Source organism: Lytechinus pictus, chromosome 7 (assembly GCF_037042905.1).
Source record: "Lytechinus pictus isolate F3 Inbred chromosome 7, Lp3.0, whole genome shotgun sequence".
Taxonomy (NCBI): Eukaryota; Metazoa; Echinodermata; class Echinoidea; order Temnopleuroida; family Toxopneustidae; genus Lytechinus; species Lytechinus pictus.
Genome location: NC_087251.1, coordinates 1011788 through 1155966, shown reverse-complemented (window position 1 = coordinate 1155966; position 144179 = coordinate 1011788). Strand labels below are relative to the sequence as shown.

The window sequence follows — 144179 nt, the reverse complement described above, 5'->3', positions numbered from 1 at the left end:
ACCATTCTGATAACTTCAAAAGTTCTGTCTTCAGCGATAAACAGGGTCGACCTGAGAGCGAAGCAAGATGCACATTCCAAGTCAACGACAGGACACACAGAGAAAAGAGACATTTTCCAAACAAGTCAAGTAAGTTAAAAGTAGAATGTTTTAGGGGACTATGACTCACAAGGTTTTTTTTAACTTTCAATTCATATTACTATTAGTCTCCAATTTCATTCATTAGATTCATTGAATCTCGATTGTTTCACGTTACTTTGTATAGGCCCTAGGCCCTATAGCCATAGGCCCGGGGGGGGCACTCAGTATATAATGCATAGTGGGTATGTGCCGCGGAGGGGACCCCCATTTTTACACTCAAATTTCCGTTCCGAGGCATAGCATTTTTGTCTTATTGAGAAAAAGAACAAAGAAAGCCGCTCCAGAGCATAGCACTTTCTTCTTCTCGAGAAAAAAGAAAAAAAAAATCCGCTCCAGGGCTTTGCATATTTTCCGTTACGCCGTTCCGGTCGCAATTTTGGTGAAAAGCGGCCGCAGCTCGCTGTCCGACCATCGCCTCTGCGCTAGCGCGCCCGTCAGTCGTGCCGCCGAGCTAGCTGCAAATACGTTCCATAGGGATGCATACGCACTCGCACGCAGGCGACCCGTTCCAAGGACCCCCGTTTTCACAAACATTTGTAGTTCCGAAGCCCGTTCCGAGGACCCTCCTTTTTACAATGAACCCGCTCCAAGGCCCCCGTTTTTTGTCTCGCCCGCGGCACACCCCTACCACTTTTTTGGTCGAGTGCCCCCCCCGGGGCCATAGGCCCTATATATTTTATGATTTTATGATTGAAATAAATTGAATTGAAAAAAAAATCTAGTGAATTGCAGTGCCGACTACATTCAGGGTTTAAGATGCCCTCATAATAATAGTCTTGATGAAATTGACATGAAACTTCTTTTAACTTTTAAGGAATTATTTTTTTATTAAGTCAAAATTTGGCTTCTTGACACTCACAGTCGCACTTGCAGGAATTTATGTTTTTCCCAGTGATGTATCTATTCTATTTGCCAAAAATGGCAAAGCAGGAAGGGAATGATGAAAAAAAAAAGAAGTTTGCAGAGATTTCATTTTTAAACTAAAGGTATATTATATCACTGGCCTTCCTAGGGATTTTTTCTGAGCATTTCAGTATTTTCACATGATATGCTTTGACTGAGTTTTGCAACTTAAGTACCCAGAGTAAGAAAAATCTCTTCCCAACATAACTTTTTGATTGATCATCTTTGCAATCTCTGCAGATCTGGAAATTAGTAAATTCTTGCAAATAAATGTTTTCAATCAGCTCTTTAAAATTAGGGAGAATTGTTTTTTCATGATTTATCATCCGATTGACATGATTATGATAAAAAAATGCATTCGATATTTCTAAAGAAATTAGGGTCTACTGATTATCCTCGAGCAATAAATCAGTAAAAGTTATAATCATTGAAATTTCACCCCCCCCCCCCCTCATAACATCAACTCATTGGACTCTTTCAAATGTAAAATCACTCAAAAACCTAGTAAGTGACTAGACAGGAATAACCATCGTTTCTGGGGATTTATTTAACAATTTCTGGCATTTTACTATCATCCCCATTGAATGTATTGGTGAGTGAGCCAACGCAGTTCAGCGGAACAACCAAAATACAGAGACTGAAGCTTTTGGTCTGGTAAGTGACCTGCTTACTCGGTGATCTCACACTCATCAATGAAGTTGGCAGAATACAGCAAGTCTGCATATGCCCACTTAACCGAAGACAAGACAAAACATAATTTGATTCTATGATAGTACTCATTTCAAATCTTATGAGTATCTGTTGATTTTGTTTCCATTCTATTTTTTATTTCCATCCAGATTTTAGTCACCTAGCATGAGTGATGCATCTTTCTAGAATTCTGAGTGGAAGGTTTTCAATGATGGAGTAAGATGAAGTTGTCAACACTCTTTTGATGCTGGCCATCATGCAAGTCTTGACTAGGAGACCGACTCATAAACAATCTCTATTCTTTGCATCTTGGAACATTAAATTACATGTACATCTAGTCAATCGTACATATTGTTCTATACAATCTAGATGAAAACAAAGGTGCAAAAGTGGAACTTACATGTATGAGGATGAATTTCCTGCAACTTTCATCTTTCAGTTTCTAAGCATCGTATACAGTATGATGAAATTTATTAGAGTAATTTTGAATTTAAGAGACGTTGCATCTCATTGATTTGCAATAATAAAAAAGCATATTCATTCATGTAAATTTGATTGAATCTTAAAGAAATGTATACATGTAGACATTCAACTAGTTTCTTTTGAAAGACAAATGAGCAATAAATGCTGTATAAGTGTTTCTCTAAGATGTGCGAAAAAGTGCATGAGTTATGCTGCAGTGCATTTAATAATGGTTTTACTGACATCATTATTGAAATATTAAAATAAGAATCATGCAATAATGACGAAATCAAACTATGCATAATGTCGTGCTCTGTTCATTGTAATTGATATTTTTATGAACTAAATTGTATTTATGTAGGTAAAAAGAAAAAAATATGGTATAGAAATGATGGAATTACTGTGAGTGAGAGATGAAAAGAAAGAAAAAATTGGTACAGAAATGATAGCATTACTGTTATGTACATGTAATCGTACCCAGGTATTTGGCTTCCCATTTTTTTTTTTTCACTCTTGGCTTATTTAGATTAATGTTACTTGCTAAATCTATTTTCAATATAATTCTGAATAGCAATGTACACACAGAGACAAAGATTTTTATTTTAATATGAAGTTGAATGAAATTTTATTCAAGAGAGGAAAATCTAAATGTCTAATTGCTTTTGGGCAAGTCATTATGTTGTATCTAGTCATATCTAGATCATTATGTTGTCATATCACATCTAGTCATATCTCGTCATATTACATTGTATATCAACTACAGTTATCCATTTAAAATAGCGAATTGAAAAAGTAAATACACTTTGCAAACACATTGTATACCGGTAAACATTTTTACCTCATCATAGTAATGGTTACCAATTCAGATCATTTGGGGGAAAGTACAATAAATGTGTACCCGGTATTGCATGAAAACATTTAATGTATAGTGGTGCAACAAAGGATACAACATTTAAAAAACAAATAGAAATGTATTGGGAAAATTCTGAGTAGAACTTAAGCTCTCTTATGTAATAACATCTATGTAAAATTGATCATTAATACTACACATTTATTTATACATGTTTCTTTGAGGTTTTCTGAGGTTTTTACCTTTTTTGTGTTAATCTCATTGTTTTTCCACTTGCTGGAAAAAATGCAATAAAGAAATACAGTTCCGCAACTACTGTATGTACATGTAAATCACAGTGGAATCAAAACTAATTTTTTAAATGTTATTCTGTTTTAAATCACGTAACTCATGTTTATATTGTGGGAAATTATGTGATGAAAAGGGGTTTTGTTTCTTTTCATGCATGCTCAGACTTTTTACTCATGTATACTGATAAATACACATTCAGAAGATTTTACTGTGGTGAGAGTTTGGAACTTACCAGCTCAAGTGCACAAGTTTCTAATGTACAGGTAATAGTAGATTACACCATCTATGCAAATCTACATCATTACATACATAATACCTTGGAATCATGATTATGCATGTAAAAGTGAATATCATGGCAATATTAATTTATCATTATGATATGGTTTGTATTGATGATTGTTTTACTCGTTTTTGTTGCTTATGAATAAAAATACATGTAATATGTATTTCAATATATTTGAAGATTATGTAAGTCAATTGTGTGCTAATTTAGCTATAAGTTCACAAGAAAATTGATGAATTGGACTTTGAATGGAACTTGGAAATTACATCAGGACTATGACTTCTATAAATTGACATCTAAATACAATGCCTTGTTGAGGTGAAAGAGATAGATTTCAAGGAAGTATCCCAATTCAATAGTGTACCTGGCATGGGAGATTGAGTGGGTAAAAGTATTTGGAATTTGAGAAAACTTGAAAAGAAAATGTGTAATAGGGGATGACAGATAATAAAGAGTGAAAAGAAAATGAGAAAGATGAAATAGAAAAGGAAATAAAGAAATAGTGAAGAAATAGAGAGAAGAAGAATGGTTAGGAAATTGAGGAGAAGGAATAAGAGATAAAGATAGCAAGGGGAAGGGGAAGCTTGGTCTCTAATCAATACCCAGGTAATCTAATGATCTCTTGGGTTATTTCATCTCTTGATCTAATTGCCTCTTTATTTAGTTTTCCCACTCTTTGTCTTTATAATTTGGTCTATTACTAGTTGGTCTAAGCAGGAAGACTACAAAGGCCAATATTAAATTCAGAGCACTGACTGACTACAGTGTAAGTTACTAAGCATTTTACTTGGCTAAGCAAAATGATTATACACCTGCATGTATTCAGATTACTTCTACATGTTTTACTTTGTCGAGCCAAATTTAAGCAAAAAACTTTGTAATAACCATTGTGACATCCAGGATTTTCCAAAAGGGGGGGGGGGCACATTTTCCAGAGGAAAAATTTGACAAGCCCCCCCCCCCAAAAAAAAAAGGTCTTCACTTTCAAAGGGGGGGGGGGGGGTAACTTGTTTTTTTTTTACATTACAAATTTTATTTGTGACTCAAGGGGGGGGGGGGGCAAGGGCCGGTTTTTGCCCCCCTCCCCTGGATCCGCCAGTGGTGTCATCGATAATTCTAAGCCACATAATGGACAAAGGGTGATTTCAAGTACAGTATTGAAATCTTGAGTTGTGTCTATACTAAAACTGAACACTGTATTGAAATCACCCAAAGTATATCTGTAAGCAGAATGAATGACTGAATTTGTAAACAGCATACAAGTCAGACTTTAGCCAGGAAGAGGGCTGACTTGGATTTAAGCAAAATACCTAGCCAAATAAAGTAATTGAATAAAAAGATGTTATAATAATTAAGCAGAATATTGTGTAAAATACAGAGATTCAAGAACTACATGTAAATACTGGCCCAAGTGATGTTTCTAAATACTGGATATTCATTACCCTAGCTTTCGAATGGCTACCTAATATGACCAAATGGATCAAGGACATAGATGCAATCAGATTAAATTTGTTACTACATGGGGTTTCCTGTAGACAAATTGGATCAAACAAATTGGAGTCAGATTAAGATTAAGTGGGAAGAGACCTAGACCAAGTAATGATTTTCCAAACTAACTCTAATATAAGCTATTATCGAATTCAGGAAAGAACTCTCCTTCATTACAAATTTGAAAGTCACACCATAATTTGACTCTGGGTGGAATTTGAAGTGCCATAAGATGGACCACTGGATCAATGAATACTACACTTCTTAAACACTTATCAACTATTATCATTCTCCAAGTTCTAAAAGAATAATAATGAAAATCTCTACATAGAATAAACATAAATAAATGAAAGCTCCCTTGATGTTGATAATTGAGGGAAAAAAATGTCCTCTCTGCTTTCAAATTGAAAGCATTGTCTCATCTGATAGTGTTTGTAATCTTTTTATGCTTAGGCATAGTTCATATCCATAAATTGGTCTAATAATTATATTACAATGGCCACATTAAATAATCTTTCCTATTTCATCAATTTAAAATGAATAAACTACAGTCCTTCAAAATGTCATCTTGTTTTTAGAAACTTCTGAATTTTGGGGAAAAGTCTAAGGGCATTTTCTCTGGTGATTTGCCGAACTGTCTCCACTGACACACCTTTGACCTCCGCGATGTAGTCACATGATATATGAATGTTACTGGGTTCATTCCGTTTCTGAGTGAAATAAGAACAAGAATTAAAATCAAGAATTAATATTCATGATCGCTTCCTGTATACTACTTCATAAAAAAAAACCCAAAATATTCACAAAAGAAATGGGCTTCATAGAAATGGTGGGGATAAGTGGATATATCAGTAGAATATAAATAATGAAGTCGAAGGTTCAAACCCCATCAGAGCAAAACATAACTGATATTTTAGACAGTGGAATGACTCTGGCAGTCTTACCAACATTATGCAATTAAATGAAGCAGCAGTGCTGACTTTGATAACAACTTAGATGAATCATTTTTTCCATAAAAGAAACGAAGGAACCCCTAAACATCCATTTGGCAATAAAATCCTAAGTTTGTTGACCTCAAATGACCTTTGACGTTTTCCCAGAAATCTGAAATTACATTCGTCTATTTGCTAATAAATGATAACCATTAAACAAAAGTATTATGGAGTAGGGACTAATATTTGCAAAATTATCTTTAAAAATTTTAAATCACAATCCTGGCTATGATTTCAATGTTGATACCCCAACATAGTCAAAGTTTATTGACACTAAAGACCTTTGACCTTAATCATATGACCTGAAACTCATGCAAGTTGATCAGTAAACTTGAGAACCCATATGTCCAAGTTGATGAAATAGGTCCATATGATGATATTTCAAAACTTAATCTCGATTAAGATTTTAATGTTGACTATGCCACAGCCGCTGTTGGAAAAGCCGCATCCAGACGGTAAAGAAACAAATTATCTGAGTTTTGCTTTGGTCAAGCACCTAGCTCGCTGAAAAACTGTAAAATATTGTTTCAGAGGGTTCATCAAAATTTGTATTTTAATGGAATACTTGATACTTTGACTGAAAAAGAGACTTACTTGTTTTTCTGCAGACAATGCTGGGGAATCTGTCTCCAATAGAATCTTCTCAAGAGGGAGCTGTTTAACTAGCTTTTGCTTCTTGTCCATGCGTGTTTGAGAGAGTAAGTGAAATGGGGGCGGGGGGTAAGGAAAGACAGTGAACAATTGAGAGAGCAAGAGGGGGGGGGGGAGGGAGAGGGAGATATAATTGGAAAGAGAGGAAGCAAATAGTAAAACTAAATATTTCAACCCAGAGGCGGATCTAGGATTTTCCAAAGGGGGGGGTGGCACATTTTCCCGAGGAAATCTTTTGACAAGCAAAAAAAAAAGGTATTCACTTCCAAAAGGGGGATCACACTTCTGTTTCACGGCATTTTTACATTACAAATTTTAATTGCGCCTCTCAAAGGGGGGGGGGGGGGGGGGGGGGGAGTCATGGGCCGGCTTTGCCCCCCTGGATCTGCAAGTGTTTTAACCAGTTCTGAAGTTAAAAATTATACCAAAATAGTAAGACCAAACAACAATAATACACAAATAACAAGTGGAATGCCTCTGGCGATCTCACCTGCATCACGCGTTTCAATATAGCAGCAGTGCTGACTTTGAAAACTACTATGAAATAATCATTCACAAAAAACACCATTCATATAATGATACAATACTACGTTCATTGATATTTGACCTTGATCATGTGACCTAAAACTTGTGATACTTGATTACCCCTATATTCACATTTTATACACTATATCTATAGACTTTGAAAGTTATCTAATAATTACCTCTAAAATGGCCAAAGTTTAATGACTTTAAATGACCTTTGACTTTCGTCATGTGATCTGAAACTCGCATGAGATATTCAGTGATACTTGAAGACTCTTTTGTCCATGTTTTATGAACTAAACCAATAAACTTACAGAGTTATGATGGTAATGCCACAGATACCCCCAACATGGCCAAAGTCCATTGACCTTTGACCTTGGTCATGTGAACTGAAACTCGCAAAAGATGTTCAGTGATACTTGGTTACTCTTATGTCCACGTTTTATGAACTAGACCAATACACTTACACGGATATGATGGTAATTCAACAAATACTCCCAACATGGCCAAAGTTCATTGACCTTAAATGACCTTTGACCTTGGTCATGTGACCTGAACTCGGACGGATTTTCAAAGATACTTGATTACTCTTATGGCCAAGTTTCATCAATCAGATCCATAAACTTTCGAAGTTATGATGGTAATTCAACAGATACCCCATTATGGCAAAAGTTCATTGACCTTTGACGTTGGTCATGTGACCTGAAATGCGCACAGGATGTTCAGTGATACTTGATTACTATTATGTCCAAGTTTCATGAATCCGATCCATAAACTTTCAAAGTTATGATGGTAATTCAACACATACCCCCAATTTGGCCAAAGTTCATTGACCCTAAATGACCTTTGACCTTGGTCATGTGACGTGAAACTCAATCAGGATGTTCAGTAATACTTGATTAACCTTATGTCCAAGTTTCATGAACTAGGTCCATATACTTTCTAAGTTATGATGGCATTTCAAAAACTTAACCTTAGGTTAAGATTTTGATGTTGATTCCCCCAACATGGTCTAAGTTCATTGACCCTAAATGACCTTTGACCTTGGTCATGTGACCTGAAACTTAGGCAGGATGTTCAGTAATACTTGATTAACCTTATGGCCAAGTTTCATGAACTAGGTCCATATACTTTCTAAGTTATACTGTCATTTCAAAAACTTAACCTTCGGTTAAGATTTGGTGTTGACGCCGCCGTCGGAAAAGCTACGCCTATAGTCTCACTCTGCTTCGCAGGTGAGACAAAAACCTACTGGTATAATTATGGTCTATTGGGTCATATAAATCATCAATCATTCCTGTGATCACATGCTTCATTATTGAACTCCATTTTTTTATCTCACCATGGACCCTACTAACTAAAATCGTATAAAAACAATAACTCTCCAGGTTGAAAAATTTAGAATATTTGTATCAATAAAGATATTTATGTACTGGTTTTAGATTTTAGCACAGTAGATTAATCAATTATATTCTAGCCAAACTAGCTCTGCTATTCTTTAATGATTTTCATATTTGACTGTCCTATCCTTTTTTTTAAGCATCACCTGATTAGTGTTTATGTCAACAACCATTCTGTTATGAAGCAAAGACAGCATAAAAGCAAAATGCACTTACTTGTCCACTCCTAACTATAGAGGGCGGTATGGAAAAGTAATAGCCATATTGTATACCCAGCATAGCTACAGACGGCTTACCATCAAATGCGTGAAGCAATACATTCTCAGCACCTGCCATCAAGAAACAGAAATCTGAATTATATTTCCTAAAATTTCAATTTTCAAACAATCTGTAGGCCTAATATTAATTCTCTATACATGAAACAAACATTCAAACATATTTCTTATCATTATACTTTTGGTGTAGAAGGTATCATTTTCCTCAAGAAAATTAAAAATTTCTTGATTTCCTTACAGAAATTGACATGTCAACAAGAAGCCAAATATTTTGTTATTAATAACAGATCTTTGATGTGAAATATGTGCCTCCAAACTGCCAGATCGGAAATTTATTTTTCACATTCAACTTCTACAATTTTCAAACTCTTAATGATCTAATCAGGTCATCAATCATACACGCATACACAAAATGAGTTTAAACCTGTTTTTTTTTAATTTAGTATACAATTGAGATAACTAACATTTTTAGTTTTTATGATGGACATTCATGACTTTGAAACCCCAGATTTAATTAGATCATCATCAACCTTATCATAAATATGTGTCTGAATTCAAGATAAACAATACTGCTGAAGAGGATATCCAGAACTCAGGAGAAACTATAAATAATGTGTGGAATCTTGCCACTTCAAATACCCCTTGCAAGTTTCAGTAAAGCATTTGCTGACATTTTTGTGAGCGACCTCACAAAAAGACCCCAGCTTCTGAAATCCTCTCAGAATATGGTTGAAATATATAATGTCCCTTTGGGTAAATAAGAATAGCTTACAGAATTCCAACTCATTTCATCTTTTGTGTAAAAAGGCTGCTAATAATAATTGAGAAGAAAATACCTTGTTCATGAAGCAAAGCAATAGTTGGTCTGCCTGCAGATCTAGAATGAACATTTCTGTCAACAAAAAATACAAAAATTACAAGAGTACTATAAGATAAAAGAATTAAATATGGTATTTGTGATAACTTCTTATATGGTATCACTCTCACGCATGTGCACTTCGTTCTAACTTAAATCCAGATATTGCAATATTTGCAGAGTTCTATTGAATAAAGTTGTTTTAACGTTTAATTCATTGACTACCAGAGCCTTTATTGTGATTTCTCTGTATGGTCATGTCAGTATTACTATTAGCTAATAATCAAGCTTACACATGTTTTCATGAACGTTACTTACAGATAGTTTTTATATTCACGGGTACAAGTCCTAACATAAATCACAGTGATTAATAGTAAACTCATTCATACATAATCAAAATCGTTCTACAATCAAGCTTTACTACGAGGTCCTACTATTACATTCATGAGTTATTAAAGGCAATATGTAGAAGTGGAGATGTTAGCAATGTTGTATAAGTTCACAAAATTAGCAAATAAAATAACTGTAAAAGAAAAAAAAATCAGCTTATAAAGAAAACAAAAGACTCAATTATTTTTCAACCCATTTTTGTCAAAGTCAAAACTGTGTATAGTTTATTTAAAGTTTTTCACTTACAGGGGTAGATTTAGTCTCTTGGCAAGTTGAATCTGTTTTGTTAGAACCAGTCTCTGAATGTCTTTGTCTTCAGAACATTTTGCAATCCTTGGAGTGAAATCCAAACCTACCTATGAATCAATAAAATACAGGGTAAATTACAATTTCTTAAAACTGTAAAATGATACTACAGGGTCTCTACAGGGATACCTCATAAAAAGAATTACTGGCCAGTATAATATTTTGAGGAATTAGAATTATTGTGGATTGAAAGAAGCATCTTTTGAGAATTTTTTTTTTTTAATAGAACCTGGGCATTTTGTTTTCATTAAAAAAACACAAAAAATAATAGAATTAGTTGAAATCTGTGTCAATAGTATATATCACATTTAGATTTCATACACATGTCTTGTGGCTGGGTTGAGGTTATGAAAACTACCTCAAGTGGAGAATCATTCAATCAATTAGATGTAGTCCTGCAATGATGATTGATTCTTTGCTGAGCAAAATCTGCTACATTTTCTTCAGTCTTCCTCAATCCACTCTTTGTATGTTACATTCCCATTTTGTCATTTTTTATTTCACTTCATGAACTACTCAAGCCATGATAATATAAGGGAACTACATCATTTCACATGAAGCAAAAAGCAGAGAAAAATCATTATAGGAAGATCCTGCATACAGAGAGTCAGATTTATACTTGATCTAGGCGTTTTACTTCCTAAAAGTTCTTATATTCTTATCACTAACTCACCTCCCCAACTGCTACCAGCTGATCAGCATATTTCTCAATAGCAAGCAATGCCTCCTCAATGTCATTCTCATTTACACTTCTTTGTGTATCGGGACTTAAGCCCTGTATGTCAAGTAAAGGTTACATAGCAGAATTTAAAAGAAAGATCTCTTGAGAAAAAATCAATTTCAAAAGGTTAATGAAACTGTTTCAAATGCAAAGTAGAAAATATAATGTCAATACAAAAGTAGATGAAACTGCAAATATAGAATCAGTGAAATCTATTAGCAACTTCAAAGATCTTCAAGCTTTTAATCCTTAATAATTCTTCAAAAGTTCAACCTGAAACTTTTCTTACTGAAAACCGCAGTTCAGGCCCTGAACTGCGATTTTATACCCCCTTAACAAATAAAACATTGTTAGAGGATCCAAGATATTATCTTTCAAAGCTATTTCAACCCTGCGTGACCAAATTAATCCCTCTTAAGTAAAATTTCACCTCCGCAGGCAGTCCTTGGCATTGCAATATTACGTAAGAGCAGCTCTGCCTGTAGTAGGCACTTCAGAATGAAATTATTGTATTTGATATTTAATTAAGTTTTCAAAGGCATATTGTATTTTTAAGAAATCCAATGTTAATTGGTTTTCAATTTTGAACAAAGAAAATTGGTCCTGAAATAAGGAAACTATTAAAGAGAATAAAAATGATTGCATGAGCTGGCGAGCCACAGAGTTTGCTGGAATCGTTACGCTGTGTATGCAATAAAGAAAGAAAGGAAGAAAGAGAAAGAAAGATAGAAGCCAATTAAAGGAAGAAAGAAAGATAAAAGCCGAGGAAGGAAAGAAGAAAGAAAGGACAACATTGAAAGAAGCAAGAAGAAAGGTAAAGAAGGAAAGTAAGAGGAAATGAAAGGAGATCAGAAACGTAAAAGGAGATAGGGAGAGAGACAGAAAAAGAGAGGATCCATAGGTGGTTTCAAACCGCGATCGATCACAAGAATCCCCGTTAATTTACGAGAACTTTTTTAGGCTAAAAAATACCCATTAATTATTCCTGCATTCACACCGCCCCGAAACATACCCTTCGGGATAAGTTCCTGAAGTTACGAGCATGCGCAGTATGGTCTGTATAAGAAGGCAAGGCGCGAGATTCAAAATCACTAGCCCAGCAGCCACCCACGGCGCCCGCGCCCAACGACACGCTGGGCTAAAAGTTCCCGTAAATTGCTTTCACATTGCCAAAATACCTGCGACCTTGGAAAAATCCCCGCGAAAGTTCTCGTAATTTCGCCAAGTACCTACTATTTAGCGGGTATTTTCTTTCGGGGAAATTACGCGTAGTTTGCTTTCACATTACCAAAATACCTGGTATTTTCTGATCGGGGTAAATTTCCCGATCAGAGAATACCTGGAACTGACGAACTTCGAGGCGGTCTGAAACCACCTCATGATATTTCATTCCCAAGCGCTATCACCCTGTATCGCCTGATAATCCCTCTTATGTAACATTTCACCTCCGCAGCTAGGCAAGCCCAAGGGTTAGACCATAAACAGCTGTGATATTACGTAAGAGCAGCTCTGCCTGTAGTAGGCCTTTCGGAATTAAATTATTGTATTTGATATTTAATCAGGTTTTCAAAGGCATATTGTATTTTGAAATCCAATGTTATTTTGTTTTCAATTTTTAATGAAGAAAATCTGCCCCAAAATAAGGAAACTATTAGAGAGAAATAAAAGTGACTGCATGAGCTGGCGAGCGAGTTTGCTAGAATCGGCACACTGCAAATGTAATTGCGTTTTAGTTCTTTTCTGACCCATCGAGGTCAAGAAACGCATGTTTAGATACTTAAATAACTGGCCTGGGGTGATTAAGGTTTTTCATGGTTCCAACGATGGTTTTGCCTCATGCTGAGCTCATGTATAAGGGACATGTCTGGATGTATTCCAATAACATAATAAAAAATAAAGAAACTAACAATACAATGTATCAAATAACCATTGATATCACTATATTATGTGTCATTAAAAGCAAAGTACATAATTAGACAGCAATAAACATAATGATAATGGCATATATTCAGACCAATTATTGTATATGAAAAAGGGTTGGGTAGAGAGGAAAGAGCATACCTGCACAGGATGGACACCTAAGCATGGAAGCACAAAACAAGGAAAGTTTCTTGATAACTCTAAGATCCTCTCAAACTCTCCATGATGTTCTGCCACTACTAATGCAGCCTCTACTCCATTCTAAAATGATGAAATAAAACAAACAAGAGCTGTGATTATATATTCATGTTGACAATAATACTTAAACCCACGTAAAGTACCAAGTTTAGCTGAAGGCGGTTTTCCACTAGGGCGCGGACAAGACCAGGAAGGGTTGCGGAAGCAACTTTTGTCATTTCGGCATGCTGTCCGCAACCAAATTCCGTAAAAGATTATGCAAATGATCTTGTCCTAGGACACGACCAGGACTATTCTGTGTATTGTCGTAGGACATGTCTGGGACTGTCCTAGGACAAGATTATCTAAATAAATTTGTTGGCGTTCGGCGCGGAAAGCATGCAGATCATAATAGGACAGAACCGGAGACATTTAGGACAACGTCAAGAGTGGTAAATTCAAGGACTAGGACGATCAGGATAATTTTCGGACAACTTGCGAATACTCCAAGAAAATTATCGTTCATATATTTTTTATGAATTTAGGGGTGCTATTTGGGGTTTGGGGTGCGTTTTTTTTAAAAAGAAACCTTGATTTTGTTATTAAATCCGATTTGGGAGCAGGCGAGAATAAAGTAATTCGTCATGAAAGTACGCTATTTTAAACATTTTACGACTACAAAGACTATATAGGACTTTCTTTTATTTCAAATCAAATTGCATACATTGGTGGAAATCCCAGGGGACGCGTCCCCTCACTTTTTGGAAAGGGGGGGGGGCATTTGATATCAAATGCCGCCCCCCCCCCCCCCCCCCCCCCCCGTTTTTGGAACGAGCAAAATAAATAAAATGGAAAGAGAGGAAAAAGAAAAAGAAGGGAAAAGAGAAGAGAAAATGAAAAGGAAAAATAAGAGAAAGACGAGTGAATAAAATGAGATGAGGGGGAGGGGAAATTCATGTCCCTATGTTAAATTTTCGCTCACGCTTTGTGATCGCATTGCCTAATCTATGAGATACATATCTTGCTGAATAGACTTATATTGAGCTTAAAATATCAAGTTTTGAAGTAAATAAATAAAACATTTCTCAGACATTGAGTTTTCAATTTGTTTGATTTACAAATAGATTTCATATATTTTTGTGTAAAATGACTAAATTTCATGGTCTAAATATCAACATTTTCCGCTCGCGCTGCGCGCTAGCATTATTTGATTTGACAAGTAACTAATCTCTTCATGTATTCCATATTTCTTTTGAAAAATATCCCTTTTTAGGCTGGTCTGATTGTAAATAGTATCAGCTGTAGCTGCGCTTGCATTTTTATTGGGGAGTTATGTATACATATATAAATTGTAACAAATTATTTTAAATTCCTGTTTCATGACAGTTTATCAACATTTTCGGCTCGCAATTCAAATTCAAATTCAAATTCAAATTTATTTATTTCACTTCCATCAAACAAAAACAAATTGTATACCATATATAAACATGAATATTTGTATCCGTTGCAAACAAAATTAATGAATCATATGTTGTGAAAAAACACTTAGACAATTTGGGCAACACATTGTAGGTTTTAAATATGTATACTATTTTTCAATAGAAATTAAATTAAGATGGAAATGGAGCAATTTGCGCTCGCGTTATTTTGGTTAAAAATATATCAACCCATGCATCCTATTCATGATTACAAAATGTCCAGTTTTCTGACCTTAATATGTTCATAGCAAAATCGGGGCTCTCTTTATAACATTACTTTCTAATCATTTTTCCACAAATTTATATGTATATATTACAAAAGAGGAAGTTAGGATGCAAATTGCATTTGACAGGCACATGCGGATCAAGGGGCGAGGTGGTCTTGCTTCCCTCTTTAAAAAATACATACAGAAGAAAAATAAGTGAAAAGGAAAGGGAAACTTAAACAAGTGGAATGCCTCTGGCCGTCTCACCTGCATCACGCGATTCAATATAGCAGCAGTGCTGATTTTGAAAACTACTATAACTCGCACAAGATGTTCAGTGATACTTGGTTACTCTTATTTCCACGTTTTATGAACTAGACCAATACACTTATAGAGATATGATGGCAATTCAACAAATACCCCCAACGTGGCCAAAGTTCTTTGACCTTACATGACCTTTGACCTTGATCATGTGACCTGAAACTCGCACAGGATGTTCAGTGATACTTGATTACTATTATGTCCAAGTTTTATGAACTAGACCAACACACTTTCAAATTTATGGCTATAATTCAACAAATACCCCAATTTGGCCAAAGTTCATTGACCCTAAATGACCTTTGACCTTGATCATGTGACCTGAAACTTGCACAGGATGTTCAGTAATACTTGATTACTATTATGTCCAAGTTTCATGAATCAGATCCATAAACTTTCAAAGTTATGATGGTAATTCAACAGATACCCCCTATTCGGCCAAAGTTCATTGACCCTAAATGACCTTTGACCTTGGTCATGTGACGTGAAACTCATGCAGGATGTTCAGTGATACTTGATTAACCTTATGTATAAGTTTCATGAACTAGGTCCATATATTTTCTAAGTTATGATGACATTTCAAAAACTTAACCTTAGGTTAAGATTTTGATGTTGATTCCCCCAACATGGTCTAAGTTCATTGACCCTAAATGACCTTTGACCTTGGTCATGTGACATGAAACTCAGGCAGGATGTTCAGTAATACTTGATTAACCTTATGGCCAAGTTTCATGAACTAAGTCCATATACTTTCTAAGTTATGCTGTCATTTCAAAAACTTAACCTCAGGTTAAGATTTGGTGTTGACGCCGCCGCCGCCGCCGCCGTCGCCGCCGCCGCCGCCGCCGCCGTCGGAAAAGCGGCGCCTATAGTCTCACTCTGCTATGCAGGTGAGACAAAAATGATATGGTGGAAAAGAAAAACAAAGGCGGGGATGCCGTGCTGATACGGCCCACCTCTCCCTGCTGCTGGCTTAGCCCTCCCAGTATTAGAGAGATATACAAACAGCACAAAATAAATAGGAATAAACAAAGGAGATGAATTAAATGAGGTGAAATATAATCAATTAGGAAAAAAAATCGTGATAATGAACAGAAAATAATTGGCCGAGATAATGAATGTGTAAGATTAGACATATCAATTTTAATTTTTGGACGAAATTGCGAATTCAGTGTCTAATTGCCTTTGCCTCCTCTTGTACCAATTAAAATAGGCTAGGAAAGAAAATGTAAATGGGCAATTCCAGGAGGCCGAATGCGATCGCTACGCCCAATTGGCTGTGTAAAAAAAGGAAAAATGGAATAACCAAAGAAGAGGGGTATTAAGAGGAAAAAGAGTGAAGAAATTGACAGGCGGGGAGAATATCAGCGTTTCAGCTAGGTCAATTTGTAAAAAAAAAATATAATGGTTCATTTCGCTCTTCTTACTTTCAATAGTTCAATTAAGAAGATTGTGCACGCTGTTCATTTTTATGAAAAATAATTAGGTTTTTTCTTTTTCGTACTTGATGTTTGATAGAAGTAAGTTCGCGCTTCGCGCTCATATTTTAGGTTTATGAGAAACATGTTCTGTGCACGACTTTTTTCAGGAAGGCCTATTTTTTAAAGAGTCGTGGTGTAGTGGTTCTGACTCCCGCCTTGTAAACGGAGTGTCGTGTGTTCGATTCCCACCGCGGTCTATATACCGTCCTTTGGCAAGACATATTGCACACCTTGCCACTCTCGACCCAGGTGCAAAATGGGTACCCGGTTAGATGCGAAATTTATTGCATGCTTGAATTTGCCAGCACAATTTTGAGGCTGCGATGAATGCAGAAATGCTTCCCAGGGTGTGGAAATTGTGCAAATTTCATGCGGGATAGAAATGAGTACTGGGGTAATAAAATGCTGTAAATCGTTTTGAGCCATTCTGAAAAAAGCGATATTTATAAACTTGCTATCATTTATTATTTTTATTTGTTATTAATGACATCTCATTCACGACCGAACAAAGTGCTTAAAATGCAATATGAATATAAACTTGAATTTAAGTTTGAAATCTATACCTGTATTATTAATTTTGTTATGATATTTGTCCTATTCATAAAGTTGAGCGCTACCTATATGGTCTTTTTTCAGTCGAGTACATTAAAATAATCTAGTTCATAATAAAATGTTGCATGAAACGTCTTTTTATGTTCAGTACAGAACAAAATAATCTACTCGCATCATTGCCAGCTTAACTATTGCAAGAAATATTTGAAAAGTCCACTTTTCGACTCAGTAGAAAATGCTTGAAATATTTCTCCTTCAAGAGTGTAACCCCCCCCCAAAAAAAATAATAAAATAAAAATAAAAAATATCAGCTCGTGCTTCGCGCAATATGTTTAAAACACTGCTTGAAATTTTAAGTTCTCAGGTTTGTTTAGTGATATACTAATGAGGCCACTTGACCCCGTACTTTGTTACTTTTTGTAATTTTCTTGTCTTGTATTATCACGTTGCCCCATCTAGCGCACTGACCACAAATGGCTTTTGCTACTTGTGAACTCGTTCCATACATATTAGCATTGGATCCACACATTCCTGAATCACTCCGCTTGCCTTCCTATTCCTGACCAGTCTGAACGTTCCTGGAACTGTCCGCTTGCCTTCTTATTCCCGTCCGCACGTTCCTGAAACATTCCGCATGACTTCTTCTTTGCTACCTGAAGCTGACCTGAGCGCGGATGGTTTCCGGAAGACGCGGAAGGGTTTATGAAGGGCGAGACATCATCAGGACATCGTTAGGACAAGGTCCCGAAGGTGTCAGGAATTCAATATCCGCGTCCAAATTTTGGTCGAGACCAAAATTTGGATGCGGACAAATTTTGATTTCCCGAACACCAGGAAGGGTTTAGGACAGCGTGCGGACACTCCCAGGAATGTCCGGACAGGGTGCGGAAGGGTCGCGAATTGCAATTATTACATTCCGCGCCTTGTCCTGACGCTGTCCTGGCCCTAGTGGAAAAGGGGTATTAAAAGAAAGAAAATGAAACTTTGATCTCATTTATAAATTCAGTGCCGTACTGAAAGCCAACCGTGTACTTTTTCTGATCTGGCATACTTCCATTTATAGAGATAAAGATACCATTCTTAAATTGTACAAAGCATTGGTGAGACCATGGACCTAGTAGGAGGTCCATGGTGAGACCTATTCTTGACTATGGAAATGCTATTTGGCACCCAAGGTATGTCTGTGACCTGAAAGCCATCAAAAAAGTTCAGCGACGTGCTACCAAGTTGGTGCCATCTAAGATTCAAGTTTAAGTTTGAATAGTTTGAAAATATCAAAGATTTTTTTATGGGAAAAATTCAATAGTCATTGTTGAATTTGTACTTAACTTACATTTGTGGCTCTGGAAATCACTTCAGCAAGATCCTAAAAATGCAAAGAAACAAACAAAGGATATGGGAAACATGCAAAATATAGAAACAGTATATGGAAATTTAATACTAATGTACTTTCTCTCTTGAAACGAGTCAGAGATCATCTTATTGAAAGCGTGGGTAAATTGTGGTCTGGAGAACTGGAGATGCAAGCAGGTTAGACAGCTGGCAGCCGTCTGCTTCGAGGAGTTTTTAAACATTTTTTCTCCTTGTACACAGATGGCTCGCGATCGTGCAGCTGCCATTAGGGGGTTAAAAATGCAAGATCCCCCGACAGGGCTCATCAATTTTTGTCTTTATTTCATAAAAATATATGAAAAGAACTGGACCAAAATAAAGATTATTATTCCGTTTTGGCCTGAAATGCACCAAAACGGGAAAAAATGAATTTAAAAGGAAAAAAGTACAAAAAACAGTGACTTACTTCGGCTGTCGCGCAACTTTACTTCCCTGGTTTAGCCGAACTTAATACATAAACATATGGCAATTGAGTCCCTGTACAAATTGAGTTAGAACTTCGGTCTCTGTAATTGGTGAGTGGATCCAACAGAGTTCAGTGGAACAACCAATAAAACAGAGTCCGAAGCTTTTGATCTACAAGCAGGTTATCAATCTGGAAAGAAACCTGTTTATTTGTGAACTTTGTTTTAGTCAAATTTTGAATCCTATATGCATGGATTACAATTTACAAACCTTATCATCATCATCATCATCATCGTTGTACGGAAGAAGTAGGTAGTCCTGTAGTGCTTCCGATCATTCCTTCGAAGTTTCTTAAACTGGACTTTAAAACAACTAAACGTGTGTGGAGGGCGGATATTTATGGGAGAATTTGGTGCATGGAGGACCAGTGTTTGTCCAGTCTAGTTTTGAAAATGTTTAAAGTGGATGCCGAGATTACAGAAGAAGGAAGACTGTTCCAGGAGTCAATCACTCTCTGACTAAAGCTGTTTTTCCTTAGCGATGAGTTGCTTCTATATTTGTACAGCTTCATGTGATGACCTCGAGTGATACTTTGGCTTATGGGTGTGAAGAAGAGATCTGGATCAAAGTCTACCAGTCCATTCATAATTCTATAAACTTCAATCATATCACCTCTGATTCTTCTGTAATGTAGAGAGAACATGTTGAGTTCCTTCAGTCTTGTTTCATAAGTTAGATGCTTCAGTTCAGGCACTAGCTTGGTGGCTCTTCTCTGGATCTTCTCTATCTTGATGGCATCCAATTTGAATCTTGGATACCATATAACATTGCAGTATTCAAGTAGAGGACGAACTAGTGACTTAAACAGGACAGGTAACGTTTCTCTAGATAGGTATGTAAATGTTCTCTTTATGAGTCCCAGCATCTGGTTAGCTCGATTTACTGCTTGAGCTACATGTGCATGATAGTTAAGTTCATTATCAACATCAATATCTCGGATTCACAATAATTATGCTTAAGACGAGTAATATGGATTTTCTAATTCTATGGAAATCCACATGTATTTTTCAACATATGGCTCTACTTACAGTGTCTTGGGCCTTGGATCAGTGATGGCAATTAGTACAGAGCCCTCTTGGCTAGACTTAAGCTCCGCCCTCCTGATAAAAAACCGCCTTTTTACTTTGAGTTTGATTCTGAATTTGAAGTTGAACTTCAGTCATGTCTGTCATCCAGACAAACAAATTTAATTATATGTTCCACACAAGTCACAACAAAGACAAAGTTAGATTTTACATAAAGTTTTCACATTGTCAAACATCATGACCAGATAGGTATTGGACTGACAAAAATTTATATCATATAAGGCTGTCTATTTACCTCTTTGAAATCATTTGCAGCTAAATGACAATGGCAGTCAATAAATGTTCCACGACCAGCATCCATCGTTTATCATCTACTGGCCTGGGGATTCACCGTTTTTTACAAGAGCCTCTATCAATATAAGAAAATTATAGCTTTCGAATTTTGTAATATTATGTAAATTTTAGGATAGTTAAATTTTTTTGGTATATTTTCAAATTTAAAAGTAAATTAAAAAAATTTAATTTTGAATTATTTCAAATTTTAACTTCAAAATCTATTACTATAGTATACCGGTAAGTGAAATATAAGCAGTGATCGCGCGCAAAGATTGAAAATGGATTCTGAAGATGCTGTCAAGGCTTCGCAGAAGATAAGCTGCTGCAGTAAACAGGCAGTTTCAACAGCAATCACAACACTTTTGTCGTCAGTTAACCAGCATATAGACAAAACAAAGTACAATGAGGAATTTAGGGAAGGATTAAAGCAAAGATTTAAGGAGGTACGTATGTATGTCTACCTCTTTTCGAGCAGAATGCAGAGGACACTTTCCTTCCGGGCCGTTAGTCAGCTCACGACACGTCGGAGTTCCGCCGCCGAAGCGCGCGGGGTAGATCGCCCATGGGTGCATAATATGCCGCCGTGCACAGGAAAATGTAAGGCCCGGCGCACGCAACACTTCGCGCGAATTTAAGATAATTTTTAACAACGTTAGCTTTAATAAAATCTAGTCCTTCTGGCTTCTACGAAACTTACCGAAGGATGTGAAGTCAATTTCACCTAATCACGCTACCGTAATATGAATATCCCTAACCAGGGTTGGCGCGTTTTAAACGGTGTGTTTTAAAACATGTTTTAAAACACCTCATAGACTTGTGTGTTATAAATATGCATGGATGTGATTTTACATGAATTTATTTTTTATACTTTTATTTCTTAATTGGTTTATTATTTTCTTCTAACTAAATCTCTTTCTCAACACCACTCTTTTTCTCCTCTCTCTTTCCCCCCTTATTCTCCCTTTCTCCATTGCTTTGTCATGTTCCTTTCCTCCTGTTCAATTGTGCACATCAATCCATATTTAAGAATATTCTCATTTTAACAAACATCTGAGTGTTGTGCTCACTTTTAGACAGGGAAAGAAACACTATTTAAAATGAGCTCAAATATGTAATAGTAGTACTTGAATGAAATGGAAGTGTTGCACAAACATAATAATATTTTGCAAATAGACTGTATAACTGACATTGTAACCTTGAGGTACACACGAAATTAGGTGAAACTTTGCGCTTCGTAAAGATGAAGAAAAGTAATTTAGTTCAGTATAAGATAATCAGCTAGCAAACCTTTTTTTCCTCCCTGAACATGTGTGGAACTACCATTGTTTTAACATTTTTTGGTTCAGTCAAGTTGGTCATTATTATCAAATCTGTAAAAATTGAAATATTGTATTGTTCAAACAATTTTAACAAAAAATAGTGAGGGGCATTATCAACTCTCTTATTTGCACATCACTGAGTTGTAATAAATGTTTTGTGAAAATAAGCGAAATTTTAAAATGTTATAACTTTCTTATTTTACATCCGATTTTGATGAAATTTTCAGCATTATGCTTGTTTGAATTTTTTCTACTGATTCAAATCAAACATTTTTCTGGGGTGGACTTGACCTTTAACCCTAACACTCCCAGGGGACCGTAATGGCCCCCTTAAAAATTTCTATGATAAATCCATAAGCACAACAGGGCCATGCCATATTGTTCAAGACTATTTTTTGGATACATGCATGGATATGTGGTTATGATATTACCATGGAGCTATCAACACATTAATAGCTCAATGATATTACAAGTGCATGACAGACCAGAATTGCTCAATATCGTGATTTCATGTATAAAGCCAATGCAAATTTTTCGCCAACATTTTTATCTGTATCAATATTTGTACTTTTTGTTAATGATTGGAAAATTATTGCCAATAATTTCCATTAAAAAACCGATTAAAAAAACACAAAAGTAACCGCAAAACTGTAGATAAGAAATATGTAAAAAAAACAGTTAAAACAAACATTAAAAAAACAATTTGATCAGAATTCCTCAATTAAAGAAATAAGCAGTTCAAGGGCCTAATATTTATAGATTTAAACCCAATTTTGCACTTATGGGTACCCGGTAGAATGTAAAAGTCATTGTAGCTTGTCCAGTACTGTGTGCGCCTCACTGGCGACTGACTTGAATACTACCCAGGGAGTGGAGGATGTGCATACATTGTGTGCGGGAATGACTGATTGAATCCGATGATTGTGGTAATAATAAATCTTTAAAGCGCTTAGACATGTCGTTCCAATGTATTAAGCGCGATATAAAAGCGGACTTTTATCATTATTATTACTTAAAATTTGTATAATTGATTCAAATGAAATAAAGCATATTGAGTAAATGAAATTAAGCATTGAAAGCCTATAGTCTATAGATTATGTCATTTTCTTACATTGTGCAAATTCTTCTCACCCCCTAGATTGACAAGACTCAAAAAACCCTGAGACTACATCATATGTATGAGGAATAAACTTATAAAATGTCAACTTACTTTTTCGGCATTCAATTTCCTTGATTTTGTTATTTGGGGGAAAATTCTTTTCTGTTGGAAATTCAGTAAAAAAAATTGTAGTCATCTCTTACTAATACTCCAAAAATGTATTTAAAACATCTAGAGCTTAAATCATACTGTATTAAATGTACAATTTAATTGATTTACAGAAAATTACATCGTTCGTTGGGAAAAAAACGTTTTAAAACATTAAAAAGCGTTTTATTTGTTTTTTTTAATAAAAAACGTTTTTTATTACAACCCTGACCCTAACGTTAAAATAGCTTCATTCATTTTTAGAAATGCCATGAGCAGATGAGGCATGAGGCATGATTTTTTTTTTCAGAAAAAGTAATACCGGTACTAACGTTAGATATTAAAAAATCTAAATTTAATCATGATGGTGGTCCCCAAGTCTGCGCACCTAACGATTTGAAATAAGATTTAACATGAATTTCTTTTTATTTCACAAAATCTTTCATTTGATAATGTTCCTTACATGACTTTAACTTTAAGACATTCTATTATCTGTCACCGTTTCAAAGGCATATTGTATTTTTAAGAAATCCAATGTTAATTGGTTTTCAATTTTGAACAAAGAAAATTGGTCCTGAAATAAGGAAACTATTAAAGAGAATAAAAATGATTGCATGAGCTGGCGAGCCACAGAGTTTGCTGGAATCGTTACGCTGTGTATGCAATAAAGAAAGAAAGGAAGAAAGAGAAAGAAAGATAGACAGCAAATGGGTTACATCAGGGATGGAAGGGGTATATCTCTTTTCATACATAGTAATTAGTATTGACACCAGGGGTGGATCTAGGATTTTCCAAGGGTTGGGGGGCACATTTTCAATAGGAAAAAGCAAAAAAAAATAAAATGTTTTCAACCAAAAATGAAGTACATTTCTTCTACGAAAAAATCTGACAAGCAAAAAAAAAAGTCCTCACTTTCAAGGGGGGGGGGCACACTTAAGTTTTCACAGCATTTAAATTTTAATTGTGCCCTTAAGGGGGGGCACGGGCTGGCTGTGCCCCCTTGACACCAGAGGTTAGTTACACCCCCCCCCCCGGGCACCCCCAATTTAAATGCGTGCCCTGTACAGGACCAGTGGAGGATCCAAAGGGGGGGGGGCACATCCTACCCACCCCCTTGAGAGCCATTATAAAAAAAAATTTAATGTAAAATGCTGCTTTTACACGTGTACCCTTCCCTTTTTATTGGTGGCGGCAAGCCAAAAAAAATATTTTTTGGGGGGGTCCACCTGAAAAAAAAATTGGGTTATCAACCAAAATTTTAGGGGGGGGGCACATCTAGGGGGGACCCAGGGAAAAAAGTTGACAAGGGGGAAAAAAAGGGTTATCAACAGAAAATTTAGGGGGGTCCATTTTTTTTTTACTCCTCCCCCCTTCATGCAGGTATATCCTGGACCCGCCTCTACTGCAGCCTTTGAACAAAAAACTTACACAGCTTGTAATACACAGTTATACAAATTCAAATTTTTCAAATTAAGTTTATTGATATAAAGTCTTGACATTGAAGGATCATCATAAAAAACAAAGAAACATAAGAAAAAAAAATAGAGCATAAGCATAACATACAGTGCGTATCAAAAAAAACCGGACAGATTTGAAGTCTATAAAATTTTTGTATCAAATAATGATGCCTATATTTTGGTGTTAATAGATGCTCTAAGGTCTTCTTTGAAATGCAATTTAAAAAAATAAATTTTATTCATGCTTGAGCGAACACGGGATGTTCTTGTTGGGGGTTCAAATAGAGGCTTGCGCCAGAATTGCAGAATATGTGTAATGAAATGATCAGACTTCTTGCTAATCAGGAGATTCCTCTTGACCTTTTCATTATCTGTGCCACAATTTTCGAATTATGCTGTCAAATTTCATTTACAAAGTTATTTATTTAATTGAATTATTTTGTTTTTTCATTTAAACTTCTCTTACCTTTTAATTTTCATTCATAAGTAACTGAGAAAAGAAGATTTTTTTTGTCAACCCAAGCAAGAAGATTTGAATTATTAATTAGGAAAACTTGTGATTATTCAAATCGTTTTATTATGTGAAACAAATTATGTTATGTACCTTTAAAAGACATGAATCTATTTTTCAATGGGTCATTAATTCCTTGACCAAGTTTAATTGCTTGACAGGAAACACAGGAAGGGATTCATGTATTTCAATGACTATGGTGTATTGAATCAATTTTGAAGGAGCTAGATAGGGCAGATCGGGTAAAATGTATTAAAAATTTGTGAGCGAGCGAAGTGAGCACGCAAATATTTCCACTTTTTGTCTCGCCTGCATAGCAGAGCGAGACTATAGGCGCCGCTTTTCCGACGGCGGCGGCGGCGTCAACATCAAATCCTAACCTAAGGTTAAGTTTTTGAAATGACATCATAACTTAGAAAGTATATGGACCTAGTTCATGAAACTTGGACATAAGGTTAATCAAGTATTAGTGAACATCCTGCTCGAGTTTCAGGTCACGTGACCAAGGTCAAAGGTCATTTAGGGTCAATGAACTTTGGTCAAGTTGGGGGTATTTGTTGAATTACTATCATAACTTTGACAATTTATGGATCTAGTTCATGAAACTTGGACATAAGGTTAATCAAGTATTAGTGAACATCCTGCCTGAGTTTCAGGTCACATGACCAAGGTCAAAGGTAATTTAGGGTCAATGAACTTTGGCCAAGTTGGGGGTATTTGTTGAATTACCATCATAACTTTGAAAATTTATGGATCTAGTTCATGAAACTTGTACATTAGTTTAATCAAGTACCACTGAATATCCTGTGCGAGTTTCAGGTCACATGACCATGGTCAATGGTCATTTAAGGTCAATGAACTTTGGGGGTATTTGTTAAATTACCATCCTAACTCTGAATATTTACGGATCTAGTTCATAAAACTTGGACATAAGAAAGAGTAATCAAGTATCACTGAACATCCTGTACGAGTTTCAGGTCACAAAACCAAGGTCAAAGGTCAGTTAAGGTCAATAAACTTAGGCCATGTTGGGGTAATTGTTGAATTGCCATCATAACTTTGAAAGTTTATAGATAGAGTGAATGAAATGTGGACATGGGTGTAGTTGACAAGTCTGAAGTCACCGTTCAAATGTCATTTATGGTCAATGAACGTGGTATTATGTCGTTACATGAATGGTGTATTTGTGAATGATTATTTTATAGTAGTTTTCAAAGTTAGCACTGCTACTATATTAAATCACGTAATGCAGGCGAGACTGCCAGAGGCGTTCCACTTGTTTAATTACAATATCAAATTTTGTGATAGATTTTGACATGATATTCAGAAAATAATATCATGTTTTACTTTCTATCTTTCCTTTTATTTCCTGTCCACTTTTTTTCTTGGTCATGATTTTTTTTAATTGAGGGGGGGGGGGGAGCAACCCGAGCGCCCGCTCATCTATGTGGCTTTGTTCAAAAGGCACCATAACCTTTGTAGCACATAATGAAAGGATTTGAATAAAAACTCCATGCTCTCCCATAATTCGGTTGAAAAAAAATAATTTTAGCTTGAAGAAGGAATATTCAAAGCTAACAGAGAGCATATTAAAAAGAAATAACAGATGAATTTTGACCGCATGATTTGAAAATTATGGCAAAGATAATGAAAAGGTTAAGAGGAAGTCTGCTAATTAGCAAAAAGTCCGATCATCATATTTGATACTCATATTCTGCAATTCTGGCGCAAGCCTCTTTTTGAACCCCCAACAAAAACGTCCCGTGTTCGCTCAAGCATGAACAAAACTAGATTTTTTTAATAGCATTTGAAAGACAAGACCTTAGAGCACCTATTAACACCAAAATATAGACATAATAATTTGAAACTAAAATTTTATAGACTTTTTAAATCTGTCCTGTTTTTTTTATACGCACTGTAGTAACAACGAGGTACACACAACATACACAAAACCATATTTCATATTTTGGTCCCCCCCGGCTCTCTCCCCTCCTCACGCATTAAGCCTGAATCTCCCCACTTTGTACTTGCATCAGTCAGCCACTCACGTGATCATATGACACATGCACACACAGCATATCCACATTCAGCATTGCTGGAGTCATCAAGGTACATGTACAGTGCAACATGCAAATGAGTGTTGGCAGCCAAAAACATAATCTCATGAATAAATAAGCATGAATATGCTCCCCCATTTCTCTGTAAAAGATCATGATATGGCAACAAAAATTTAAAAGATTGTAGAAAAATGACCTCAACTACTTGATTGTAGAGCTAAACTCCACTGAATATATATATTTACATGTATATACTTCATTTTATATGAAATAATTACATGCTAATTTTTGCCATACGTATTCTTCATGGCATTTCTAACAATCTTTTTTTAAAAACAACTGATATCAAAGACGTTTTCTTATATATTTTTTCGCTTTTGAAAATTAAATCACATATTTCAGCATTTTGGGGGCTGACATGTACTACTAAATGTTGCGTAATTTTAAAACCAAATACCCGAGCACCATAATTTTGGACTCAAAAGTTGTGCAAGACTTGAGGGAAAATATTCTTGGAATGACGTGGAGCAATTTTCAAACATGAAATGTTTATCGCAAAAATTTTGAGGCATCACAAGTATGCGGCAGAATGCGTTTTAAAACTTTTTCATCGCATTTCTAATGCAAAGACCTTTCATTTGATGTATCATTCGCCAATATTTATTATTATTTTAATTTTTTGGGTAATATAGCTAATTAGTGTGCCAAATATCTCATATTCATAAAAATTTGAAAGAAGTACCGGTATATGATTTTCTTGGAAAAAACCTTGGGCAGTCATTTTCAGATTGAAAAGGTACGATAATAAAGTAATACGCTAGTGGCGGACTGTATACCATACCAGACTGGAAGAAGAAGAAAAAAAAATGGTAGATCTCTACCCCATGTCTGCGCAGTGCGCACCCATTCACTTTGCACACGATTCTGTTATTTTGAGGCCGTCACATGAAATGCCCATAATTCATTATTTTCCCACCATTTTGAGTTGGATTTTTTAATGAATATCTGTCCATGTGTTGCATGTGTAAAGTTTGTGCTCGTTGTGTATCTTCTTTTATTAGAATCGCGCAGATACGCGTGTGCGCAGACTTGGGGGAACTTGCCATAACACTTAAGAGATAGGCAACTTAGAGCCTATCTTACCTCAGGCGATGGTTCGTATAGGCTCCACTGCACTTCACTACAGCTACCCTCCGCTCCACCTAGGCTATGATCCTATCCGAACCCTCGGGGGACAAATACTCGCTCTCAAAAACCAGTGACAAAATGTGGCACTTTATATTCAGATATTTAAAGGTCAAGTACACCCCAGAAAAATGTTGATTTTAATAAATGTAGAAAAATTAAACTAGCATAACGCTGAAAATTTCATTAAAATCGGATGTAAAACAAAAAAGGTTTAAAAATTCACTTATTTTTCACAAAACAATGATATGCACAACTCATTGACATGCTAATGAGACAGCCAATGATGTCCGTCACTCACAATTTCTTTTGCTTTTTATTGTTTGAATTATACAATATTTCATTTTTTACTGATTTGACAATAGTGACCAACTTGACTGAATCATATAGTTAAGCAATGCTACACCGTAGTTCCACATGTTCATGGAGGAATCAATCGTTTCACTTGACAATGAGGAGAAAATGAGAATATTTCATGTACCGGTAATAGAATACAAAAGATATAGTGAGTGGATGATGTGATCAGTCCTCATTTGAATACCGACCAGGATGTGTGTAGAACTGTTTTGTGAAATTAAGTAAAACTTTAAAATGTCATAACTTCCTTATTTTACATCCGATTTTGATGAAGTTTTCAGTGTTTTGCTTGTTGGATTTTTCTCTTTTTATTCAAATCAACTTTTTGTTGGGGTGGACTTGTCCTTTTAGGTAACAAAGGCAACATATTACCAAAACATACATTCAGCTTAATACTCTACAGTGACTAAACTTTCTATCGAACACAGACTCACTCCTTGCCCTTTCTTGTAAACGTCTCAAAATCGGTGATTTGAAGCCGGTTCGCAGTACCCACACATATTAATTCACTGCCGAATCCAAAATGCAAAAGCGAATTGTGCACGACCTGTGTGCAGTTCATTTGCGTTTTGGATTCGGCAGTGAATTCATTTGTGTGGGGTACTAGATTCTAAATTCATGTGCAATTCCTATGATTGTGTGATTAAATGTATGCAATAAATTAAAAAACATACTTTTTAGATCATTTTTGCTGACGATAACACTTTTTGGAAAACATTCAAAGCGATGACTAATTGAACAAAAAATAGAAAAAAGCCAGCAGTGCGAGCCAATGTTCGTTTGTCAACAAACGTTCCATCAAAGTCTTTACAATAAAAAGATTGGACACTAGCTTTGCCGACTTCGCGTAACGCTTTGCATCGATTTACGTGTAAAATAGTTTTAGTGCCTTGTCTTTCACTTGTAGAGTCTTAGATATGAAGGTAAATTGCTCGCCCTCTTTATACAAAAAATTCAGAAAAGGCAAGAAAGCTCTATATTTTGTCAACGAGAAGAAAAATCAGTAGCGATGCCACACTGGCCGCAGAACACTAGGCTTGCGCATCAGACAACACAAGAATTCCCAATTGAGGCCTCTCTATTTGCTTTTATTTTAGGACTAAAACACAGTATATAATACATTTAATTGAAATAATACAGAAGAAAACTTACAATTCTCGTTATTTCAATGCTAATTCGTCGAACCATGGTCATTTTCAGTAAAAAAAAAAGGTTTTCCACGACGTACATTGGGCATATCATCACGCTGCAGAGCGTGTTTAGGTAAAATTAAAACAAGGCTTTTACTTCTAGGTTTGCAGGGTCAACAAAAATCAAGCATTGCGAGGGACGTAGATTGTGATATAGGCTACAAGATGGCTTCGAACGAAGCTAAGATATATTAAACTGAAAAAAGGAGTAATTTTAGGCTAAATTTGAGGTTTCTTTGAGGGCTTACAGCTTGAAACTGACCCCCTCAGAACATATTAAGAACCATGTTTTTGAGTCAACGCTGTGATTAGTAGTCCTGTACTTAAGTTGTTTATTTGTGTATACATGTAAGTCTGTGGGGGAGTGTCTAGAATTATGGAGCGTTGTGGCCCAGTGGATTAGATTCAAGAATTTGAAGGTTGTGGGTTCGAATCCCAGCCATGTGTGATTCAATAGATGCATAATCTGGTGCACTCAACCAAGGTGAGGTTAATTGGTACCAATAGGAAATAATTCCTCAAAAAGCTGTAAGCACTGGAATTGGTAGACAAGCTAAGCTGGGATAATACAGGGGTGCCTTGAGCACCTATAAATAAGGTGGATATGTGTGCTATAAAATGTATGCCCAATATTATTATGACTTGTGTTATTATTATTATTATTATTGAACTTCATTAATTATGTAGATTTATTCAAAACCTAAAAATGCAAGCTCTTTTTTCTTTTGTTAAATCCTTATTTGATCCAAAAATTCATAGAAATTACTGGTCCAGAAAACTACTTGACGAAGCCAGGAAAGATTTGCATAGCCCCTACAATACTACAATAATTGTGAATCAGTATGAAAATTGTACGACCATTCCAAGGAGACCGTATGATATGTAGGATATGGAAATCATCCTACAATGACCCTATATACCATACTGAACCAAAAAAAGAGTGATCCAACAAGGGTTTTTGTTCTATTAACAGGCAATGAGAAATGGAAGACAGGTTCTAAACCCCTTGACATTACAGAAACTAAGAAAATGGTAATGGGTGTGATGATTTTCTTTTCCATGTTGAATTGTACATGCGTATGTATGTATAACGTAAACGTATACATTACACTTTGATAAACATCTCTGCTATTTACCGTAAGCATATAAAGCATGAAGAATAGCTGTTCACTCAATATCAATGGTAAATTTGTATTTAAAAAAAAATTGAAAATTCCCGGCAGCTGAAAATCCTGAAACTTCCCATGGAAATTTTCCAAATTTCTAGAAATTTTCCAGCCCTTTGCAACCCTAGGTATACAGTTCTATACACTTTTTTGTTCAGTATTTACAAGACAAATAATTTTGATGTATCACTCGACACAGTTAGGGTTTTCTTTACCCCATTTAGACCCCTAACATGGTCAAGATGACCATTAGAAATTTGTCACCAAGTTGAAAGTTGTTCCTTGTGATCTCACCAATCACATAAAAAGTGAAAAACCAGACTTGGCCAGTTTGTCGAAGTAGATGACATATGGTGCCTGACTATGAATCATCAGTACCAAATGGCTGTGTGAATAGTTTAATTATATGTTGAGGATGTTGTAGTCTTTTGTTTAATTTGTTTTTTTTTTTCTTATTCAGATTTATGAAAACACAGTCCATGACAACATTACTGTAGACGGTCAAACATGGAGTCAGTCATTGGAAGATGGGAATACAACCAAAGGTAAATTCATTTCACTTAGTTTTCTTATTAGTAGATGGATTAAGATGGATTTTCATGTGTAGCAAATCAACTGACAAACAGGAAAACAATGGCAGTAGGAATCAAGGAATGAACAGAAGTCATGAAAGTGGCTCCTCCATGCAAAAAAAAATTCTGTAAATGTAGAAGATATTGAATGGGAGTAGTAAACTTTGTAGAAGGCAAAATCAGATGAAATATTTGTGAAATTCTATGTTTGTTGCACTTTACTAATTCATACATTTGTGTTATACATGTAGATGATTTTTCAGTTTTATTAGCACCAATGATTTGGCAGCAAAATATTCCTACCATATACATCATGTTTTGGGATTGGATATAGTTGGTAAGATAATAAGAGTAAGGAATTCTGGCTGGTAGTAGGGGGTAAGGATTGTACACGTATCCCAGTTCCCATTACTGTTTGTCAGGCAGAACTGTCTGTTGGTTATGTCCCTGTAAATTTGGCCAAATGCATGCTTGAGCTGCAGCTGACAAACCTTTTGTTGACAATGAAAATTTGAAACCATTTCTCAAGATATCTGTGACAGGGTTGCCAGATCGTCGCTAGTCTTTACGGCCAAACTCAACAGATTTTGCGGCCAAATTCGGCTAAACAATTTTTTTTCACGGCCAAATTTTATCTACATTAGGAAATAATTAGACATACCCCTATACTCAATTAATGATGCTATGTGCTTCCCTAATAGAGCCTGCATACTTTAAAAAAAAGTTAGATCTCATGTAAACCGTGCGGAACGGGTGCTGAAGCGGAGAATAGTTCGCAAAGTTACCTACCGTACATTGGTGACTATCGACTCGAGGAAAACGGCCGATGAAAGCACCATGCATTTCGATCTAGTTCATATCAGCTATATTCGAGGAGCATTTAAAAGATTGAGCTTTTTTGTTTTGTTTTGTTTTGCCAATAATCATATGCCAAGCTTCATGGGGGATTTTCAAACTCACGACAAAAAGAGAGAGAGAGAGAAAATTATAGTTGAGGAAGTATTGAGAAAGAAGAAAACAGAAAAAAATAGAAAACGTAATATGTAAAGGTTGGGCTGCTTTTGATTACTTTTGATCACATTATATAGCCAAACACTGTTTATTTTGCAATTACATCTTTATATGGTCATGACTAACCAAACATGTACAGCCTTCAGATAAGCTGGATCCGCCCCTGTTGGAGCTGTGATTTTCCTCATTTCTTTCTCTGTCATCGATCTCCATCCTACTTGCATACTAGTAGGCATATTTTTATCACATATTTTTAGTAAAAGCCCTGATTTTAAATTGTGAGACACACCTACTCGATTTTAAATCCTAGTAGATATCCTATAAAAAAAAAGAAGAGAGAAAAAAATACGTAGAAAAGAAAAAGAAAAAAGAAAGGAAAAAGAACTAAATATTTGAATTTTACTTTATTCAATTACTTTTTTTTTAAAGAAAACAAACGTTAATAATATAATATATATGATGGCGAAAATATGATGATGGTGACTGGTTGACAAATAAATATAAGAATCCCCTCCCCCACACGTTACGCAACTAATCGCGCGTTTTGAGAATGCATGCTGTATATCCATGAAGCTATTAATAGCTTCATGGTATATCTATGCCGCGCCGTACCGTAGCGTTAGCTAGATCAGGGCTAATCCATGCAAAGTACACGCCGTGGCACATGCGTGCGTAAACCTGACTGCATTTGTATATATAGACCATAGAGATGTATACTAATAACGCTACATCTCTATGACATAGACCTATTTAAAGTGATTTTCTGATCAATTTTTCTATCTGATTATGAAAAAGGCCAGAAATGAAAACTCACGGCCAAGATTTCTGTTTTACGGCCAGAATACGGCCAAATTTCTTTGGCCGTGAAATTTTTTTTTTTCACGGCCAAGCTACTTTTTTTACGGCCAGATTTCGGGAATCTGGCCGGAAAAAAGGCCAGTTGGCAACCCTGATCTGTGACTAAATAGTGCAGTTCAAAAGGGGTGTACAGTATCCTGATATTAAATTCTTTCTTTGAGGCCAAACTTATTTGGTCTACTATCAATTTGGTCTGATTATTTGTGGTCCAACCATTATTATTTGGTCTAACTGTCAGTCTAATGGCTAATGCCCATATGGTCTAATTTCCACTATGTATAAGTACTATTTTGCACTTTGACAAATGAAAATTTGTTTAAAAAAACAATTTTTAATCATAAAGACTGAATGCTAGACCAAGTGGATATTACAGTAGTTGGAATAGGTATAGCCTAACTAGAAACTAGGCAAAATGGTGAATGGGCTGAATTGCAATTAGACTAAATGGTTAGTAGACAAACTGGTTATTGGCAAACAAGGATTAGACCATGTGTGATGAGAACAAGAAGAAAAGTTGGACAAAGTGGAACTACCTATTCACCTGAGAAAAAACTGAAGTCTGTATTAATCAGATAACAAAAGATGCCCACAGTTCCTTTTATATAATACATTTTTGTGAAAATGCTGCAGGTTTCATAAAAATAAGATTTTCTCCAAATTCATTTACACAATGTCTAATGCAGTTAAGTTGACAATACTGCTTCTGCTACCCAAAATGCCTTTATTTTCCCTTCATCTCTCAAAAGACTGGAATTGTTTTAATGTTATATGAGCACCCCTGGGATACAGGTAAGTATGGCTGCACGATATGACAATGAACAGCCAATATATCACATTGTGAACAATAGACATTTGAATGTGTTTCTGTCTGTCAGACAATTGATCTGCCTAAGCTAAAGGTACAAAAAAACTCACTGGGGTCATAAAAATGTCATCCACAACCTTCCCCCCATCTCCATTCTGTTTTTAGCCTTAGCTGAAAATGTAGTGTATCAACATTACTTGACAATGTTTGTGGTTTTTACAGCTGGCAATGATCTAAACTGTGCAGCACTAATGTTCCAAATCTTCATTCTTGCAGATTACGAAGCAGTAGATTTGGAACTAAAGAAAGAAGTTTCAACAAGAACCCTTGAGTTAGATGAATTAATGGTGAAGACAACAGCTAAGAGAAGGACACACCCTGCCAAGGTTTCTCATGAGGTCACTAAGCGTATGAAGCATTTAAGATATGCTGTGGTAAGGAGAAGCTTTAGGGGTGTTTTGGGGTCATTTAATGGTGAGAATTCTTTACTCAAGTATGATAAACAGATATCAGATTGATCAAGATTAGAGGGTTAAAGAGTAACATACACATACATGGTCAAGCGCAACCTTGTGGTCTTGTGTGCCTTTCACAGTAGAAGCCCTCTGATGTAAAATGGGGAAAGATTAAATTATTGTCCAATAAACAATTTCCCTATGAGGGCTGAATGATGTCGACATTGAAGCTTCAATGAATATGTCACATTAAGATGCAGTATTGAATGTAAATGGCTTTATGCTTATAGATTCTGAGCAAGTTTTAACATATATTTTGTTCATATATGTATTTTTACATGCAAGTTTATGCTATGATAGTTGCATGTGATATATGCATGTCACATAAAGATATGACACTGGATTCACCTTGGTGGTGTAGGGTTAGGGCAGTCTATGGACTACTGTTATTTGGTTAACATTGCCTAATGCCAGGCAGCTCATCCAGGTGCATCCAGTGTCTAAAGAAATTTGCGTTATTGCATCAGTTATTTTTGTCCTTGTAATTGAAGTGATTGTTTAATATCGTTGATTTGTTTTATATTGTAGGTTGGATATCTGCCAAATAAAATAGTAATAAATGTAAAAGGTGACATTGGCCCGTATTCTGAAATCTGATTTAGTTTTATTTGTTAAAATAATGGTTTAACTATGGATAGCAAATTGTGGCACTAATTTCTAACAGGAGTGGTGAAATTAACATTAGGTGAAATTCATCAGTACATTTGGTACTTACTTCATTCATTATTGTCTGGGAATCATAACTGAAATACTTATCTTCACAAATCACAATTGAAATATGAGGAAAGAATATAAGGCAGTAAAAAATAAGAAATTTATGTGAACAAAATGTTGACATTTTTGGCATTCCATAATTTGAGTACAGAGTTATACCATGGTCTTGTTAATCTGGACATCAGATTTTGGACCATTGGTAGACCTACAAATATTGTATATCACAGTATATGTCTCAGACTTGGAGCCTGCCTTGAATTGCTATTAAAGTTAAACACAGGTCTATTCCTCCAATCCAACTCACTGAGGGTGCAAGGGAAAGAGTCATTATAATGTCACCCCTAACTAATGTTTTATCCCACATCTCCATTTTTTTTATTTTTTTTATTATTTAAAGGGCAAGTTCACCCTGTCAAAAACTTTATAGTAAAAATAGTAGAAAAAATAAAAAAATATTCCCAAAGTTTTGAGAAAAATAAAAAGTTATTAGAATTTGAATTATTTGATTTGTGACATCATATGCAAGCAGCTTTCCTACTTATCATGTGGAAAAAATCAATGAAATGTCGTTTTCTCAGAAAATTGAAAATGGTTTTTACTGTACTTTAAGTATATCAATAGACAAATCATTTTACACCCATTCCTAAAAAGAAAACTAAAACAAGTCATCACAAACCATAAAGAAATGAAATATATGCATTTTTATATTGCATACAGGGTACATGATACAGCTTCTTGTATAATGATGTCACAATTCCAAAATTTAAATTCTAATGACTTTCTTATTCTTAATGGATTTTCCTCAAGCCTTCAACAATATTATTACCTATACAAGGCATTTTAGCAGATGAATAAATATATTTCACTCGCTACTTTCAATCCGAGACCACAACGAGGTAAACATTTGCCATGTTGCCCTCGCCGGGCTTTGCCCATAGGAATCCTGTACAAAAATAAAGGGCAATATTGGCCATATTTCTGCTAGTGTAGGAGCCGATTTTGATCGCTACTTTCAGTATTTGGGAAATCTAGCTGGAACCAGTTTATGAACCAACGCATTGTAGATAATGCACGGCGCGGCCAGTGCATACACAAAACCAGGCCCGAGATTTACGCCATGCATGATGCGCGACTGCAAGGTAACAATTTACGTCACAATTGCTTAGCAAGGATTACTTTGCTAAGTTTGTGAATAACCTGAAATCAGAAGGAGTGATAAGCAAACAGGCATATAAATTGTTTCAAATGATAGTTTGAAATACACATAGGGTGAATATCAAGTCTGCTGTTGGCATTGGTGTTTCTGTTGGAATTTGGATTGCTTCCCCCAGCTCCAAAATCTATTCTAAGTTTGTAAAACTGATCCAGATCACATTATTGACATCTCAAAAACTAGTGGGTGACTTTTCGAGACCATCTTCATTTTATGTTTGGTGTTATACTAATGTGAAACTTGACCTAACACCAACATCAATAGGTCAACACTGAACTTTAAATCACCCATTGTACAGCCTTTCGTAATAATGATATGGTGATATGGTGATGGTAGCTCGAGCTAAAGCCGGGGTAATAATATCAGCGCTTTGTATCCTCAGGCAAAAGGCACTTTATAAATCCAGCTATTATTATTATAATATTGACTGGCTCTTCTTTCGGGAAACATAAAATATGTTGCCCTTAAAAGAAGCATATTGCCCTCGTCTAAAGACTCGGGCCAATATGATTCTGTTGCAGGCAACATATTTGATGTTCCCCTCAAGGCCAGTCAATATATTTTTATTTTTTCTGATTTTTTTACAAAGAACTTTTCTTCAAGGTGAACTCCCCTTTTAAGTCTTGTCCCAAAAAGAGCAGTATGTGAACATTCCACATCATTTTTTTACAGCTGATTTTGATGATTTAGAATCCATTGGCTCATTCAATTAATAACCAGTCTTTATCTTTCCAGGAAAAATACAAACCAGTGATACAGCCAGTACAGATAAAAGATAAAGAGCTGCCTAAGCAAGGTAATTCTCCAATATTATATGATTTATTTTATTTTATTTGTCTTCTTTACCCAGGGTAGCCTGTTCAGTGGTTTAGACACTGTTGTCAACCAGGGCCCTGCACAATACATATATCCAAAAACAATCAAAAGAACACATTTTATACAACACATTATAAAGTCGACATTGTTACACTGCAATATGAAGAGAGAAAAATAATTTGAGTTCTTGGAAAAAGGAAGCAGTATTGAAAATTGACAGGAAAACAAGGAAAAACATGATGTTACAATTATTACAGATTAATATTCATATGTGGCAGTAAGATTTGGAAATTCATTCAATTCAATTAAAAATAAAGTATTGATAAGCACATATTGATTCATGATAGAGCAATTTCTGTTCAAGTACTTCATGATTGAATATTGTTCTGAGAGATGCATTCATTGGTAAATGATTATCAGTCTCTTTTTAATGATCAGTAACAGCCATTTCAGTATACTTTTCAGATTTCTATTTGAAATATAATTTTGTTATTTCAAAGTGGTATTGTAGGATAAACAAACAAATCTAAATGTCTCAAATTGTAATAACTATGGGAAAATTTTGTAAGATAGAGAAAACCAGTGCTTGAAAACAATATCTTAATCAAATGATTATTTCTTGTTATGGCATTTTTTAATATGTTGGTGGGATTATAAGCTTGAAATCTCAAGCGTGTCATTCAAGAGTTTATTGGTTTTCAGGTTTTTCAGTAGATAAGTTATCCATATATAATATAGATATTTCTCCCTCATGGATTATTTGAAAAATTATATGCGTACAATATTTGATTATGTTAACTAATTTGTGCTGATTTTTTGTTCACACAGTTCTTGATGAGGAATCCAAGCGACTTCAGGAAGCAGGATGTGACATATCTGCTATATCACGGGTGAGATAGATGATTACCTCTTGGGTTAAATCCTATCTTGGTTTCATTTCAACTTCATGTACAACCAGGGAGGCATTGCAGAAATAGCAGAATGTGTGCAATTAAACACTACTCCTAAAATCAATTACATCTTGGTTTTCAACCATTCATAAGAGATTTTAATTAACCAAATTCCCTCAACAACAGACCCCAATTCTAATAAATATTTTAAATTTCATTTTAATACCCTTAATGACTTAAAGGAAAATGAAACCTTTGGAACAAGTTGGCTTGTGTCAAAACAGAAAAATCAAAGAATAAGAACAAAGAAAGTTTGAGAAAAATCGGACAAATAATTAATGAGAAAGTTATGAGCATTTGAATATTGCAATCAATAATGCTATAGAGACCCTCCATTGGCAATGCGACAAGGATGTGTGATGTCACATGTGAACAACTTTCCCTTTGATCGACTAAATCTTCTAGCGAACAGTAATCAATGCCATTATTATCTACACTTCCAAACCACTTTGCAATAGGTTCTTCCATACTTCAATTAATCTGGTGACGAGAGGCTTGTAACGCAACTTTAAGCTATTGATAATGCTGTTGACTTGTATGCTTGATTCCATATGATCATTGTAATTCGTCTTAAAAATCATTCTTATGTTGGAGCTCTAATTTGTTGTCATGAGGCCCTGAACGTCACTTATCTTGTGATTGATATTAATAGAAAAACAATTTGAGAAATCACAAGGAATAGGGCTCATACCATAAAATAGGAGGATTAAACGAGAATTTACCGGTTGAAGTTTGATCCTTATTTTATGAGTAATTGGAGGTTAGAGAATACATGATAGCCCGCCCCTTACGTTCAATCTTCAAAGCGACTGTGACTACTGGTGAGAACGAAAATAAAATGAGGCTTACGAGAACAGACCTAAAAGATCCTGAGTAAGGGAGGGAGAGGAGGGCACGTATTCTCTAACCTCCAATTACTCATAAAATAAGGATCAAACTTCAAACGGTAAGTTCTCGTTTAATCCTCCTATTTTATTTCATAATTCTCGGAACGAGAATACACGAGATTTCAAAGCCCAGTAGTCACATGCGTCATGCTTCCAGGAAATTAACTAACCTGCAAATTGCAGAACTTATTTCCCTTGGTGTAACACTGCTTGCGTGTAGGAACCATTTTAATCCTCCACTGGTTTGTTATAAAAAGCCTGAAAAGTTTTTTCATTTGCCCAACCTACATGTTTGAGAATGTCGTCCATGGAAAAATGCATTCTCCTGGCGAGAGAAGTGGATGCTGCCCTCGTAGAATGGGCTTTGTACTGGTCCGTATTCACACCAGCTGACGTCATTACCATCTTAATCCACCTCGAAATCGTTTGTGAGGTTGCCTTCTTGTGTGGTCTCTGATATGAGATAAAGAGTTGTCTTTTAGAGTTCCTTATATTTTTTGTAGCGTTTATATACTGCTCAGTGCAGTGAACAGGGCAAACCTTTTCATCCTGTGGAAAAGCTGCTATGTTCACAACTAATCCAATTTTACCAGGTTTGCTCTGCTTCAGAAGATTGTCAACATGGAAAACCACAGAATCTGCCTTTAAGCACATCTTGTCCATGTTCAGGTGGCTTAGTGTCTGCACCCTTTGCGCCGAGGTAATTGCAAGCAAAATACTCAGTTTTTTAGTTAAGTCACATAATGAGAGTTTGTCATTCGGTGCCTGCTGTCGGAGATAATTTAGTACCACACTAATATCCCAAACGTTTGCATAGCGTGGCATTGGAGTTCTTAGCTGAAAAACACCCTTCATGTACTTGCTTATGAGAGGATGTGATCCCACAGTATAACTGCTATCTGCTAAAACCATGACTGATGCCAGAGCACTTCTCGCTGTGTTGATAGCACTATACCCTGCATTTTGTCGATAGAATAAGTCACTGAAAAATTCTAAGATATCCCTAGCTCTGGCGTGCATCCATGGAAGATTATGTTCTTGGCATAATTTTTTCCACTTGTTTATGTAAATGTTGTACTGCTTCTTTGTTGATTCTCTCCAAGATGCACCAATGATGTATGTAGTTTGCTTAGTTAATCCTTGTAGGTCACAGTGTGCCCTCCAACCCTGCAACAAAGGAGATCAAGATTAATAAGAGGGTGGGATCTGCCAGACACTGGCTGAGTGAGCAGCACATTACTCCATGGTAAAAACAAAGGCTCTTCTAGCATCATTTCTTCCAGGGAAGGGAACCAAGCCTGTGTAGGCCAATTTGGTACTACTAGTAACCCTTGTGCACCATCTACTTTAATCTTCTGTAGACATTTAGCAATAAGGTTGAAGGGAGGGAAAGCATAGAAATCAAGTTTCCCCCAGTCCAATGTAAATGCGTCAACTGCCCATGCATTTGGGTCAGGTTTCCACGAGACATATTTAGGTAATTGAGCATTGAGTCTCGTTGCAAATAAATCTACCTCTGGTGGGCCATATTTATTAAGTATTTCCTTAAAAGCCATCTCATGAAGAGCCCATTCAATGTTGTCATTGAATGTGCGGGACATACGGTCAGCTTCAACATTTTGAGTACCCGGCAAGTAGGCAGCTGTAATCCAAATGTTTCGGTCTCTACACCAATTCCATATTTGTTTGGCCATTTCATTGCATGAATTTGATTAAATACCCCCCTTCTTGTTGAGGTAAGAAGCTGCAGTCATGTTGTCTAGCCTGATCAAAACATGTGCATTTCTCAAATGGGAGCAATAAGCTTTCAGACCAAACCCTGCTGCTAATGTCTCTAGAAAGATGATTTCATTCTTTTTAGCCCTAACCAATTCATGGGCATTCCATCTACCCCCTGTTTGGGAGGTGAGGTCTGTAGCACCCCATCCTTCTCCACTAGCATCTGTACGTAGTTCCATTGTAAATTTCCCATGATGCATTTTGCATAATGTTGATGTAGCATTTGTGGCCCACCATTCCAGATCCTTCTTAGCTTCTGTCGAGAGTGACATGACTCTATCAAAATGCCCTTTATTACATCTTAAGGCTGCTATTTTATCTTTCTCGAGTGCCCTGTAATAGAGGGGGCCATATTGTGAAGCTGGGAATGCAGCTACTATTTTCCCAATTAACTTAGCAACTTCTCGTATAGTTGGACTCTTTTTCTCATACAACCTAATGCATGCCTCCTCTAAGTCTTTACCTTTGTTGTCAGGCAATGTGACTGTCATTGTAATCGTACTGAGTTGAAACCCCAAAAACTCCACTACTGGAGTGGGCTCGAGAACAGACTTTGAGGGGTGAATTATAAATCCAAGAGAACTTAATAGTGTCGTTGTGGCCAACACAGACTTGTTTGTTGCTTCTTCATTCTTCCCAATAATTAGGGTGTCATCCAAATACCCGACAACTTTGTGCTTGGACTGTCTAAGAGAGGCAAACACTGGTTTAAGGAGCTTGGTAAAAAGTCGGGGGGCAGAGTTAAGTCCATTTGGTAAACCTTTGTACTGCCAAAGTTGACCTTGCCAAATAAATCTAAGATACTTTCTAGAGTCTGTATGGATGGGAACTGTATAGTAAGCATCACGGAGGTCGACTGAAGCTAAGAAGTCTCCCCGAGAAATGAGAGAGATTGCAGTGGTGAGGTTGTCCATCTTAAAATGGTGATAGGCTACATATTCATTTAGCCCAGATAAATCCAAAATCAAGCGTACTCCTCCATTTTTCTTAGGCCTTGTAAAGACATTTGAAATGAATTCCCCAGTTACATGGGAGCAGCGTTCAATTACATTTTTTCTTCTAAGTTTGCTAATTCTTCATTAATTATTGCCATCTGCATGTTATCCCTCTTGTAGATATGTATGGGTTTTTCCTGTCTCGGGGGAAACTTGTCTGGGTCAAACTCCAATTTATAGCCCTGAATGGCTTGGAGCAGGAAAGGGTCTGAGGTAATTTGACGCCAATTATTGACAAAAAGCTTCAGTCGACCTCCAACAGCACATAATTCAGGGGGATTCCCCTTACAAGCACTTACCTCTTGAGTGCTTGGCTCTGATGTGGGGACTTCCACAACTATTTCTTGTGTTGTGCTCTGTCCTTGTGTGCTGTTGGTGTGTAAGTGTGGGAAGCTTGCTGAGCTTGCTTGAATTTCCCTTTCTTGTAGTTCTGATGTTGGCCTAAAAAAGGCCGATCTGAGTTCCCTGATGCGGGGTGTGAATTGCTCTGATCTCTGCTAGTGTACCACCCTGCTTGTTTCATCATGCTTTTCGCATACTCAGTTTCCCTGCGATAAGGGTGGTAAGAATGTGCCTTATCTTGTCTGGAATGGCCTTTCACAACCCCAGCCGTAGCCTTTCGTTGGTCTTGGAGGTCTTTGACCTGGCGTCCAAGGTCTTCACCGAATAAGTGCTTTGTGACAGGTTGAGTAGGACGACAGAGAGGATGATACAAGGGGTTAAGGTCTGGTTTGATCATATTCTTTTGAACCAAGTTCATGCCATAATTAGCATTACACAGTAAGGCTAAAGCATCGTGCTGTTCCTCTGTCATTGAAACTGGATCAAGAGTATGCGCAAAGGCACATAAGCCCTTAGTCAGGGACCGTTGAATGTGCTGAAGTCTAAGGTCTTTATTTCTAGTAGCGGAGCGCAAATTCTCCCAGATGATGGTGTTCACTTTTGGGGTGTCAAGAATTTCACAGTTTGCGGGTGAGAGATATTTTTCAGCCGCTTTCTCAATGGATTTTTCTTCCAGCTTGTTACTCATCATATAAGATATTGATCGAGCGATGTCTTTATTCTAAGGTGTGCCTATGGCACTAGGCGCAGCAAATTTTGCTGCTATTACGGGGATTGTTGAAGGGACAGGATTAATTTCTCCTTTGTCAACCATAGAGGCAGTTGTTGAGGGAGCCCTGCCTGAGCTGGCCAAGTTAATGTTTGGAGACCTATGTCTATGACAAAGGTCCTCTTCATCTGCGTCAAAAAGAATGTCACTATTTGGGGTAAGAGAACCACTCCCATCGCCCTCACCAGGCAAGCCGTGGGCAAACCCAACTAGCGGGGGTTCCAAACTAACGTTAGCATTATAAACAGCCTGGTCAGAAGCATGAGCTTGTACAGGGCCCGCTGGAGGGAGCTTCTCCATCAGGACTGATAACATGCTTTCAAGCCTGTCCATTCTAGAATCTACGCTAGAAGTGCTGGGGTTTCCCCCCCCCCCCTTTTGAGCTCGGCTTTGCCTTACTCAAACTAGTTTTACTTTTAGATCTACTCTCACCGATCGGCTTAGCCTTGGTCATAGTACTAGATTTCTCTTTAGAAGGTGTTTTTTGTGGCAACTTACTTGTATCATGATCGCTCGGCTTTGCCTTGCGACTTGTAATCACCTTGTCGTGAGTGGACTTACTCGGCGGAGGTGTCGGGGACTTCTCCCCGGAGCTGCCGGTAGCCTGTTGCCCGCTGTAACTACGCTGACACCTGGAGTGAGTCGAGTCGTGGTAAAAGACTCCATTTCGAAAAATACGAAGTGAAATTTGTCCAGAAAGGATACAATCTCGTTCACAAGCAACTGATCTTTACTAATGAACTAATTTTGATACGTTGATCTGCCGGATGGCGAAGATTTTTGTGAAAATACGCGGAAAAAACAAAGTTCATAGCGTGACGAACGTATTGGACGTAAGCGTAGCGGGCGGGCTCTCATGTATTCTCGTTCCGAGAATTATGAAATAAAATATAATTTTACATGGAATCCTTGATATTAATTGGTTATTGAGAATCATTACCATGGTCATTTTATTTAGTAATAATTTTCCATCATAAAATATTTTCAATTTTCTGTTTTTCTCAGGATCTGCCATTGTTGGAGGATAAGGCATCTCGATTGATTGAAGCAAGACAGCTGAGGTCATCAATGAAGAGTAACCGAATCTATAAGGTCATCTCACAACCTCTGACGGATGAAAGCAAGATGGCTGCCTCCTTAACACCTCTACAGCACAGACTAGCCAATGAGACACCGTCCCCAATAAAGCCAACACCCAGACACAGTTTACGAGCCCTCAAGGTCCAAAGCCATCCAATTAATAACAATTTCAAAGTTGAAGATTCTGACAAACCAACCTGAAATAACTTCTCTGAATGTGAACTTCATGTAATACAGGGAATCCCATTCAAGAAGGGCCATGAGAAATTTGTTTTTTGCCTGGTTTTTGATATATCAGGTGTTTTAGATCATAGGATATAAAGAACTAGGGTGGTATTCTGAGGTGATTTCATCTCTAGAAATATCTTATTTTACTTTTAGAATTAAATTGGTATTCTGAGATCACATTTTATCTCTGAGATTTTTTAACTTAGATAAATTTTGATCTTGCGTATTTAAGGATGATACGCAGCAGAACAGTGCCTGCATAGACATGCATTGTGTATCTAATCAAAGCTACGCAGGTTATGTGCTTGCACCCATGTTACTTTGAAGAAACAATAAAATCACCTTAAAATATGGTGGGGGCTATATTATCTCTGCGACATCCATTTCATCAATATTTCTATGCTAATTAGCCCCAGATGTTGAAATGAAAATGAAGAAAAATAATATTATTTAGAGTAATACCGTTACATTCGTGTAGAAAGAGGAATCATTTCATGATACTTTTCTCGACTAATATTGTCTTCGAAATGTTGCTTGTAATGATGTGATATTCACATTTTTAAAAATGAGTATTGTCATTATTTTTAAAGAAATCTCTGTAAAGGCGCTAGCATGTAGTGCAAACGCATATGAATTTAATAAACTGATGCAATCTCGCTCCTTTGCCACACCTGAGGAATGGATTCTCATTAAATAGGTGTGTCTTACAGAGATAATGTTATGTTGTTTGATTGCTGCACATTTACTTTCAACCAGTCATGTAATAAAGGCACAAGAGGAGATGAAGAAAATAGTTCAAAATATTTATTGAGTATAAACCCAATCTGTAAACTCAGAAGTTCAGAAATTAGCCTTTTTAGAATTTTAGGGGAAACTCCCTTCTTGACCCCTTCGTGGAGATCTGCCTCTTGAGCCGCCTAGGGCTCAGTCCCCCCCCCCTTTTTTTTACTCCCGGACATTTCTTAATGTTCCCAGGTATGGCTTTGTTACTAAAAAGCCCATTAACCTTGAAGTGTGAGAAATTATTTGATTTGTACAATTTTTTTTTTGATGAGTTTTTGTAAAATATTCAACATTATCATCATTAATTATAAATTTATCGTGACTATTTTTAATTGCAAAGTAGATTTATTTTGTAGTCAAAATATGTATATTTGATTCTCTGTGATGCTTTTTCCTTTTTTTTTTGCATAAAATTTGATGTCCATATATGAACAACCTTTTGAAAATATTTTCTTTTTTTTTTATCGCAATTTAAGCAGTATATGCATGATAGGGGTTTACTCAACAATGTTCTAACAAACATTCAACATGAAAGTAATGTATATTGAGCATAGGGTTGAATGAACACTAATATCATGAGTAGAAGGAATTGGATTTCAGCCTTTTTTTCTCTCTAGCAAAAACCATTTTCAGATTTTTAATTTCACTAAAAATTATTGGAGGTTACTATGAAATAATTTTGTTTTTTTATCAAACTTCTAGCCCTTTGTAGGAGTCGATTTATTTTTTGAAATGATTAAACACATATACTCAAATGAAATGCTCTATTAAAATAAAGTGATATACATGTACTCTCAAAACACACATTTTGGTACTGTTCTATTATATATTTTCTTTAAAAAAATCAGAAACAGAAGTAAATTGATCAAACTTTACCAATTTTATTTCCAATTCATTATCATATTCTTGTCTTACACTTTAAAACAATGATGCTTAGCCTACACTTTTAAAGGAATTTATCATTAAAGATCCCATCTGAAGCGAAAAATGAATTTGACAAATCAAAATGCCAGGCAAACGTTTTGAACACATAATTTGAATGCATTTACAGAAGGAAAGTTGTGCAATATATTAAAGTGGGAAATAAAAAATCACACAAAAAAATAATCTGGAGCTGAAGGTTTCATTTTTTTTTTCCAAAGCAGGGGATACCTTCCAGGATATTTCCAAGTAATAATAGTGAGCAAAATCCAATTACTAAAATGTATCTTTTTTTTTTCTCGTACACTGTACAAACACATGTAATCTCAACCATGCTCACACAGTATGACATCAAAGGACTCCAATGCCTTCTAATTTCAAAAGCAAAATACTCTGCTAACAAAAGGTGAAAATGCATAAAACTTGCATTGTTGTGATGTTTTTTATTGGTAGTTTTCTAATTTCTCTTTCTGCTTCAGATGAGGTCTTCAGCTGTAGAAAATGAGATTGACAGAATGTTGGGAATCATCAAAGCTCTTCCCAGAAATCTAATACATCAATTTTTCAAGCATAACAAACTTGAATCAAATTATTTCAGGGTGATAGATCAACTGCTTGAATTCCTTACTTTTTAAATGAGATACAACTGTATCTGGAACTATGAAATTATTCTCATATCATTAAAACTAATGAGCAAGGTTTTAGAATTGTCACTTGCCATTTAATGCATTGGAATAATAAAGAAATGAGGGTCAACTTTAACATTAAAAGGAAATTCAGTACAATTTGATACAGGTATTTTTCTAATAGAAAAGTATTTCTTTTTCAATTAATTATAGAATTTGCATACATTAGAATACAATCTATACGTAAAGTTGTTCCTGTCTTTTAATATTTCAATTGAATAGAATAACTCCTATCATACACTGACTATAAAAAGGAAATTCCATAATCCATACCTATGTTACATTTGAAGGGCCATTGACTTCATCTATGAGCTCTAAATCAACATTATCATGTATGCACATCATTTAGTAAACAAGTTTAGGTTTACAATTTTTATAAGTCAGAAAAATATTTTGATTTTGCTGTATGTGCTAAAATGTGTTGGTTACTTGTGTTTCATATTTTGGACAGCAAGTATATGACAAAATGGTAAATTTATGTTTCCTTATCTGAGGTATTGAAAGAAATAATCTGTTCCCTAAAATCACATATAGTGGATGTGAATCATGGCCAGGATACAATTCAATCAAGAAGGCACATTACTAAGTTAAGTCTGTATACTTTCCACATAATCATCCAAGTCAGAGCAGTTTTTCAGTCTAGTTTTTACACAATGTGGGATATTTGAATACCTCTTCTATAAAGTTGATCAGATTTTCGGGCATCCTATACACACTCAAACCTGTCTCCAGTGGCCACCAAAATTGTCTCCCAATTGAAAGCAATGTGCATTTCAGAAAGGTGACCTGTCTCAAGTGGAAACTTTTTTCATCAGGGAAGTGTTTCATGAAAGAATTGACATCCAGTGCTTCTTAGCCAATCAGAATAAAGGAAAGTTTTTTTCTGATCTTATCTATAAATTCTAAGATAACAAATGTCAAAACTCTCTATACGTCTTCTTCACATTTGATTTGGGATGTTCACTCTCATGATGTATAAAGCTATTCAATAATCCATCTTCTGAAGGTTTCCATGGCGAAGAAGAATAGTGTAGTAGGTTTCACTGTACACCATGTACCTCCTGAGGATGACAAGAACACACTTGTAGAAACATCAAGATTGGGTGGTCCTTTTCAGCACCAACACTTGTCCAAGAAAGATACATGGTGTACCGTGAAACCTACTACACAATAATCCATCTCTACTGTCATCAGCCTTGTCTCAATTCCTTGTTGAATTCAGAAACTGGAGCAATTGTTCCCTGTTCTTTTCACGCTGTAAAAAAACAAACATAAAAGATATGAAAGCATCTCCGAATAAAGAAATGACTGCATATATTGAATAAAAAACAAAAAATTGTAGTCTTCATATATGACTTTGATAGCCTGTCAAATGAACACACTGATGCATAACTCCAACTTTCAATTCAAGGTACATTAACAAAAATTGGTCGTGTATACAAAGTACAAACACTTTATAGACTCCTCATAGATTTCAAACATTAAAAAACAGCAACATTTATAAGTACTGAGGTAAGAATATGTAGTTAAGGCAATTTTACTTAGGCGATAAAGAGTTCACTCAACAGAAAATTTCAATGAGAAATTCACACTGATTCATCTAAAACATATTCAAATAATTATTGAAAAGAGAATACATTTGACAGCTTGAGGCAATTTCATTGTTCACCTAAACCATGAATATTTCAAAGTATTTAATATGGCCTGAAGATGTGTTATGACAGTAAAAATGTTTGTCAACATCTGCATATTCCAACTTCAGCTATTAAAATACAATTATAAAATATTGAGACAAATGTGCGGCTTGCCATAATCCAGTCATTCATAAATTAGTGCTTGACTATATGAACGTCACTATGAAACACTCCATTATTTTACTTACTGCTTTATCCTGGCTTGTCTTTCTGACTTTCATTTTAATCTTCTGACCTGACACTACGCTTCTAGCAACATCTTTCTCATCATTCATGTACTGCAGTCATTACCGTCACCATGGTCAGTCAGTCAGTTCACACGTAGGCAGATATAACATGAAGAGACCAATGTATATCACTCCAACATAGAGATAGAGAGAGGAAGCAATAGAATAAGAGAGTACAGGGGAAGGGAAAGCTATTAAGTATATTGTGGGTTAGTGATAGTAAAGAAATAAAGGTAGTGGAGTAAAAAAAAAATGGAAATGAAGGGAGGAAAAGGATGAAAGGGGAAAACAAAAACAAAAGTGCATAAGAAAAAAATTGTTAGATCATTTTAATCTTACAATGAATAACACATGTATTACAATGGACAAAGGTAGCAACCACAATAGGACATCAAGAATTGAAATGAGAATATATGCATAAAGCCTGCAATTGCAATTCAATATCATTGGAAGTCTTTTTACACTTTCTTTCTTTCTGGTAAGATTTATCAATGCAATAATTGGATTATTAATCAACATTGGATTGTATTAATAATTTCAATTTATAAATTGCCTTCTTCATTTATATATTATTAATGCTATCAATTCTAAGTGTAAATAACTAACTAAAGCCCTTGTAAAAAGTGTATTTTTAGTAATGAAGTATGTTTAATTATGTCATATTACCGTATGTATTTTTAATATGTGTGACCACTCCGCATTTCCATGACAAAGGAAATTGAATTAAAATCAAATTGAAGTAAGATCAACCCAGTTGCTTTCACTATTACTCCCCATATGTATTTATGGCCCAATAATGATTCTACTACTACTACTAATAATCATATCATCACATCAGTTGACTGTTGATAATACAAAAATCTGTTTGATTTGAAGAGAAATTTCACTGAGACAAGGTAAATACCACTTTGGCATTAAATCTGGTTTGTAAAATTGTTTTAATCAAGGTGTTTTTTCAACTCAAGCAGACTTTACGGAAGAGCAAAGAAGTGTACTCACATGGGATAATCTAACAGGACCACTTCCACTGGAAGATTTCCTTTTCCTTTTCTTGTTCTTCTGTTTATGTTTCTGTGAAAGAAAATATGTGCAATATAAATTGAATGAAAACATTTCTTATACATCTCTTTCAACCCTGGGTGTTTGACAAGCATCTGAAAGGTAACATACTGTTCATGAAGGCATACATTAACATTGCTTCAATCTTTAAAATGTAAGACATCTACCCAGTAGCTTGTCATCAATAATACTACATTAACATTGCTTCAATCTTTAAAATGTAAGAAATCTACCCAGTAGCTTGTCAATCAATAATACTACATTAACATTGCTTCAATCTTTAAAATGTAAGAAATCTACCCAATAGCTTGTCAATCAATAATACTACATTAACTTTGCTTCAATCTTTAAAATGTAAGGATCTACCCAGTAGCTTGTCAATCAATAATACATTTAGTCTATTAAACCACCTGGTGATTAATAAAGCCGTCTGTCAGTTACATAGACTTCATTCAAGACTGATGACACATTCTTTTGCTAAGTGCAGGCCTAAATGAGACAGACCCCCCCCCCCCCCCCCCCCCCCCAATTTAACATGGTGGGAGTAAAATTCCTCAAACCCTATCAAATTTTGTACATTGCACTCAGATGCTTGTCATCAACAAGAATTTCTAGGTAAATAGACTGGATTTATATTTCTGGAAAAAGTCACCAATTGTGTGTATTATGTAATTTACCACTAAGAGATTTGTGAACAAATTACCAAGGTACAAGCAACACTGACCTTATCTTTTCTGCTCTCTTTCTGCTTCTTTCTCTTCCTTCGTCGTTCTAAAAGAAATAAATAAAAAGACAGACATCATTGTCTTGAACTCTCTACAAATATAATCATATGTTTTCAGTGAACGCATAGTTGTTACTAAGAATATAAATAAAGTGAGTTTGCCTAGTATCAAAGTAAATCTCTTAAGACTTAAAGAATATAGAAATCTGTGTCACTAGATCAAAATGTGAATTGGAAAAGGTAAACAAAGGTAAATTAATTTTTCAATCAAGTGTTACTGTCATTGGCAAGCATGTACAAAATTGATTGTTATGAAATCAGCGATTCAGTGTTGTTACATTACGATGAGGTTATTTTGGCTATATTTTTCAGAAAACATATAAGACCCTTTTCATTATATTTTAAATGTGCATTTTATACAAAAATACCATTGCACTAGAAAATGTGTCAATGCAAAGATATGGATACTTCAGGGGTGGGGGGATGATTTTGCATTATCCAATAGACCGATGCACATCCAAACAAAAGTTCTAAATATTTACCAAGGCTTGAATCACTTGATGAACTGTCCGAATCACTGCTACCTAAATCTGATGAGCTACTACTGCTGCTATCTGATGATGAGTACTTCCTTTTCTTGGTCTTTTTCTTTCGCCGTCGTTTAGCTGAATCATCTCTTTCATGTGATGATGATGATGACGAAGAGGATGAGGACCCACTAGAACTGCTTGATCTATGTCGCTTTCTTCTCTTTTCCTTGAGTTTTCTCCTTTCTCTTGATTTTCTCTTCTCTGCTTGTCTGTCTCTCTTTTGATCTCTAGAGAGCGAGTTCTCTCTTGAAGAGTCACTACTGGTCATCTCGGAAGACGTAGAAGAGTATCTTTTCCCTTTGTGACCCATTACTGCTTCAAATTAGACTTCACTGATTTAATAAAAGGATAATGATTGAAAAACAATGATTAAACTATTGCACTCGGCATTGCATCCACACACACTCACAAAAAAGTTAGAATTCAATTATTAATTTATGATTTAGAAATAGGCCTATAGTATGTGAAAAAAAATAATTGTATCTGCCGATAAATATCATGAATCTTACTTTAAATTTAGGTAAGATTCACGATATTTATCAGCCGATGCAAGTATTCGGGGGGGGGGGGCCCCTGCTCAATATGAATTATGATTGTGGGCATTAACGGAAAGACAAGACAAGATATTGTCGCCCTCTATACGCGTCTTGTAGGTAGGCTATGAAGACGGCAAGATGGCGAAATTAACAGACTGTCTGTTCTGTGTGAGTAAATGCTCCTCTAGTCTCTACTTCTACTTCTAATATTTTCTATAATTTTATTTGTTTAAAAATACAACTCTTGAGTCTTATTTAGTCATGTTAGTGCCAAAAGTTTACAATAAGTCAATACTCGGTGCGTGTAGAGCAATGGCCCGTCCCTGGCTTTGTGGAGATTAAGCACGTCAATGATATGACATTATGATTAATCTCCAGGAGCCTCCTGGACCCACTCATTCAATGAACCTGGCTACATGCTACATCATAATTCATAGTCACTCAACGTGAAATCAACATAAAAAACATAACACGGATCTGGACATTTGGGACTTGAGTAAAGTGACACCCTGAATCAATTGGTTATCTATGAATGATTCCATTTCTATCACTATGTTTGCACCAAAAATTTATAGATTATTGCAATGGCATTCATATTTTCACACATATCATTTTAGTCAATAATTTTCTATTAAATTATCATAAACGTACATTGCCTTACGTTACCCTCACAAATAACACTGCCGTCTAATTGAGCCACGACAAAACGGAACACGTAACGAGATGTTTAGGCTGCGCTGCTAGCTAGATAGCTAGATGTATACATCTCTATGCTAGACATCGACATGCCGCGCCGTCAATCGATCGGATCAGCGCGCGTGGGCTCAAGCAATCTCTCGGCCCTGGCGCGGACCGCTTATGTGGGAAGGGCCGGCGAGCTAGGGAGAGGAAGGCCGGCACTGGGCGGGAGCCGCCAGAACATGCAGGGAGGTGATAGAGCACTGAAATCATTCATATATATAGCGAAATACATTGTATATATATATACGCTATGTAAGAAAGCTAAAATATTGCCCAGGATCGAAGCTGCGGTACGGTAATGAAAGTGGAAGGAAGGAGGCAACGGTGACCATATGTCCCGGGCCATATATATGTAATAATAAACGTTAATCGGACTTTTGGTGGAAAGGGCTTCTTTTTGAGGCTGTCACATGAAATGCCTGAAGAAATTTATTATTATTCCATTTTGAGTCAGATATTTTTCTATATATTGTATGCGTAAATTTTGTGGTCATTTTACGATCTTTTATTAGAATCGCATAGATAGGCGTGTGCTCAGACAAGGGGCACCACGCAGAATTGGGGGACCTTCGACCTTACCATTCGTTTGTGTGTGGAGGGGGGTGCTGATATTAGCCAGTACTTGTTCTCCGGTATAGTGTCTTGGCCCATATATTCAACTCGCTCTCATTCTTTCAAAATCTTAATTCTTTCCAAATATACACCATTTCTGAAATAACTTACCAACATAATTCTATTAAAGAAAAATCAATACATTTCTTAAATCAAAGGTCCTTCCGTCAACACTATAAATGAGGGGGGTGACTATTTACTGATGCAAGGTTATCCCACCCTAAGTTCTCTTTCTCCTCTCTCCCCCCCCCCCCTCTCTCTCTCTCTCCCTCCTACCTCTAATATAGGTTTTATTTCATCTAGGATATAGGGTTTGGGTTGCAATAAGTTCTTACGTAGGTTTAGGGTCGGCTATAGTGTTAAAGGACAAGTCCACCTCAATAAAAAGTTGATGTGAATAAAACGAGAAAAATCCAACAAGCATAACGCTGAAAATTCATCAAAATCAGATGTAAAATAAGAAAGTTATAGCATTTTAAATTTTCGTTTATTTTTCACAAAACAGTTAATTGTTTCAGTGAAATGCAAATGAGACAATCGATGTACCTCACTATTTCTGTTGTTTTTTTATTGTTTGAATTATATATATTTCATTTTAACAGATTTGACAATAAGGACCAACTTGAGTGAACCATATAGTATTATTCAACATGTTCAGGGAAGAAATAATCATTGTTTCACTTGACAATGAGAAAATCAGAATATTTCATATATAATAAAATACAAAAGCAATAGTGAGTGGATGACATCATCAGTCTCCTCATTTGCATACCGACCAGGATGTGCATATAATTATTTTGTAAAATTAAGCGAAAGTTTAAAATGTCATAACTTTCTTATTTTACATCCGATTTTGATGAAATTTTCAGTGTTATGCTTGATGGATTTTTCTCTTTTTATTCAAATCAACTTTTTGTTGGGGTGGACTTGTCCTTTACATCCAGGGTTGAATTTAATATTTCGATTAGTGTGTGGAATTTATATCTGGAGCAAATGTCATATTTCCCTCTCTGTCCTCACCCTTCTCTTTCCTCATCATAAATTTAATCTCTCTTTCCTCATCAACAATGTAATATTTCTCTAAACCCATTCCCGATTGTTTCTGAATTAATCATAGTTGCACTTGAAATTTACTTCCAAAAATGGTCAAACAAAATTAATAATTTTGTAATAAATAATTAGTGACATTAGAAGAACCTACACATAGATTTCTCTATAAGATTGATAGCAATTCAGAGTGAATAAAATTAAAACTAACCTGCATTTTTCCCTAATAAGCAAGACAAGATTAAAGTTCAGAATTGAAGACCAAGACATTTGACATTAAAATTTCACTTTTGTTTCATTTTTAAAAAGAAATGGGAACTTTATGGTTTTCATTGACTAAATTTTAGTTATACACCTTGAATTGACATGGACACAAATACTCTAAATATAATGAGATTCACGAAATCTAGAATTGAAAAATATATTGTTTTAATACGAAATCACAATCTCATTCATATTCCTGCACATATTAATTACAATTGTAAGACAATATAATGTGAGTACTTAATACATTATTAACATAAAGACAACAATTGGTAGTAAATGGTATGGGATATCATTCATATAATAATCAAAATCCATTCTTTTTAGAGATTACCCCACCTCTAAATAAACCACACCCAACATATTGATAAAGAGGTAAAAAGAAGCTGGAAGCCTAAAGAATATTAACAATGTAATATCAATTTTAGATACCCAAGTAAGTTTGCCTTGTCCATATGTTTGAAAAGAATCAAGGAAGCAGTTAGGTTTTTGCTATACACCCAGGGTTTCTTTCCTTCATATATCAATATTTACTTTATTTTGTTAATACTTTTAAATTAATTTTTATATTTACAATTATTCAATCACCATTCATTTATCAATTATTTTGTATGCCCCTCCTTTTTTCATTTCAGTCAGTGTTTATTCCATGGGGAGCTGAAATACATGTAGTTCTGTATAACAAAGCTTGTCAAGACATCAGCTGATCTTTGCAACAACTATGTCAATGTAATATTACAGTACATATCTTTGGAATTGAATCATACATTTTAATTTTTTTTAAAGATATTTAGCACTATATCTATAGAATGAAAATAAGTACAAACATTTTAGAATGCTGCACAGTTCAATATCATGATTGTGTTAAAAGTATAAGAACAGCTGCCTAAAAATTGGGCATGTTCAGCCAATGTTTAAGCACACAAAGATTTACGAATTGCAATGGGCAATTGTGTAAAAAAAAAACTCACATAACACCATTTAATTAAAGAAATTATGGATCAATCTCCGACTGTAAGTAAATGTTACCAAGCAAACTTGTAGACAGTGGTGTGATTGTATTGCTCTCCAGGTCGAAGAACACTCTTTGAGAAGTTAGGCTAGAGAAGAAAATATGTTTTGAAATGGAAAAGAGAAGAAAAACAGATAAAAGGAAAGGGGAGAGATTGAAAATGTGTGCATGTGTGTGTGAGAGAGAGAGGGGGGGGGGGAGGGATGAAGAGGGGAGAAATAAGGTAGGCAAGATAAGACAGATTGAAGGAAAAAGACATTGGTATAAATCATCATCTTCTTCTTTATAATAAATCACCATTTCCATCATCCCTCTCTGCATGTGATTAGGCCATTTAAGATTAGATTTAAAATCAAAACAAGTAAATGAAATTGAAAGCCTAAAAGAAACCATGCTCAGAAAATTAAGATCAATTGTAAATATTGATTTTCATGTTGAGTACCCTGGGCAATTTCACAAATATTTAGTCTGAATAAATTTTGCACTTAAAATTCCAATTTGGGTGAAGTATTTCTACACTCAAATGCATTATTCAAAATAATGCTTCATTTCATTGGTCAGACCATTGTCATGTGATGCACTCTTCTGTGTAATTATTGATCCCCCCCAGAAACCCTGTACATGCTGTCTCCTGTCTCGTGTAATTTCCCCTCTTAGGGAAGTAATAATAATAATAATAACAGGCAAGATAAGAAAGAATGTTACCTGGTTGACTGAATTGGGATAGTACTGTGATTCTAAGCAGAAACCGCCATGTTTAGCATAGGTAAATCCTTCTTTACCTTTACATGTATCATCTAGGTAATTAGCAGAGTACAACTGAATACCAGGTTTAGTGGTAAACATCTCCATGCATCGACCACTCCCTGGATGACTAACTCTGGAAAAAAATAAGTAGATATTTTCATTAGCATAGTCATCATCACTATCATTTAATATAATCAGCGCCAGTGTGTTGTTTTTGTATTATAATGATGATTCGATGTTGCATCGCAAAGTGTAAGCGCGCCACCTTGTGTTGGTCTCTTGACCATGGTTATTAAAGACAATTACATATAACCTCATCATCTGCATCATTTCAATTTATTCACTTTTTGTCACAGGGAGGATAACCCTTTTAAAAAGCTGATTTTTCAAAGGAGTCCTGTCCATGTGTACATGTCAAGTCTGCTAAAGTCAACCTTAAATTCTTAAAGTAGAAGTAATTTTCTGATTCTGATTTTCTAAATATTCTTGAATCTTGAATATTGTTCGCGGCAGATCTTAGGGTGACTCAGAGGAATAGTCGCCCTACAGTATGAAATTTGAGGAATTTTAGGGGCAATTTGGGCTGTGCTGATGGCAAAATTGTCAGTCGCCTTCATGTGTTTCCTATGCTGCCAGAGTCATAATTTTGATTGTGCTTAGGGTTGGTAATCTAAATCATAACCACCACCATTGTAATCATCATCATCTGAATCTTACATTTGCCATTACCATCATAGGTGCCATTATCTTCTTCATCACCATCACCATAAAACATAAAGAAATCGTAAAGGTTCCTCGAGGTCAAGTGTTACGTATGTTTGTCTACATCAAAGAGTTTTGCAAGTTAGCCTGACTTTCAATGTAACTAAAGCATACACTCTAAAAACACAGTAGTTACTTTAACCATGAAAAATCAACTATGAACCTTCTAGGCATGTTTTGAAACCGAAAGCAAGATTAGGCTAAGAGAGGCAAGAAATATGTTTGATGTAAACATATGTAATCGTTCGCCTTGGAGGCCCTCGGCCTTGTGGGTAGACTACAAGAAATTACATTGCTATTACATAACATTGGTTCAAGAAAGTGCTAAAAAAATTGAATAACTTTCCACAAACCTTTCTCCAAACACGAAGTGATTACAATGATATATTTATCAGAAATGTAATCCAATCATAATACATTTTGATAAGCTATCAACTTGTCAATATTACTTTCCTTTTTAAGGGAGAAAGATGACTAGCAGACAGTGGTGTATGAGTCCCCTTACCTAGCACAGGGTGCTTCTAATGATGACTGAATACAGAAGTTATGATCAAAGCCAAGTCCTGGTACATCATAGATCCTATCACCAATCTTTACTGGTTCTCTTAGATCAAATACAGTATCCTTTACTGCTACTATCTCTCCTGTAAATAAGGATAAATTAAACAGACAAGATATTTCAAAATCAGGAATTTTGGGTATATGTGTATCCAAATTCAAATTTGAATTCAAATTCTTTTGGGGAAAACTACTCAATAAGTGATTTTGGTTAAAACACAGAGTAGATTCTTGTCTGTATGGCTTTACCTCAGAAACCAATTTTGGGAGGCAGAGCTTGCATAACTGTCCCACCATTTCCATCATGAAACTGAGCACTACATGCATCACGTTGAATGGTGGAATAATACTCCAGTCTATGCAATTAAAGAGCAAACTATGTTAAGCTTTCATATTTCTCAATTGACGATGGAGTAAAGTATTACTGTATGAAACAAAGCTCAGCATTTTTTAATAATAGATTTCAGATATGGAAAAATTGATAATATGCTAATAAACGTGCATTGTATATTTCAAGTCTCAAAAGTGGTCCAAAGGTGCATAAGCAAACAAACCCATGACATCATGATTCAATGACTTATGATATACTAGTATGATGTCATAATTTCATTTGTACATTATGAGTCATGTTGCTATGAGTTTGTCTCTGCAAGTCTCGACAGGTCACTTTGTGCTATCTTGCACTAAATTTAAGCAGAATTTGATTTGTCTGTATTTTTGGGGTGGTTTGTGAAAAAGAAAAGTCACATGCCTCTGAATTTCTAAAGTATTGCAATTATGATTGAATAATAATAATAATATTTGAAATTTATATAGCGCATAATAGTCAAAAAGACTCTATGCGCTTTACAAAATATATTTAATAACTAATACATTAAATCTTATCTGAATTATACAATAAACCTTAACCTTAATCCTAAAATACTTAATACAAATTAGAACAAATTAAATCAATATATAAAGTAACATCAGTAATGAAATGAAAACTATTAAACAATATCTAACAACATAATATATTCAACATTATAAAAAGACTACAATGAAAATAAGTGAGTTTTGAGCATAGATTTAAAAATGGAGAAGGATGGTGCAGTTCTTATATTTAATGGTAGAGAATTCCAGAGTACAGGGGCAGATAAAGAAAGGGCTCTTTGACCATATGTATTTGTATTTGTGGAGGGAACAGTGAGAATTAGAAACTGAATCAATGATTTGAATCCTGGACAAAGTAACTTTTAAGTTAATAATGATAATGTAGTACCCTTGTGAATAGAATTGGTTTTTATTACATTAACACTCACCAGTTGGTACACTTGTATCATCTAATGGTGTATAGTTCTCAGCATTGATCTGAATTAGATGATCTATTATACTTCCAGTTTTCTATCAAATTAAAGTGAATAAGAAAAAAATATTTGAAAAAATTCTAAGGTCAAAATTACAATTCACATAAAATTTTCAAAATAGAATGAACTAAAAATATAGAACAAAAATATCAGTTTTTACTTTTAAATATATAATAACATATAAAAAATATATATTGAAATAGAATAAAAAAAGGCTTTATAGGAATATCTACTAATCACTATCCATTTGTCACAAATAATCCTAAAGAAACTAGGGCCAAGCTCTTAAGAGAAGTATTTTTTAGGCGTCAAAATAGCCTACTCTTTTGTTAGAATGTAAATGTAAGTCTAATTTCTGAATCTGAGATAGAACAACACAGAGTAATAATAGGGTTAGATTATGATGTACATTTGTAACCATTTAGGTATCTGTTGCAAAAAAGATTGTATTCAAATCCTACTAAAACAATAAAAAAAAAATGCATGCACCGGATGATTAAATACAAAATTGATAAGTCCTTGACTCACATGGCCCGCTAGGTTGAAGTATGAATGGTTACAGAGATTGATAGGAGTGGCTTTAGTTGTTGTGGCAACAAATGAGATGACAAGTCTGTTATCATCCGTCAGTTGATAGGTTACTGAAGCAGTTACTTCTCCTGGGAAACCTTCCTCACCATCAGGACTAACATAAGTTAAGGTCACCTTGTCATCACCTTCAATACAACCCTTCCATACTTTCTACAATAAAACATAGGATATAAGATGGTATCAGGATGCTAACCAGCATAGTAGAAGAATGAAAATAGATTAGAAATTCATCTAGAAATGGGTTCTCTTACAATAGAAATACCTTCCATTGAAGTAAATTACATAAAGAAAGAGGGTTCAAATAGTAAACTAGTCAATGACTGTAAAAATAAAAGGCAACGATGGATGAGTGCTTAAGAAAGTTATTCATCAGGGAACTGTTTCATTAAAGTCGTCAGCACCAGACCTGCCAACCTCTAGGAATGAAAAACTGTATTCTGTGATTTTAAAAAATGTATTTTTCCCAAAAAAAGTGTATTTCATAATAAAATGCTTGGCGCACTCGCTCATCGCGGCGCTCAAGCTGCATGCAAGCTAAAATGCGCACTGCTCTTGCAGATGAAAAAAAAACATTAAAACATGTGTATATCTTCACACTGGTTTTAACAAAATGATTGAAAAAAAAGTTACCTGAAATTACATTGATCTATTAACCATATTTTTGTACGTTTTATGAAATAGAGAGATACAGAGCTTCCAAGTCTCCCGGATCCTGCGGGAGAATACTGGATTGCAATCCAATCTCCCGTTCTCCCGACCCCATGCCAAAATCTCCCGGATAATCAGGATTTTTAGCTGTTAAATTGTAAAATTCATACAAACGACTGTTTAACGAGTCTAGCATGTTCAACTCCCTAACACCCACGTGGAACCTCCTTAACACATTTTCATTTTACCCAGTAACTTCTACCAGTTTTTGTATAATCGTACATTGATTTCCCATGTAAATGAAGATAATTTTACTGAACGACTGGTGAAGTAGTCCAACAAGCCATTTTATTTCCGGGTTCTGCAATGTGTGTGATGAAAACTCTTCAGCGGTACTCCATGCACATGGCCCCCGATGCGCCCCGGCGCGGCTCCAGCCGGCCGCGCTGCGCCAGGAAGCTCCGAGAAGGAAAGTTCACGAGCACTGCGAGGCATTTTTCGTAAGCTTGCTTGCGCCTTATTCGAGCTGAAACTGTGGATCAACGATGGGATTAACAAGTGCATTACTTTTACACCTCGACTTTCAGTTTCAGGAATAATTTTATTGACAATCCTGAAGAATTAGAAGCAAAGTGGAGACTTTTTCGCCTACTTTCACTTGGGTTGATCGGATTCGAACATTTTCTCTTTCGTGAGTGAGCTAGCCTGGAGCTGGCTGGCTGAGCTGTGCAAAGCACGCCCCGTCCCGATTCATCCACACTACAATCGCATCGCCATGGAGATCATGGAGATGGAGTCATCCAAGACCAAGTATAAAGATACTTTTCAAGCAGAATGGGACCGTGTGACAATTTTCACAGGAATCCCTCAGAGTCTTTAAACAGTCCACATATAAAGCTCATTTACCATGACATGTTTACCACTACTGCAGCCCCTTCCCCCTCTGGCCAATTAAAAGTATTTTCATGTTGAATGCATTCTTTTATGAATTATTAAAAAAATCTACTGTATTGCCTGAAGTGTATATTTAGTCAATGACAATTCATGAATTCTCTCTAATGTGCATTTAATTGATCGGAATTTTTTGTTATGGTTTAGACAGCTGTCGGTTACTATCAAATGTTGTTTCTTAATGTGTTTTGCTACCCAAAACTCCCATCCGTGGGACAACGTTCCGCCGCTCCCTCACAAAATCATACCTCCGCGAAATCTACTGGATTCTATCATCCCAATGTTGGCAGCTCTGGAGATATAGATTATTTTCCCCAATAAATTACGTATTTTGGTTGCAAAAACGTACTAAATACGGCTAAAACGTACTGGTTGGCAGGTCTGCAGCACTGACAATTTCGTCAGTGCTGACATCTTTCATGAAACACCCACCAGATGATCCCAACTCTGACCAGCAAAAAAACAAACACTTAATTCTGAAGTCCCATAAAAGATTTTAATCCTTTCTTCTACTTATGCAAATACTAAAACTCTAAAAACTGTTTTATTAGGACATGTCTATTAAATGAAGATTCTGATACTTACCCTGTAAGTATCTATACACAAATGCTTTTGTGAAACTTTGCATACTTACGCATCTCATTGGAGTAATGCTATACAAGATAATTTACTCATTTGTATGTTGAGATGTGCCTATAAACATTGTGAATCTTTACATTTCTAAAATGTAAAACCTGTCATATACCAAAAGCAGAATCTGGACACTTATTTTTCTCTAAAGCCATCAACTTACCAGATGAAATGATTTGATACCGCCATGGTTAGTATTTGGACCATTGTTGATGTTAAGCTGATATTTGACACCATCAATACTAAATGACCCCTTAGCAATCCGGTTAGCTACCCTTCCAACAACAGATGCAAAGTAGAAGGAATTATTCTCATAACCTGGAAAGAACAGTTTGGACAGAAAAGGAGGTGCATAATATTCAACGTAGTATAAAATAAGGGATGAACGTTTTCTACAATGCGTGTATCTACTTATCATTAAAACTTTATTTGAATGTCAAAACTTGAAAAAGAAACAACCCTTGTGTCAGCCATTAGGCTGTTTCTCAGGATGTGTGTGTGTGTGTACTATGTGTAGATCTTTAGTACAGCCCCAGAGCATATAAGTAGAAATGAATTAATTTTATACAACATATATGATAATAATGTACCGGTAATCACATATTTCATACGAATGTACAAATATCAAGATGATATTGAGGAATTTGATTGTGGCTAATACATTTTGCCAGTGGTATGTGCCTTTGTTCCGTTGCTATGTGAGGTTCTGGTAAAGAACAATTAAAATAAAATTAAAAAATTCGAAATCAATAAATACTTTTTGTTGGTGTGAAAAAGATACTATTTGACCATGAAAAAAAAAAGTTGTAAAATACCTTTCAAATCGGGCCAACCAAGAACGACATCAACTGCATTGCCTTGTTGATCAGGAACCCAGAGCTCAATGAGTGAAGCACCATAGTCAATAAATTTTGCTTTCATTCCTCCCTTGTTAGTGATGGTATACTGGTCAATCACTTCACCATCACTGGTACGTCCATATTCATCTTTGGTTACAGGCATAGTTACAGACTGTGTTTCATCAGAATAGAAAAGGACTCAATCTGAAAAAATGAAAAAATAAAAATGCAATATTGCTGAATTGTCTTTTTTTTTTGGGGGGGGGAGGGAATATATTCTGCCCCTGGCCCTGCTCAATCTGGTCAGTTTCACCTGTTCAACCTTCACGGTGGACCTCACAGGCAAGAGGCCCATTTCATAATGTTATAACTTATTGAAGGCAACTTTGCACTTATTTCAACTACCATGGAAACCTTTGCTGTGATTGGCTGCAGAGCCCTTGTAACCATGACATAGATCTAATGGCAAAGCTACTACAGCTGTAGTCTGGGAGTCCTTTTGAAATGAGCCTCAGCAGTAAAAAATTTGAAGGAAAAAATCAACAAATGTGTAGATTTAGATTTTATAAAAATAGCATCTGATATGATCTGTGATTGGCTATTGTAATGTAACTTTATATATATAATGAAATGCTTTTATGTAGATCTATTATTACTTTTTATTTTTAGTGCATTTTATGTTGCGATGAGAACCAATTCACGTGAGCCACAGCATAAGTAGCTGAGTGAATATCTCTGTGTAGGAGTCAGATTGCGATTGAAATGAATGGAACAGAGATTATGGCAGGGCCAGCCCCTTAAACATGTTAAAGTTAAAGGGGAAGTTCACCTTGACGAAAACTTTGCTGAAAAAATAATAACAGTATTGGTGAAAGATAGAGGAAAATCCATTAAAGATTAAGAAAGTTATTAGAATTTCAATTTTTGATGTCATAAACGAGCAGCTGCCTGCCCCATATGTTATGCAGGGTGCTACATAACTTTTTAGAAGCACTTGCTTGGTCGGGCAAGTAAATTTTTAAATAGTTGGAATATACTTGCCCAAATATCTATTTCACTTGCCCGACAAAATCCTTGAAAAAAAAGTTGTACCTCTTCAAAAGAAAGTTTTGCGGTTTTATAAACCATTGACACTTTTCTCTCTTTTGACATGAACTGATCTACCTTGTTATTGCATAAATTTCTTTTTTCCAAAGTGATCTTATCTTGCCTGCCCACGTACGTGCATAGCGCCAACTTAATGTATTCCGCCATCTTGCTTGTTGGTCACCGATAAAATGCGCATTTTCAGATTTTTTTACGCTCAGTCATTATCCATGACTGAAACATTGACCAATCAAAAACTAAGATTCTACAAGAAATATGAATATTCATATACGAAAGTATAAACATAGATAATTCAGTTTTATGTGATATTTAAACCCAATAATTCAAAATAGGGTTAGTTATATGTCTCTAAAATGACCCTTAAAACCATAATTTTTTATATAAAAAATAAGGGTTTTCCCAAGTTGCCATGGTAACGCGGTCTGAGATAAAAAAGCTTAGCAAAGACTTCATTTCAGTGATCGAGGATGCATTTGTTGACGGTACATGTCTACATAATTTATAACATTTTTTTCAAGATCATGGATGAACTTTCAAAAAGAGAGATTTTAGGCGAGTTTTTACGATTTCCGGCAATTTTCTGACACGGGCACTTTGAAGACGTAATTTTTACAGAATTAGAAGAAGACATCCTGGATTTTCCTTATTATCATGACGGATATGCAAAGACGTGTAAACAAATCAAACGAAGTTTATGATATATTTTTGATAATGCAAAAAGAGACATTCAAGTCTCTGATTGAGAGCCGCAGGTTGAACATTCGCACAGCACAATGGTCACGTTTTCGCCGAATTCGTCGGGGCGAAAACTCCAAGCGAGCCGTACCGCTCACCAGTCCCGAACGCTGTGCTGTATGTTTGATGAGATATCTGGTGGATTTCGTGCTTATAAATTTGTTCTTTTCTACAATGCCACTATTTCATTAAAATTGTTTGTCATGATAACATTGGAAATATTATCGTTTAACGGCCCAAAGGATCAACTGTAATAGAAGATACTTTGAAATATTGTCAGAGAGTGATTAATTAGGTGATGTTTATGGTCAGAATTTAGTCATGGCTTCGGGTGAACTTACGCGAACCCGGTCACTTGCGCACGGGGCGAGTCGGGCTGGCCCTTTGGTGGGTGGCCGCTGGGCAACGTGCAGTGCAGCTAGAGCAGAGTTGGGGAGTTGGGTAAAAATACTTTGAAATAAATAATGTGCAAATATTTTTGTCTTGTCCCTTTGGATTACTTAGATAAGAAAATCAAAATTCTCAAAGTTTAAATCCAATTTTAGACAGTGGCATAACAAAGAGTGGTGCTTTATGGGGGGGGGGGCCTTGCCCCCAAATTTCTTCAGAACAAGAAAAAAAAGAGAAAAGGAAAGAGAATCGTGCGAAATTGTTAATTGGATTTTTGTAACAAAAACGTCTAAATTATGCTCATGTCGCTTGCTCGCAACTATATACTTTTATAAATTTTGCCTGATACGCCATATCTATAACCCTTAATTTTTTTCGCTCGTTATCCCACTGATATAACAGCTAGTTTATGCCAACATTATTTGGTTGCGGGATCAAAGCATGAGCTAGAGCTAAACATTTATACTTTATGCCTGTTCAACTTCAAGTACAGGTTTAGGCCTGTATTTATGAGATGTTTGTAAGATCTATGGGTGCATGCTTTTATTATTTTCATTTTCAATTAAAACAATTATTATTAATTATGTATTAATTTAGTATTAACCTCCATGATACATTTTATTGTGTTAAATCATACAATTTCTGTTATATTAAGCACTTTTAAAAACATGCTCAGTAGCAGACCCCCCCCCCATAAACAATAAAAATGTATATAAAATTAATTGACCCCTCCCCTATCGAGGACAGAATGAAAAAAAATGTTCAAAATAATTGACCGCCCCCCTTTGACGAGGCAGCTGTCGGTGGCATTTTTGTATACGCCCTCTATTGGTGGAAAGTAATATGGCAAGAAAATTTTCATTTTTCAATCTCTATTTTTAATTAAGAAAAAATAATTCAAAGGATTAAATTTACTTAAGAATCAAGTTGTATGACGAATAGGTGTAATGGAAACTGTTAGTGTAAAAAAAATTAAGCATTTGTCCCAAAGAAAAAGAGAAAATAAGCCAAACATTGCCACCCTTATTTTGCCACACATGGAGATAACTGAGTGAGAACAAGGTTATATCATAACCTTGTTCATTGAATGAGTGACTTTGTTAGAGTTAGACCTAACATTTAGTAACAATTAAAGTTAGTCTACTCTAGATCTATTGTTAATTCATTTAGAATTTAATTGAAACATGTGAAAAGACAAACTTTCACTAAGTTTTAAGCTACGCGGCTACGGTACTGAGTATGACTACGAGTATGTCTGCAGAATAGGAAATGTGTACCGTCACCATTGACATATTAAACCATAAATAATGCACATATAATATTCAACAGACACAGGCAGATCCAGAGGCAGGGGTGATCACCTTTGATTTTGAGACCGAACCAACTTCTCACCTATGTATTCTATTTCTTTTGGAGTCAGCGCTCAGCCTCAGCTAGCTCAGCGAAGAGCTGGATCTATTCCTACGAACGTTATTCAAACCGCAGTGCAGCGGACCCCCGTCAAGTGAACGACTCACGAGTCGATCCGCTAGCCTAGTGATTACGGTACTATGCCTATGGATGCCCATCTTGATCTTGTGGGCTGAATAAAAACCTTTGTTATGTAAAAGTGCATCTGACTGTCTTTACAATATTTTCGGCTATACAAATAGCGCCAAACTATAAATTTATTTGTAAAAACTTAAATTTAGAAAGTTAATAATAAATCTAGAAAGTTAACTTACAATCTGGGAGTGAATGACACTGACGTGGGATTCCTGCTCCGGTCGTCTTCTTCCTAGTCTTGGTTCAAGTTAGCTAGCTATCGTCACTACGCGCTCGGATCAGTTTCTCTCTTTCTCAGCGTGGCATAATCTTGACCAGAGGGTCAAATTGGAGGGGGAGCGCATTATTGTAATTCAATAAATTTATGGCTGAATGTGAGGCAGAGTCCAGTGATCTAATTAGTGTGACTGCTAGGGTAGAAGTTGCGATCTGAGTGAATTGCTCTGTAAAAATCTCATAAAGTAAAAATTGAAAATAAAAAATCTTATTCTTGGTAGGAATGTGTATTTTTGAAGTGATGAATATGAAGCATGATATCAGGTGAAACCTCTACTTCCTGGTGTTAAATAAATCACATAAATTCAGTTTATTATAAAAACAAAAACGAAACTCATCATTTTGACACTCCTTCATACATCCAACTTCAAACAATAAAGCACACTTCACTGCATTCTTCTTTCAAAAACTCATTTTCTAAACACACAAACATGAAAATAATTTACTTGTATTTCAAAACTATACTTTATTTAGAAATTCATCTCCAAATGATATAACATGTGATTTGGGGTAAAGGAATATTAACCTTTTCACGAGTTACAACATTGACATCCTTTCTTGAATGATAATCAATTTTTATTTTATTTTTTTACTAAGATTTAGATCTCCTTTGTAAACTTCATGAAATCTCCTTAGCAAAGTTTTGTTGTTTTGATGAAATTACCCTTGAAATAGTTTAAAAACCGTGTGTAACCTTGTGTGCTAACTATTGCAAACCTACTGAAATCTACTTTCATAAGTTTTGTACACCTCAAGAAATCTTCATTGCAATGTTTTGAAAATGGATCATCTCCTTTGCAAGGTTTTGCAAATTGCATGAAATCTTTTTCGAAAAGTATTGCAAACAATGTTATCTCCAACATTTTCTTTTTGCGAATTTCATAACACTTTTTGTAGTTTTTAATCTGCAAAAATTATGAGTTAATCTTTACAAAGTTTTATAAACCTCATATTTCCTTTGCAAAGCACTGTAAACATGAAATCTCATTTTAAAAATATTGCAGACCGCATTGCAAACCTCAAACCTCATTAAAATTGTCATTCATTTGACATATATGTTAATTCATACTATCTGAAAAAGTTGCCTTTTCTTTTTCTTGGGGGGGATGGGATAGGAGGGATCAGCAACAATTAAATCAATAGCAGATGAGTAAAGCCAAACAATACAATTAAGAAACCCCATGAATCATTATAAACTCAAGATTATTTGATGCTAGGATTATGAAAACAGAATCATGACCTAAAGGCTAGTAAGATAAGATGTTGGCAAGTAATCGCTTTCCTGTCAATCATTCAACATAAGTCTGCATTTCCAATGATAATACTACATACTTGATACTTACAATAACATTGCATTCAAGTGAATTTGTGTGTTCTCCTGTGTTTTAAGATTGAGCACATCTAAAATAATTAAGTCTACTCAGCTTTCAATTCTTGAATGGAAAACTGAGCAGAACCTGTTGTGTGGTGTAAATACAAAGTGCATATAAACCATTTCCTTTCAGTATTGAGGATTAGCACTTCTCTTGCCTTCCCTCTTCCAAATAAATCCTTAATCGAATGAGCTGATATTGTGTTGACTTCAAAATATTATATTCATCAATTCAGATATGGGCCCCATAACACAAAGCTTAGCAACTAATTGTACAATTTTACACCATTGACAATGTAATCAAAATCAATAATCAAAATTTCATGTCATTTATTGAATTTCATTGTACAGAATGCAACCTCTAAAATCACTCGGAGAAGAGAAAGAAGCAGGAGGATGATTCATAAAGCTGTTTGTAAGTTAAGAGCAACTTTAAGAACTGGTGATCTTTCCTTACACACTAATTCACCAATGAACATTTAATGGAGAATTTTATTTACCACAAGAAAGGTTCGCCATTTGTTCTTAAGTCACTCTTAAGTACTTACGAACAGCTTTATAAACAGTCCCCTGTATTATCAATCCTGTCAATGTATAAAGCTCCAATAATGTGCAGTTATCTAATCTGATTTCACATTGGTATTTTCATTGTGTTCATGAGACTGAGACATACTTGAAATTACCCGTATGATTCCTATTCACTAAGTGCTAGCATTTGAGAAAGGGAAAATTACACATTGATCATCAAGTCATCAACACAAATGGCAAGACTTGGTTAAACAGACAATGTTTATTCTAAAAACAAGTTTTTCTGTTCTATCATGGACCTACTGACACAAATGTGTTTCTTTCCACAGTACATCGTTGTTTCCTTAATTTCTGTAGTCCAATATTCTACACACAAACAATTCTTACATCAATTGTTACATTGTTACATTTTAATTATGGTGAATTAACATGAACTTAATGAATGACAATAAAACAGGAGAGTGATTTATCTCAAGGTACACCTTTCACCACAATATATCAATATACAGTATAGAAGTGTTAATTGCATATTTTTACTTTTTTCCGTGCTGTGATTCAAAAACTTTTAAACTAAAAACAAAGACCCCCTCCCTCCAAAATATGGTTAAAATCTATGAATATATGAATGCAATGGAAGTAATCTGAAAAATAACCCCTATTTCATTTGATTCAATATTTCAACTTGATTATGTAAGTATGCATTATTATACAAACAAGTGGAATGCCTCTGGCCGTCTCACCTGCATCACGCGATTCAATATAGCAGCAGTGCTGATTTTGAAAACTACTATAACTCGCACAAGATGTTCAGTGATACTTGGTTACTCTTATTTCCACGTTTTATGAACTAGACCAATACACTTATAGAGATATGATGGCAATTCAACAAATACCCCCAACGTGGCCAAAGTTCTTTGACCTTACATGACCTTTGACCTTGATCATGTGACCTGAAACTCGCACAGGATGTTCAGTGATACTTGATTACTATTATGTCCAAGTTTTATGAACTAGACCAACACACTTTCAAATTTATGGCTGTAATTCAACAAATACCCCAATTTGGCCAAAGTTCATTGACCCTAAATGACCTTTGACCTTGATCATGTGACCTGAAACTTGCACAGGATGTTCAGTAATACTTGATTACTATTATGTCCAAGTTTCATGAATCAGATCCATAAACTTTCAAAGTTATGATGGTAATTCAACAGATACCCCCAATTCGGCCAAAGTTCATTGACCCTAAATGACCTTTGACCTTGGTCATGTGATGTGAAACTCATGCAGGATGTTCAGTGATACTTGATTAACCTTATGTATAAGTTTCATGAACTAGGTCCATATATTTTCTAAGTTATGATGACATTTCAAAAACTTAACCTTAGGTTAAGATTTTGATGTTGATTCCCTCAACATGGTCTAAGTTCATTGACCCTAAATGACCTTTGACCTTGGTCATGTGACATGAAACTCAGGCAGGATGTTCAGTAATACTTGATTAACCTTATGGCCAAGTTTCATGAACTAGGTCCATATACTTTCTAAGTTATGCTGTCATTTCAAAAACTTAACCTCAGGTTAAGATTTGGTGTTGACGCCGCCGTCGCCGCCGCCGCCGCCGTCGCCGTCGCCGTCGGAAAAGCGGCGCCTATAGTCTCACTCTGCTATGCAGGTGAGACAAAAACTTGAACAGGACATAAAAAAGCCATCTGGAATGACAATACCTTTTATTATCCTGACAATAATGCCAAAACAGTAAGGGTTTCTCCCATGATTTACAAAAATTAAACTGTGGCAAGAAATTTGATTTTCATTAACTAGTCTGGTTTATAATTCAAATCAATTCAAATTCTACAATTAAACTTGACCTTATGTTAAACATATTACCATTTTTTAAAATCTCCAAATCATTTCTAAAGTCTTATTCATTATCATGATCACTCAGTGTATGAAACACCCTCAAATATAAAGGAAAATAATTGCTTCTCACTGGAAAAGAAATCATTGCATCAAATAGAAAAGAAGTGTAATGGTATATACTGATTTACGTCTCTTAATAGGAGGGTAATAGGTTCAAATCCTACCCCAGGCATTAATTTCCTTCAAAAATAATATTCACCCATATTTTGCTGCACTCGACCAAGGTAAATTGGAACTTAATAGAAATTTCATCTTTGAAACAGAGTGTAACAGCTGCTATTCCAAAGCCAGGGTAATTATGCTGTATTATTGAAGAGTGCTTTGAGATTCCTGATAAAGAGTTAAGCAAGTATACTAATCATACAAAAACACTTGTTCTGAATGCATGGGGTGAGCAACACAAGAACAACAGCTTGTATGTTGATGGAATGATAGGAAGTATGCATCTATGTCTGCGGGCAGCAAATGTGTTACACCATCTTCACAAGTGATTGATTTTGGGAAAACTTTATTTAAAATTCAATTTCAAAACTAATCTAGCACACCTCATGGCTATTTTGGAACCTTATATATTTCAGAACAAGGTATTAAGTTTAACGTGAAAGAATGGCTATTAAATAAATATAAAACAATGAATACAAGCTTCATAAAAACATGCTGTCCAATATACCCCTATAAAGCCAGGCTGTGAGAACATGAATCTTATATGAAAACCTCTGTTTCTGTTTCTGTTTTTGGTAACTCCCGTAGGAACTCGGCAGGACAGCATTTTTGCTGGTAAACGCCAAGCTGGTATATAACCAATTACCTTGGAAACATTTTACGTCTAAGTTAATCAGTCATAGTGGCTGACGTAATAGACGACAGATATCACTCTTGGGCCTTTTTATCAAAGTGGAGACAATGGCAGAGTTGGGATTCGAACTCACAACCTTGCGATTATGAGTCCAATGCTCTAACCACTGGAGAACCAGTTGGCCTGAGCATGCATTCTAGAACACCGGAATCTGATTATGTCAGACATTTTTCCAATTGCAGAGTTTTGATGAAATAAGGCATAGTAGCACAATTTGTACTCATAAATATCAACTCATATGAGAGTTAAAAGTTCAGTATTCATTTCATTTGAGCTTTCTCATAATACTGACACTAATGTCATATTTTTTCATTTTCTTGTCTGGAATCGTTGGTGTTGTCTTCCATCAATGACAGTTGGCATTATTTGATGCATGACGTAGCAGGTACATTGGAATCTGTAAGTCTTCATGCAGTTGATCAAGATATGACTGATAGTGCATGATATGATGGCTCCCTGAACATGACTGAGTCATCAAAGACATTTGTGATTTGGGATAGAAAACTAAGATGGTATGACATGTTAAAATTGTTTCTTATTTCATTATGGTTTATATTGGGTTTTTTTTATATAGAGAGGTTCAGAGTCTCATTTGCTGGGAATATGAAAATCACTAAAGTTTTTGTTGGGTTTAAATTTCTGACATCCATCTATCGGAATACAGGTTTCATACTGGTAAGACCCCATCAAATATTCTGGAAAGAACAAAATTTTCCAACATGACTCAGCCCAAGAACAATTTTCTGAAGAACATAAACGAACCCCCATACAAATAACTATTTATATAATTGTGACAAAGGAAAATAAATCTCTTGCAATTATATCTGCATCTGAATGAACAAAAGTTGTTTCACCTTCTCAGGTTAGTCCTTGCACTAGTGGTTGTAGGAAAGGATTTCGCGGAACCCAAGGTACTAAAATCTATGACAGCACTTCCTGAACCTGGAGGTGCTAAGCCTTGTAATGTCCTATCATTCTTTATAAACTGATGGCCTTGTCTGCTTCCTCCATAAGCACCACTTGGGTTTGTCCGAAGGATTCCTTTTAACTTAGGATCAGCCATTACAGGTGATGGTACATCATGCGATGGTCTATCATCCATGTCTGTATTGAAACTGATGTCTTTGAGTGGCGTCCCATACGGGGTGCTATGTGCTCTTAGAGGCGTTGAGGGTGCATATGAATTTCCAGCACCAAAAAGGGTATTACTTGTCATGTGAGATGGAAGAGATGATGCAGGTGGCTTGTACATAGACTTTGGAGTGGAGAGTCCGTGAGTATAGTCTGGGAGTGTTGATCTATTAGAAGCAATGGCCGTAGAGACAGGGTTCATGCGAGTCCATTCATCCTTAATGATCTGAATAGTAAGGATGTTGACTAGGTGAGAAAGCTTATTGAACACATGAGCCAGGACCAGCTGAAAAAGAAGGAAAAAACAACACATTGACTTCAAACTGCTAATCCAAATGCTTTGCTACAGTTTTAATCACATACAGCAGAGTCTGTAAAGTCAACTTTCTTTAAAGGGGAATCCAACCCAAATAACAAGATGAATGCCTCTGGCCGTCTCACCTGCATCACGCGATTCAATATAGCAGCAGTGCTGATTTTGAAAACTACTATAACTCGCACAAGATGTTCAGTGATACTTGGTTACTCTTATTTCTACGTTTTATGAACTAGACCCATACACTTATAGAGATATGATGGTAATTCAACAAATACCCCCAACGTGGCCAAAGTTCATTGACCTTACATGACCTTTGACCTTGATCATGTGACCTGAAACTCGTACAGGATGTTCAGTGATACTTGATTACTCTTATGTCCAAGTTTCAAGAGAAAGATCCATCAACTTTCCAAGTTATGATGGTAATTCAACAGATACCCCCATTAAGCCAAAGTTCATTGACCTTTGACCTTGGTCATGTGACCTAAAATGCGCAAAGGATGTTCAGTGATACTTGATTACTCTTATGTCCAAGTTTTATGAACTAGACCAACACACTTTCAAAGTTATGGCGGTAATTCAACAAATACCCCAATTTGACCAAAGTTCATTGACCCTAAATGACCTTTGACCTTGATCATGTGACCTGAAACTTGCACAGGATGTTCAGTAATACTTGATTACTATTATGTCCAAGTTTCATGAATCAGATCCATAAACTTTTAAAGTTATGATGGTAAATCTACAGATACCCCCAATTCGGCCAAAGTTCATTGACCCTAAATGACCATTGACCTTGGTCATGTGACGTGAAACTCATGCAGGATGTTCAGTGATACTTGATTAACCTTATGTATAAGTTTCATGAACTAGGTCCATATATTTTCTAAGTTATGATGACATTTCAAAAACTTAACCTTAGGTTAAGATTTTGATGTTGATTCCCCCAACATGGTCTAAGTTCATTGACCCTAAATGACCATTGACCTTGGTCATGTGACGTGAAACTCATGCAGGATGTTCAGTAATACTTGATTAACCTTATGGCCAAGTTTCATGAACTAGGTCCATATACATATTAAGTTATGCTGTCATTTAAAAAACTTAACCTCAGGTTAAGATTTGGTGTTGACGCCGCCGCCGTCGCCGTCGGAAAAGCGGCGCCTATAGTCTCACTCTGCTATGCAGGTGAGACAAAAACTTGTTTTTATAAGAAAAAGAAAAATCAGACAAGTTGATAGGTGAAAGTTTGAACAATATTGGACAAACAACAAGAAAGTTATGAATTTTTAAAGTTGTAAATATTGGTAATCACTATACCCATGGAGACTTCAAATTGGCCGCATATGGGATGTCATAGTGGTGTAAGGCAAGGACTACTCTTTCATGTACTCCAATACATATTATGGCTAAAATTTCATTTTTTCCAAAGGTTTCATTTCAAGTTATATTTTTCTTTCATGAGGACATAAAACAATATACTACCTGAATTATATTTAGATTACTGCCCCAGGGGAATGGGTACTTAAGAGAAAACCACAAATCCCTGATAATAAAGTACATGGCCTATGGGAAAGTTGTCCTTGCCCCTTGTCATAATTTACTTACCCAGTTGCCAATTTGAAATCTACATACTATTAATGATCTCAATTTTAAAGCAGATATAACTTTCTTATTGCTTGTCCGATTTCTTTCAAACTTTCACCATTCTGTTTAAATTATTTTCTCCTTCCCAACACAAAATTTTATGGCCAAGGCTGGGTTCCCCTTTAAGTCAGATATTCACCCAAGTGGAGGCAATTTACAGACCTGTAGAGGTGCAGTGGCCGAGAGGTCTAATACCATTTTCAGTAACTCATGATTTTTTTGTCCACACCAAACCCACATTAAAAAAGTCTGCACCGCAAGCGTTCAGTAACTGTTGCAGATCCGCACTCCTTTTTATGCAATTTTTTACAAAGGCACTGGTCTAGTGCTGATAAAAGCAGCACCAAAATACCCTGGGCATGGCAGCACCAAAATAGCCTGGGCATGGCGTGGGCTATTTTAGTCAATGTCATTCATAAAATCAAAGCTTTACGACTTAGCCCAGGCCTAGTCTGGATCAGCGAATTACTGAAAGCAGTATTAGACACCAGGCTAGACACACGAAAGTCTGGGGTTAGATCCCTGGCCATGGCACCTATGCCCTTCAGCAAGGTATTTAATCAATGGTGCTCTTTTATCCTATATTCAAATAAATGGAAATGCTACAAGCATTCTTGGTTGCTATGTGAGCACTTGTTTGTTTTGTTTTTTCTTTATTCAGACCAGATTCTGCAAAAACATGTTTTGGTTACATCTTCTAAGACAAATTTCACCCAAGACAAGGAGATTACTGTGATCCCAAGAGCTTTTATTTCAACCGGCAAACCTGTATATATATTAGCTAATAACCCTCAGTCATCCTTTACCAACAATTGTAAACAAAAATTTCAGTTGCCTACACTTTATACAATCTGTTAATTCTTGAGCTTGGTTGATGCATATAATCTTGAATATTAATAAGCCATTTGTAATTGTAATTTGCATATGAGCAAATGAAAATCATTTGCCCTAAATTTAAATCCCTTAGATGAGCATGATTAGTCATCTGCTAATTGAAAATATGGTTGTTATCCCATTTAAAGAACAACAAAAGAATTCAGTCATCTTTGGTATATGGCAGCAGGTCAAATGATAGTCAATTAGTTTAAGAGGACAATGTCATAGAAGCTTTGCCAATTGTAAATTCATGTAACCTACAAGTTGTGTCTGGTCAATGCAGAGATTCCTTTACTAGAGTTGAATGGCAAGCTCACATAACATAATAAACAAAATAATTGAGTACCTATGCAATTATTAAAAAAAAAAAAAGATCACTTACAAAAAATGCTTTAGAGCTACTTACAAAATGGCTTATTTGTGCCTTTCCATAGTATACTGTTAAAAACAGTAGGGGGTATGTCATAAAGCTGGGTTATGCAAAAAGAGTCTGGAGCATGTTCTTGGGTATTAAATCAGATTCTAAATCAATTTGATGCCTGTGTGCTTCAAATGATATCTGATCATCAAAGACTAGAATTTTTGTTATGAACAAACATCTGAATGATATTTCAACTTGATTAGGGTTCATAGAAAATTCAGTCCAATTTTGTTTAAAAACACTCGTAATGCTAACTCCCTTAATGTTGTACCACCAAAACCTAATATTCAACTCTTTTGTCAATCTTTTAAATATGCCGGTGCCAAAGTATGGAATAAATTACCCAAAAATTTCCAAAATGCTCAATCCTTAGATGTATTTAAGTCTCTATACAAAAAATCTAAATCTAATATGTCATAATTATCCCATCCCTGAACTTATATATTTTCAGTAATTTACATCACAATTTTATTCTGTCTATCATTATTCACAACTCTCAGCCCCTACTTTTTTTGCAATTGTTTATATACTGTAGTTGATAAGGTTATACGTTTACCTACCCTTTTTATTCATGTAGGCCTATCTATTTTTTTACCATTAATAATAAGATGATCAATAGTGTTTCCATGTTTTTTTATTACGCTGATATTTTTATGTCTTACCCTGTTTTTCTATATATGCCTATTATTATATGCCTATTATTGTCATTACCATTTTATCATGTTTTTATACACCAGGACCAAGATGCAAAACAGTAATTTTATCTCTGATCTTGTGAACCTGTTTAAATATGTGTGAATAAATGAATAAATAAAAACACAAGGGAAACTGTGGGGTATCTCATTTAGCACAAGAACATGTCACCTGTCTTGTGTAGTCATGCATTCATAACAATTTTATGAAACATCTGATGTGACAGTACAGTAAAACAAACCATTAAGTAATCAAAATCATGGCCCCAGGAAACAGGGGTGCTTACAGGGGTGCTTAAGTACCCCTCCGGATTTGTATTGCTGCGTATGTTATACACTATAGGCAACACCCCCTGGAAATCAAGTTGGTATGCCAAAGGGTAGAAATTTAACCAAAATCACCTTCCTTTTTTGCTTGTCATTTTTGTCCTAACCAGCACCCCGTCTTAAAGAATCATTTCCAAGGACCCTGCTTAAAATGTAATAAAATGAACCAAGTAAATTGTGACAAAAACAAAATAAGTCACAAGTCTTGCACTTCATTGAAATGCATAATTGATTTGCTTGAGAGTGAGTTGGCTCAGTCCGCAAAGCGTCTGCTTGTCGAACCAAATGTCATATATTTGAGTCCACCACGGGTGGATGACTGAAGCCTGCGTTGTGTGTAAACGTTTCTCCCTTGTTCCAGAGATGCAGGCTATTTAACAGTGGAAATCACTCTGTCCCTTGGATAGGATGTTAAATGGAGGCCCCATGTAGAGGAGAGTCACCACCTTTACACGTTAAGAACCCACTACATTATTCATATAATAGTAGGGGGGAAACCCCGGTGTAGTGGTCCACCTGCACTCCCACCAATCAGTTATATCAGGAGAGACCAATGGGTCATAGTGATTCGGCTTCCTTTTCACCTCCCAGGCATAGGTGATGCCAAAAAAATAATGATAATAAAATTGATATATCATTTACAGGGAACTATGCATTCAATTGAAAATGTTTCTTGAAACATCCCCCTGAAGGCCCCATCCGAATAAGCAAGAATTAAGTGGAATAAACTGGAAAGGAAAAAATAGGGGGAAGGGGCTCAAATTCACCCAACTGGAGTTCAAATACGGTAAATTGAACAGGTGACTCATCACGTACTAGTCACTCACACTAGAGGCAAAATGAGCCACAATACAGTCAGATTAAAAATTTGTGCTACATTCTAAAAATTCTGATTGCATTCTGAGTGCATTTTTTTGAAATATTTGGGCCAATTCTTGTGGCTGTTCCAAATGTTTTGATCAAGTTAAAAATTTCTGAGATTTCAGAAGTGGAAAGAATATCGAACAGTGTTCGAAGTACATTTAATACCGCTTTCTGAAGGCATTCTAAGTACTCTTACAAAATTCAAGCAGCACTCCAAACACATTGACCATATGTGAGAGCTAAATAGCCGGGAATAAAAACTTGACCAGCTGGTGGTCGAACAGTCATTTCATTCTGACCAAATCTGCTTGATTTCTAATAAGTGTGATGGGGCTTTTAAATATAAAACAAAAACATAACTCCAAACCTGTTCATCAGCGTCTCTTCTGACTCTCACATGAAGTGACCCAGCAAGTTGACCAAATGATAATGTCCAGAAATGTTCATTGCGAAACTCCAATACTCCATCAAGTGTAGATGCCTGCAGAAAAAGTTGTCACAGACAGAAAATAAAAACCCTGTATTCAAGTTTGGTACATTTCTATAAGATTCATATGAAAACTCTGAATTCATTGCCAGACAAAATGAAAAAAACAACTAATAATACAAAGGTCGTGGAAATGATGCCATCTAAAATCTAACAGTATTAGGTTCAATTTAAAACTGCAATGTCTAAATAAAGAAAGGTGTGTCCCTGCTTTCTTTTTTCATTTTGGTATAAAACTACCTCTTAATCATGAATGGGACAAATATTTCAGGAAACAATCAAGGATATAGCTTCTGATATAAGAATAACTAAAAATCAATAAGATGAGAGTCTGATTGGCTTTTCTTAATGGACAAATATTATCACCGAGGGGAGTTAAATTCTGATGTAATGACTAAATTAAACAGGCGACTCAACTATATGGTTGTACCCAGACATGGCCAGAGGTTTTCAAACCATCCCTGAATAAATCATTCCTATGGGTCAAATTTGCATCCAGTATCCACATGCATTCTTTAAAATATTTTTACCTAAAAAATATGCACCTGTAACTCCAACAAAACATGCAACTAATCAATGAATTCTCAATCGCATGAAAATTAAATATGGGGAAAACAATACCCTACAAATAATTTCATGAACATACCCCATTTTCTCAATTTTTAATTCCAGAAAGATAACATTACACATCTCAACAAAAACTACCCTTCCTAGGAATTTTACTGGTCATGTGTATGTATAGTAATATAGTCAAATACCCTTCCCATCTAGTAGGGTTCCTGCATACCTCTCTCAAGCTCTTATCCAGTTGCCCCAGTATATGCGATGGTGTGGTTTGTAGTAATATGGTGCCAGAATATACACTCATTGGAAACATTGTTCCCACTGTCATCAGAGCTATACAGAAGGCTGCTAAGGGGTCTGCCATGTGAAAATTACTGTGGAAAAAAAACAACGAACAATGATAACAATGATAATGGTGTATGTGTGTTGATGTATGAGTGTATGCTTTAAATGTACTATTTTCAATTAATTTTACTTTGCTACTTTTAATCAACAATTCAAAATTTAAATCTTCTGATCTGTATGGAGATTGGCTTTTAATATAAGGCTCTGCCTTTCTGCCTCTCCCAATACTTTCATTTGTATTACTTGTTTTTATATGTTTTCTTTATCTATACTCCTTTATATGTGTGTATATATTTACATTGCTATATGTTTTTTTAATGAAAGTATTGAATAAATGAAATGAAATGAAAATAAGGGGAAGCAAATTCATTACATCATAATTATATCTTTAAGAGCTTAAGTTTTGATAACAATTTCCATGCCAAGCTGAAGCAGTGGTAAAAATGCAAACCATAATGAAGTTTAGACCTTCCTTTTAGATGAAAGAATATACCCGAAGATAAACTGATTATTGATAGGATGAAATTAACAAGAGGAAGGAAATATGAGCTTGTCCATAAACATAACGACTAACAATATGCATCTTAGTAAATGGAAGAATAAAATTGTTGTGTGGTAATATATTATAGTTACAATCTAACATGGGGGCATATTTCGTTTGAAAAAAAAGTATTTAAAAAAAAATGCTACAATGTACGTCAAATTTGATAATTTAAGTAGCTTATAATTGGTAATACTTGACTCCGGGGGGGAGGGGGGGGGGGCACTCAGTATATAATGCATAGTGGGTATGTGCCGCGGAGGGGACCCCCATTTTTACTAAGCCTGAGTCATATTGATTATTTTGAAAACCGGTGTTCGACAGCTTTAATTCGATCGAACATCGATGCATCGAATGTTGATGGCGGGGAAAATCGAGTCAATTTTATTTTGCTCCGGCCGTGATGCGCTATGTACGCACTGCACTGGCACTGACGACGGAGCAAAGTTCGTTTGTATTTTCCATGATCACAAAACACACAAAAAGGCTGGAGACCAAAGCAGAATTCTTCCCAAAATATCTTCAACAATGTTATTTTCAGATGACAACACATAAGTTTAAAATGAAACAATATTAAAGACATGAATCACGCAGAGTCGACCCAAATGATTTTCGGTCAACTAGCATTCGCAGTCCAGACTCCCACACACCTAGCCGCCCCGTCCGCAGCCCCATACCGTACACTCACTCTCCCGAAACGACAGGCGTGCTTGCCAGCCAGCAAACAAGTGCACCCAGCGGAGAGCACTGTAACTTGCCTGAGATCGTGTAGTTGGATCCAAAATTAGCTCCAAATTGATGAGAATAAATATAATACGTAATTTTCTCTGGATGATCATTTGAATTGGTATTTAATGCTAATATAACGATTGTGAGGAAAGATTGTGGAATATGAGTTATGACGATGTTCGAGAATTAATCCTGATATGATAATCCATTTTTTTTATTGTAGACACAAGAGCATGCGATTGAAATAAATACGAATGTCTCGGATCGAGCTCTGAATTCATATAAATTATTATTGGATGTTAAATAATTACGATTTAATAAGATTTTATAGCCATACTAAAAATATTGACGATTAAGTTGACGATGTCAGCAAAGTATGTTATGTTCATATGGAAGTATTAAAACTGTCATTATTTTTATTTTTATTACATCAAGACGTCTCCGAGAAAAGAAGCACAATGCGCATGCGCGTTCGATGACGTATGACATATTTTCCATTCATGAAATCAGAGCCCAAAGTTGGGCACAAACTAGCTTCAAATTGATGGAAAAAAATATCAAACGCAATTTTCTCTGTTTTGTCATGTAAAATGTTATTATATGGTGATATTACGATCTTGAAAAGAGTTTCTGCATGTTAATTGACAATGTTCGAGAATCAATTCTGAAGTGATAATTTTTTCTTAGACAAGTGCACTCACTCAAGTCGATCGTCATGTGATGTCCGTCATTGAAAATTGAAACGAAATACAAACGTCTCACATCAAGCTCTAAATGCATATTAATGATTATCATATGCAAATTATTGTTAAATATTACGATTAAATATCATTATATTCATATTGTTCATGAATGCAAGGTATATTTTATGTTGATCGCGTCAATTTCTCGGCAATTTTCTTGTTTGATTAAAGCACAGTACTGCGCATGCACGATCGATGGCGATGACTTCCATTCATGAATTCATCGTGCATAAATTATGTCGGCACGAGCAGACGAGTAAGACTTGAACTATGATTGAAATCATCGAAGAAATAAACTTCAAATCAATGGTGAATAGGCATCATAATTGCACAATCGGTTTCATTTTGGGGGAATATAAATCAAGTAAGTAGTAGTCAAGTTGGACATTACTGTTTATTTTGATGATTGTGTGAACCTAACGAATCGGCTGCGGCTGACCATTTTTTTTTTTCGATGCAGCGATTTTGCAAAATCTGCACCGGCGCTCGACATCGATCGAACAACGATTTTAAAATCGATTCGACTCAGGCTTAATTTTTACACTCAATTTTCCGTTCCAGGGCATAGCATTTTCATCTTATTAAGAAAAAAGAACTAAAAAAGCCGCTCCGAAGCATAGCATTTTCTTCTTATCGAGAGAAAAGAAGAAAGAAATCCGCTCCAAAGCTTCGCATATTTTTCGTTACGCCGTTCCGGTCGCATTGATCCGCCACAATGAGCTGCAATTTTGGCGAAAAGCGGCCGCTGAGCGCTGTCCAACCATCGCCTCTGCGCGAGCGCACCCGGCGCCCGTGCCGCTGGGCTAGCTGCATACACGTATGCCCATTCAATAGGGTTGCACACGCAAGTGACCCGTTCCAAGGACCCCCGTTTTCACAAACATTTGTAGTTCCGAAGCCCGTTCCGAGGACCTTCCTTTCGCTCCAAGGCCCTAAGGTTTTTGTCTCGCCCGCGGGACACACCTACCAATTTTTTGGTCGAGTACCCCCCCCCCCCCCGGACTTGACTGAAGTAGTTTAATAAAAGGGAGATTCCTAAAGTTGACACACATGGAAAAGGATTCATGCCATACCAAGTAGAAAGTCAGAAACATCCAGTGATTGCATACTAGTACTACAACCTGATGAGGGTGGTTTGCCAGATTTCAGTGGCTCATAACAGTAAATTATTATCAGTGAATAATGAGAAAATTGAATGAAACAGTGCCTATAATGGCTATAAATGTTTTAGTACACAGTAATAACTTACTTCATATCAACCAGGAAGTCAGTCACACAGAGTGATAACATACTGCATAATCCAATTAGAATGAATGGATTCACTCTCGGTAGTAGTAAATGATCTAAGCCAGGAACTACTGTACAAAAACTAAATAAAGAAAACAAACACGGCAAATCAAATACATGACATTGAATGAGAATGTGTGTAGAAAGAGGTGAAAAAAAATGATAATCTTAATAATTTCATATCAAATAAATCCATAAATTGAATACAAGATATGAATTTACTTAAAGACTCTCAAGAGTTTTGCATATTTCTTCCTTTTCTTTCGAAAGTTTTTACATTTTATTGGCTTGCTCAAATAGTTTCCAAGAAATTATTACTTGAAAATATTTTCACAAAAATCATTGCATTTAGCCATTTACTATTATTTTGTTTAATCTACTTTCCCCCCCTTTAGTAACTTTACAAAACGTAGTGGAATCCTGATATATCACAACATCATTAAATAAAATAAAAAGAATTGCAAGCCAGCAAGAGGAGAGTTTGATAAAGAATTTCACTACACAATAATATAAATGATTGATTCATAATCATAACTGACATTGCAAAGCATCACTGTTTATATTCGTTGAATCTTTCTACCCTACCACCCTTTCAACAACATATTTCTCACCTCTGGCAAATATCAGCAAAGTGTTCTTGTAACCAGCTGCTCTTAGATGCTGTACTAACATGACTAAAAGCTTGGTTCCTAGACCCGTATAATAGGACCAGATGACTGAATAGACCTAAGATGGCTCCTAACATTAGCCTACCAGTGTGTATCTCTGGGGGCTGAATGATTCGCTCAGTACTGCAATGAGAATGATAAGAATGAATCTAGGTTGATACATTTTACTGCTCTGAATTACAGTTAAAGTTATCTAGTATATTACTGACCTAAGATCAAGGATAAAATTGTTTGTAAAACTAGGCAATAATTTTAAAAGACTCAATGTACTCGACAGTATTCCAGTCTTTATAAGAAAAACATGTTCATAAACTTCATTGTAAAATCATATGGTATAGGCTATCAAAATGCATTTCATGAATATCACTTAATTTTAAATGAGCTCATTCCTTGTGTAAATGTTTAAACAATGATTGACATAAATCATTGACGTAAACAATTTCACATGTAGGTATAAATCATTATCAATTTTAACAAATAAAAATTTTATCACAAAGACACAAAGAAAATATGATGGAAGACACTTGAGACAAATTTATGTTTATGGCCGTAATGGGTCACAAAATATATTTTCTCTATGATTAATATATTACCAATTAGTACAGTATGCAATTTCACATGCATTGAAATTATATTTCAATTTACAAGAATTACTATGATAGCATTGTGTATAACATTACCTTTCTTTCATAATGAATATAGAACCAAATATGGCAAGCACTGTTGTTGAGAATACTGCTAGGACCTCAAATCGTTCGTACCTGCAATAAAGAAATAGTGATTAACCTAAAATCTAGCCTTGTAATCAGAGGGTCATGTGTTCAGATCCCACCATGGCCTAGCATCCTTTGGCAAGGCGTTAATCCACACTTTGCCACTCTCCACCCAGGTGTTAAATGGGTACCCGGTAGGATGTGAAAGCCTATATGTAGTATGCCTAGCAATTGAGTCTTGAAACTCTTGTTGGAATGCTCCCCAGGGTGTGGAGAAGGTGCATACATTGTATGCGGGCATGCAAGGATCCGATGACCGGGGTAATAATATGTCTGTAAAGCGCTTAGAGACGTCGTTCCGATGTATTAAGCGCTATATAAATGCGGAATATTATTATTATCATTATCAAAACAAAAACATAGAATTGAGGAGCACAATCCATTATCACATACATGTACTCAATGCATTATAATTTACATATTTGTTCTTTGCATTTAATATAATCATCCAAATCAAACTCTATCAGCATTAAATGCTTGAAGGTTTGAGATTAACATAGATAGTCATTCACTGAAATGTAAAATTAACCAACACAAGTTTACAAGCTAAAGTTTTTGCTTGATTAATATCGACAGTCATTCACACGAAGAGAAAGTTGACTTGCACATAAGTACAAATGCTTAAAGATTTTGCTGGATTAACATAGATAGTCTTCCACACAAATGGAAACTTGACTTACCCAATAGTTTAAGTATAAATGCTTGGAGGTTTTTGCTTGATTACATAGTCATGTACGCAAAAGAAAAAATTGACTTACCCATAAGTATAAATGCTTGAAGGTTTTTGCTTGATTACATAGTCATTTACGCAAAAGAAAAAATTGACTTACCCATAAGTATAAATGCTTGAAGGTTTTTGCTTGGTGACCCAGATGGTGATGAGACAAACACCAAGAGATAGAACGTCAAACAATATAATATAGGTGAATGCTGTCAAAGCTAAAAAATATATATACAAAAGAAAATAATTGATTTAAGCCCGTCTAAAGCTTTGGTGAATAAAAGTTTAAATTATATAGAGTTTCATTTAATATTTAAATTTACAAGAGTGTAGAACCCATTAAATCTCTTTTTCATATGTTGAAAATATGACTATCGCATTTGAGAATAATAATCTCCGTCTCTCTTCCAGCCATATTCAGGTTTAGGGGTTAAAAACAGTATTGAAAATGCAGAGGACCTTCTCCCCCCCCCCACCAGCCAATCAATTTTGAAGGTAAAAGTCTCCTTTTTTTGTTGCATTGTTTGCGTTAGCATAATAATCACATCTTCTCACTGATACATGTACCTCTAATAATCCTGCTTTAGTCACTTGTTAATTACTAATAATCAAAGTGATTTTAGTCATGAGGAAGCACTCTATGTATACCATTGCTTATGTCCCATTTAAATCTGAATAATAGATTTTCAAAGGGGTATGTGTTGTCTTACCTATACTGTTAGTTGATTGGCACCATAGGAGCATGATGATGATACACAATGCCCCTATTAACCCTAGCATAAAGATTCTTTTGGCCTAAGGAAAGAAAGAAAACAGATGTACCAGTAACATATGTCTTCAAGTATATTTCATAAAAACAACACATGCACCTTGATTTTCAATCAGAAGCATATTTATTTCTTGTTGCAATCAATAAGAAATATTCAAGCACTTGAGGTTTAATATTGAGATCATTTATTTTCTTGTTGGAAATATGGCAACAAAAGACTAAGTGTCACAGCTGTCAAAATTATTTATATTGATCATTCATGTGTGAAAAGGCAAAGACTAGTAGAATGAAGATTATTGTGTCATCTGGTGCCAAGGCAACAGAAAGTCTATAGAATGAAACATGCATCGTCAATCAAATTCAATTATAGGATGTATATCACATGGTCTGATATCCCTTTTTCTTATGGGTTTGGGATCAACAGTCCAGTTTGGGTGGGGCAATACCCCCACAGATCATCTACACTGAAGTTTAGGGGAGGACGCTGGTAGCACTTACTTTATGTTCCTTCACGAGTGATCTTAACTCTGTCATAATCCTTGAGATCATCCCATGCTGAGGTCTGGAGAATGGCTGAATTGTTCCATGAATAAAATTGCTGCCACTCCCTGTGAATGAATGATGCAAATTAATAACAATAAAATCTGTTTGTTACTTCTCTTTTTTCAAAATAAAATTTTGTAGAAAAAAATGAGACTTTTCTATTTTCAATTTGTTGCTGGTTAAAAAGTTCAACAGAGAGTATAGTAAAGCAAATCTACTGGTTAGATTTATTTTGTAAAAAAAAAGAAGATTTATTTCTTCAGAATCATCTCTATCTAGTACCTTTCTTTACATTTTATTGGGAACCAGCATGTACAATATATGGAGAATTTTCCATAGAGTTGTATGGTTGGACCGACCTACCCTAATTTTCTAAGCATCATATCTGCAAAAATATTCTTCTTCTGTTGAGTACAGTCCTCTTTACAGAGTATAGTCGTACTTGGCTGAGGCCGCAATCACAAAAAGACAGTATGACATTTGGTGCAGTTGAACAAAACTAAACTATAGTGCAAGTAAAAAGATGCATCTCAACTCATCAGCTTTACCCTGTTTTTATCTCATTTGTGCAGAAAATTGAGCAGATCAGAATCCCATGATTAGACGACTCAGATTCTATGCACGTAGATATCAGCGATCAACAAATGCGATGATTTCAAATATTCTCATTTGCACCCCTTTTTTAGGACCGACCACCCGCCATGCACTAAATTTACCGCCGATTCTTGTCGCGCTGGCGAAATATTTTGACTCTTCCAAGTCAGTTCTATGATGTCATCATGCTGGTTGATTGTCTTGCTACTTCCATCGCAAGCTCCGACACAGGATTCGACCACCGACGACGGATTATTTGTTCAAAAGCAGTTTCCTTTTGGATTTCCGGTATTAACAGCTATTTGGCAGTGGGGTTCGGGTCTGGTCAATATTATTTTGATAATTTCTACAATTTTCTTACCTTATTATCCCTCTTTTTCTCTTGTAAAATTGATTCTTATCGTAATATTGTTCCTACTCTCCAGCGCATAGTGATTGTTATACGCAATCATCTGACTTCATGCGCGCAAGGACAAGGTGGCCGGTTTCAAAAGAAGTGGTCGATATGTGTTGGACATCCAGACATTGGACTTTTAGTAGAGGCGCAGGTAAAAAATTGGGATTGTCACAGAAAACACGGATATCTTCATAAACCAGGGCGCGACAAACCCGCTTGCCCGGGGCAAGAGAAATTGACGTGCGGGCAAGCATTTTTCAAAGTCAATTGCCCGATCGGGCAAGTGCCTGTTTTGAAAATGAAAAAGATAAATTGACAGTAAAGTTTAATAATTTTTTTATAAATTGCAATTATCTCTCATACAATGTCATACCAGTAAAAAAACAGTGGAAACATGTCAAATCAGCGCCAATTTACCGACATTTTATCGCCAGCGGTCCCGTTCGATGCCGATGGGGGCAGCCATTTTACTTTCTAAACTACACTGTGCGCATGCGCTACTAATCGACGAAGGAGCTAGCTGGGGAAACTCCTCTCTCGCCCTCTGAGCACATGCTCTAATACATCAGCGCTACAGTACATGTACGGACGTACACAAGCGATCGCGAGCCAGTCGACTCTCGAGCTAGATCATGCTGAATGCATGCAAGCTTCGGACTGACTCAGCCAGGACCAGGGTGACCAGACGTCCCGTATTTTATTCATTTCTAAAACATTTTATTTTTTTATTTTTTTTTAAATATATAAAAAAACATCAAATATCATTTTAGGATTTTGGTTATATGATTGGATTGTTTTTATTTGCTTGAAGTTTGAACTTTTTCCTCTTTCTTTCTTTTCTATCCTTCTATCCTTCCTTCTTGCCCTTTTTTGTTACATATCTATTTTTATTTCCTGATCCTTTCTCTCTCTCTCTGTCCATTTTCTTTCTTTCCTTCTTTCTCTTACTTGCCTTCTTTATTACATTACCTTTTTTTTTATTTCCTTCATTCCTTCTCCCTTCCACTCGTTTTTATTTTCGTTCTTTCTCTCCTTCCATTATTTTCTTCTTTTTTTCATTCTGGCCTACCTTCATTCTTTCCTCCCGCTCTTTCCTCCTTTTTTTCTTTCATTATTTCTTTCATTTTGTCCTTATTATTTTCCCTTATACTTTCTTTCCCTTTCTTCCTTCATTCTTTCCCTCCTTCCTTCCTGTTTTCTTCTTGCTTTGTTTCTTTCTTTCCAAGAATGAAGGAAACATTTTCTTTCCTCCTCCTTTTTTCTTACTTTCTTTTTGTCTTTCTCTTCTTTATTTTGACTTGCACACATTTATTCATCTTCCCTTCTTTTCTTTTTTTTCTTTCTATCTTCAATTCAAAGAATGACGGAAACCTTTTTATCTATTTTTATTCTCTCTCTCATCCTTCTTTTATTAGAACTTTCTTATATTTCCTTCATTTTCCCCTTCATTTTTTCTTTCTTACTTCTCAATTCATCTCTTTTCTTTCTATCCTTCATTCTTTTGTTCACCCTCCCTTCCAATTCTGAATATTTTTTTTCACAAGTCTAACACTGTGTAGCCTTCTTTCTTGATCTTTTTTTTTTGTTGATTGCCCTGTATTTCATTTTGTGAAATCTTGTCACCCTGGCCAGGACTCGGCTTCAACTTCAAACCAAATAAACAATGAGTCGTCAGACTAAAATAGGCGACTTTTGTCTTCGTGATCGGCGACCAGAACAACTTGAACAAGAGTCAAGAAAAAGAAATGCCAAAGGCAGCGCCAGTAAATCAAGTTCAGCCAGGACAGAAAAGAATAATTAAGAGCAAAAGAATTTTTGAAAAAAAATCGGGCAAGCAGTTTTTTCTATCGGGCAAGCAAATTTTTTTATCACTTGCCCGACAGGGCAAGTGATGATTCTTTTTTTGTAGAGGCCTGCATAAACCAAGATTAATCATGTCTTGATAAACTGAGATTGTCCTTGTTTATGGGGACGTTTTTTTTTTCACTTACCCCTGCGGGATATAGACGGCAATTACGGGGATTGAGAGTGCAAAAAATAGATTCAGTGACCTCAATTCCCCCCAGTTCACTGTTTATTTTTCACAACTTGCTGTCTGTTAGTGCTTGCAGGGGGTACAGGGGGTATATACTTGTAGCCCATTTACATAAGTTAGGGCTAGAAAAGTAAAGATTTGATAGTTTGTTGCTAGAGACAAGTCTATCCATGGCATGGCCATGGGAAAAATGACCGTGTGGAAGGTGAATGCTGTCTTAGCTGAATCCCTGGCTCCATGGAGATTAAGCACGTCAGTGAATACTTAGGAGCCTCCTGGCCTGGCTAGCTACGTCCTAGTATTGTAAGTGATTGTATTACCAACCGGCCTTGTATTACCGAACGCGCGCATCGTACGCGTCAGAAAATAATTTCATCATACGCTCAAAACTTTGCAACATCCTTCAAAAGGGAACTTGAAGAGAAAGATGATGAAAACGGTCCAAAACACATTTTCAAAGTCTTAATATTCTAAAAATAATCAAATATGGTCAAAATAGCTCAATCAGTGATTTTGTTGATTTCTCAACTTTTCCCATAGAAAACACATGTTCGGTAATACGATACCTTTTTCAAGAATCAAGTGACCAAAATATTTCACATGCAAAGAGGGGTCCGATTGTGTATTTATGGTGAAAGTTTCTGTTTGGTGAATTTCATGAGAAAAATGTGTTAGATGATTATGAATTCATGAAAAGTGTTCAGTAATACGATCCACTATCAGTACCATACTGACTATACAGACTGGTTCCCATTCATGCCATAAGGTTTATCGCAAGCGAAAGGCAATGAAATCAAGATGGCGACGTAAACACGGTGGCAAGTTTCCCCCGTCTTTTAATAACATTTTCTTGTTTTTTTAATGAATTCTTGTTTACAAATGAAATCCATAGCGTAGAAATGTCTGAAATGAAGTTGAATCCCATTTACATGATTTAGCCAGGGCTAGATCTTTTTGAAGTAGAAATCTCGGGGGTGAAATTTTCAGTTTTTTGGCGGTACACAGAGATGAATGGGAAGGAATTCCTGGCTCCGTTCAGCGGCGTAACAGGGGTCGGTGGCCAGGGGGGGCAAGAGCCAAAAATTTCCCGGTCATATCATTGAACAGGCAATGGCGTCATAAGGCAAAAATTTTGAAGGGGCGATATGGCGTATCGGGCAAATGTATATATATATATAAGCGAGCGAGCGAAGTGAGCGAGCAAATTTTTTTTGACATCTTTATTGCAAAAAATCAAATTTTGTGATAGATTTTGACATAGTGTTAAAAAGATGATATCATATTCACCCTCCTCTCTTTCCTCTTTTTCTCTCTTTTTTTGTACGCCACGGTGAACAGGATTTTTGTTATGAACTTATGATTGTTAGCATCAGGGCGAAGCTCTATATGCTTGAGGGGGCCGAGTATGGCGCTTTTGGCAAGAAGTGGCTTAATATAGGTCCTGAGCGAGCGAAGCGAGCGAGATAAAAAAATCACCTTTTCATGAGAATCTAACATGAAGATAGATTTTAACGTGATATTCAGAAAAATATAATACACTTTCCTTTCTTTCCTCATTTTGTTTGTTTGGTTGTAGAACTTTTGGGGGCCATGGTCCAAACTCATCCATATAACAGTGCTTTATGGGTGGGGTCCAGGGCAGAGCCCCGGAACCTCTTGATATCAAAGCCATTTTAAACCTTACAGATGGCCACTTATTTTAATCAAATTGCGTGTATATTTATATAGCTTTAACACAACACATAAATTCAATGCAGTTGTGTATCGTAATCATCCAAATATTGTGAGGGGCACACCATAGCAAATGTGGGAAAATTTGTAAAAAGTCGCCAGCGAGCGAAGCGAGCCAGAAAAAAAAAGGCCTGTTAAAATGAAATTCTAATTATGTGATAGATTTTTACATCATTATAGCAAATATCATGTCATATATTTTTTTTCATTCATCTCATTTCGCTGCCTCCTTTATTTTCTTTTATTTCCCCTTGGCTGTGGAACCAACCCCCCGGTACGCCAGTGCTTCACCGTAAAGCTTAATGCAGGAAGGGTCCATATAGGGGCCCGTTATAGAACCCATTGAAGGTTACAGATGAAGAGCCCCCACTGCACGGGGTCTTGACTCTTGGACAGAGCCTTTGGAGATTTAGCAAGTTTATGATAGACTTTCAGACGACATTATGCTATATACCATCCATTTTTCTTCCCGCTCGTTATCTCAATCCTCGGCAGCCCGGTAGTGTACGTTATCTTGTCCCTATTCTTTATTTTCCAATTTAGATTTTGGCTAATTCCATTCTGCCTTTATTTCCCGCTTTTGTTTGCCTTTTTGTCATCTTTAATTTATTTCCCTGTCTTACTAATCATGCTAATGTATTTGTATATCGGGGCGAATTGTTTTTTGTCACTTGCTCTTTTTCCTTCCTTTTCCCGTTATCTTTCCGTTTTCCCTTTTTCATGTTTTTTCTTAGTTTTCTTTTCCCTTTTCCTTTCCCTTCCCCCTTTTTTCTTTCCTTTCCCTTTCCCTTTCTTCCCCCCTTTTTTTTCTTTTTCCCTTTTTTTTATATTTTCCCGGTGAGCTCCGCCAGGGGGGCAGCTTGCCCCCCTGCCCCCCCCCCCGCCTGTTACGCCACTGGCTCCACTGAGAGTAAGCATACGTTAGTAAATGATTTTTACTCTCTAGGAGCCTCCTGCCCTGGCTATGCGCAGAGTTAGCTTGATTGCTCCCTTTTTGATCCCATAACGCATTGCGGTTCTGATTAGCGATAAACCTTATAATATTATTTCATCATTCATGTACCGTAATAATATTAATAATGAGTTACACATGATACAAGGAAGTTGACATAGAAATTTGCTTGAAGTCCGCCGGTGCGAAACTGCATTAGCGCCGCCACCGTTCTCGCCAGTGCAGAAAACACGCGTCGCATGCGACACACGTAAATTCAAAAAGCTCTTGATGAGTCACGCGCAAAAAGCGAGCGACACAGGAAAAAAAAAAAAAATCATTAAAAAGTGGGGAAAAATCATCGGAAATAATAATTTGTGGAGTACCTTTAGAATCCAATGTCATGAATCGATTACAAAAGAGCAATTACCTACTAATTGCTGCTGCCGGTGTGGTGCGATATCAGTTTTGTCGCCCTCTACGTTCGTGAGTGAATTAAGAGTCCCCGGCGACAAGCAGGAATCGGATCGGGAGATGGATAAAGGATGGGGGGAGGGGGCAGATGGGGGAGGGGGGATGGCCCCGTAGAGGGAGTACACGACTTGTCCAATGTGGTGGATGTAGTAGGAGAGAGTGAAGTAATGGCAGGTGATATAATAATCAGAGGACTTAAAAAGGGATGATATATATGAAGGGATCAAAGAGGGGGCGCGTGATCGAGGACACGTGCAATGGTATATAATTATGTTGATGATGTTGTTTAAGGAATGATATACGTTGATATCTATATATGGATACAGAATACTTGGATACTATTATATTAAAACATGTATGGATATGAATACATGGATACGTGGATACTTGGATACTATTGGATACTTGGATACTTGGATACGTGGATACGCGGATACGTGGATACTTGGATACTATTGGATACTTGGATACTTGGATACGTGGATACGTGGATACGTGGATACTTGGATACTGTTGGATACTTGGATACTTGGATACGTGGATACGCGGATACGTGGATACGTGGATACTTGGATACTATTGGATACTTGGATACTTGGATACTTGGATACGTGGATACGTGGATACGCGGATACGTGGATACGCGGATACTATTGGATACTTGGATACTTGGATACGTGGATACTTGGATACTATTGGAGACTTGGATACTTGGATACTTGGATACGTGGATACGTGGATACGCGGATACGTGGATACTTGGATACTGTTGGATACGCGGATACTTGGATACGTGGATACGCGGATACGCGGATACGTGGATACGTGGATACTTTGATACTATTGGATAATTGGATACTTGGATACGTGGATACGCGGATACGTGGATACGTGGATACTTGGATACTATTGGAGACTTGGATACTTGGATACTTGGATACGTGGATACGTGGATACGCGGATACGTGGATACGTGGATACTTGGATACTGTTGGATACGCGGATACTTGGATACGTGGATACGCGGATACGTGGATACGCGGATACGTGGATACTTTGATACTATTGGATAATTGGATACTTGGATACGTGGATACGTGGATACTTGGATACTATTGGAGACTTGGATACTTGGATACGTGGATACGCGGATACGTGGATACGGGGATCTTAGATACCTTTGGTTACATGGATACTTGGATACGCGGCTACGGGCACATGCCTACATGAAAACTTAGATACATAGATACTTGGATAAGAACATCAAGGAGTTTTTGATACTCTGGAACATGGAAAACACATGAAGAAGTGCATGATACTAAGTGTACTTTTAGAACGAAGCATCACAGACCCTAATTACCTTATTTTCAGATAATTGACATCGTCACTTTTAATCTGTATTTTTCTTGAGAGAAAAGATAGAAAAGGCTACTTTCATCAGTGAATCGTTAAAAATTGGCTGCTCTCTTTATAATTATAACGAGACATATATCAATTCCCTAAGCCCATATGATTACAATTTGACCAATTAATCTTAATCCTTTTTAGGATTGATTTTATTTAATTAAGTTGATTTCAGTAAACAAAATATAAATAAACTATTTGGATTATTATAGATTTTTCAGTCAACATAAAAGAAGGCTAATATAATAACATGTACGAATATGCAGCTTAAAGGTCAAGTCTTCCCAAAAAGTTATTGATTTGAATCAATAGAGAAATAAGAAACAAGCCAATTTCATCAAAAAACGTATGTAAAATAAGAAAGTTATGACATTTGGAAGTTTTTCGCTTATATTTCGCAAAACAATTACAATCATGTACAACTCAGTGATAAGTAATAAGACACGAGCAACAGAGAACAACAAAATAGTTAAGTAAGGGGATAATAAGAACGATATACGTTTTGGTTATATTAAAATGACCAATCAATTTCAAAACATTGGTTACAATTCGACAATTAATTTCACTCACTCCTGTTGGTAATTGCAACGAGACACATCATAGGGCCAATATCACAATCCTTTTTTTAAACAAATTAATTTCATTCCTATGTCTTGTTATGTGAATGTCTCGTTCTGATTATAAATTATCTCATATGACTCGTTCTATTTATAATTATTGGCATATAATTTACTTCTTTTCAAAAATTATAGAAAGAGTGAACTTGATGAAGAGAAATAGAAGAGGAATTACAGAAGGGGGAAAATAGGATAAAAGGAGAAGACGGAGGAGGAGAATGAAGAAAAATAGGAATATGAAGTAAGGGAGTGCAATACAAAGTTTTGTGAATGATATATTGCATTATTGGCATATAATTTACTTCTTTTCAAAAATTATCTTCCTACTTATACATCCAGAAGACTATCAAGAGAGCATGGAGAACTGCAATTGTAACAGAACATCGGCATGCAATGACGCCTATGATATAATATCTCTTTTTAAGCATAAATTGGATTAAATTGCATAAACTTTAATTGGTGGGTTGTAATGTGAATGTCTCGTTCTGATTATAAATACGGATAAGTATTAGTCCTATATGATTCGTTCTATATCTTAATTTTTATCAAAAATGATTTTTTTTTTTAAATAAATATTTTATGAATTTAGACCTAGTTAAAAATTGAATAAGTTGACCGGTTTATGAAAAGACATGACTTTCTTAGCGTTTTTTGAAATGGTGAACAGGAATGTTATATCTGACTAAACAATATTACTGATTCGAGTGCGAAGCGCGATTTAAAATATGTTATAGGGCCTATTGCGATCGGAAACTTCATATTTTAAGTACGTTTTGTACATAAATTTAGACCTAAAAACGGACATTCCTTGCTTTTTTTTTTTTTGGGGGGGGGTCTTGTTGTATGCATTAAAAATTCTTTAGTAATTTACGTTAAATATTTATTATCATCTACGATTATGCTGTAACGAAAAATGCATACACGACATACCTACAGTTACAACATCACCTTATTAATAAACTGGTAATTAGATACCGTCTTGCTCGAATGCAGTATACTGAAAATTTATCAAAATCGAATATAAAATAAGAAAGTTATGACATTTAAAGATACGCTTATTTTCAACAATTGGAAATTTTGAAATATGACGTGCTTGCACAACACATGTAATTCGATTTAATTATGTTAAAAAATGTCACTTCAGAATTCCTTCAGTTCATTGATAAAGAACCACCTGTGAATGCCTTTGAGACTATAGGGATACCGTGTAAGATTATTACCCCAAATTCTTGAAAGGAGGGATTAAGATTTAATAGTGATTACGCAATCTATTGAAGTTAATGACCGGCATGAACGTGAGACCGGCATGAAACGAGGAAAGAAAGATGAAATAAAAAAAGAGAAAAAAATGTGAAAAAGGAATATAAGAAAAAACAGAAATTCAAGTTTATATTCCTAATGCATTTTAAGCACTTTGTTTGATCGTGAATGATATTTTATTAATAAGAAATAATAATAAATGATAGCATGTTTATAAATATCGCTTTTCTCAGAACGGCTCAAAACGATTTACAGCATATTATTGTCCCATGATTCATTTCAATCCCGCATGAAAAGTGCACAATTTCCACATCTTGGGAAGCATTCCTTGCATTCATCGCAGCCTCGAAATGGCGCTTGCAAATTCAAGCATACAATAACTTTCGCATCCAACCGGGTACCCATTTAGCACCTGGGTCGAGAGTGGCAAGGTGTGCCGGCAATACGTCTTACCAAAGGACGGTATATAGACCGCGGTGAGAATCGAACACACGACTCTCCGTTTACAAGGCGGGAGTCAGAACCACTATACGCCACGACTCTTAAAAAAAAAGGCCTTCCTGAAAAAGTCGTGCACAGAACATGTTTCTCATAAACATAAAATATGAGCGCGAACTTCTTTCAAACATCAAGGACGAAAAGACCTAAGTATTTTTCGTAAAAATGAATAGCGTGCACAATCTTCTTAATTAAAGTATTAAAAGCATGAAGAGCGAAATGAACCAATAATTTTAACAAATTGACCTAGCTGAAACACTGATATCTTCCCGTCTGTAAATTTCTTCACTCTTTTTCTTCTTTTCCACTCTTCTTTGCATTTATTCCATTTTTCCTTTTTACGCAGCCAATAGGGCGTAGAGATCGCATTCGGCCTCCTGGAATTGCCCATTTACATTTTCTTTTTTAGTCTATATTTTAATTGGTACAAGAGGAGGCAAAGGCGATTAGACACTGGATTCACAAGTTCGTCCAAAAATTAAAACTGATATTTCTAATCTTACACATTCACAATCTTGGCCAATTATTGTCTGTTCATTATCGCGATTTTTTTTCCTACTTGATTCTATTTCACCTCATTTCATTCATCTCCTTTGTTTATCCAGGGGCCGCGGAACGGTTTTCAAAGTGGGGGGGGGGGGGCTGAAGCCCCCCAGCCCCCCCCCCCCCCCCCCGGTTCCGCGGCCCCTGTAATTCCTATTTCTTTTGTGCTGTTTGTATATCTCTTTAATACTGGGAGGGATAAGCCAGCAGCAGGGAGAGGAGGGCCGTATTAGCACGACATTCCCCCTTTGTTTTTCTTTTCCACCATATCATTTTTTAAGTTTCCCTTTCCATTTTACTTATATTTCTTCTGTTTGTACTTTTTTTAAAGGGGTAAGCAAGACCACCTCGCCCCTTGGTCTGCATGTGCCTGTCGAATGCAATTTGCATCCTAACTTCCCGTTTTCTTCCTCTTTTGTAATATATGTATTAATTTGTGGAAAAAAACTATTAGAAAGTAATGTTATAAAGGGAGCCTCGACTTTGCTATTAACATATGCAGTCTTTTTAAAGTTACCTTAGATCCGAGATAATTTATTGTCATGTATAAAATGCACAAAATCTGCTTTCAAAAAGTGAATACTATTACACCGACAAACACAATTGTTTTTAGCCTACATATTTCAACAATCAAATAATGTGAGCGCAAAGCGCGAGCTGAATATTTCTTACATTCCCAGCTATATACAGGGCATTCTAAGCACCTTTTAAAATCACGAACAGGATAGGGGTATGACTATACACTTGATGTGATCGCGAAGCGCGAGCCGAAACGAAATTCGACATCTCACGTTTTGTAAATCATGAAAAGGATGGATAAGTGGATAAATGGATAACATTCCTACATTAATAATTTGATAATCTGATCTGAAACTGGAACAAGATTCGTATCTAAATAAATATGCGTGCGTGTGTTTAGATTCAAACCTAGAATCTGGACATTCTAATTACATTCTTTATCATAATATCAATAATAAGAGCGCGATCCGCGAGCTAAAGATATTTGATTTTCCGATCCCAAAAAAAAAGTTAATTTAAGCGCAATTACGAATTGGATATGGATCCTGCTTAATAAATGATGCGAGTCAAAGCGCAAGTTGATATTTTTATCAATACATATATTTCCAGTTGCGACCGGGAAATTTTAAGGACATTTTTGTTTTTGTCGAGAGATGAAACTTGTCGATATTCCGTTCTGAAAAAAAAACCGGACAATGATTATTAGGAAATAATGAAAATATTATTATCTTACTTATTAATCTAATAAGCCCAATGAGGTCGCGAAATTAATATCAAGGTAAAAAAACTGGATATTTTGTAATCATGAAAAGGATGCATGGGTTAATATACTTTAAAGAATACTTTAAAAATAATGCGAGCGCAAATTGCAAGCCGAAAATTTTGATAAACTGTCAAGAAAGAGGAATTTAAAATAATTTGTTACAAATTGATATAGGTATACATTACTCCCCAATGAAAATGCAAGTGCGCAGCTTTAGCTGATACTATTCAGAATCAGATAAGCCTAAAAAGGGATATTTTTCAAAAAAATATGGAATACACGAAGAGAATAGTTACTTGACGAATTAAATAATGCTAGTGCGCAGCGCGAGCGGAAAATGTCGATATTTAGACCATAAAATATAGTCATTTTACAGAAAACTATAAAATATATTTGTAAATCAAACAAATTGAAAACTCAGTGTCCGAGAAATATTTCATATATTTACTTCAAAACTTGATATTTTAAGCTCAATATAAGCCTATTGAGCAAGTTATGTATATCATAGATTAGGCAATGTGAGCACAAAGCGAGCGAAAATTTAAAATAGTGACATGAAATCCCCCCCCCTCATCTTATTTTATTCACTCGTCTTACTCCTCTTATTTTCCCTCTTCATTTTCTATTCTCTTTTCTCTTCTTTTTCCTCTCTTTCCATTTTTTCTTGTTTGCTCGTTCCAAAAAGTGGGGGGGGGGGGCATTTGATATCAAATTCCAAAAAGTGAGGGGAAGCGTCTCCCTGTCCCCCAGGGATTTCCACCAATGTATGCAATTTGATTTGAAATAAGAGAAAACCCTACATCGTCTTTGTAGTCGATTTTTTTTTTTAATAGCGTACTTTCATGACGAATTACTTCATTCTCGCCTGCTCCTAAATCGGATTTAATAAGAAAATCAATGTTTCTTTAACAAAAAACGCACCCCAAACCCCAAATAACACCCCTAAATTCATTTTAAAAAAAATATATGAACGATAATTTTCTTGGAGTATTCGCAATTTGTCCGAAAATTATTCTTATTGTCCTCGTCCTTAAATTTATCACTCGTGACGTTGTCCTAAATGTCTGCGGTTCTGTCCTAATACGATCTGCATGCTGTCCGCGCCGAACGCCGACAAATTGATTTAGATAATCTTGGACAGTTCCAGGAATGTCCTACGACAATACGCAGACAGTCCTGGTCGTGTCCTAGGACAAGATCATTTGCATAATCTTTTACGGAATTTGGTTGCGGACAGCATGCCGAAATGACAAAAGTAGCTTCCGCAACCCTTCCTGGTCTTGTCCGCGCCCTAGTGGAAAACCGCCTTAAAAAAAACAAGCTGTGTGTCTCGAACAATTAAATGTGAGCGCGAAGCACGAGCTTAATTTTTTGTATATTGACATGATAAAGGAGCATTTTGACAAATTTTGGAAAGAATTTCCAAAGAGGATAGGTATCTCACAAATCAAACAATGCGAGTGCGCAGCGCGAGCTGGAAACTTTTATATAACAATTTGTGTAAATCAAACAAAATAATGAAAGCTTGAGGTGCGAGCTAAAACATTGTGTGCAAATTGATTTCAGAACTGGATATATGAAATGTCATTTAATTCTCTTGAATGGGAATCATTACAAAGGCAATGCGAGCGCGAAGCGCGAGCCACTTCCATTCACGAGTGGATACCATGCGCGACCATGGGGTCTCGAAAAGCACCCTAAACACGTAATTTCCATATTCTGAAAATGCGCCCCTTAACAAGTATTGGCGCGTGAAACCCTACCCTTAGCAAGAATTGGTAACAAAACGATACTCTTGGCAAATGTTCCCTGAAATGAACCCCTAAACAAGTACAGGAATGTTTTATTGTTACGGGTCCTTCGGTCGTCGGCTTTACCTTATTTGGTTTAGTACGACACCAAATCGTGACTCTAAATACGAAGTGTTGGGGCAAAAAGGACATCCTTTATAAAACATTTTAATTTTGTTTTATCATCCCCGCGAATTCGACCCTAAACACGTAATTTTCCTAGCGAAATAGATACCCTTTTTTCATTATTTTTGTGTTTTTGACACCCTTATCACGTTACGTACATAACGTGCCCTATCGTGAAAAAGACATCCTTTTTACGTGTTTTTTTTTGTCGCGCATGGTATCCACTCGTCAATGTAAGTGCCCCCCCCCCCCGCGGGGTTCAAACAAGGACAGAAAATGAGCTATGCCTATATTATACGAATCGCTTCATATTTATCCTCCTAAACATTCAGAATCCATGTCATATTCATCATAATCTCTAGATTTATAGAGAAAAAACAGCAAAAATATTGCTCTACAATTCTAAAAAGAAGGGTATATACATGTATATATTATTTTAATTATACGAACCAAAAGTCCAGTTTTCTGTCTTATAATTTACTGTGAAAATCACAAGAATTTGATTTTAAAAAAAATAGGTAGGCCTGTACAATTTTTTTTTTAATTAAAAAAGAAACAAAAATAGAATGGACAAGAAAGGAAGAATATAAAAGAGAAAAGAAAAATATATTTAAAAAAAAAAGAAGAAAAGAAAGGAGAAAAACAACGTAAAGGAAAACAAGTACAGGAATGTTTTATTGTTACGGGTCCTTCGGTCGTCGGCTTTACCTTATTTGGTTTAGTACGACCCCACCTTCTACACCTCGCGCAAATCGTGACTCTAAATACGAAGTGTTGGGGCAAAAAGGACATCCTTTATAAAACATTTTAATTTTGTTTTATCATCCCCGCGAATTCGACCCTAAACACGTAATTTTCCTAGCGAAATAGATACCCTTTTTTCATTATTTTTGTGTTTTTGACACCCTTATCACGTTACGTACATAACGTGCCCTATCGTGAAAAAGACATCCTTTTTACGTGTTTTTTTTTGGTCGCGCATGGTATCCACTCGTCAATGTAAGTGCCCCCCCCCCCGCGGGGTTCAAACAAGGACAGAAAATGAGCTATGCCTATATTATACGAATCGCTTCATATTTATCCTCCTAAACATTCAGAATCCATGTCATATTCATCATAATCTCTAGATTTATAGAGAAAAAAACAGCAAAAATATTGCTCTACAATTCTAAAAAGAAGGGTATATACATGTATATATTATTTTAATTATACGAACCAAAAGTCCAGTTTTCTGTCTTATAATTTACTGCGAAAATCACAAGAATTTGATTTAAAAAAAAATAGGTAGGCCTGTACAATTTTTCTTTTAATTAAAAAAGAAACAAAAATAGAATGGACAAGAAAGGAAGAATATAAAAGAGAAAAGAAAAATATATTTAAAAAAAAAGAAGAAAAGAAAGGAGAAAAAAACGTAAAGGAAAAGGAAAAGTGTTTAAACAAGGACAAAAAAATGAGCTATATGCCTGTATTGTCTTGAAAATGATTTTTTTTTAATAAGATGACTGAGACACGTACTGCACTGGGCCATGTTAAACCAAGAAAAGAATATTAATATAAACCAACAAAATTCTACTTTTAGTTAACGACAGATCGACCGACTGAAATGTGGATGAAAATATTTTCTGATTCTCCCTTCTTTTCCCCCTTTTCGCGAAAGGTGCATGGATCCTCCCCTGTATAACATACCCCCACGACTCTCCCTCCTTCCACCCCCCCCCCCCTTTGGCGAAAGCTGGATACTCCCCTGTACCCCCTCCCCCGTATCCACAAACATTATCCCAGCTGCCCGTATCCTCGTATCCACGTATCCGCGTATCTTCGTATCCATGTATCCAGTTATCAGTACGGTAGTAGTATCCACGTATCCGCGTATCCACGTATCCTCGTATCCATGTATCCAGTTATCAGTACGGTAGTAGTATCCACGTATCCGCGTATCTTCGTATCCATGTATCCATTTATCAGGACGGTAGTAGTATCCACGTATCCCAGTATCCACGTATCCTCGTATCCATGTGTATCCACGTATCTTAGAATCCATGTATCCGCTTTTATCTCAAAAACGTAATTTCTAAAAAAGTTAACGAGTACCGGTACGTCGTATCCGTTGTTTTCTCGTTTTAAAATCTAGAGATTTTTGTAATCGATTCATGACATTGGATTCTAAAGGTAAGCCTAATTTGTTGCATCATTCATCATCAATCCTCAAAAGTATAGGATGTTTCAGAGTCATTTCGGCAACAGACAAACTACGTCTACGACTACGATCTTATCATTGCGCCGCACTGCACTGCAGCTGCATATATGCACTATCGCCAGTATCGGTAAATCTACTCACCAACATCATGTCCGAGGACATGTCCACCTCCGCGTTGGCCGGACGCCCCAGCTGTCGGCGATGCCTTTCCATACCGGTTGCCTCTCCCGACGTCAACATCCATCGAAATATCAAAAGCGTCGATGTCTATGATTTGACTCCCGTAGTTTTGAGCCATATCGAGAATCAGAAATAACAAGATCTAAACCTAGCATCAGCATTCATTAATGGATCCCTTGTAACTTGGTTGTTGGAGAAAAAAAAAGAAATTATTAATTATAAAATTAATTGCAGCAGATCTTGCCACGGAAGTTTCGTGTACGTGTAAGCATCTCCAATGAAAAGTAGATGTAACGGATCGTCTCATTGGATAAATCCGAAATCAACTCGAAATTTAAGCGAATCGAGACGACTAAGAATTTGATCATGCGAGTAGCCCTTTCGAAGGTAGTTTCTTTTTACTAGAACTTTTGAGGTTCATCATGGTCTTCATGGATAATCGCAAAATAGAAGTCCGGATTCAAATTTGATCTTAAAAAAGCAAAAACAAAATTAAATCAAAAAAATTTAATTTTCATTACTTCTTGATTTAATATAAAAGATAAATTAAAGAAATGAAAATAGAATAATAAACCCTAATTTCTAGATAAAGACCATTTTCCTAAAGAGGACTCATTGAAGATTTGTGTAGTCTGCTAGTTGGATCTTGATCTTGCCAGTCTCAGTTGACAGTTGTTGACAAGAGTCTTTATCCTGAACAATTATTGAGTTACATCATCATATAACGAGACAGTGTATTTGTAAGAGATTTAGATCCAATGATTTGGAATTGTCTGAAGAGGGATAATGTTACTGTAGATTGATCAAAACCAGCCGGCAGTGCCAGATTTTGATTTGCAACATGGAATTGGAAAGAAAATCAGAATGGAGAGCTCCAGGGGATATGGTCTGTGCAGGACTTGTTCTTGGTGCTAGTTTGGTAATATTTACCAAACTGAAGTTCAGGGGTGCTGCATATAGAAGTGCTACCAAGCTGACAGGAAAGACGGCCATTGTAACGGGTGCAAATACGGGAATAGGGAAGGAGACTGCCCTTGATTTTGCTCGCCGTGAAGCGAGAGTAATCCTTGCTTGCCGTGATATTGCAAAGGGTCAAAGAGCAGTTGAACACATCAGACATTATACTAATGCAGGGGAACTAGTTGTGATGAAGTTGGATTTGGCATCACTGAAGTCAGTGAATGCTTTTTGTGATGAATTCTGTAACAAAATTGGCAGACTCGATATCCTTGTCAACAATGCAGGTGTGTTTTACACTCCATATATGAAGACAGAAGATGGCTTTGAAATGCAATTTGGAGTCAACCATCTTGGACACTTCCTTCTGACCAACAGACTTTTAAATGTCCTAAAGGCTTCTTCACCATCTCGTGTGATCATCGTGTCTTCTGCTCTCCATAAGAGAGGGCATCTTGATTTTTCAAAGCTTAATCCAGACAAAAAAGAATACAACAAGACCAAGTCTTATGCTGATAGTAAGCTTGCCAACGTCCTGTTTGGGAAGGAGCTGAGCAGACGACTCAGTGGCCAAGGCGTCACCTCTTACACCTTACATCCAGGTGTCATCAACACAGAACTTTCACGTTATCTTGGATATTCTAAAGCTTTCTGGGCTGCTACATTCCCTCTCCGATGGCTCTTCATGAAATCTCCCCGGTACGGAGCTCAGACTACCATTTACTGTGCTGTTGCTGAGGAGCTCAAGGAAGCATCTGGGAAATATTATGGCAACTGCAAAGAAGAACCTTACCCAGAGGTTAGAGGACCAGCTGATGATGCTGTTGCTACTAAACTTTGGGAGGTCAGCGAAAGGCTGACAGGACTTTCATCTGAGTGATATTATGTTGAAGACATTGAAGGGGAATCCAGCCTTGGCCATAAAATGATGTGTTGGGACGGAGAAAAATAAATTAAACAGAATGGTGAAAGTTTGAAAGAAATCGGACAAGCAATAAGAAAGTTATAGCTGCTTTAAAATTGAGATCACTAATACCATGTAGATTTCAAATTGGCAACTGGGTAAGTAAATTATGACAAGGGGCAAGGACAACTTTCCCATAGGCCATGTACTTTATTATCAGGGATTTGTGGTTTTCTCCTAAGTGCCCATTCCCCTGGGGCAGTAATCTAAATATAACCCAGGTAGTATATTATTTTATGTCCTCATGGAAGAAAAATATAATTTGAAATAAAACTTTTGGGGGAAATGACATTTTAGCCATAATATGTACTGGAGTACATGGAAGAGTAGTCCTTGCCTTACATCACTATGACATCACATATGCGGCCAATTTGAAGTCTCCATGGGTATAGTGATTACCAATATTTACAACTTTTAAAAATTCATAACTTTCTTGTTGTTTGTCCAATATTGTTCAAACTTTCACCTATCAACTTGTCTGATTTTTCTTTTCCTTATAAAAACAAGTTTTTATTTGGGTTGGATTCCCCTTTAATTCATATCTGGGTGCATGAAACGAAACCCCAATATTCTGTATTAAGTGTAAATATTTCATTTTATAATGTTTATGATAGTTCTGCATCTATTACATTGACATGCAGGTTGATGAAGCATATTCTGTTATATGAATTTCTTGTTCTGCCTTGATAGAGCATTTGTCTCAATATATTTGTTGTAATTTTCAAAATCATCACCTTTTGCTGTAAATTTTGAGTGTTCACATTAAAGTCGATTTTTTAATGGTGACATATTTCTTTAAAAATGGAATGAAGTCATACAGTCGATGTAGTTAAATACTGCATAATGTACATTGGACAAATATAATTAAAGGACAAGTCCACTCCAACAAAACGTTGATTTGAAAAAAAGGAGAAAATCCAACAAGCAAAACACTGAAAATTTCATCAAAATCGGATGTAAAATAAGAAACTTATGACATTTTAAAGTTTTGCTTAATTTCACAAAACAGTAATATGCACATCCTGGTCGGTATGCAAATTGGCAGACTGATGACGTCACCCACTCACTATTTCTTTTGTATTTTATTATATGAAATATTCTAATTTTCTCCTCCTTATCAAGTGAAAAGAAATTTTATTTCTCCCTGAACATGTGGAATTACCATCATTTTAACAGTTTATGGTTAAGTTGGTCCTTATTGTCAAATCTGTAAAAATTGAAATATTGTATTTTTCAAACAATAAAAAACAAAAGAAAAAGTGAGTGATGGACATCATCGACTCTCTCATTTGCATATCGCTGAATTGTGCATTTAACTGTTTTGTGAAAAATAAGAGAAACTTAAAAAAGTCTTATTTCTTATTTTACATCCGATTTCGATGAAATTTGCAGCAGTTTGTTTGATTTTTCTCTGTCAATTCAAATCAGCAATTTTCTGGGGTGGACTTGACCTTTAATGAATCATCTGTAGATAGTATGTTTTTTTTTTCAAGTAAGCAATGGAATTGTTTTAATGGCTCTTAAGTTTGTGCTGTCTCATGAGTCACAGAGCTTTTTGTGTACGAAACTGTACGTATTTGAATTAGAGCAGCTGATCTTGGAAATTTCAAGAATAGATCAGAAAAAAACTACCAGTATAAAGAGTTTTGAAACTTAAAGTAATCATCGACCAAATACCATTTGCAAACCCTGTGACCAATCATGCAAGCTAAATTATTTATTCAGATATTATATCTAATATTGAAATACATCTACTTAAAAACGCACCCAACAGTTTGAATATTGTTCATACTCTTATTACATTTTGGCCTTCTGATATATGCGTTCAGTTTACAAATATAAAGAAATAAGGGAACCTTAGTTGCCAATTTGTCTTTTTATACAATGCAATTAAAGATGTTGCATATTTTGATATTTGTCTAATTATCACCAGTTTCAAGATGATACTAGCAACAATGGATGGGAAAAGAGATTTCACTTTGAGTAGACGCTTTTATGACCCTCTTCCTCTGATTTAATTTTAATCAGAATTTGCATGAATTTTTACTTTTGTTCTTTACACATTTTTGTGCATATACAGTATAACCCATAAGTTTGTTCTTTTCTGGTGGTTTTTGGTAACTCGTGCATTGATACATACGTATGTCTTGCCAATTATGTAACATGAACTAAATTTGTAGACAGGTTTCTATGCTTTATAGGAAGATAAGCTATTTCGACATTTCTGCATGGTCCTTTAATAGTGATTTCTTAATTTTTATTTTCACATCCATTTTTCATACCTTTTTTATACTTTGATTTCTCATACAAACATTGTATACTTGACTGAATTAACTGAATTTAGCTGTATTGTACTCATGCAATTTAAACATACCGGTAGTTCAGTTGTTAATCATAAGCCAAGCAAAAAATTAAAATAAAGTTTTTAAAGAAAATAACACATCTCCACCACCTCTAGAAGTCATTATTGTAAAATCTCTTTCTCTCTCCCTCTGTCCTCCTCCTCCACTCTCTCTTCCTTTCTCTCTATTTCTCTATGTCAAACTATATTATCTACTATCATTTGATTGTGCCTCAAATACAATATTTTTTTTACAGAATGTGTGAATTCCAATTTTTCTGGATTTATACATGTCATGCAAACATTGGCTTTTCCAGTTGTTATGGATCTTTGCCCAAGCAACAACAATAAATAACTAATAGAAACACACCACAATGACTAACACAATTAGAATTCATAAGATTGAAGAATTCCCCCTCTATCTCTGTCTCTCAGGCACCTTATGTACCACTCAAATCTTATGAAACAGTTCCAGGCATTATTATACCATTTTATATAAGATCTCTTAATACCGAATTACCAATGTATTGTGTGATACCAGTAGTCAAACAATAAATACAAGATGAAATATATATATATCACACTTTTTGACAAAGAAATGTAAAATTATGATCTAATTTACCACTTGATATCCCATGATGTTTGGACTAAAATCATCAGTGATCTGACTGATTCTACCACCTGATGTTTTCTGTCTAAACGTTTGGATTTTAATTCATACCTTTTCAATTTTTGTGAAAAAGGGACATTAGAGAAAATATTGAATAATCAGTTTGGGAAAGAATTCTATACAAACTCAAGAATTTATTGAAGGTATCATAAAACTAGAAAATAGATATATGAAAAATAAATAATTCCATATGTTTTCATAAATATTTAGAGTATTACCTCTTAATAGTACAAACCAAAAAACAGCATTCAACTTTCAATATTATATACACTTGATTTACAACTCATGAAATTTAAGACTTGTATCCACACACTTGTCTACATCTTAATTCATAAAATAAAGAAATAAGGCATTACAGAGATTAAACATTTGATTATTAGGCTCAAGGCTGTGGTTATCTTTGAAATGGAGACCTGCTACTTGTTCTTGTTGTGTCATTCTTTCATTCAAATGGCATCCCCCAAATCCCTTTTTTTTTGCAAATGATTTTGATTCAACACTTACTCCAGAGATTCAATCTAAATGCACCATACCAATAAATATGAAGACACACATGAAACTAATAAGCTCCTATGAGAGAAATTATAACATGTAATATATCTCTTGGAAAGGAAAGATTGGTAATCTCTGATATTGATCCATCTTTTCAAAGAAATTTCTGTGACTGTCTTTCTTTGGTATGGCAACATTAGTGTTATAAATAATACATGATCTATAAAGTCATATGCTTAAATGTACTTGAAAAAAACACACAGTTACTAGTGAGTCCTAATTACAAATTGTGAAGTAGACATAGGGTGATTTCAAGTACGGTGTTGAAATCTGGTGTTGGTGTTGTGACAACACCAACACCAGCCACAACACCGTACTTGAAATCAGGCTGGTGTTGGGATTGACCTCGGAAAATATGACATATTTCCGGCAGTTCGTGTTGAATGCTGGTGTTGAATGTCGTCTGCTGAACCCAGCACTGCGGCTGGTGTTGATGATCTACGTGCAATTTCCCCATTCACCAACACCAACCCCCAGGGATTGGGAAAATCATGATTTCAAGTTCGGTGTTTGTGTTGGTGTTGGCAATCTCAAGCTCGTGAACGGGCGGCGAACACGATGAAACATCCCCGTAAAATTAGCTTTTACAGTTAAGATGAGTACAAATCATTTGAGCTGTATATATTTTGATGAAGAATAATGTTTACTCTTTCGAATTCTTGAATTAATTAAAACATTGGTATTCTGTACGATGAGAATTTAATGCATTTCTCTCCGATTTCATTTTCGTCGTCGAGACTTCTCGCGTGAAGTTGAGATGATTTAGCAGCGCAGCGCAGAGGCGTGACGTCATGTGTTATCGATAACCCAATCGGTATCATTCCTCTGAAATCAGCTCGGTGTTGGAGCTCGGTTCAGCGGCCTTTTTACGCTCTCAACACCAACACCAACCCCGAACACCGAACTTGAAATCACCCATAGATTATTGCACAACGTTTTGATCACTTAGCAAAAGTTGAAATAAAGATGAACTTTTTTGTTTACATTGCTCATAAATTAATACTGTATTATCCCAGGAAATTTGATGTTCACTGGTGCATTAAAAATACATGAAGTTTACATATGAGATGATCAATATATGTAAGTCAAAGTCAATGGATTACATGTCAGAAGATATAATCAGCTTCATTTTACACAGGGTTAATGCTTTGTAACAGTGAATTATTGGAACTATTGAAATACAAATCTGGGCATATATTTGCTGATATAATGATTATTGTAGATGAATACATTGTGTGATAGAATGGAATCAAACAAATATTGACAAGATAAACAAATCATATGACAGCAAGAGTTTTATTTGTGCAGGTTTATAAAATATTGCAGTACTGAAAAGCTTTGAGGTGCTTTATCAAAATTAGTACTGTAACCTATGTTCAGCTCCAAGATTTTCATGAAGGGGGCGCTTTTGTCCCAATATTTGACAAGCCAAAAAGAAAACTCATCACTAAAAAGTTAAGGGCATATGGTTGGCAAAAAAAATGACAAGCCCCCCCCCCCCAAAAAAAAAAAGTACTACAAAACTTTTGTATGAATGCAAAGTGACACATATCAGATGAAACATGTCTTATTGGGAATAATCTAATTTATGACTGTTAAGATTACAAGTTTTGAACCATTTCCTTTCATACATTTTAAACAAAAATTTAAAGGCCTTGATCAAAATTACACATTAAATGTTCACTTCATTTGGCAATTTTATAAATTTGATTTGAGAGGTAGAGAATATATTCTTAATTTCTTTACTACAGAATAAATATTAGAATATGCAAGAAACGAAACAAAAACAACTCCAATGTCAGTACTGTTTTTTAATCTCTGAATGGATTCATTGAAAATAGTACAGCATTTCAAAATGCATACCATAATGTAATGATTCACAATCACCATATCACTAAACTTTTAAGGGGTTTTCCCAGTCTATTCAGAAGATGGGGGCATATTTTTCCTTTGACGGTTTTCTGTCACTTTCAGTCCAATTGAGGAAAGAAATTTAACAGAACCATGTGATAATTAATGTATGTGATCATTGAATGTATCTCCTACTTGAGACAGGATTATCAACTATGTTTTACATTGGGTGATTTCAAGTTCAGTGATGGTTCTGGTGTTGGTACATGTAGCAATGTCTTCCAAAGCTCAAACATCTAATCTGAATTTATAAATACTCCATATCACATTATTGATAGTTCAACACCTCATAAGACTTGTCCAAAGACTGTCTTGTTTTGATTTTGGTGCTGTGTTGATATAAAATATTGGCCTAACACCAACACCAAACTTGGAATCACCCTGTGCGATTCAAATCATCACAATCTTCATCACTCATTGTCATTGACTTATCAACATTACCAGCATTTTATCTTACATATTCATCTCTAATCAATTTTGATCATTGGCTAATAATTTGTTGGGCTATTTTATTGAAGATGTCCGATGTTCACAGAACTTGTCAATTGGTAATCCTTTCTCTTTTGGTATTGTTCAATCTTCGGAGTCACTGCAAAATTTATGAGTTGGAAGATTCAGTGATTTAGGGATTTCAAAAACCACAGGAGTTCTTCTATGCTGCCCTGATCTTCAAATCCTTGATGGATTGACCAATCTGTTTGATCCAAACGGTGCACTTGTCAACTGGCTTTCCCAGCCTAAGTTTTAGATTGATGTGATAATACTACTACCTCATACACAGGTTTCATCAATATATCCAAGTTTGATAAAGATTTCTAGTCATAGAAATCAAAGTCATCTTTTTCCTCATCTACTTTTCCTGTTCCCATGGGAACGCTCATCTCTGATTCATCATCAAGGTCAGATTCATTACCCCAGAAAGCTGCAGATCTATTCATGGTGTCTGTTCGCCCTGTCGACTTCATGCTTTGATACAAACAAAAACAATACAATTATATTACTTATCTACGTTTAAAAATTACATTTCTGTAACAATCATGTTTTTAAAACTACTGTGGGTTGAAAAGTGACAATCATTTCAATAAAACAGATTCTTTCTGTACACTCATAAATAGGTTAAGTTAATGATTATTTTAAGTTACAAAAGAGCTATGAAAAGATTTGATTGCTTTCTACATATTCAAAATGATTATTTTCTTAAGGGAAAATAAACCACAATCATTAGTAATACACAGAGTGACAAATCATGAACAATTAGTGTTTGCTAAAGCAACACTGAACTTGTATGGCTGATGTGATTCACATGCCTCACAAAATTTTCAAAACTGTGTGCGACAGGTTGCAGATTCTCAGCTAAGTAAGTGTACAAACTCAACTTATACAACCTCTTAGCAGTTGAACAGTATAAATTATGCCATTTGTCTATCTAGCAAAGAATTAAACCAAAGAGAATCCTGCATCTTTAGACTTGTATGTTTTCCAAAATAATTTAATTGACATTCTTCATGCAATTGGCCGAAGGAGAATACTATCATTTGTTAAGAATCATTGAAAGGAATAACTGCTTTTCAATAGGAGATGAATAGGCCAGGCTCCTTTTGAAATGCAAAGCAATCATGTTACAATCATCATTGATGGTGAATATCATGACACTAATTTTTAAAGAAAAATAAATCATTTTTACTAATGAAACCAATGTTACCTTAATAAAATAATTTATGCAATATGACCTTGACAACCATGTGTTTATCTACATCCATAAACTCAACCCATTGAAGATTGGCTGATTATGCTATAACACACATTTTTGATGGACTGAAGCCAGCATATATGCTTGCTCAATCTCCATCGGATTAAACAAATTTTGAAGTACAGAACTGACCTGTGTTCCATGGCTGATGGGACGTAGCCACCACCACCTCTAGGAGTAGGAGATAGTGAACTGGTTACATCACTCTTATCTGGTGATGACACTTCATCTGTTCTATCTGATGGAAGAGGTCGTCTCTCTTGTTCCTCATCATCACTTCCTAAGCTCCTACCAAGACTCCCACCAAGAGATGAAAGTACATTCCTCTTCTTCCTGTCAAATATTTAGAGGTACATAATAAAATTAAAGAAGTTGACGGTTATGATGATGATTATAAGTAACAAAATCTGTATGGTGTCATATAGCTTTTTCAACAAAATAATAATAGGCATACATGTTCTGTAACAGATATAGCATTTGAATATCTCAGAAAAAAATCAGAATGATACTATTAACAAAAAAATCAGAATGACACTATTTAAAAAATAATATTGAAGTTTTGCTTTGCGTCATGTAAAAAAAACACACGCACCACGTAAGCTGTATAAAAATATGTGAATCGTTGATGTCTAAGGCTCAAAGATGTCAAAGAATATAAAACAGATAATGGCTCTTCATCATTTTAAGTTACCTTAATGTGGTACAAAGGAAACATTTATACTGATGTAGAAAATACGAAATATTTTACATTTTAATAAAAATAAACAAAAAAGTGAGCTTCAGCATTGAAAATAGATGGGAGCGACAAGCGATATCGCTCTCGCGTGCTTTGGGATCTCTCTCACTACTGCCTAAAACTGCCAAGTACAGACCGACTGCATAGTAGCCAGACAGCCAGGCCAGCGCAGCTTCAGTTTTTACTTCCATGCATCATCGCATTCTGACATTTTACTGAGTGGACTTTTTAGAATCATTGGCACAGAGCTTCAGAAAATGTGTATTCAGTTCACTGAAACTCCAATATCCCCAGGTACTATTTTTCAAAACACTGTGCGGCACCTGTCTCATCGTAACTATTTGCTTTCTTATTGCTTTTTTAAGATACCATCCTAAATTTGCTAGAAAATAAATTCCTCAACTTGGATTTTTCATTTTGGCATATTTTTTGGCAATCCCACTTTTTAAATCTGAACTAAGCCACCGGGTGCTCTGGAAATATGGCGCAGATCCTGCAATTTGAAGGGCGAAATTGGGATTTTCAGTGCCCGAGTATTGACATGTTGACGTTAGCTGTCACTGTCTGCGACGCATTCAATATTTCATAAAATAATTTTCAAGTGAGTTTTTATCAAATAAGAAATTAAAAATTATGAAAAGGATTTCTCTAAGTTCAAATTCTGTTCAAATTTGAAATACTTCATCCTAATCAATTTGATAGAAAAAATTGTAAAAAAACGTCCAGTTAATTCAATACATGAGATACAAACAATCATTTAATAATTAATAACAATGAAGAATAAAGCAGGAAAAACTGTGATGCTAAACCATGCGTTGAATCATGATAAAAAGAATGGCTCTTAAAACTGAAAATGGCTCTAGTAAAATGAACAAGTGGAATGCCTCTGGCAGTCTCGCCTGCATTACGCCATTCAATATACATGTAGCAGCAGTGCTGACTTTGAAAGACAAATATTGAATAGTAATTTACACAAAAAATGCCACAATTCATATGATAATAAAATACTATGTTCATTGACCCTTAATGACCTTTGACCTTGGTCATGTGACCTGAATCTCAAGCAGGATGTTCAATGATACTTGATTACTCTAATGTCAAAGTTTCATGAACTAGATCTAAAACTTTCAAAGTTATGACGACAATTCAGCAAATAACTCCAACATAGCCAAAGTTCATTGACCCTGGTCATGTGACCTTAAACAGGATGTTTGCTGATACTTGATTGCTCTTATATCTAAGTTTCATTAAAGTTGAATTAAGAAGGGGGTGAGTTTCCATAAATATGGGTTCCACACACAATATATAGTACCGGTATATATCAGTTGTTCAAACAGATAGCATATCACAAAAATCCTCTGCCTTCTCGATATTTTGCTTTGAAAGTCTATGAAATTAGCCACCTGTCAGAGCCCGAGAGACGAATGTACAGAAAAATCACTCTGAGTGTGACGTCACCGGGGGGAATTTAGTATAAGAGGTGTCCAGATGTAATACAGAAATGCTATGCAGAGAGAGAAAGATGATTTTACAATTTTTTTCAAAGCAACTCAAATCAAACAAATAGGAATCATATGTACAAATTTTTACTTTCCCTGTATAAAAAACAGTATGAATAACTATCATGAACTCTTAAATCATGATGTAAGATTGCAAACAGTGAGTTATTGAATGATATTTTCACTTTTTCTCATTTATTTTATCACGACGTTCCATCAAGTGAGTAGCTGGAAAGTAATTCCGGCGGCTAGCTCAGCTCTGCGCGCGCTACACGCCTATACAATACACACAACACCCAGGCATTGAGTGTACTGTAGTGGTCTGGTACCGGTATGTCGACCTGCAGTTCATGACTCCATTTTTATATCCTCTGGATCATTTCCACTCATAGCTCATTCCACAGAACAATCTTGAATCAAACATACTATTCTTCTCGGCCTTCCGAGTTGTTTTCTATATTTGATTACGCTAGAGGTCATCGTCACACATACAAACGCAATTCGCAAGTGAGTTGAAGACAGCAAGAAAGGTATGCGGTATCGACAGCTAGCTGAGCCGCAGCGGGCGGCCGGTCGGCACAAAGCAATTCCGCAACCAACTGTGTTTTTTGCAAGAGCCGCGTCACACGCGGATAAATATGTCATAATAACACGTCTGCTATGTTATCGACCGGTGAGAAGATCTCGATCAAATTTCATATTATTCGCCTTGAAATTATTCCTTTAGGGTCTATGGTATCATTCTGAGGGAATTTACATATTTGGAATAATAGTACGGCCATAAATATACTTTTAATCATTTCCTCTTTGCAAGTTCTCCGGCTCGCAGATACAACTTCAATTGCAGTTTATTCCATTATGACTTGTTTCGCCACGGACACAGTCCCGAACGAAAACAAGGCATTAAAATCGTCTAAAATCGCTACAAAGAAGAACAGTTTTAACAATGTAGGGATATATTATTGACTATATATCTTTGAATAATTATCACTTCCTTTCAGTATCGTTCACATAAAATCAATAGCGATAAAATGAAGTTTTGACACAAAAGTAAATATGAAGGCGTACGTGCATAGTACACAAAACGGCACTGCCTTGTTTACTACACCGGGACCGAATACCCCCGGTGACGTCACAGTCAAAGAACACCCGTCTTGGTAGGCATTGCAGGAGCGAACTCAGGGAAAATGGGTAGGGATAAATCGTTCAAATTCACTATTTTGAAAAAAGAAAATGGGGGGTCGAATCACCTCTTAGTGTTTGGGGGGTTGTAAGGTTGCTATTAATGTAAATATCTCAATATTGGAATCGTCTTCTTTATTCAACTTTAACTAGATCTATAAACTCTCAAAGTTATGATAGCAATTCAACTAATTCCCCCAGCATAATCTAAGTTCATTGACCCTAAATGACCTTTGACCTTGGTCATGTGACCTGAAACTCAGGCAGGGTGTTTGGTAATACTTGATCACCCTTATATCCAAGTCTCATGAACTAAGCCCATATACTTTTCTAAGTTATAATGACATTTCAAAAACTTAAGCATCTGTTAAGATTTGATGTTGACGATGCTGCCATCGCCACCGCCGCCACTGCCGTCGACGGAAAAGCAGCGCCTATAGTCTCGCTCTACTAAGCAGGCAAGACAAAAATGGCTCCTCAAAAATAAAAAGTAATTTGAACACTGGTGAGCTTATGATGACATTGGCTCACTCATTTCCACAGAGTTCATGTTCTGTTATACAAGCATACAACTCAATACTTCCATATTTTGTAACCTTTCTTTTTAGCCACAAAATATGAGATTCTGATAGGGATGAATGAACTTTGTTGATAGTATAAAAAAAAATTGTTTAAAGGAATAAGAGGTACATACCATATCTTAGTGTATAATCAACAGTACCTGACATCTGCAGATATAATACACACAAAGACTATGCCTACTGGAATAATACTCAATCATGGTGGTATATTGTGGTGACAAGAATTTCCTTTTGCGGATATATGAACGACAACTTAACTTAATTGCAGGTGATTGCCATCTAACTTAAAGTTTTGCAATTATGATTACAACAAAAGCTGGAACAGTTATTTTTATCCTGAATAAATTTATAACTACCTTTAAAGGTATGCCTGTTTAAGTTTGAGATTATCTTGCGTAAATGAGTCTTTCTTACTTGGTTTGTTGTGAAGATGGTGACTCAAGGTTAATACGAGTAGCTCTCTCAATCTCATCCTCACTTTCACTCTCTTCATCATCATTGTTTCCACTCCCATTTCCTACAGTTATCTGCTTCTGTATCTCAGGTTGACTGCTCATCATCATCCTCTGGTATGCAGATGTTTCTACATATATCAAAATTATAAGAAGTAGTAAGTTAAAGAAAAAGCCAGGATAGTATTTTTCTGAAGTTCCTTGTAAGTTATGTGTGACTTTATGGACTGCTAGTATTCCCATCAGGTAGAAGCCTAAATCTGATCTTTTTCCAAATATGATTCTTGTGATTATGAACAAATAGTTCATTTGTCAAGATTCTTTCATCTCAATGTTCAGTGTAGCCAAGATATTTATGACTATCTATTAACATTTAAATATGATACCTTGGGAATGTCAACATTTGTACATAGCTTACCATTTAGAGGTACTTCGTTATCAAAGAAGCTATCACCACTAGTCCTCCCTGTATCAACCAGATCATCAGTATCTCCTTCCATTCCACCAAGAGCAAGGGGTGGGACTAAGTGGGGAAAAAACACCCAAATATTTATTTAATCTATGACCAAAGCAGTTGATTATGGCTTTTTTTCCAACTATTTAATGTTCAGAACTTGATTATATATTATCTTTTTTTTTTTGAGAGCTAAACATAGTTTAGTGATATGTGCAGCACTTTGTAAATGCAAGAATAAGGTGCTTTATTTTATCATCTGGAAATGATTTATTACTTTTTTAAGATCATGATTTTCCTTGTATCATATTCTGTAACTCATGATGGCAGGATCTAGGGTATCAGAAAATGTATCCGACAATGAATATGAAACAGATATGGTTACATTATCAGAACATTTTTTTTAATATGATGATGATCATCATCATCATATTATGATCATGATGATGGTTATGACCATGGTGATGATGTCAATAATTATGGCACTCATGATAAAAACCCTTGAAATACCTGATGGATAATCCTTTGGTTGAGCATGCCTAATGACATCAGGACTGGGTTGAGTATGGTTAAGATGTGAACTATCACTCACTGAAGACTCCTCTCCAAATGTAACTTCTTCCTCCTCCTCGGCTTTCATCAAGATATCAGAGATGACATTGATTGCCTGAAATTTGAAGTTTAAAGAGATACCTATCATCTATGTCCCATGAAAACCAGCTTCACAATATTGAGGTGGGGAAACCATGTCTTGGGTTTCATAAAACTTGCTTTCATTGGAAAGATACAAGCTACTGAAATGGTTCCATTTGATTTGCTATGAGCAAACCTGTTACAGCACACTACCTTCCTCTACTACAAAGAATTGCCAGATTAGTATTCAGAACACCATAGAATGGGAAAGACCCAAATAGTGAGACAGGTGAAAGCATTTACTGTGAGTTTCTATATCTTTTTCAGATTACTTAGGATGGATATCTCACTAAACAGGTTAGTCTTCAAATCAAATTATTATCAACAAGAGTGTCGCTAAGGCGAGCACATACTACGCCCACTTGTAACAAGGAAAATGGAGTTAATGGTCAAGCAAGAAAAGTGGAAGGTGGCGACTTCACCTTTGACCTTCTGACCTCAAAATCAATAGGCTTCCTAGGATCCATGCTTAGTATCATATACATCATATTATATGAGCCTAGGTTACGTTTAACTGAAGTTATCCCGTTTACAAGGACTGCAGAAGAGTAAGATGAAAACATGTCACTGTGATCTTGACCTTTGACCTTTTGACCTCAAAATCAATAGTCTTCCTGGGATCCATGCTAGTATCATACACACCAAATTTGTTTCAGTTTCTGTTTATGGTAACTCCCGTAGGAACTTGACAGGACAGCATTTTGCTGGTAAACGCCAAGCTGGTATATAACCAATTACCTAGGAAACAAAAATTATATAAGCCTATGTTAAGTTAAACTGAAGTTATTGTGTTTACAAAGACTGCAGAAGGGTAAGATTCAAACATGTCAGTGTGACCTTGACCTTTTGACCTCAAAATCAATAGGGATCCATGCTAGTATCATACACACCAAATTATATGAACCTAGGTTAAGTTACACTGAAGTTATCGCGTTTACAAGGAAAAGTTAACAGACGGACCGACGGACAGACAGACGGAGGGACACCAAGCATGATACCATAATACGTCCTGTCTAGACGGTCGAATAAAAAGAGCTGAGACGTTGGGGCTTATTTGCAATATTATAAGAGCTTTATTGAGTGCAGGGAACATGGCTATATTTAGAGTTGTTCTTATCATATTTTTGAATAACAAATCTTAGGTGAATTGTAGTCAACATTTCCTAATCACTTTTAGAGAGTTCCTTTCAATAATCATCTCCTAACCTGGGGGTGTTTGGCAAAGGGTTATTAAAGGACAAGTCCACCCCAAAAAACGTTGATTTGAAAAAAAATAGAAAAATCCAACAAGCAAAACACTGAAAATTTCATCAAAATCGGATGTAAAATAAGAAAGTTATGACATTTTAAATTTCGCTTAATTTCACAAAACAGTTATATGCACATCCTGGTCGGTATGCAAATTGGCAGACTGATGACGTCACCCACTCACTATTTCTTTTGTATTTTATTATATGAAATATTCTAATTTTCTCCTCCTTGTCAAGTGAAACAAAGTTTCATTCCTCCCTGAACATGTGGAATTACTATTGTTTTAACAGTTTATGGTTAAGTTAAGTTGGTCCTTCTTGTCTAATCTGTAAAAATTGAAATATTGTATTATTCAAACAATAAAAAACGAAAGAAATAGTGAGTGATGGACATCATCGACTCTCTCATTTGCATATCACTGAGTTGTGCATTTAACTGTTTTGTGAAAAATAAGTGAAACTTAATAATGTCATAACTTTCTTATTTTACATCCGATTTCGATGAAATTTGCAGCGTTATGTTTGTTTGAATTTTCTCTATCGATTCAAATCAACAATTACTTGACCTTTAAGTATCAATGTGCATATGATATTTATTGTATAATCTCATTGAGCATGTCACCTGACCACTGCAGTTACATATTGTATAACACACTGTGAATTTAAGAGTAATTTTGTGAAAACCCCCCAGAACATCTATTTCTCATTAAACATACAAATGAAGAGAAGAATTGTAACCTTTTCCGAGGCTTGTGAGTCAGCAGTCAGTAAAAGAGGAGCAAACTTCAGGGCCACGCCCTCTGGTTCCATCACACCTCTCCTCACTAAGAACACCATATGATGATGGATATCATCCCATAGCTTCAGGGATGAAGAGACCATATGAGACCTATCAAAAATAATATATTTTTTTAAATTTGTTTTCACGACCTGAAAAATCACGGTGTGTAGAATCCTAAGTTAAGGCACAAAATTAATTGAAATGAACTGTTTTTCAGTATTTCATATATATTAAAAAGACTTTTAACATCACAATAAATATTACCACATAAATGGATAAAGAAAAACATTTATCATTCAAACAAGATATGACAGAACTTTATAAAACTTTTTTTTCTAAAAGTGTGTTAAGGAAACAAAATAACATATAGGCCTATGCAGGTTTTTTAAAAAGAGGATGACATGAATAGTGTAGAATGAAATATTCCGAACAGAAAATATCATGATATTGGAGACGTGTGGCATCTCTCGTGCAAAGAATCCTGGCACACTTTCTCTGCCTAATTCAATTAATACCATCATGTCTATGCTTATAAGTTAATGTACACCTAAAAAGTCCTAAAATGAGCTAAAATCAATCAAGAAAGCTTTGGAACAACATTAAAATATAATTAATGTAGGGATTCTGACCTGATAGATAATTCAGTGATAGTTCTACTGCTGGCAACAAGGAGTCTCTCTGATAGAAAGCATCCTCCTGGTAGTTTCTGGACCAATAGAGGGAGCTCTTCAAGTATGACCATGCTGATTGCTCTAGGATCCAGTAGATCAAATCCACTATTTGAGTTTGCCGTCCTTGACAGAAAGAGTAAACAAAGAAAAAAAATTTGACCATTGAATTAGAATTATATCAAAAAATCATTCTAAAGAGATGTGATATAATTGTATCTCTATTAATTTGAGGTTCCAAACACTTTAAATTCTATATTCCCAGTCTGACCACCACTCCTTTCTGACCCACAGTGACAATGACATTCCTTTCCTTCTCCTCATCATGCTGTATTATCCCCATCATAAACAACCCTTTGTTCATCTCCATCCGGTTTATACTTCTCTTATCACATTGCCACCATGAGTATATTAAGTAACCTTGTACAGTGTACAATGTGTTGCAGTTAAGTGGAGAGTGACTCCAAGCCAAGCAGTCATTCCCAGTTATTGAGTGAGATCGAGAACAAGTTAAAATGTGTATCAGAGTTGGAATACACATACACAAAAGTTCTGATGTGAAGGGCAATATATAAAAGCAGAATATTATTATCATAATCGTTGATAACATACTGGTTTACATCCTTTGACTTATACTTAAACTTACCTCACAATTTCATCTCTTATAGTTCTAGTGCAAGCCAGAGTTGCATAGATGCCTTCAAGGGAATCAGTGGCATCAATTTCAGCTTCTACTGCCTTCATCAGAAGATAGAACCCTTCAGTAGTTAGGACAATGGAGTTGGGTTTCACACTCTCGGCTTCAGGAGCTCTGACAATAACACATATATGATTTATTTAAAGGTCAAGTCCACCCCAGGAAAATGCTGACTTGAAAAAATGAAGAAAAATCAAACTAGCATAGTGCTGAAAATTTCATCAAAATCGGATGTAAAATAAGAAAATTATGACATTTTAAAGTTTCGCTTATTTTTCACAAAACAGTGATATGCACAACTAGGTGAGTCAGTCGATGATGTCCATCATTCACTATTTCTTTTGTTTTTTATTGTTTGAATTATACAATATTTCATTTTTTATAGATTTGACAATAAGGACCAACTTGACTGAACCATGTAGTATTAAACAATGCTAAGTTCAGGGAGGAATTAATCGTTGTATCACTTGACAATGAGGAGAAAATTAGAATATTTCAAATTTCATATAATAAAATACAAAGGAAATAGTGAGTGGATGACATCATAGTCTCGTTATTTGCATACCAGCCAGGATGTGCATATAACTGTGAAATTAAGCGAAACTTTAAAATGTCATAACTTTCTTATTTTACATCCGATTTTGTGAAATTTTCAGTGTTATGCTTGTTGGATTTTTCTCATTTTATTCAAATCAACTTTTTGTTGGGATGGACTTGTCCTTTAAAGGAGAATGAAACTCTTGGAGCAAGTTAGCTTTTGTGAAAGCAGAAAAATCAAAGAATAGGATCAACAAAAGTTTGAGTAAAATAGGACTAGCAATAGAAGAGTTATGAGCATTTGAATGTCGAGATCACTAAGGCTATGGAGATCCTCCTATTGGCAATACGACCAAGATCTATGATGTCACAGATGAACAACTCTCCCCTTTTGGACACTGAAAATATACCCCAAAACATCTCTTTTTGCTCATTCTAATCATATGACAAACGATTCATCAATGATATAATGTTGTGAAACCTCTGTTCTTGTCCTCTCATAAAGAGAACACCTCACCTTGTGATAGACTCTATAAAAGTGAGAATATAAGTGAAATAAGTACTAAAGTAGTGAGGGAGTTGTACGTGTGTGACATCACAGATCTTGGTCGCATTGCCAATGGGAGGATTTACATGGCATTAGTGATCTCAATATTCAAATGCTCATAACTTTCTTATTATTCATTCAATCTTCCTCAAACTTTCAACAATATGTTTCTTTGATTTTTCTCTTTGATATGGATTCAGCTGGTTTCAAGGGTTTCATTCTCCTTTAAGAAGCAACATATTGGGAGCTGGAGGTATGTGCTAAATAAGTCAAGATAGACCTATTTGTAAATATATTTCAGAAATTAAATGACAACGAAGAGATTTTCATTCCTATCCATCAATGTTTCTAGCCACAAACCAAGTACAAGTCAAAAGAAGGAAAATTGACAATTTGTAGGGTAATTTTCATAGTCTAACACTAGAATCTACAAATTGATCTTACTTTGGATCAATGGAATGACGTTGAGCCGGTACCGGTCCATCATTTTTGTCTTTATCCTCACTGAGCGGTAGACTGACATCACTATCAATCTCACTGTCTTCTTCACTACCACTGCTTTCCTCAGCTTCATCCTTCACTGCTCTAGGAATCTCTCTCCCATCTTCAGTAAACAAAATAAAGATTCAGGAATAAGTAAATTCATACATGTCATCTACACGTATGCATGAGCAGAAAATGGTTATTTCATTGTTCCATAATTTTTCAGCCAACATATCTGACCTCACTTTTCAGGCTGTATTGGGAATGGAGCTTATTTAGGAAAAAATACATAAATACAGAGGGGGGGGGGGGGTCGGATATAAAAAGTTTGATTACATTATGGACTTGCCCATAAGTGATATAGGTAGATCTGAGAGTAGTGTAGTGAACTAACAATATCCTTGGTATTGTGGTTAATTGTTCCTTCCACAAGAAATGCATCCACATTGCGCTGCACTCGACCCAGGTAAGGTGAATGGATACCCAGTATGACTGATCTGTTAAATGCACTGAGCTCTGGATACAGCAGCTCACTAAAAATTGGAGTAGATAGTGCATCTTACATGTACTTTTTGGAAGATAGCACTTGACAAATAAATGACTTATCTTGCTAAAGCATGTTTAGCTCTAACAACCTTTTCTGTAGAGGCTATCAAGGAACCAATATATTTGAGTCTTCTTTAACCTCTAGCTCTGTCCAGCTCTTTGTGGACATGCTTGGATTGTATGACACACCATTACCTTTGTCTTCTCTAAATTCATCAGCAGATCAATTTTTGGCATTCTGTCTCTACAGACTAGAGTACGCCTTTTGCCTCATAAATGCCAATCTTTATAGTAACTTTGTCAGAATATCTGTTTTGGTCCTTCTCATGTACAGTTGTGTGTACTTTGCATGTGTGTTCCTTTCATGAAACACTCCCCAGATTGATTAGTAGTCAAAGGAATAGAATTCTTGTTGGAGTTCAATCATAGAACATTCAGTTTAATCATGACTATTAATGTATCCATTTACAGCACAAACCTTGATCAGGTAGTTGATTTTGTTCCTTGTTATTGATCGCGGGACCTCTTGCTTGTTCTTCATACTTGGGAAGTTCTGGAGGAAGCTCTGGGGAATAAAGAGCCTGGTCTACTGGATCCTTACTCTCATCATCGGAATCATCACTGGATGAAAATGGTTCCGTCTGAGCCGATGACAACCTCTCTCCAACTCCTAAAGAAGGACCTCTGACCACTTCTTCAGTGAAGAATTGATTTGTGGCTTGTTTAGCTGATTTGGTGATTTCTTTAGACTTTACTTGCTGTCCTTCTTCTGATGCATCTCCAACAAGAAGCATTTTCTGTGAAAGATGTTCCATTCCTGGTAAGGTTTTCCCACTTGCATCTGTCATATCTTTGGCAAAACTAGTTTGAAGAGGTTGTACTGTCCCAGCAACATTGCCAGGTCTGACTTGATGTTGAGGTGATCTTGGACTCTCTGAGCTGACAGTGAAGGAAGAGGATTCTTCTGTTTGTCCATAGGTCATTTGCTGACTTGCACCATGGGGCATGCTATTTCTGTTCTCCACTAAGGGATGCTGTCCACTGGGATGTGAGTTGAGTAGTTGTACTTCCTGAAGCAGAGGTGTCCCATGAAGACCAGGTACCATTGGCATCTCGTAACCATCATCAGATACCTGTGTAGGTTGTGGTGCTTGTGACTGAGGTAGAGTACTTGATGTCATGTGCAAAAGTGATTCTTGTCTAGGTGCGCCAAACTGTGTATACTGTTGAGGGTGTGTGGATACTTGCAAGTCTGAATGAGGTCGACCTTGGAGATGAACGTGATCAAATGATCCAGGCTGTTGGAAGGGTGTTGAGATTATGCTTGTTCCATTTTGTTGGATACTTTGTGACATGTTGAGGGTATTCATCTGCTCCCTGTATTGCTGACTGGGTGTTGCAAATGACATTGGTGCAATGTTCGTCTTTTGAGCTTGGGACATCTAGAAAAAATAAGTCAAAATAAAGTACTATGATTTTCAATATTTATGTATTTGTGCATAATCTGCTGTCATAGTAAAGGTTTTTAATGAGGGAAGCTGAAATCTATCAAAGGGGGATTCCAAAGATTAGACAAAGTCCCCCACCATCCACTGTACTTAAAGCTTTATCAAATGGAAAATAATATTAATTAAATTAAATTATTCTCATTTATTAATATCATTTTGAATGATTGTTTGTGAAAATTCGATTTTTTCCAAAAAATTTCTTTCCTTTTCTAAATTTTGTTTTTCAAGCATTTCAGGAGCTCTTACAGCGCATAAGAATATATGCCCATAGTTTATGCTATAGAAATCAGTATATTATCATAATTTCATTTATCAGATTTGCATTCTCTCTTGGTATTAAATATTCTTGTTTCATAAATAAAATCCTTTCACAAAACTTAATTGTGTGCTGAGTAATTATATACAATGATTGCATTTTATTTAGCAATGAATTCAAACTTTTTCAAATGAAAATAGTCTTTACATGCTTAAACATTTAATATTCATTTCTTTTCATACCATTTGCTATGGTGGCCAGTACATTTGGGGGTTACCGGTACACTTTGTATCAGACTGCATTATCCTTTATTCAGATGATGCAGTCTCTTTTAAACTCTCTGATAGGTTTTCATTTATTGCCATGGATTTACTTTCACTATATGTTGTAGCTTTTCCTGTACACTGATAAATTTTAAAGCAAACTGTAATAATCCTTGAAAGTTATCACCCAATTCATAATCCTATAAAAGACAGTAGGTAACTTTGTCCAGAATTCAAAATCAGAAGCACTGATTTCATGCTCATGAAATCATAAGTACAACCCCTTATTCTAAAACCAGATGCCAAACATGTAACATTTACATTTTTCTATTTGAATGTGTAATAATTTGAACAGATTTTTTAGTTTCCTATATTACATGTACATCAACATAATATCAAAAGCATATTTTAAACATCCTGCTTACTCTTTTAATGTCCATTTGTTCTTTCCAGTAAGGGAACATAGATTCAACTTGTCTTTCATATTGATCCTGTAAAGTGAGAAACACAGACATCTTCAGTGTATACAATATAGCCTTCATTCATTTATTTATTTAACATTTTCTGTATCTTCAGGCAAAAAAGTACATTTTCCAAAATATAGCCTCTTGTCAAAATGCTATTCAATGAGCCAGCATAATAAAAACAACAACAATAATAACAAAAATGATAATGTTACCTTGGTGTGACCTTAAAACAATTAGCTCAAACCATAATTAAACTTTAAGTATATCATTACAACATTGGTGCTTACCTTCAAGAGTCGAAGTCGCTCAGTCCTGCTTGAAAGTGTTGCTATGTGAGCCTCAACTCTCTCAAAGTCTCGAAGGAGTTGTTCATTCCTAGCTTTGCTCTTTCTCTCATCTTCACAAACCTTTTTCCAATAACTCTGCAGCCTGTTCGCTCTCAAGCGAGACCTTCAATTAAAAAAAAAATCAATGGGTCATCTGCACTGTAGCAACTTCGTGGGGTTTTTAAACATTATCAGTTTCATTTTTTTTCAATCATCTTTACAATTCACTTGGCAATTCCTTTTAGTCTAAATATTAATTTGTCACTCACGATAAAATGTATTCTATATTTTCAATCAACATCTTTTTTACAAATTGAAAATGCAGGTATTAATATTGCTTATTTTCATTTTTGTATATTTCATGCGTAAACCATAAAACAATCATTAATTTTCACCTTATACCACTAATTATCTTTTTCACACTTTTAAAAATATGGCTATGGATATGTTGTTAAAACAAAAAAAGTAACTTACAGATTTTGATCAGACATCATATAATTCTCAAAGCGCTTCTGAAGATCCAGTCTTTTATTCTCCCTGCATAAAAAAAAAAGAAAATGTGTATATTGTGCACTTTAATAATCAAAGTATGATTCATATATTTATTTATTTATTTATTTGTTCATTTACCCAAGGTAGTTTCAGTAATTTAAACATGCCAAATATACCTAACAAATGTCCAACTAAAAACACAAAAACGTTAACTGTCATTTTTTATTCTCTGGCGATGTTTTTTTACAACCAAGAAAAAAAACATTGGAAATAATATTACTGAATATTCTCTGTAGACCTACATAAAATACTTTGTGTGTTTAATAATGTACCGGTAATTAATATTTATTACTAAAATAAATTTTAGAATTTAAAGAAAACAGTGGGCATAATTAAAAATAAAATGCTTTCAGTTAGATTTAGTATCAATGAAATGCTTGAAGGTGTAGAGAATTGGAGGGGCGCCATGTGTACTGTATCTGCATAGCGCTTGAAGTAATCTTGTACTGTCTTTGACAGTACAGCACGGAAATCAACGTTCTAGCCAGTGTAGAACACACGCGTCGCATGCGACACACGTAAAGTCCACAAGCTCTATATGCATCACGTGCAAAACGCGAGCGACACAGGCAAAAAAATAATAATAAAAAGTGGGGAAAAGTCATCGGAAATAATTGTTGCATCATTCATCATCAATCCTCAAAAATAAAGGATGTTTACTTTCAGAATCATTTCGGCAACAAACTACGATCTTATTTTTGATGACCGGAAAATATCCATGCATAGAAACTGGCGCATTTCCACTTCCAGCCGGCTAGCCAGCCAAGGCAGCCTGAGCAGCCACACTAGCGTTGCCAGCGCGCCTAGCTGAGCCGGACATGCATGCTACGATGTATGTTAGAACTGAATTGTCCGCGGTGCGACCCGGGTCCGACGTAGCCTTTCATTTTTACATGATACCGTTTTCCGATAGTTTTCAAGAACTTTTTATCATAAAATGAATTGTTCCTCATAATTTTCCCGCTAATTACTTTCTAATATTCTTAACATTCATTCTCAATTTCTCATGTCATTCTGATCTGCTGTCATGTCACAAGTTACTCACAATAAGTGTTGGCTAGTTTGCTGGAAATGGGGCTTAGAGCGACACGTGTGTGCATGATTTTGTCAAAGGAGAAAAACGAGATCCCGGGCGCGGGAGCGAGATGTAAAGTTAATGTTCTTTGTTTGACGGCTAATTGCTTGTTTTTAACGTTTATTTTTCATTCTTTCATCTAAAACAGACTATAATTTCTTGTATTGTTTTTCACATACATGTGTATACAGTTTCTTCTGTTGATTAATAATCTAGGGGCGGGGGGGGGGGGGGTGGTGGCATGAGACCGCATGATCGACACATCGATTAGAAATATCTAAAAATATATTTTTAGGTATTTCTAATCGATATGTCATGCCAATGTGTATTTGGAAAATCTCTTTTTTATGTTGATGTTTGACACTGGAAAAAAAAATCTATATGTTGAATTAATTGTAGAAGTTTTTATTCTTAATGCATATTATTATCATCAATGTTATTTATAATTATGTATTGGAAGATGTCTGACATTGTGTTTTATTGTAACACTTAAGGGGGGAAAATGGTGTTAAATTTATGAGTTGTCAAGGTATTTATCAATTTGTAAAGACATCAAACTTCTATTTCTTATATGTATTTTAATATTTTTTTTTATTTTGTATATGAACTGAAGTTGTCAAATAAAAACTACCATACAAAAAAAACTCCCCCGCCCCTAGATCCTGCATCGTACAGATCATTAAATATCCCTAAGACTTTGCAACATCTTTCTAAAGGAAATTTGAATTGCAAAATGATGAAAATGGTCAAAAACACGTTTTCGAAGTCTCAATTTTCTTTAAAAAATAAACATGGTAGAAATAAACGATAAGTGGTTTTGTATATTTCAAAATTTTCCCAACTGAAAACACGTTCATGATACGTAGGTGTCATTTTCAAGTGACCAAACATTAAAGGGGCAGTTCACCCTGACAAAAAGTTTATTGTGAAGATAGGAGAAAAAAATAATGATAAATATTGGTGAAAGTTTGAGGAAAATCCATCAAAGATTTAAAAAGTTATTAGAATGTTATTATTTTTTATTTGTAAAGTTGCTGATTAAAAAAGAAATCGATGAAATGTCCATCACCACCCAAGGCAATTGCTCGCGTGGCTCATGTTTTAAAATCACCTCAGTGGCTGCCCAAATGAGTCCCAAGAGAAATGATTTTTATCTCATGTTTACCTGATTTAATGGTTCAGCAAATCTCGACAGATTATCTCAATTTGTTGTCGAGTGTCTTGATGACAGACTTGGCCCAGCTGGGTCACTCAAGGTATTACGTAATGTACCTTATGTCGAAGGAGGTATCACTTGCTTTGGCTGTAAGCTTCATTTTGGTTTTCGAAGAATGATTTTATATCATAAATCATGTCGATATCACATCAAAACTCTTTACAAATATATTATGAATCTTCAACAATTTTATTAAAGACTATCATTTATATCCCGGTTTATACCTCCCTATCAAGCCGAGACGCTTCACAATCCAAGTGATCTGTTTAGTGATATGTTTGTGAATTCTGTTCTATTTTATTTACATTTCCGCTGTTGTCAGAATGTGTCATTTATATTTCTTAGAGAGTTCATATAGCGAAAGGTATATAAATGTATTTTAACTCGTTAGGACCTCAAAAACAATATTAAAACATTCCCAGATTGATCGTTCATTAATCTGAAATGTTTGTGACTTCTATTTTGCCTTATTTTCTTTTCGCCGTTGTAAGAAATTTAAGAATAATGCGTGATTTATATTTCTTCTCGGAGAACGGAAGTCCGCAACGAAAGGTATATCAAATATATTTTAACTCATTAACACCTCAAAACAATGTTAAAAATGTCCTGATAGATCGTTAATTAATCCGAGATGTTTGTGACTTCTATTCTGTTTTATAATCCTTCCCGCCGTTGTCAGAATAGTGCATCATTAATATTTCTTAGAGAGTTCATAGCGAAAGGTATATAAATATATTTCAACTCGTTAGGACCTCAAAAACAATTTTAAAACATTCCCAAATCGATCGTTCATTAATCTGAGTTGTTTGTGACTTCTATTTTGTTTTAATTTCTTTTACGCCGCTGTAAGAAATTTAATAATAATGGGTGATTTACATTTCTTCTCGGAGAACGGGAGTCCGTAACGAAAGGTATATCAAATATATTTTAACTCATTAACACCTCAAAACAATGTTAATAATGTCCTGTTAGATCGTTAATTAATCCGAGATGTTTGTGACTTCTATTCTGTTTTATAATCCTTCCCGCCGTTGTCAGAATAGTGCATCATTAATATTTCTTATAGAGTTCATAGCGAAAGGTATATAAATATATTTCAACTCGTTAGGACCTCAAAAACAATTTTAAAACATTCCCAAATCGATCGTTCATTAATCTGAGTTGTTTGTGACTTCTATTTTGTTTTATTTTCTTTTCCGCCGTTGTAAGAAATTTAAGAATAATGCGTGATTTATATTTCTTCTCGGAGAACGGAAGTCCGCAACGAAAGGTATATCAAATATATTTTAACTCATTAACACCTCAAAACAATGTTAAAAATGTCCTGATAGATCGTTCATTAATCTGAGATGTTTGTGACTTCTATTCTGTTTTATAATCATGATAATCCTTCCCGCCGTTGTCAGAATAGTGCGTCATTAATATTTCTTAGAGAGTTCATAGCGAAAGGTATATATATATATTTCAACTCGTTAGGACCTCAAAAACAATTTTAAAACATTCCCAAATCAATCGCTCATTAATCTGAGATGTTTGTGACTTCTATTTTGTTTTATTTTCTTTTCCGCCGTTGTAAGAAATTTAAGAATAATGCGTGATTTATATTTCTTCTCGGAGAACGGAAGTCCGCAACGAAAGGTATATCAAATATATTTTAACTCATTAACACTTGTCTTGTCTTGTCTTGGGTTAAGTCGGCATATGCAGACTTGCTGTACTCCGCCAACTTTATTGATGTGTGTGAAATCACCAAGTAAGCAGGTCACTTGCTAGGTTTTTGATTGAGTTTGGATTTGAAAGAGTCTAATGAGTTTATCAATGTTGTGTCCATGTTTAACTCGTTCCAATCTTTGGTAGTTCGAGGGAAGAAGCTGTATCTATGAACATCCCTTTTGACTAGTAGACGCTGGAGCTTGATACTATTTCCTCTAGTCTGCCGGGTGGTTTGCTGGATGACGTTTTTGGGGGGTTGATGGCAACAAGACCTTTGATTATTTGGAACATTAGGCTCAGTCTACTGTATTTCCGTCTGTCTTCCAATGAGTCCCATTCTAAGGCCCGTAACATGGTTGTGACGCTACTGGTTTGTCTGTAGTTCCCCATACAGAAACGAGCTGCCTTTCTCTGAATGGCTTCTATTTTCTGGGTATCCTTCTTGTAATGGGGATCCCATGCAGGGGAGGCGTATTCCAGGATTGGTCTCACCAACGTTTGGTAGGAAAGTTGTTTTATTTCCTTGGGAGCAGACCAAAAGTTCCTTCTCAGGAAACCGAGTACTCTGGAAGCTTTGGAGCAGACTTTGTTGATCTGGGCGTCCCAGCGCATCCTGTTATCCATTTCAACACCAAGGTAAGAGCATGTAGACACTTCTTGTAGTTTTTGGCCACAGAAGGTGTAATCTCTTTCTGTTGGAATCTGTACTGCCTTGGATGGTATTTTCATGATGACACATTTGGCTGGATTGAAGGACATGGCCCATTTATTCTGCCACTCTTCTAGTTTTGACAGATCGTCTTGGAGGATTTGAAAGTCATTAGAATTTGTGCCAGAAGTGTAAATGACACAATCATCGGCAAACAGCCTTGTCGTTGACAGGAGGCCATCAGGTAGAACACCTCAAAACAATGTTAAAAATGTCCTGATAGATCGTTCATTAATCTGAGATGTTTGTGACTTCTATTGTTTTATAATCCTTCCTGCCGTTGTCAGAATAGTGCATCATTTCTTAGAGAGTTCATAGCGAAAGGTATATAAATATATTTCAACACGTTAGGACCTCAAAAACAATTTTAAAACATTCCCAAATCGATCGCTCATTAATCTGAGATGTTTGTGACTTCTATTTTGTTTTATTTTATTTTCCGCCGTTGTAAGAAATTTACAAATAATGCGTGATTTATATTTCTTCTCGGAGAACGGGAGTCCATAACGAAAGGTATATGAAATATATTTTAATGCATTAACACCTCAAAACAGTTTTAAACATATCCAGACAAAATATGCCCCTAAATTTTGAGATAAATAACAACTTAACATTCCAATATTTTCGCCGATATCAGTTTTTTAGGTTGGTGTCCGCCGCCGATTAAAACAGCATTACCGTACATCATCTATTGAACTTCGCGGATTGGCAATGAAACTTGACTTTGGATCGGATCAAAGCGCAGCGCATGTGAAAATCAAAACATCACGTGCAAATTTGGCCATCGCCGAATCGGCGGGTTTCCGACACGCGTAAGAAAAATCCTGGCGAGAACGCTGCTCGGAATAGAGAGCGCAAGTTCGAACTCGCCTGCCGCCGCTCCTCCGGGCGGGCGGTACCGTACGGTCACGCCTTTTTTTAGTACCGGCGCAGCTACTGTTGTAAATTGTATTTGTAGACCCTATATAACTTTAGTGATTTCATTTCAAGGGCATGATGAATAAAACTTAATACAGCGTTTAAATTTCTTTTTATTCTCACCTTTTATGCTGCAGCTCTTGTGTTTGCTTCAAACGTGCATAAAATGAAATATTTTCAGAACTCATTTTACCGCTTTCTTCCGAATTGCTAGTACGGTAGCTCGTACGCTATAACTATAAGTCGGAAGAAAAAAGAAAAATAGCGAGCTGACATCGTAATCATGCATTTTTTTTTTTTTGGGGGGGGGGTATAAAGAAATCAATAGGGGAGTTTCAGGCATGGGTGTCAGACAAAAAATAATAAGGGTGGGGGACATAATAAGCCATGTCCCCAAAGATATTATCGAAGTCGTGTATTCTGATGCTTATCCGCCTAATAATTTTCATAAATTCTTAAAGTTAAAACGTTCTTTTTCAGGTCTGAATATTAAAATTTCGGATCTTCACACCTCGCGCTCACATTTAATTAGTGAGATATGTAACCGGCTTGGGGAATTCATAGAAATAGTCCTTGAATGAATTTTGCATGTCACTATATCAAAAATTTTAGCTCGTGCGTCGCCATCGGCTCATAACTGTTCAGTAATGTATGCCTTCTTTTCAAAAAGTGCCTAAAATGCCAAGTTCTTATCGTCTGTATGTCCAAAAAGGGCAGTTCAAACTTCGCACTATAATTATTTGATTAGTTAGAAAAGTAACTTAGCTATTTATGATGACGGAATGTAATCAAAATGTCATTTTTCAATTTTGATTACTGAAACCAACAGTTTTCAAAGTCAGTTTATGACCAAGAACAAAAAGAGAAAAAGAAATAAAAGGAAAGGGGTAAAATATAGCATCTCGATCTATTCATATGAAACATGCACGCTTTCGATTCAATTTATAAATCTTGACTAGTAATCTACGGAAAAAAAACGACATCACTTAGTTTTCAAAACTTGCTATAAAGTACATGATATGTACATGTATATTGATGACTATTTAGTATATTTGAGAGTTATAATCATATCATTATAATTAACGATATTTACATATGTATATATTCTTACAGATACCTTTTTATCAAATCAAATGAATGAAACCACTATAATGTAGGCCCTATATTTTGTTTGTATTATGTTACGCTGGAAAAAAATCTCAGAATTAGTATTACCGTATTTGTAATTGTATTTTATTCATTTGTTCAGTAGATTTAACTTGTCTTTTAATTTACTTGATTTATTTGGCTTCAATATACATTTACGAAAATTCACGAATATATCATTATTATTTTAATTGAATTAATTATTTATTATTCATTAATTTATTTATCTGTTCATTCATTAATTTGTCATTATGGAATATATTCAACTTGGTGATAATTCATTGATGTTCAAAACAAACTTGGATGTTGTATCTCCTTATATTTTCAGACGCTTCTGACGAAGTCTCAATTAAAAGGCGAAAGCTAAAGCAAATAATGGTGTCCTGCGTCATCTGTTGAGTTGGCCTCGCCTCATTTCATTATGTTTAATATTCACAACTCAACAGCGATTGGTAGAAGTAAACTTATCATCACACTATATATATATATATTAAACAAGTGCACACTTAGTTACCAATAATGCATATAGCATTTCCATTTATTTGAAAGCAGGATAAAAGAGCATTTTGATTTAATCGACTTGCTCACGGGCATAGGTGCAGCGGCCGGGGATCGAACCCCGGACTTTCCATGTATAGCCAGGCGCATTAGACCTTATTGCCTTAGGCCTTATTGCTAGCCTGCTTCGATTAAGTAAATCTAACTCCAATTATTACTTATAAAATCATCATGTTGAATGTACTTACATTGTTCAATTAACGCCTTATTTAAATAATACTTGAATATTCATTAAGAGCAAGTAAATGTCAACATTTTTAAATAACTGTCATATCTATTTGTGTTTGACATTGTTTTGGATTAGGGTGTGCAAAATATTTTATTCTTCTGTTGAATCAAAGAGAGAGCAACATTAAATAGTCGCTCCATCAGAAAATTTCAAATTTCTATTTAAGTATCGGAAAATATTAATATTATTCTCACTGTTTTATATGTGAGAATGAACCGGTCTAATATTTGGATAAAACTTTTATATCTCAGATGAAAATGATGCCACTGAAAGTGGGACGATGGGGGAGCGGTCTTTCGAATCACGAAAGTCCACTCCCCCAATTTTTTGTCTCACCTGCATAGCAGAGTGAGACTATAGGCGCCGCTTTTCCGACGGCGACGGCGGCGGCGGCGTCAACACCAAATCTTAACCTGAGGTTAAGTTTTTGAAATGACAGCATAACTTAGAAAGTATATGGACCTAGTTCATGAAACTTGGCCATAAGGTTAATCAAGTATTACTGAACATCGTGCCTGAGTTTCATGTCACATGACCAAGGTCAAAGGTCATTTAGGGTCAATGAACTTAGACCATGTTGGGGGAATCAACATCAAAATCTTAACCTAAGGTTAAGTTTTTGAAATGTCATCATAAATTAGAAAATATATGGACCTAGTTCATGAAACTTATACATAAGGTTAATCAAGTATCACCGAACATCCTGCATGAGTTTCACGACACATGACCAAGGTCAAAGGTCATTTAGGGTCAATGAACTTTGGCCGAATTGGGGGTATCTGTTGAATTACCATCATAACTTTGAAAGTTTATGGATCTGATTCATGAAACTTGGACATAATAGTAATCAAGTATTACTGAACAACCTGTGCAAGTTTCAGGTCACATGATCAAGGTCAAAGGTCATTTAGGGTCAATGAACTTTGGCCAAATTGGGGTATTTGTTGAATTACAGCCATAAATTTGAAAGTGTGTTGGTCTAGTTCATAAAACTTGGACATAAGAGTAATCAAGTATCACTGAACATCCTGTGCGAGTTTCAGGTCACATGATCAAGGTCAAAGGTCATGTAAGGTCAAAGAACTTTGGCCACGTTGGGGGTATTTGTTGAATTGCCATCATATCTCTATAAGTGTATTGGTCTAATTCATAAAACGTGGAAATACGAGTAACCAAGTATCACTGAACATCTTGTGCGAGTTATAGAAGTTTTCAAAATCAGCACTGCTGCTATATTGAATCGCGTGATGCAGGTGAGACGGCCAGAGGCATTCCACTTGTTTTTAAATCATATCTCAGTGATTGTTTTACTTAATTGAATCAAGTTGTTGTTACTTATACTTTAAGGTCAAGTCCTTCCCAGAAAAAATGTTGATTTGAATAAATAGAAAAAAATCAAACAAGCATTATGCTGAAAATTTTATCAAAATCGGATGTAAAATAAGAAAGCTATGACATTTTAAAGATTCGCTTATTTTTCACAAAACAGTGATATGCACAACTCAGTGACATGCAAATGACACAGTCGATGATGTCCCTCACTCTCTATTTCTTTTGTTTTTTTATTGTTTGAATTATACAATATTTTATTTTTTACAGATTTGACAATAAGGACCAACTTGATTGAACCATATAGTATTAAACAATGCTAATTCCACAAGTTTAGGGAGGAATTAATCGTTTGTCACAGGACAGCAGGTGGAAAATTTGAATATTTCACATTTCATATAATAAAAAACAAAAAGAAATAGTGAGTGAGTGATGTCATCAGTCTCCTCATTTGCATACCGACAAGGATGTGAATATTACTGTTTTGTGAAATTAAGCAAAACTTTAAAATGTCATAACTTTCTTATTTTACATCCGATTTTGATGAAATTTTCAGTGTTATGCTTTTTGGATTTTTTCTTTTTATTCGAATCAACTTTTGTTGGGGGTGGACTTGTCCTTTAAGTAAAAATGGATGTAAAGAAAATAAATAAATTTTATTTAAAACTGCCAAACTTATAAATACTTGAACAAAATTAAAAATTTATTTTGCCTCAATTTTGAGTAATTTCAAATAATTTTTTACAGTGTACTCGAAAAGAAAAATTGTGATATTGTATTGACGTACGTATTGAGTAAATTCAAGAAATAACTTCAAAAAAATCTACATCGAGTGCATGGGACCCATTTCCTACGCTCTCAGTGATGTTTAGTTATCATATTTATATATAAGTATTTTCTTTATGATTATGTTCGCGCTTCGCACTCGAAACATTTAATTGTCAGAACACTATACCAAGATGTACGGGATAGACTTTCTTGATTTTATGCATGAACCGAATAGGATAGTCTTTTCTAAACGCCAACAATATGAATAAACTTGTGAGTTCGTTTATAAATAATACAAGCCCCCGTTTTGATGGTATAAAAAATTAGTTAATTAGCTGTCATTCCTGGAATAATTGTGAAACCTCTTGTTCATATTTTTAATTTGTCTCTTTCTTCTTGTCAGACCTATAAAGGGACATTATAAGCAAATTTTTGTAATCGTGATACGTACCTGTCTCGCTAAAATGTGAGCGGAAGCGCGAGCTGAAATTTTTTATATTCAGACCTAAAAAGGGACATTATAAGCAATTATTTGTAATCATGATACATACCTGTCTCGCTAAACAATGCGAGCGCGAAGCGCGAGCTGAAAATTTTGTATATATTGACCCCAAACAGGGAAATTTTAAGACTATATATTTTAGGAATCTATTAAGAGTATACATATCTCACCAGTCATCTAATGCAAGTGCCAACTGCTTGCTGATTTTGTAAGCATTACATCTAAACACATGAAGCACTTGTAGTCATTTTAATCACGATTAACATACTCATCTCACTAATCAAATAGTGCGAGCGAAGCGCCAGCTGAAAACTTAAGAAATTCAGACATGTTAGGAAATGTTTTATATTAAGACCTTATAATGTGGCAATCACTTTAAGTAGTCAAGAAAAAGAAGCATATGTCACTACATAAAACCACAATAACTCGAAGTGCCAGGAAATATATTTGGTGTATAATATTAACTTGAAAACGGGGAGTTTTAGTACAACAGGATTATACATCTCGTTAAACAGATAATGCGAGCACCACGAACAATGAAGACATATAGGCCCTAAGCAAATTATGTTTCATAAAGTTATGAAAAAATGTACATAATAATATAACATGAACAATAATTTGTTCTTTCCCACTATACGTTTTTCTTCCTTTCTCGCTCTTTTTGTTTTGTTGATACATGCAAACAAATAATATTGTCTTCGCACCTTCAAAGGACAAATTATATGCTTTACCGGGACATTTTTTGTTTTGATAATTCTAATAATGAAAGAGTAATTTCCAAAGTTTCTTGGTTTAAACATTGATGAGGATTTAAATTGGATTACCAATGTAATAATGTTTGCAAAGTTTTGTCCAAAAATGCTGGTGTAATTTTTATAAGTTAAGTCGTTTTATCCCACAAGAAATTTGCTTATTTTATTTTCTACTCTGATTTTGCCTTACCTTCATTATGGAGTGTTGGCCTTGGGTAAGTCACTAAAAACTCATTTAAAAAGCATTGTCACTCAAAAAGGGTGATAAGAATTGTTTTCAATGTAATATCACATCACATTTGCTCACATTTTGTTCTATAAATGAATTATTAAAGTTAAAATATATATCTATCTCTTAATACAGTTAGGCTTACTCATTATGGAAAGTGGTACATTCCCGAAAGCATTAATTTTAGTGCAAATGCTTAGAAAAAAAAACAATCAAGTTCACAGATACAATACAAGGTAGGCAACTGCACTTCATATCATACCACGTGTAAGAACCGCTTTTGCTCTGAATACTGGTTCTAATTTATGGAATTCGCTTCATCCCATCATGCATATTGATGTAACTTTCTCCGGGCTTTCTCCATCTGTGTCTCTGTTTGTTAACGCAAGTTGAAATTTCTTTTACTGAGGATTATTTTGAATTACGTTGAAAATATTTTATATGTAATATACAATGTCATGATCTTTCATTTTCTTATAAATTATAACACCGTAGTCTATTCCCTCTTTTTTTTTTCCTGGCTGGCCCTATTTAGTTCTCTATTTCTCTATTCCTTCGCCCACTTTATTGTCTCTAATTATTTGTTTCTCTTTCTCTTTCTCACTCCTTTCCTTTCTATCAACATTAGAATGCCCCCTTCACGGAACTATTTTCTTTCCTCAGTTTTCTGTGTTTTACGGTTGTTCCTTTGTGTGTGTGTTTTTTAATTCTGTCTCATCTCCTCTCTGTACCCTTTTGTACATTTTTTTCCTTTCCCAGTACCTTTGCCTTTTGCATATTAAATCTCCTTTGAAAATCTTCTCTTGTCCCACATTATGTTTTTATGTATTTTTTTCCTCTCAATTTGGTATACATTCATGTAATATATTCTTCCTTTTTAGGGGGGGGGGGAGCGCCCAGCTTCCTTAAAGTCTCCTCCTCTTTCATTACAAAATTTGAAAATGATCTCATATATAGATATTTTGTGTTGATTGATACACTAAAGAAAGTGTTTTGTAAGGCTATATGATGTTGTTGATGTTGTAAAAACCCAAACCATTAGACACTTTACTAATAGACCACAAGGTGGCGCACTACATTTCGCTCTCTTTTTTTGCGGCAAGTTTGCTTTCAAATGAGGTAATTTCTTGAATCCAATTCTTGCTTTTATTCTCGTAATATAAGAATTGTAAATGCACGATGTGAATGAATTTTCATCATAATTATTTATACTTAAAAGTGTTGTTGTATTGACGATTTGAATGTCTAAGTTTATTTCGGAAAACGTGTCTTCGCTCGCTCAATCTCGCAGTCACTCAGACGGCCACACACCACTCACTCAACTCTGGAGGCAATCTCCATGACCCGCTTGTGCATTTTCTAATTGACACAAGAGAATAATGTCTTGTCACGATTCCGTGTTTGATGTATTGGAATAGCATGTAAGCAAAATATTAGGCTTTCAAATGATACCAATTTCATAACAATATATCTCGAGATATAATGTTATACTAAGTATAGTATACATAGGGATAGACAGGAATAACCTTCGTTTCTGGGGATTTATTCAACAATTTCTGACATAATCCCCATGAGCCAACGCAGTTCAGCGGAACAACCAAAATACTACAGAGACTGAAGCTTTTGCCTGCCCTTGGACTTGGTCTAACTCTAACCTACATGAACCTAGGGCTAGGCCAAGTTTCTGAATCAGTGAATGAATGTTCAATGGTAGGCATGTATTGTTATTGGGTCATTCCACGGGGTTGGGGCAACAGCACTTTTTTGTGTTCCCTATGAATTGTTGGCTTTATCCTGAAAATGTGTTTGGCGTTTGGATGTTGCAATCAGCAATGTGGTTTGGTTGGAAGGCAGTTATGTAAGCAATTACTTGATGCAGAAATAAAAATGTTGAACCTCAAGGCTCAAGTATTTTTGATGGTGAGACTTTAAATGATGATGTCCAGACTCTTTTTTGGGGTACCAAGTGTGACATCCAAAATGGTCATTTTCAGTTGAAGATATCTAATTAAAAGATAAACTTAGTCAAATTCAAATGGCCATGATTGATATAGCAACATTTGTTTAATAACAAAACAGTAATGGGATAGCAAATGAAAAGAGGCTTCATATCATAAATCATTCCTACAACACCGCATACCACCGTTACATGCGATGTCCGCGTTTATTTTTTTCTGTAACGGCGGTAAAGTGGTAAATAACTAAAAGTCAGAAATCATTCTTTCCAAAGTTATGTGTCAGAAATAAAGGGCAGGCAGTAAGTAGACAGGAATAACCGTCGTTTCTGGGGATTTATTCAACAATTTCTGACATTTTACTGTAATCCCCATTTACCGACGGTAGGGTGTACGTGTGGGCTCGCATGTGTTCTCATTCCCTCCCTTTTGTCAATTCACAGTCCAAAGTTTGATGTAATTTTACACATCGAATTTACAATCTAAGGATGTATAACAAACAAACTTTTAATATTTGATATTCCATTATGAAAATACTTAAAACGATATAGATGAAAAAGGCATGAAAAATATACTTTACCGATGTTTAATTGGGTTGAACACGATAAAAATGGTCAAAATGGCAGCCAAACTATAAAATATTTACAAACGAACGTCAACAATCACGAATGTGATATCGATATTGCTTTCGATATTATACGATCTGCTCCATATGCGAACGAAACCGAAGATAAACGATACTAGTTATACTAGTACTAGTACTAGTTATAATCGCGATATATCGATTCGAGACATTAAGTTAATAACGATAATGACGTCATTCAAGATGGCAACTTGCAAGAAAAACCGTCAGGTCAGGTGAAAATGTCTTAGATGACAGATTTCTCAATCATCCAGAGGATTTTTTTCAATAACTCCGGCCCAAGGTATGCAATTACTTAAGTTATTTATATTTCCCTGATAATGGAAACCATGAAACTTTCAATTTTGCTTAAAAAACAGTTTTAAATCGCGATCTATAAAACGCTAGTTCACTATACGTTGGCTGTAGGTACGGGGCCCCATCCCCTTCAGTCTATGTATGGTGAGTGGAGCCAACGTAGTTCAGCGGAACAACCAAAATACAGAGACTGAAGCTTTTGGTCTAGGCAGTAAGCAACTTTTCATCAAAAGATTAGCTTTGAAAACCAATGTTAATGATAATGTCATGTAAATTAATCGAGGGTCGCCAATGTTTTGGGCGATGTCCGGGCCAAATTTGTAACGGTGGATCACATTTCATCGCGTATGTAAAAAGGAGAGACCGGAGAAGAGACCGTCGTTGTATCAGACGGACGGGATGTTAGCCGAAATCCACGTGCACACGAACGGCTATGATATCGGGTGTTTTGCAGCATTGCAATTGGGAATCTTCCCGCAATGTCCGTGTAACGGTGGATTGGATCTCCACAATGTTTTCCCTTTCAAAGCGACGTAAGTACGGAGATTTATCCTGATACTCGTATTTTTAAATCAGTTAAACCTTATCTTAAAAATGTGAAACTATATTATCATGCAGAAAGTGTTTTTAAGTTTGAAAAATCTCGCTAATTTTCCATAATCTTTTACTACAGTCCCACATGTATCTTTTCGTGTAAGTGAAATATGTGATTGAGACATCGCCGTGTTTGTTCCAGATTTGCTAAACGGCCCCAAAGAAATAATGTTTTTATTACTGTGATTCCGTGCAAACATGTTTTGAATGTGAGCTGACATGATTCAATCGCAATTTAGTTTATTTTTTTAAACACCGAAATATGTTATTTCAATAGGCCAATGGATACTCAAAACTGCTCTATCACCGATGATCATGCTGACATCTCAGATTTGGTACAAAATCTCGCCTTGTTTAAATTGGCTCCTACTGATTCTACGTAATATGGGTATCAAAGACCTGATGATCAAATTTGAATTTCCTCCAAAAAATGAGAGTTTAGAACCAGTGGCAGCCCCCCCCCCCCTTTTTTTTTTTTTTTTTTTTTTTTTTTTTTTTTTTGCTTGTCAGCTGATCCCAATCCGAAAGAAGGGGGGGGGGCAAAATAATTTTTCTGTTACTACCCCCTACACATAGTACATGTACTTTGTGTATGATGAAGCATGGCCATCATCCAATTACTAGTAATTCTTGGCTGTAGGCCTAACCTTCCCAAAACTTTTCATCTTGTTGAATGTTATACTTTTCAGCACATTCTTTTTTTCTCTCAATATTTTTTCAATATTTTGTATTTTGATTTCTATATATTCAATTGTAAGGAGAGGGGGGGGGGGTTCGTTTTATCAGAAAGCAAAAGCCTGTGTGATTGTTTTTAATGTGATTTTTTTTTATTGCAATATAATGAGATTTTTAAAACATGTACAAGTGAACAAAAGAAAATGTGACACAATCAAGTTTGTTTCACAAGAGTTTATTTGCTGTATCAGAAGGTAAATTGCAGATTTGAATTCCATTAATTCATTTAATTCCAATAAAACATATATTATGTAATTGCTTGAACAATTAAACTTCAGCGATGAAAATTAAATAGGATGGTCATAAAAAACTAAATGGAATTGTCTAGATAACCACCCTTGATTAGAATGCAGAATAAAATTAGATTAAATTAATCCATTGAGAAATGAAATTGAAGTACAGATAATTTATGAAAAGGTAATGGGCAAGTAATTGTATTGTGAAAACAAAGTAGAACACAACAACACAAATACAAAAACCTTCTATAAAACGTAACTTTATATTTAATTTATGAACTATAAAATGATGAATTCTATTTGCTATGAAAAAATACAAAGTGAAGGTTCCTGTGTATTTTGCAAGAACAGATCAGATTCATTGTCCCTAGTAATCCACCCCCTTTAATGAGAAAATGTCAAGACATAAATAAGTAAATGATTTGATATAATATAAAAAAATATTTGCTTATTGCTTAAAAAATGTAGTAAAACTTCCAAATACTATTTTTCTCAACTACAGGTAGCCTCTGTTCAAGGTGAAAATGTATATCTTCAGTACATGAAGTGTCAATCTGGTGACCTGTACTCCTGGCCTGATGGCGAGGCACAATTCTACCTCCATCCACTTTGTGACATTGACAGAATCCTCTTCCAAACTGAAATTTCTTATTGGGTCACCAGTCTTCTTGAAGTTCATAAACTTGTAACCTGAATGCAGAGAGAAATATTGCATGTTAATTTTAATAGTCAGGTTTAGTGTACAGTGTAATACATTTTTTTTGCATTTGCCAGTAAGAAGTTTACCAAAGAGTTCTTGCAGTTTTATTTTTGAACATTAGAATAGCTTAGTACATTTTACTTTCTCGCTTACAACTCTGTTAAAAAAACAGAAGATATAAAGGTGGTGAGTTTTTTAAATTAAATTTGTCCACTAAGTACTTTACAATTGTCCTTTTCGCATGTTGGAACTTAATGTTTTATCTAGACTAATAAAGTTCCAGTGATGACATGATTATATTTTAATTAATGTCACTTCTACACTACCATTTTGAGGACATGATGTCCATGTAACTGAGGTAAAACAAATTAGAGTTAACAAATTGAACAAGTTTATATGTGTAAGGTATAAATGCGTTGTCCATGTCTTCCATGCCAACTTTGTCTTGTTTTGTCTTGAAAAACCATAGCTTAGAAGAACTAAACTAGTACCTTTTTCCTACATATTTTTCACCAGAATATTGTATCAAAGGTATCAAAAAATTGTATAATTGTGTATGAATAAAAAAAACATTTTACCTGTTCATTGATATGAATTACAGAAGCTTGCTTGTAGATGTTGTATTTGTACACTTGAGTAAGATGAGTTAACTTGCATTTAGTGTGTTGATACTAGAAAAATATGTCAAATATTCAAGTAATGCTATTCAATAGGACCATTACAACGACATGATGTCCATGTAACAGAGGTATCTACAGTGTACATTTGAAAGTAATATCTTGAAGGAGATATTTCAAAGTAATAAAAGATTTGGAGATCGTAAGATAGCACTGTTTCGTTTTTTCCCCTTTAGACAGAAACATAAATGTTTCCAGAGACAGACGGAAGTGGAACCTTGAGGATTAGTATGATTTTAAATATAATGTCAATGATTTTGTACATTTTTCCTTGTTTAAACTCGAATTTAAAGTGCTTTTACTTGCAAAGAATTTGACATGCAAAATGTTTATCTTCTAGTATAATCAATTGAACTTGTGCAAATATTCTAAGGCAGAAAGGGTAATTTGGTATGTAATGACCATTAATGGATCTTAACTTACAATGCTTCAAATTATACCTCTGTTACAGAGACATGATGTCCATGTAACGGTGGTAACACCAAACAAAAATAGAAGGTTAGGCCAGAGAGAGTAGTTGAGTTTTTCCAAAGAGAATATTCCATTCTGTTGAGGCATGACTTCTCTCAACTATTTAGTTCTACATGCCATCATAAATTGAATTTTCTTGACTGGTGAGAAAAAAGAACGACACATAATTTGTCAATAATTTTGTACATTTTTCTTTGTTTAAACTCTAATTTAAATTTCTTTTATTTACAAAGAATTTGACATGCTAAATGTTTTTTTTTTCTAATATAATCAATTGATCTTGTGCAAATAATTTAAGGCAGAAAGTGTAATTTGGTATGTGATGACCATTAATGGACCTTAACTTACAATGCTTCAAATTATACCTCTGTTACAGAGACATGATGTCCATGTAATGGTGGTAACACCAAAAATAGAAGGTTAGGCCAGAGAGAGTAGTTGAGTTTTTCCAAAAAGAATATTCCATTCTGTTAAGGCATGACTTCTGTCAACTATTTAGTTCTACATGCCATCATAAATTGAATTTTCTTGACTGGTGAGAAAAAAGAACGACACAGAACATGGCACTGGTATACACACAGAGCATCAAGTTCCATTTATTGATGCTAAATCTTTCAAAATATATATGCCATGTTGGAAAATGTGGAATAAAGTGACTAAAAATGTTGTTAGCAAAATATTTATTAAGAGGAATTGAGATCAACCCTTTTATTTTGACAGTGGGAGAGTATAGTCTAAGTAAGGATGATAAATGATGTCCGTGTAACGGTGGTATTTTGTCAAATCTTGTTTCGCAATTTACTCAAATATGCAGGGTGGTATGAAATGCCTGTAAGTGGATTTAGTTGAAGAATTGTCCCATGAAACATATAAGGAAAAAAACTTTTCATTTATTACATTTCTATTTTTTGACCCTGATGTCACAATTTTTGCCCCAACCCCATGGAATGACCCTATTAATACCTCTGTATTCAGTTCTACTAGGTTTTTCCTCCTCAAGATGGCTGGCTCACTTCCGGGAACAGCTTTCGTAGTCATATTTTATTGGCTCATTTTTCCAGCATCTATCCAGGGTAACCCAGTCCCAGGGGCAGGGGCTTACCGTGTATTTTACCATACTCACGGGACTAGGGTGATTTATGGTCTAAATATTTCTCCAAATGAATTGTGAAAACAGAAATTATGCACTTACCACGATAATATGGATGAAGGTCTAACGAGTGGCAGTTTCCTGACATCTGGGCACAAACTGGAACCTCAAAAAGACGAAAATTTCTCTCCTTCTACCCCAGTCTCGATCGG

At 35.5% G+C, this 144179-nt stretch overlaps 7 protein-coding genes across 14 annotated transcripts; 2 read left to right on the top strand and 5 right to left on the bottom strand.

The window, feature by feature from the left end:
* Positions 1-1921: 1921 nt before the first annotated feature.
* On the bottom strand, positions 1922-20644 carry LOC129265177 (putative deoxyribonuclease TATDN3). Of its 3 annotated transcripts, none has more exons than XM_054903187.2 (9): positions 20534-20644; positions 18690-18722; positions 13286-13405; positions 11177-11278; positions 10444-10553; positions 9788-9843; positions 8893-9005; positions 6695-6775; positions 1922-5818 (listed from the first exon to the last, which is right to left on the bottom strand). In XM_054903187.2, exons 1-9 carry the CDS (start codon positions 20597-20599, stop codon positions 5672-5674), a joined length of 828 nt encoding a protein of 275 aa, XP_054759162.2. In that variant the 5' UTR covers positions 20600-20644; the 3' UTR covers positions 1922-5671. The 3 variants fall into 3 exon arrangements, with proteins under 3 accessions (XP_054759162.2, XP_054759163.2, XP_063957620.1); XM_054903188.2 differs by having other exon boundaries at positions 6695-6772; positions 20534-20643; XM_064101550.1 differs by lacking the exon at positions 18690-18722.
* An 8979-nt stretch (positions 20645-29623) lies between these two features.
* Positions 29624-46120, top strand: LOC129265630 (kinetochore-associated protein NSL1 homolog). The gene is made up of 6 exons (XM_054903603.2): positions 29624-29629; positions 31523-31607; positions 34585-34742; positions 37486-37546; positions 38395-38456; positions 44294-46120. The coding sequence occupies exons 1-6, from the start codon at positions 29624-29626 to the stop codon at positions 44567-44569; spliced, it is 648 nt and encodes a 215-aa protein (XP_054759578.2). The 3' UTR covers positions 44570-46120.
* Positions 46121-46236: 116 nt separating this feature from the next.
* On the bottom strand, positions 46237-52679 carry LOC129265178 (protein FAM133-like). 6 transcript variants are annotated; one of them, XR_010294025.1, is made up of 6 exons: positions 52483-52561; positions 51233-51612; positions 50691-50737; positions 49907-49978; positions 48869-49098; positions 46237-48241 (listed from the first exon to the last, which is right to left on the bottom strand). XR_010294025.1 is itself a non-coding variant. In XM_054903189.2 (6 exons), exons 2-6 carry the CDS (start codon positions 51588-51590, stop codon positions 48188-48190), a joined length of 621 nt encoding a protein of 206 aa, XP_054759164.2. In that variant the 5' UTR covers positions 51591-51612; positions 52468-52679; the 3' UTR covers positions 46237-48187. The 6 variants fall into 6 exon arrangements, 3 of the variants coding, with proteins under 3 accessions (XP_054759164.2, XP_054759165.2, XP_063957619.1); XR_010294024.1 differs by having other exon boundaries at positions 52478-52560; XR_010294023.1 differs by having other exon boundaries at positions 52468-52554.
* Positions 52680-54623: 1944 nt separating this feature from the next.
* LOC129265179 (galactose mutarotase-like) lies at positions 54624-66776 on the bottom strand. The gene is made up of 8 exons (XM_054903192.2): positions 66521-66776; positions 62541-62768; positions 61889-62043; positions 59434-59646; positions 58861-58942; positions 57507-57645; positions 56198-56372; positions 54624-55580 (listed from the first exon to the last, which is right to left on the bottom strand). The coding sequence occupies exons 2-8, from the start codon at positions 62725-62727 to the stop codon at positions 55506-55508; spliced, it is 1026 nt and encodes a 341-aa protein (XP_054759167.2). The 5' UTR covers positions 62728-62768; positions 66521-66776; the 3' UTR covers positions 54624-55505.
* Positions 66777-67053: 277 nt separating this feature from the next.
* Positions 67054-85804, bottom strand: LOC129265180 (zinc transporter 6-like). Its single transcript, XM_064101548.1, has 9 exons — positions 85699-85804; positions 85142-85226; positions 84541-84649; positions 83618-83698; positions 82881-83060; positions 82232-82351; positions 78848-78998; positions 77941-78054; positions 67054-72713 (listed from the first exon to the last, which is right to left on the bottom strand). The coding sequence occupies exons 1-9, from the start codon at positions 85747-85749 to the stop codon at positions 72147-72149; spliced, it is 1458 nt and encodes a 485-aa protein (XP_063957618.1). The 5' UTR covers positions 85750-85804; the 3' UTR covers positions 67054-72146.
* Positions 85805-102198: 16394 nt separating this feature from the next.
* On the top strand, positions 102199-106161 carry LOC129264078 (retinol dehydrogenase 13-like). Its single transcript, XM_064101547.1, has one exon. It carries the CDS (start codon positions 102644-102646, stop codon positions 103637-103639), a length of 996 nt encoding a protein of 331 aa, XP_063957617.1. The 5' UTR covers positions 102199-102643; the 3' UTR covers positions 103640-106161.
* A 170-nt stretch (positions 106162-106331) lies between these two features.
* On the bottom strand, positions 106332-131296 carry LOC129265181 (uncharacterized). Its single transcript, XM_054903194.2, has 14 exons — positions 131180-131296; positions 125348-125410; positions 124835-124997; positions 124506-124571; positions 122532-123495; positions 121469-121628; positions 119890-120054; positions 119205-119369; positions 118533-118683; positions 116362-116518; positions 115816-115920; positions 115360-115528; positions 111080-111280; positions 106332-110163 (listed from the first exon to the last, which is right to left on the bottom strand). The coding sequence occupies exons 1-14, from the start codon at positions 131242-131244 to the stop codon at positions 110013-110015; spliced, it is 2745 nt and encodes a 914-aa protein (XP_054759169.2). The 5' UTR covers positions 131245-131296; the 3' UTR covers positions 106332-110012.
* Positions 131297-144179: the final 12883 nt, after the last annotated feature.

Excerpts from the sequence above, each read along its gene's own strand:
- LOC129265177 (XM_054903187.2), bottom strand. The coding sequence starts at position 20,599 with ATGGATGCTGGTCGTGGAACATTTATTGACTGCCATTGTCATTTAGCT. Across the intron at positions 13,406-18,689 it reads TGATTTCCAGAGCCACAAAT|AATGGAGTAGAGGCTGCATT; the intron begins GTAAGTTAAGTA and ends TCATCATTTTAG. Across the intron at positions 5,819-6,694 it reads CATTGTCTGCAGAAAAACAA|AAACGGAATGAACCCAGTAA; the intron begins GTAAGTCTCTTT and ends TATTTCACTCAG.
- LOC129265630 (XM_054903603.2), top strand. Across the intron at positions 31,608-34,584 it reads AGATGGGAATACAACCAAAG|ATTACGAAGCAGTAGATTTG; the intron begins GTAAATTCATTT and ends TCATTCTTGCAG. Across the intron at positions 38,457-44,293 it reads ACATATCTGCTATATCACGG|GATCTGCCATTGTTGGAGGA; the intron begins GTGAGATAGATG and ends TGTTTTTCTCAG.
- LOC129265178 (XM_054903189.2), bottom strand. The coding sequence starts at position 51,590 with ATGGGTCACAAAGGGAAAAGATACTCTTCTACGTCTTCCGAGATGACC. Across the intron at positions 50,738-51,232 it reads ATCAAGTGATTCAAGCCTTG|AACGACGAAGGAAGAGAAAG; the intron begins GTAAATATTTAG and ends TATTTCTTTTAG. Across the intron at positions 49,979-50,690 it reads AAGAGAGCAGAAAAGATAAG|AAACATAAACAGAAGAACAA; the intron begins GTCAGTGTTGCT and ends TTTCTTTCACAG.
- LOC129265179 (XM_054903192.2), bottom strand. The coding sequence starts at position 62,727 with ATGCCTGTAACCAAAGATGAATATGGACGTACCAGTGATGGTGAAGTG. Across the intron at positions 62,044-62,540 it reads TGGTTGGCCCGATTTGAAAG|GTTATGAGAATAATTCCTTC; the intron begins GTATTTTACAAC and ends TGTTCTTTCCAG. Across the intron at positions 57,646-58,860 it reads TGATACAAGTGTACCAACTG|GAGAGATAGTAGCAGTAAAG; the intron begins GTGAGTGTTAAT and ends CCTTATTTACAG.
- LOC129265180 (XM_064101548.1), bottom strand. The coding sequence starts at position 85,749 with ATGATCTCAAGGATTATGACAGAGTTAAGATCACTCGTGAAGGAACAT. Across the intron at positions 85,227-85,698 it reads CACTCGTGAAGGAACATAAA|GCCAAAAGAATCTTTATGCT; the intron begins GTAAGTGCTACC and ends TTCTTTCCTTAG. Across the intron at positions 72,714-77,940 it reads GAAGAGACGCTGATGAACAG|CTGGTCCTGGCTCATGTGTT; the intron begins GTTTGGAGTTAT and ends CTTCTTTTTCAG.
- LOC129264078 (XM_064101547.1), top strand. The coding sequence starts at position 102,644 with ATGGAATTGGAAAGAAAATCAGAATGGAGAGCTCCAGGGGATATGGTC.
- LOC129265181 (XM_054903194.2), bottom strand. The coding sequence starts at position 131,244 with ATGAGTTCTGAAAATATTTCATTTTATGCACGTTTGAAGCAAACACAA. Across the intron at positions 123,496-124,505 it reads AACAAATGGACATTAAAAGA|ATGTCCCAAGCTCAAAAGAC; the intron begins GTAAGCAGGATG and ends TATTTTTTCTAG. Across the intron at positions 110,164-111,079 it reads CCATCAGCCATGGAACACAG|CATGAAGTCGACAGGGCGAA; the intron begins GTCAGTTCTGTA and ends TTTGTATCAAAG.